We start from the raw sequence: 124505 nt of genomic DNA, 5'->3' as shown, positions 1-124505 counted from the left end.
ACCAGGGCAGGGGTGTTGGGGTGTGGGTGGTACACGCAGAACCAGGGCAGGGGTGTGGGTGGTACAAGCAGAGCCAGGGCAGGGGTGTTGGGGTGTGGGTGGTACAAGCAGAACCAGGGCAGGGCTGTTGGGGTGTGGGTGGTACAAGCAGAGCCAGGGCAGGGGTGTTGGGGTGTGGGTGGTACAAGCAGAGCCAGGGTAGGGGTGCACTGTGGCAGGGCCAGCACAGGAGAAGTGAGATCTTTGCTTGGTGCTTGCGTGTTGTGCTGCTCTTGTGTCCGGACCCTCCAAGCTGCAGCCGGAGCCAGCTGTCTGCCGCCCCCTCCTCTCCGTAAGGCACAGCAGGGCTGGTGTCCCGCGCCCTGCACTGGCACTTGTCGCCTCAGCGTGACATCATGCGCACAAACTCTGCCAGAGCAACCCAAGGACACCGTCAGTGCAGCGAAGAACCCGGGAGTCCCAGCGCCCCCACTCTCCTCCCAGAGCTGCGGATGGAACCCAGGAGTCTTTGCTTTTAGCCCCCTCCCACTTGATCTAACCATTACATCTCACTGCCCTGCCCATGCAGTACCTTCAAAATCCACCAGGCCGTCCCCGTTGAGATCCACGTCCTTGAGGATCTCGTCCACCTCGCGGTAGTTGAGCTGCTGACCCAGCAGCTTGCGCATGGCCTCACGCAGCTCGGCTGTGCTGATCCGCCCGTCCCCGTTGCTGTCGAACTGCAGGGAGAGCGAGGCAGGGGGCTGGGCGGGGCACAGAGCCCCCTTGTCCCTGGACTGTCCCCGGCAGAGGTGAAAGTGGGCCTGACCCCTGCTGCCAGCGCCTACCCCACCCCCAGTCCCATGGGCCATGTTGCTTGAGGGAGAGGGCTTGTGGCAAAGGGAGGGGGCAGATGCGGGGGGTTTCCTGGGCTCTGCATCCCCCTAGGAACAGTCCTGCCAACGATTTAAAAGGGCCAGGGGCTCCCGGCCCCTGGCCACAAAGGACTGGCTGGGGTGGGCCCTGTCCTAGCCCTTCCCCTTCCACCACAGGCCCAGCCCCTTCCAGTGACCTAGAGCCGCCCCTTTGCTAAGAAGGGGAGGGGCTAGGGCAGAACCCATCCCCGGCCAGTCCTTCATGGCACCGCTAAGTCCTGGCGCCTACTTTCACCCTGCCCCCGGGGCGCCTCTGCCCACACCTGGGCCCGCCCTGCCCACCTGTCCCTTCAGAGCTCTCCCATCCATGGGCCTGTCCCCCCCCCACACACATGGCCCTCCTGGGCCCCCTGCTCGCTGTCATACCCCCAGATGACACCTGGCCTGCCCCAGCTGCCTAGCCTGTTACCTCAGCCACCCACCCTTTTCCCCGGCTTCTTTCCCAGTGTCCAGCCCCACAAGGGAAGGGAGCCGGTTCAGCTGCCTTGTGTCTGCCCCTGGCTCTGCCCTGTGGGCTGTGGCAGCAAAGGGGCAGTGCCATTGGGGGTACACAGCTGGGTACCACCAGGAGCCCATGGTCGGGCCACACAGAGCGTGTGGGGTGCACGGGGCCAGGCTGGGCTCTCACCTCGCGGAAAGCGTCCCGTAGCTCCTTGACCCCGATCATGTCGGCCGTCTCCGCCAGCATCTTGGGGCCCATCAGCTCCACAAAGTCATCAAAATCCACCTTCCCCCCGGCTGCGGGACATGGACGCCGTTACTGGGATGAGGGAGGGGAGGTTTGGGAAGCTGTGCCTAGCGTGGGGCGCTGTGCCCCACAGGCGGCGCGGGTGAGGAGGGCCCACGTCCCGGAGGCGAGGGGCCTGATGTTGCAACAGGGGAGGTGGCGGAGTCTGTAACTCATGGGGGAGGGCCTGACAGGGTCTGTGTCTTGGCAGGATGAGAGGCCTGCGGGGGCTGTGACCCATATGGGGGAGTTCAGATGGGCTCTTTCCCGTGGGGCACCTGATGGGGTCTGTGACCTATGGGAAGAGGGTGTGATGGGGGCCTGTGATCTGCAGGGGCGGGGCTGTGCCCGGCAGGGAGCACGCTGGCAGGGTATGGGGCACGTACAGATCTGCTGCGACAACTCGATGAGTTCCATCTCGGTGGGCATGTAGCCCATGGTGCGCATGCATTCGCCCAGGTCCTTGTAGCTGATGTAGCCGTCGCGGTCCTTGTCGAACTCCCGGAAGGCTTCCTTCAGCTCTGAGCGGGGGAGACGCCGTGACAGAGGCGCCATCGTGGCACCAAAGCCTGCCCCTCGAGGGCTCCCCACACGCCAGCCACAGACAGGGCCACGGGGCCACAGGAGTCTGGGCAGAGATCCACCAAACTTGTTCCACGTTCCACAGTGCTCTATGGGGCAGGATAGTCCAAGGCGACCCCTAGAGGGGAAAAGCCCCATGTCCCAGTCCCCGCCCCCACATGAACCATCCAGCTTCCTGCTCTGGGGCCATATTGGAGCCAGTGCCCCCTAGAAGGGCACAGCCCCAAGTCCCTGGGCATGGTGGGGAGGGTGCAGTGTGCTCTGCTGGGCGACATTAGCAGGTGGGGGGGGGGGATCCCAAGCACGGCAGGCTGGCCCCAACCCATAGTCCAGCACCCTCCTTTACCTTCAATCTCCTCCGGCCGCAGCTCCCGGTCCTGGGGAGAAAGAAACGGGAGCCGTCAGAAGGTTCGGCTGCTGCGGAGTCTTCCCCAGCCAGGTGCCGGCTCAGCCTGCCCAAGGACTTCCCTGAGCTCAGCCCTTGGGACCCATCTGCCAGACCCTCTCAGTGGCTGCATGGCACAGAAGCTGGCAGGCCGGGCGTGGGGGGCTGCAGGGGAGGGGCACATGGGGTGTGTATAAGCCGGATGGCAGCAATGCTTTGGTGCAGGAAGATGCAGGAGTGGGCATGGGAGGTGAGCACAGAGCAGTGGCCTTGTGGAGGCAAGCGTGGGGCATTGAGCGGAGGACAGGGGCAGGCAAGATACGGCCTGCGGGGCCAGACCCAGCCTGCCAAGCCCCAGGCCGCTCAAAGCTGATGGCTGCTCCCTCCATGTGCTTCTCTGCCCCGCACGCTGTGGGGCGGGAGGATGCTGCGCACTGCCCCTACTCCCAGCCCAGTGGTTGCAGCTCTCATTGGTGGTTCCGGGCAAAGTGTGGCTCTTGACCACTTACCAAGAGGTGGGTGATGGGTGGAGGGTGCCGTGGCTGGGTGGGTGTGCACAGGTGGGGTGGGGCAGCGGGCGTGGGAAGAAGGTGCCATGGCTGGGTAGCCATATAGAGGTTGGCATGGGATGGAGGGTGTGGGAGGACGGCACTGTGGCTGTGTGCAGGTGAGTGATGGGCAGTGGGTATGGGAGGAGGGTGGCATGGCTGGGTGGCCCTGTGCAAATGGGCGTGGGGCAGAGGTCACCGTGGCTGGGGGCCATGTGCATGTGAGTGTGGGGCAAGGGCATGGAAGGGGGGCACTGTGGCTGGGTGGCTATGTGCAGGTGTGGGGGGGGTGCAGGACGCGGCAGGAGGGCACCATGGCTGGGTGGCCTTACAGAGGTGGGTGAGAAGCTGAGAGCATGGCAAGAGGGCGCTATGGCTGGGTAACTATGTGCAGGAGGGTGTGGGGCGGAGGGCGTGGGAAGAGGGCACTGTGGCTGGGTGGCATGTGCAGGAGGGTATAGGGTGGAGGGCGTGGGAGGAGAGCACTGTGGCTGGGTGGCGTATGCAGGAGGGCATTGGGAGGAGAGCACTGTGGCTGGGTGGTGTGGTCAGGAGGGCATTGGGAGGAGGGCACTGTGGCTGGGTGGTGTGGTCAGGAGGGCATGGGGAGGAGGGCACTGTGGCTGGGTGGCGTGTGCAGGAGGGCATGGGGAGGAGGGCACTGTGGCTGGGTGGCGTGTGCAGGAGGGCATGGGGAGGAGGGCACTGTGGCTGGGTGGCGTGTGCAGGAGGGCATGGGGAGGAGGGCACTGTGGCTGGGTGGCGTGTGCAGGAGGGCATGGGGAGGAGGGCACTGTGGCTGGGTGGCGTATGCAGGAGGGCATGGGGTGGAGGGCACTGTGGCTGGGTGGCGTGGTCAGGAGGGCATGGGGAGGAGGGCACTGTGGCTGGGTGGCGTGTGCAGGAGGGCATGGGGTGGAGAGCACTGTGGCTGGGTGGCGTGGTCAGGAGGGCATGGGGAGGAGGGCACTGTGGCTGGGTGGCGTATGCAGGAGGGCATGGGGTGGAGGGCACTGTGGCTGGGTGGCATGTGCAGGAGGGTGTGGGGCAGAGGGTGTGGGAAGAGGGCGCCATGTCTTGGTGGAGGGTGTGGGAGAAGGGCGCCGTGGCTGGGTGGTGTGTGCAGGAGGGTGTGGGGCAGAGGGCGTGGGAGGAGGGCTCTGTGGTGGGTAGTGCGTGATCGTGGAAATGGGGCAGAGGGCTTGGGAGGAGGGCACCGTGGTGGGTAGTGCGTGCTCGTGGAAATGGGGCAGGGGGCGTGGGAGGAGGGCACCGTGGTGGGTAGTGCGTGCTCGTGGAAATGGGGCAGAGGGCGTGGGAGGAGGGCACCGTGGTGGGTAGTGCGTGCTCGCGGAAATGGGGCAGAGGGCGTGGGAGGAGGGCACCGTGGTGGGTAGTGCGTGATCGTGGAAATGGGGCAGAGGGCGTGGGAGGAGGGCTCTGTGGTGGGTAGTGCGTGATCGTGGAAATGGGGCAGAGGGCGTGGGAGGAGGGCACCGTGGTGGGTAGTGCGTGCTCGCGGAAATGGGGCAGAGGGCGTGGGAGGAGGGCACCGTGGTGGGTAGTGCGTGCTCGCGGAAATGGGGCAGAGGGCGTGGGAGGAGGGCGCTGTGGTGGGTAGTGCGTGCTCGTGGAAATGGGGCAGAGGGCGTGGGAGGAGGGCACCGTGGTGGGTAGTGCGTGCTCGCGGAAATGGGCAGAGGGCGTGGGAGGAGGGCGCTGTGGTGGGTAGTGCGTGCTCGTGGAAATGGGGCAGAGGGCGTGGGAGGAGGGCGCCGTGGTGGGTAGTGCGTGCTTGTGGAAATGGGGCAGGGGGCGTGGGAGGAGGGCGCCGTGGTGGGTAGTGCATGCTCGTGGAAATGGGGCAGAGGGCGTGGGAGGAGGGCGCCGTGGTGGGTAGTGCGTGCTCGTGGAAATGGGGCAGGGGGCGTGGGAGGAGGGCGCCGTGGTGGGTAGTGCGTGCTCGTGGAAATGGGGCAGAGGGCGTGGGAGGAGGGCACCGTGGTGGGTAGTGCGTGCTCGTGGAAATGGGGCAGGGGGCGTGGGAGGAGGGCGCCGTGGTGGGTAGTGCGTGCTCGTGGAAATGGGGCAGGGGGCGTGGGAGGAGGGCGCCGTGGTGGGTAGTGCATGCTCGTGGAAATGGGGCAGAGGGCGTGGGAGGAGGGCACCGTGGTGGGTAGTGCGTGCTCGTGGAAATGGGGCAGGGGGCGTGGGAGGAGGGCGCCGTGGTGGGTAGTGCGTGCTCGCGGAAATGGGGCAGAGGGCGTGGGAGGAGGGCGCCGTGGTGGGTAGTGCGTGCTTGTGGAAATGGGGCAGAGGGCGTGGGAGGAGGGCACCGTGGTGGGTAGTGCGTGCTCGCGGAAATGGGCAGAGGGCGTGGGAGGGGCGCGGGTACGTACGAGCTGGGTGATGGCGATGCTCTGGCGCAGGAAGATGCAGGCTGGCCCCACCAGCCCATGCAGCACCGAGTAGCTCTGCAGGGGTGGGGTCTGCACAGAGGCGTCCGGGTCGTCGGGGTCATGCCTGCTGGGGGCCGGGGAGCCCAGGGTGCCCGAGCGCCGCTTGCCGTCCTGTGGCAGAGCAGGCAGTTAGCAGCACGCGGGGCCCGGCAGGCGCCTGGGACCCAGGACGGGGGCGGGGCTGTACTGGCAAGTCACACGCACCGGGGCTGGATTCCTGAGCGAGAGACGGACGGAGCAACGTGGACGGGTCCGAGTGAGGCTTCACCCGCCAGTGCCCCCCCACCCAGGCCCCTGCCTGGCGCTTACACACCCATGAACCCTGCTGACACCACTCCAGGCAGGCAGCACTGACCACACTCACGGGCACAGTCCCTGCTGCCCCCCTTCAAGCCCTCTGCCCCCACATGCCCGACACAAACCTGCCAGCACTTCAGCCCCCAATCACACATGCAGCCTCCCTGAGAGACCCACAATCCCAGCCACAGCTGATGGGACAGCAGAGCTTGTGGGGGCGCCTGCGTGGCACCCCACGGCCACTGGGGGAGCTGAGACGCTGGTACCCGAGTGTGTGCTGAGGGGGTACCGGGGCAAGGATAGAGAGTCTCGATTGACCTGTTGCTGGGATCTCAGGGGCAGGCAGGCATGAGGCGGGGCCGGGGGTGGGAGTGAAGTGGGGCAAGAGCCCCTGGGCAAGGCGGGGCATGGAACATCTGGCAGAAGGAATGTGGGGTGCTTGGGGGACTGGGGCCCATGAGGAGGGCATGGAGAAGCTGTGGGGCTGTTGTAGGGCAGGGGTTCACAGGGGGGCAAGAGGATCTTGCATGTCCCTGCCCCATCCCCGCCGGGCTGGCTCACTGCCCTTCAGCAAATCTCTCAGGGCGGCCCTGGGCTGTGCATCCTGCAGGGCTGGGCTCCCACCTCCCCCTCCCTCACGCCGTTGGCCCCACCAGTGGGCATCAGGGACCTGGGACCCCCTGCAGCCGAGATCCAGACAAGGCCCCAGCAGGCAGGAGGAGCCGGCTGGCACCAAGGCATGACGGGAGCCCCTTGTGGGTCGTGCTGCCAGGGGCCCCAGGCCCTGGCGTGGAGGCGTCTCCGGCAGCAGCAGGGTAGGCCGTGTGGTTGCCCAGAAGGACGAGGAATCTCAGCGAGGGGGAGTGAAGGGCAGGGGTGAGCCATGGGCTCCAGGTGCCCACCCAGACCTGGGGAGGGCCAGAGATCGATGGCCACCACGTGCCCCTGCCCGCCCTGCTCCCCCCGGCCTTACCTTGGAGACCCTCCTCTCAGGGGTCTTGGTGCAGTTGCCCATGGCTTGCGGGCCCCTCCCCGTGCCAGAGAGCATGCCAGTGCGGGGCTGGCCCCGGCCCTGGCGCTGTGCCTGGCGCTCCAGCCGGGTGGGGTTTTTTATAGTAACAGGGGCCGGTGGCTGCGTGGGGATTTGAGGTTTTTATTGAATATCTCTGGATATGCAGGGCGCAGGGGCGGGGGAGCTCTCACACACGCATAATCCTGGGATTACTCCCCTCCGGCACTCTGCTCCGGGCACGGGGACAGCCCCCGCCGATCCCCACAGGCCCCGCTCTCCGCCACCCTGCACCCCCGGGGCTCACGGCCCCTCCTGCTCCCCACGGCCACCCGCTACCACTTGGGCACCTGCCAAGGGGCACAGCTCCCCCAGCTGGTGAGTGGCCCTAATCCCCAATGACAATCACCAGGGATTTACAAATCTCTCCCCGCGCGGGGGGTGCCGCCCAAGCCCTGCGCACTGTCCCTCCTGATGGCAGGGGGACGGGACACCAGAGGGAATGTTTGGGGGGGGCACGAGGGGTCACAGCCCCACCCCCGACTTCTGCCTTCCGTGTGGTGTCGGCTACGTTTTCTGAGGGGCGCATTCTATGGGGCCACACCGCCTGTGAGGGAAGCCCAGCAGGCGAGGTGGCAGGGGCCCTCACTGGGCAGCCATGCAGCATGGGGAGGGAGGGAGCAGCGGGGCAGCTGGCTGTGAGCTGTGCCCCCCATGTGAGGCTGCTGCTGGCTCCCAGCGCCTCCCCTGCCTGCTTTGGGGCGAGCGCTGCGTTCGCGCCCGGGAGCCACGGAGAGAGGCGGGAGGGCAGGGCAGGCCCTGTGATGGGGTGTGGAGGCTGCGGGCCTGCCCCCGGGGAGCCCCTACACAGGGTGGCTCCCAGGCTGGGGCCCCTCACAGAGCTCGTGGATCCATAACGGTGCCGGGGGGTCTCACCATGGGGCCTGGCTGCCAGTCTGCGGCATCGCCTGGTTCCCACACAGCTGCTGCGCTGGGGGGAAGTCGGGGCTAAGCTGGCCTGGCTACTGGGGCATCGCGAGGCACCCGGGCAGGAGCTGGCGCTGCGAGACCCCGCAAATAGCACCGTAGGGATGGGTGGAGAGACAGCCCCACCTCTGAGAGCCCAGCCCACCCAGCCTGGCTCTCCCCACCAGCAGGTTCATGGACCTTCCCCCTGAAGCGCTGCAGCCCAAAGCCCCACGGGGGAGCCTGACCCCTTCTGGCTGGCTCAGGGTAACTCCATCAGGACAGGGCCTGGCCTGGGCAACTGGCTGGGGGGTATATCTGGGATACCACCCCAGTGACCCCAGTCCCCTATCTCAGCCCCCCCCCATGCCTTTCACTCTGTCCCCACCATCCCTCTCCCACGGCCCAACTCCCTCCCCACCACCCCACCTTTCCCACGGCTCCCCGTCCCACCCCATTGCTCTGTCCCGCCCCTGCCCCGCTCCCCAGTCCCGTCCCACCCCCCTCCTGCCCAGTCACCTGCCCAAAGATGGATCCGAGCATGGGTACCAGGTCCTCGGCACCCTGGGGCCCCTCCGTGGGGGCCGTGCTGGCCTTCCCTGACGACGCCCCCTCCTCCGGGCTGCAAGCTCCGCGCGGGTCCATGGTCCCCTTCCCCAGGAGCCCTGCAGGTCCAGGGGGCTCCTCCCCCTGCGGGGTGCAGCCACCCTTCCTGCGCGAGCGCCGCCTGCTGCCTGGCCACTGGCGGGAGCTGCTCCGGGGGGCTGGAGGGGGGATCCGGGGCTCGGGCACCTCGTTGCTTAGGCGCTGCGACTCCCGCAGGAAAAGGAACATGCCTGGGACTGGCTGAGCTCCCCCCTCCTCTTCTTCCTCCTGCCTCTTCCTCCCGCACTCCCTCTTTCCTTCCTCTTCCTCCCCCTTCCGCACTCCTTCCTTCCCTCTTCTCCCACTCAATTCCCTTCTCCTGCCACTGGGCTCCCTCCTTCCTGCCTCTTCCTCTCCCTGCCACACTCCCTCCTTCCCTGGCTCCTTCCCACCCTCGTGCGCTCCCCCAGGCTGTGCTGCGTGGTCCCTGGCTCTCGGCTCTCTGGGCTTCCCTGCAGGCTGCCAGAGGGGTAGGATCCAGCTGGCAGTGCTGTCCAGCCCCCCACCCGCCCGTCCCCTTCCCGCCGCCTCTCCGAATCAGGTTCCCTCATTGCTGGGAGTGAGCGTGCAGGGGGGTGGAGGGGGAAACTGGATCTGTGGGGTCAGACATGCGACCCGGCCCCCTCTCCGCCAGGTAAAACTACCCGTGCAGCCCGAAACCAGAGCATGCCGGGGCTCCCAAGGGATCGCGAGGCGGGGCACTGTGGCTACAGCACCTCCCAGCAGGGGGTGCTGTGCGGGGGGGAGGGAGCAGGAGATAAGTGACCAGATTTCCCGTTCAATAGTGACAGTCCTGATATTCGGAGCTTTGTCTTAAATAGGCGCCTATTACCCCCCACCCCTGGCCCAGTGTTTCACACCTGCTGTCTGGTCACCCTTGGGGGTTGCTGGCTGTGGGGGCTAGAGAGGCAGAGAGCTGGCTGTGCGGGTTAGGAAGATGAGGGGCTGACTGTGGGGACTAGGGAAGGGGGCTGGATGTGAGGGTTAGGAAGGTGGGGGGCTGGCTGTGGGGGTTACGGAAGGGGAGCTGGCTGTGGGGGATAGGAAGGTGGGGGGCTGGCTGTGGGGGTTAGAAAGGTGGGGGGCTGGCTGTGGGGGTTGCGGAAGGGGAGCTGGCTGTGGGGGTTAGGAAGGTGGGGGGCTGGCTGTGGGGGTTATGGAAGGGGGCTGGCTGTGGGGGTTAGGAAGGTGGGGGCTGGCTGTGGGGGTTAGGAAGGTGGGGGGCTGGCTGTGGGGGCTAGGGAAGGGGGCTGGCTGTGGGATTTGTGTGTTGGGAGGTGGTGGGACCCTTTGTGTGGCAGTGGCTGTGGGGCAGGCTGCAGGAAGGGGGCCGTGCGGAAGCAGGGGGTGTTCCCTGGCTGTGGGGCAGGCTGCAGGAAGGGGGCCGTGCGGGAGCAAGAGGTGTTCCCTGGCTGTGGGGCAGGCTGCAGGAAGGGGGCCGTGCGAGAGCAGGGGGTGTTCCCTGGCTGTGAGGCAGGCTGCAGGAAGGGGGCCGTGCGGGAGCAAGGGGTGTTCCCTGGCTGTGGGGCAGGCTGCAGGAAGGGGGCCGTGCGGGAGCAGGGGGTGTTCCCTGGCTGTGGGGCAGGCTGCAGGAAGAGGGCCGTGCGGGAGCAGGGGGTGTTCCCTGGCTGTGGGGCAGGCTGCAGGAAGGGGGCCGTGCGGGAGCAGGGGGTGTTCCCTGGCTGTGGGGCAGGCTGCAGGAAGGGGGCCGTGCGGGAGCAGGGGGTGTTCCCTGGCTGTGGGGCAGGCTGCAGGAAGGGGGCCGTGCGGGAGCAGGGGGTGTTCCCTGGCTGTGGGGCAGGCTGCAGGAAGGGGGCTGTGCGGGAGCAGGGGGTGTTCCCTGGCTGTGGGGCAGGCTGCAGGAAGGGGGCCGTGTGGGAGCAGGGGGTGTTCCCTGGCTGTGGGGCAGGCTGCAGGAAGGGGGCCGTGCGGGAGCAGGGGGTGTTCCCTGGCTTTGGGTGCTCCAGCCGGCTTCCTCGTGCATCCGTAACTGGATTCCACCCGCCCAGCACCGTGAAACCAGAGACAACGGGCACCAGCCCAGCGCACCCCCATCCCCGCCACTCCCTGCCCACAGGCACTCCTCAGCCGCTCCCCGCCCGCAGCGTTCTCCCCACACAGCTCCCCCAGCCTGCCCCCCATTTAGCTTTGCCCCCAGTCTGCACCCTCAGACCTGTATAGATCCCTATAGCTCCCCCACAGATCTCCCGCAGCCAGCTTCCCCCAAAGCTCTGCCGCCACAGACTCTTCCCTCTCTCGGCTCCTGCCAGCTTCTCCTGGCCCCCAGCTCCCCCTGGCCTAGCCCCCAGCCCTCCTGGTCCTTGGACCAGCTCTCCCCCATAATCCCACCTCCCCATCCCCACCGACCCACCCCTCTCCCTTCCCTCTGGCCTACAAAGGCCCCCTAAACCCTCCTCCACCCCCTCTCAGCCCCCTGAGTGCTTCCATCCCCCCAGCCCTCACACAGTCTTTGCCCCCCCCCCATTGCATCTCACCCAGCACCCCCCAGGTCTTCAATTCCCTCCTGCCCCCCAACCCCATCGGATGTGGAGTGAGGGGGAAGGTGCCTGAGGAAGAGGGGTGGCCTTGGCGGGATGTAGGGCTCACGTCAGCCAAGCCGTTGGTTTGCTTTGGGTGTTGGAGGCACAAGGGGAGAGGCAACCCCTCCTCCCACTAGCCCTGCCTGCCTTAGCCATAATGCATGCGGGGCTGCTGCCAGAGAGAGGGGGGTGGACCTCCCCCCATTATCTGTGAGGAATCAGGTCACCTCCTGGGGCGTGAAACTAACACCAGGGAGGCAGTCCCAAGGGAGCAGCCAAGGTAACAACAGCCAGAAAGGAGGGGGACCCCCCCAGTGCCTGACGCAACCCTTCAGCTGGGTGGGTACAGCAGTTCTGCAATGGCTCGGACAGGGAAGTGACACACACGCCTGAGAGCAGATCGAACCCTCCCCCTGCACTGGGGAGCCGTGCTAGGTGGAAGGGGAAACTGAGGCACTCGGCGGCATGATATAAGTAATGACAAACCTCTCTCTATTTGTCACAGATGGGTGCTGGGTTGCTGGCAGAGGGCTGATTCTGGGCAGGGGTGAAGGAGCAAATTAGGCAAAGTAATGACAGAAGCGCCAGCCAGGGAATAAATCAAACGTACCTTCCCTCCTCCCACCCCCAGAGAAGGGGGAGTGGGCAGGGGTATGGACCCAGATCCCAGGGGGGCAAAGCAGCAAGCTCTGCAACACCTGGCAGGAGCAAAAGTGTGGGGGTGGGGAGGCAGCAAACCCCACATCACCTGGTAGGGGGAGGAGCTGTGGGGCAAGGCACCATCTGGTGGGAGGGGTCTCCAGCCTTTGTCCTGCTCCCTGGGCCAAACATGGCATGGGGCCACATCCCCCTCCTGCGGCTCAGGTTATGAAGGGCATCAGCCATTATTCATGTCCAAGCAGCTGTGCAGCTTCACCTGCTCTGACGGCCTCCGCAAAAGTCACACACCCAGCCCCCATCACCATCAGCCCATCATCTAGGCCTTGGTGCAGTCCCCAGGGAAACCGAGGCACACACAGCGTGAGGATAGAGCAGTGAGCCTCGCATGCGACAGAAGGAGGTGAGTAAAACTCCCACTTGGTCACAGGTGTGTCCTCTCCTTTGTCTCGTTCCATGGCAGATTAGCTGCTTATTTAACATGGCCCGTAGAGTTGTTAGCAACCTCTCTGCTCCACCCCCGCCCCACCTGTTCCCCCAAAGCCCGACCCCTGCTCCACCCCCAGCCACGTCGGACTGTCTATGGATAGGCCGGCTCTGCTCCTAGGTGGGTTCAGAAACAAATCCAGAGCATGTCTAGGAGTGGCCACCCCTGTCTCTGGATGCGTCTCTCTCCTGGGATTGGCCCTGTGCTCTGAGACACAGCATGACGGTTCAAGGGACGAGAAAATATTTTCGTGGTGGCCTATCGGATTGCATCCTGGCACCTGGGCGGGGAGTGCAATCGCGGATTCAGTGCTTAAGTCGTTCCAGGGCTTTCCTGGGCAGTGCCCCGACGCCTCTAGGCTGAGCAATTCTCAGCCCTGGCTCACTGCATCTGTTGTGACAGTAACAAAAATGCTGGAGCCCCCGAATGTCCTTCCTTACAAATGAAACACGGCCTGCGCTCCTGAATTTCGCCCTCCCCGCGTCAGAAAGGTGCAAGCCCCAGCAGCGTTTGGAAATCTCATTTTCCTGGGACCCCCTTGTGAGTGAAAGAGACGCTTTGTATAACGTATCACTAGTGAGCCCGGAGAGACTGTGAGCAAAGGCCAATCTTCAAAGCACCAAACACATGGGCTACGTCTAGACTGGCATGATTTTCCGGAAATGCTTTTAGCGGAAAAGCTTTCCATTAAAAGCATTTTTGGAACAGTGCATCTAGATTGGTGCAGTCGCTTTTCCGCAAAAGCACTTTTTGGAGAAAAGCGTCTGTGGCCAATCTAGACGTGCTTTTGCACAAAAAAGCCCCGATCGCCATTTTCGCAATCGGGGATTTTTTGCGCAAAACAAATCTCAGCTGTCTACACTGGCCCTTTTGCGCAAAAGTTTTGTGCAAAAGGGACTTCTACCTGAACGGGAGCAGCATAGTATTTCCGCAAGAAGCACTGATTTCTTACAGTAGGAAGTCAGTGCTTTTGCGGAAATTCAAGCGGCCAGTGTAGACAGCTGGCAAGTTTTTCCGGAAAAGCGGCTGATTTTCCGGAAAAACTAGCCAGTCTAGACACAGCCATGGAGTAAGTGGTCACTTCTAAGGAGCTGAGCGGGGCACTCTATGTGTTGCTTAGGGTATGTCCACGCTGCAGAGTTTTCCCGGGAAAACTACACTTACGTCCACACTGCAATTGCATTCTTTTTGCAGGGGTTTCTCCGACAGCGGTAAACCTCTTTCTACAAAGAAGAGGGCTTTTTTCTAAGGAGGAGGCCTCCAGGAAAAAGCACAGGTGCCCTGGTGGCCATTCCATCCGCAGCAATCAGAACTGAAATGCGAGATAGCGTCTAATGAATGTGGATGCTATCTTTCAAAAAAGCAGATCGCTTTTTCCATGCGCTTTTGCTGTGTAGATGCTCTCTTTCAAAAGATGTTTTTCCGGAAGATCTCTTCTGGAAAAACTTCTTGCAAAAGAAGCCTGCAGTCTAGACATAGTCTCATAGAAGGGATCACGGTACTATACAACACCCTTGGTGGGTGCAGCCGGATCTGCCTCCATTGGGCCTTCACTTTGCTGCACGTGGCAGATGACCTGATCAGTGCAGGACAGAAAGTAGAAGCAAAGTCACTTACAATTTTAACCTTAAACCATTTATGGACATTTTGCCAGGCCCAAATTGACACCTGTGATACACCACACAGGCTTTCCCGCACAGGAAAGTTAAAATGCAGGCTCTCAGGCTGCCTGTTTTCAGTTTGAACTACAACAAGACTTTGGGGTGATACCCCAGGCCCGTGACAAGTCTCTGCAGGGCTGGAGCATGAGCACCAGCTCACCCTGCTGCCAGGAGAAGCCCCGAGTTTGTTGGACGCCGGGTCAGTGAAGTGGATTTTTGGGGGCTTTCTAGGAGCCAGGTCAGTGAGGTCTCCCCTGTGTGTGGTGCACCACTGATTGTTCTGTGGATCAGTGGCTCTTGATTGAAAAAAAGGTTCCCCACTTCTGTCTTAAGGGAATAATAAATCATCTTATTACCTTAACTAGTTACCCCGAGACTTCAATGTAAGCACGCTGGATTAGATACAAAAGTAAAACAACTTTAATAACTGTAGAGAGAGATTTTTAGTGAGTGGCCGTCTACATCCGGGCCCCCCCCCCCTTTTTTTTTCCATTCACTACGGGCTTATAACTAGCCACACTCCAAACCCCCCCGCCACACGCCTCCCCCTCCCTCGGGAACTACCTATTCTACGCACTCCTGAACGAAAGGCCTAGGTCATTACTCCAAAGGAGGAGGGCACCCCACTAGTGGGCCCCCCCGGGGGGCCCAAACGCCCCATCATGGGCCATAAACCCAGGCCCCCAGGGCATAGATCCCCCCTACCACCATAACTCAAACCGGCTACCGGATGTACCCATTCCCTCAGTCCTACTTGTTACACAAAATTGTCTACTGTAATTTATGTATTGTTTGTCTCTAAAAATTCTCTAATAAACGTCAATCTGCTTAAGAAACTATCTTAATCTCCACACAAATTTTCACACCGCCTGTTCCAGCAGAACTTTAAGTCAGGAACCCTCCCCTAGTGTTCAGTTGTCGTGTGTGTGTGTGTGTGTGTGTGTGTGTGTGTGTGTGTGTGTGTGTGTGTGTGTGTGTGTGTGTGTGTGTGTGTGTGTGTGTGTGTGTGTGTGTGTGTGTGTGTGTGTGTGTGTGTGTGTGTGTGTGTGTGTGTGTGTGTGTAAGGATGCTCCCTGGTGGGTTTTCTTTAATCCAGGAGTTCTCAAACTTTGTGATACCACGATCCCCCTCTAAATTGCTCGCGAGCCACTGGGGGGTTGGGACCCACAGTTTGAGAAATGCAGCTTTAATCTGTTTGAGCATCCTTTGTTTCCCTTCCTGTTTAATGACTCTGTTTATGGCTTCAATGCAAATAAAGTCAAGCACATATCCCTTTGTTGAGGATAGACCTGTTTGCCAACCTCTGTTCGGGTAGGGGTTGTGGATTTGGAACACTTGTCAATACCACCGTACAGGAAAAGCTTGGTGTGACAACATTATATGGCAAACTGTCTCAGGATAATACTGACCAGCAAATTACGAGTTTTCAGATGACACTCCCCAGGCATAGTTTGTACAAAGATTATTCACCATAGTGTGTAGATTATACACAAAAGGTGTATTATGTCACACCCTGATAGCAACAGAGGAGTGTTAGCCACACTCTCATGTTCAGAGCATTCATTCTATGAACAATAAGCTCACACATTAGCTACTCCACTGTAGAAACACAGAGGAGACAAGGTATGGTAGTTACAGCAGATGATAAACGAGGTGAGGTCAGTATGACAGCTTCCCTCTCAGGGTGCCACCTGAAACTGGGGTACCGCTGACCCCTCTGACCCATGGGCTCCATCTCACTGTGCTGCTGTGACAAGTTGCAAAGCTCTCTGGTCTGCACTTTCACTAGCCTGCACACAGGTAGGGACACACCTAGCTGCTGTACATGCAGGCTGTCTGACACAAGGAACCATCAACAGAAAGGCTCCAGTGAAGGCAAGCCCCAGCTCCCCCGGGCACTCACTGCCTCTGGAGTAATTACCCCCAAATAACACTCTCTGGTGCTGCACAGTGAACTCTACAGCATAAGCTCAAAGTTCACCCTCCTCCTTCAGTGTGGAGAGGAATATGCCACAGGCTTTGCCCCTTGAGCTAACGTTCTCACACACTTTACGCCGACTCACTGGTTTCGATGAAGCAGAAGCAAGTTTATTAACTACAAAAGAGAGATTTTAAGCAATAGAAGGGGCAGGAAGCAGATAAAAGCAGATTACCCAGCAAACAAACCAAAATGCAAACTAAGCTTAATGCTACTAGATAGATTGGATATGGATTAGCAGAGTCTCCCCCAACCGATGAGAGACGCAGGCTGCAGATTCTTACGGGGCAAGCTGGCGTTTCTTTACAGCTTGGAAGCTCCAGGTCTTTCATGCACAGGCTAGAAATTCCCGTAGCCTGTGTTCAGCACTCCCTCTCCCCACCACTTGAGTCTTTGCTCCTTAGGTGTCTCCAGCAGACTTTTCCGGAGGGGAGAGAAGAAACCCCCCCCCCCCCCCCATGATGTCCCTCCCTGCCTGAGGCAGCTTTAGCATGTGGCGGGAACCCTGTGTCCCAAACTCAGTTTGTGGAAAAACACTGGCACTTCCCAAGGTGGAGTCTGGGATCACGTGACCTGGCCACAGGCCCTTGCCTACTTTGCTGAGTCACGGCAGCCCTTGCTCACAGATTGCCTGGAGTGTCTTGAGAAAGGCTCAGGTGGTGGATACGTTCCTCCTAAGGCCTGTTGCTTTTTCCCTAATGGCCCATTACCAGGAATAGGCCCTTCCCAAGCAGCTACCTGGCCTGAAAGCATCATGCCCAGTGGGCATTGCCCTCGTGAAACTCCACCTGAAACCCAGGCACATAGTCACCACTGAGAACGTCCGACACAAACCTGGCCCAGGCCTACACACGGAATGCTCCTATCGGGCAAATCGTCACTTCTCCGATGACGCCGCCCGTAACGTCTCTTGTACAAAACACAGCGTCACGATGCCAGAATCGTACTGTCACAATAGCACTGTGAAGAATATGGGGTGCAGTGTCAAACTTCCCACATTTAGATTACTGCCAGAGGGTTGGCCACTGACTAATGCAGAAACAGTGTGCCTCATGTCCTCTTTAGGGTTTGGCTGTACAATTCCCAACTGTTACCGAGCATTGTAGTATCACCCACAGGTGTTTTTGCAAAGTTGTGTGTTTCCTTTCCCCAGGCTGCCTGAAAACATGCTTGTGCATAGCATTGTTAACATAATGGAGGTATCAGTACGACGTAGAGTGCAGGTGTCTTGGCATTTAGCTCCCAAATGCCATCCAGCGGCATGCCTCAGTTTCCCCTTCCACCCAGCAGACTGGGTTTGTTGTGCTTTTCCTGCAGTACCAAGCTCCACCAATCCTGTTTACAGGTATTAGCTGAGAAGTAGTATCCTTACAGGACTTCCCTGACACCACTCCTAGCATGGTCAAAAGATCTTCTATTTAGATGATCTGGTCTGTTTGACACTTGTGGTGTTTTTCAGTGCTTCTGTGAGCTACAGCAGGCATTCCGAGACTGTTCTTTGGTCCCCTTCGGTGTGAGCCCCCTTCAATCAGGGGTCTCAATTTAGGAATGTCTTTGGGGGGTTAGGTGAGGCAAAGACATGAGGGGACCTGGCATGGTGGCTGGCCCTCTGTGCAGCTGCATTTGATCTCCAGGGTTACACGACCAAGCAGAAAGTCCACCACACTTAGGGCTTCCTTGTGGTTTCTACTCCCAGCACAGAGACCTTTCCCACCCCCTTTTCCTAGAGAACTGTGATCTTCCAGCCGCTGGTCTTAGCCTCTTGCTGTATTTAAACCCACCCTCCTCCCGGAAATTGCTCCCTCCTCCCTTTTCTCGAGTGGGTCAGTAGCATTTGCACCCACAGGCATGTTCCCTAGCAGAGTTCTCATCCTGTCTTAAAGAGACAGAGTTAGGTTCCCCAAGCGCCTCAGGAACAACCCTTTGCAACAGTGGGACCTGGACTGGGGTATCTTCTGTCACCCCCCCCTCCCCAAGAGCTCAGTTGTGTGACTGCTCCTCTCCAGGAGATAAGTGACAACTCCTTAAAGCCTGAGCCACAGGTTGGATGCCTGGGAGCACAGACACTGACCCAGCGTTTCTGTCCTGGACACCCCCCCCCAATAATGCGATCAGCAAGGAAACATTCCTGTGTTCCTGCTAATTCCTTTTTGGCTTCCTCCTCTGGGGCCCCCTCCAAGACACCCCCCCTCCCTCATGGACTCCGATCTCCGTCCAGCTGTGCCGAGCTGGCAGCTAACAGCCTGGACCGTTCCTTCACGCGCAGGCACGAGTCGGGTTTGCCTCCAGCTACAGGGTCCACGCAACCCTCGCCCACCTCAGCGGTCTCCAGGATTCCACCCGCCCCTCTGGGCTTCCCAGCAGGGCACATCTCCCTGAGCAGTGGTTTTCAAACGAGGGGTCGTGCCCCAGGACTGGACGGCGGAATGCCGGGCGCTGGGTCTCATTGCTGCAGGGGGAGCAGGTGACCAGTGGGCGGGGGGGAGCGGGGGAGGCTAAGGCAGCTCCCTGCCTCTCCTGGCACTGCAGACTGTGCTGCGCCCCAGAAGTGGCTGACAACAGACCTGGCCCCTAGCTGCAGGGGGCAGAATGCACAGGGCTCCGTGCACTGCCCCTGCCCGGAGCACGAGCTCTACATTCCCAGTCTGGGAACCAGCTGCTGGCTGCTTCCGGGGGCATTGGTGGCCGGAGAGGCAGGAAGCTGCCTTAGCACCCCCCCCTGCACGGCTGGCCGGGAGCTGCTCAAGATAAGCCCCTCCTGCCTCATCCCTGACCCCCCAAAACCAGAGCCCCTCCTACACCCCAAAGCTCCCACCCCAGAGCCCACACTCTAGTCAAATTACATTGGGTCGCGGGGCAACAATAATTTTCTTCACGGGGGGGGGGGGGGGGTGTCATAAGAAAAAAAGTTGGAAACCCGCTGCCCAGAGTGAGGGCTGTGCTTTGTTCCTCTGCCGCCTGCTGGCAGCCAGCAACCTGGACAGTTTTCTCCCTGTGAGGCAACACGCCCTCCCTTTCTGCTGCCTTCAAGCTCGGGGCAGGAACTGGTCTCAACCACCCCCACCCCGGAAGCATAGACTTTCCCACCACGGCAAAGGAATTAAAGAGACACTGTCCCCTTCCTCCAGCAGTACCTGAGACTTTACCCTTTTCCTCTGGGGTTTCAGTGGGATACGCAACAGAGGGGGCCACAGAATTGCTGGGCCCCTGGGCAAGATGTGTGTGTGGGAGGGGTGGGGGATGTATTCTTGGAAGGGGCACGGCCTCAGGAGAAGAGGCAGAGCTGGGACTAGCCCTTCAGGGGTGCCCAGCTCCTGGAGCTCTGGTCTTGATTTAAAGGGCCCAGGACACCAGCTGCCGCTGCTGCTGGAAATCCAGGTCTCTTCTGAATCATCAGACCCAGAGAAAATTGCCCCCCCCCCCCCATCAGCGGGCCTGATACTCAACATCAACCCTGCAATCCTTTTCCCCATCAAATCTTTTATCTGGTTCTGCCTCTTCATTGGTGCTTTCTTCTTCTTTCTTCCTCCCCCCTGGCTAATTCCTGGATTGCCATTTCTTTGACTTCCTCTGCCTGTCTCGGTTCCAAAACTCACTGGTGTGTGCTCCCGGCCTTGCATTCGCTGCTTTCGTGACTTCCTTCGGGGCTTCAGTTTCTTCTTTCTGAAATTCTTTTTGTCTCCAACGGTTTTGGGGGTTCGCTTGCTTTTTCCTCTGCCTGCGATCTGCACAGCTCCACTTTCACAACAGTTTCACTGTTTTCCCTCCTCTTCCTGCTTTTCTGTCTCTAGCTCCCTGACCCCAAATAAACCAACAGAAAATAACAGATTGGTAATCTCTCGGATTCATCTCGAGCCATGACACTTAAAATTGCCATTCTGTATGAAGTGCAAATCTCTGAGCAACAAGCTGGACATGTGACCCTGTTCGCATATGCCACTGTGCCCCCTGGGGTGCCACCTAGAATGGGGGTACCACTGAGCCCCTAACCCACCAGCCAGGGCTCCATCTCTCACTGTGCTGCTGTGACAAGCTGAAAACCCTCAGGCCTGCCCTTTCATTAGCCCACACACGGGTAGGGACACACCCAGTTGCAGTACAAGCAGGCTGTCTGACCAGCCCCTGCAAGGAACCAACAACAGAAAGGCTCCAGTGAAGGCAACTCCCGTCCCCTGGGCTCCAATCCCTCGAGTGTAACTCCCAAATAACACTGCCTGGTGCTGCACAGTGAACCATGCAGCATAAGCTCAAAGGTCACCCCCTCCTTCACTGTGGGAGGGGCCTTTGCGCCTTGAGCTATGGTTCCTACACACTTCACTCCGACTTGACGGTTTAGATAAAGCAAAAACAAAGTTTATTAGCTACAAGAGGTAGAATGTCAGTGATTATAAGGGATAGCAAACAGAGCAAACCAGTTTACCCAGAAAATATAGGCGGCGAGTTATATGGGCCCATGGTGCCCAGGCAGCAGGAATATTCCTGCTCCACCAAAGTTTGAGGCCAAGGCCCGCTCTTGAAGTTCCCCTCCAGTGCATTCCCCAGCTCATGTGATCCCAACTGCATATCCCACAGCCTTGCCGGCCACCCCTGGGTGATTTAAAATGGCCCAGGGGCTCCTGCCGTCAACAGTAGCAGCTCAGTTGGGCTAAGGCAGCTTCCTGCCACTTGCTCTGTGCCATTCCTTTCATGTTCCTGTGGCCCCGGGGAGGGAGGGGATCTTGGTGCACTGCCCCCATTTCATGCACACGCTAGAAATCCCTTTAGCCTGAGTCCAGCACTCCCCCGCCCACCACCGTTTAGTCTTAGTTCCTCAGGTGTCTCCAGGACACTTCCCAGAGGGGAAAGAAGAACCCCCTCCCCCATGATGTCCCTCCCTGCCTGAGGCAGCTTTAGCACATGGTGGGAACCCTGTGTCCCAAACTCGGTTTGTGGAAAAACACTGGCACATCCCAAGGTGGAGTCTGGGATCACGTGACCTGGCCACAGGCCCTTGCTGAGTCACGGCAGCCCTTACTCACAGGTTGCCTGGAGTGTCTTGAGAAAGGCTCAGGTGGTGGATACGCTCCTCCTAAGGCTTGTTGCTTTTCCCCTAATGGCCCATTACCAGGAATAGGCCCTTCCCAAGCAGCTACCTAGCCTGAAAGCATCATGCCCAGTGGGTATTGCCCTCATGAAACTCCACCTGAAACCCAGGCACATAGTCACCACTGAGAACGTCTGACACAAACCTGAGCCAGGCCAACACACGGAATGCTCCTATCGGGCAAATCGTCACTTCTCTAATGACGCCGCCCGTAACGTCTCTTGTACAAAACACAGCGTCACGATGCCAGAATCATACTGCCACAATAGCACTGTGAAGAATACGGGGTACTGACCATGTCACAGCAGGCGTGCTTTCCTGCCGCCTGGCCACTGCGAAGGAGTAACAGGGTAATTCATTCTTTAAAAAACCCCTTGATTTTGGCTGAATGAACCAGTGAACTTGTCAGAATGAAGAATGAAATGGATCACAATAAAACATGTAGCATACTTAGAAGGCTAGGGAAACACACACTTAGAAGCAAGGCAATTGGTGAAGGGAGACCTGGGGGGGCCACGTGCCCACCCCCAAGCCTGAAGAAGGGCAGAAACAACTCCCCTCAGCTCAGTCCTATCTTTGCTCCATCCCTGTCACAGCTCTTCCTCCTCCCCTGAGCGATGCAGCTGAGGGTAGGGATGTTAAATATTGGTTAACTGAATAGTCGAGTAACCTCATGAATTCTCATCGATTAGTCAACTATTCTATAGTTCCCGGGGGCGGGGCCAGCAGCTACTGTATCAGAGGCAGCAGCACGGGGTGTAAGAAGGGAGCTGGTCCATGAGGGGAACCAGTTTAAAAACCAGCTCCCCTTGTGGATTGGCTGCCCTGTCGCCCAGAGCTGCTGCCTCTGATAAAGAGGCAGCAGCGTGGCGTGGCAACAATCCCTGTCTAAGGGGAATCTGAGCTCTCCGACCCAGCACAAGCCAGAACTGAGCCAGGCTGCCTGCCTGCTTGGCTCCTAATACACTTTAAATGCAAAGCTGCAGACCTGGTGTGAGCCAGAACTCAGTCGGGCTGCTGGTCAGCCTGCTAAAAAATTTACTGGCAAGTGTGAGGGAGGGAAATATATGTAGTCTATAGCAGTAACCTGTAAGCTTTTGCTTCTCGGTTAATGGACGATGCTATTACATCCCTAGCTGAGGGAACTTGCAGGGCTGGGCGTCCGTAGCAACAGCAGGGGTGTGTCCCCCCCACACTCACTGGCAATGACAGGGCACACAGAGCAACACAGCTCCAGTTTGTTTCACGCTCTCAGCTGTGTTGCTCCGTTTCTCACAGGTGAATGCAGGTTGGTCCTGCCTCTCCCCCAAGCGACGTGGCCGGGGGACCAGAGTGAGACACTTGCCCTACTGCTGCTACTGAGTATGAGGGGGGAAACCCAGCTGTGGGCACCAGACACCCCCCCCCTTTGCTAGTCCCCCCACCGGCTACTGGCCAGCCCTTTGTCCCTCCCACCCATGGCGTTTGGGCCATGTGCCTCCTCGTGCCCTACCCTCACTCATCGCCTGGGTCTAGAAATATAACAATTCAGTAGAAGATCCACATTTAGGTATTAGGGATGTGAATGGCTATGTAGTTAACCGAATAGAGCTCTGCACGGATATCTGCGTCTGCAAAAAACGATCCCTGGATATCCACATCCACGGATGCGCATACCCACAGATTTGCCGGGCTCTACTTATAAAGAAAACGGCAAATTAAAAGAACACAGAATGACCTTATTCATTTAAATCTCATGCCTTTGGGGTGTATGGCATTATTTTTGAATGCTTGCAGCTGTCAATATCTCCTGGGCTTGTATCCCTCTATTTAGTAAAAATCACAGTTGAAATTGCTTTTGAGAACACTTGCATACAAGGTAATACAGTTCCTAAAGGTATTTAGGCAACTCTTGCCATTTTCAAAAGCATCACAGTGCTTTCAACCTTTACAAACCTGGCCTGTGCTGAATATTTGGGAACCGACTTCTACACACAAGGAGGGTGATGGAGAGAGAAGCAAGCCCCCTGGTTGGATCAAGGGGAACGGAAGAAGTTTGGGCAGGAGCCAGGAAATCAGTCAGCCTGGTGTCATATGCTCTCCAGAAGAATAAGCTTGTGTATTAAAAACCTGGAGGAAAAACAGAAGGGAAATGTGGAATGCAAGCTGATTGCTGCGATACAAACATGGGGTTCCCAGAGTTCTCAGCAGTAGGGTCGTTTTCAGCGACTCCCGGAGTTCTCAGCAGTAGGGTCGTTTTCAGCGACTCCCGGAGTTCTCAGCAGTAGGGTCGTTTTCAGCGACTCCCGTATTAGAAACACGCAGTGACGGCAGCCGCCCGGTGCTAACGGAGTTACAGGATGATGTGCTAAGAGTAATACAAATCAAATCCTTTTAAACAAGGAGGGAGTCCTATGGCACCTGAGAGACTCATGGCTGTATCTGGGCATCAGCTTACCTGTCTCAGCTGGGACAGGTATGGAGTCACAGAGCCCAGGGGTGAACTAGGTATGTGTGGAGGTCACCACAGCCCCTGGGAGCGAGTCAGTGAGTGATGCTTCCCCTTCTGCTGTGCATCCTTGGGCCGATCCAGGCCACGACTGGGTTGGAGCTGGGAGGGTGGGGGTGAATCTCCCCCGGCTATGGCCAGAGTGGGCTGGGACGGGCATCTGACGAAGTGGGTTTCTGCCCATGAAAGCTTGTGCCCAAGTACATTGTGAGTCTTCCAGGTGCCGCAGGCCTCCTCGGGTTGTTTCTACAGACTAGGGAAGTGAACCCCTGCATACGCACCCCAAGGAGCAAGTAGCCTGGCCCCACAGCCGCCCCCCAGGGACGAGTGCCAAGACCTGCCCCCCCAGGCGGCCCCCCAGGGGCAGGGGGTCCCAGTGGGGCTGGGCTGAGGCAGGGCAGGGAGCTGCCCGGCGCTGGGACGCGGCCCGCTCCCTGGGTCCCGGGAAGCGGCTAAGCCCGGCCCCAGGGCTGGGGGCGGGGAGGGGGCGGCGCCCGTCTCGGAGCTTTTAAAGCCCCGGGGGCGGGTGACTCAGCACTTCGCCAGCGAGCGGGATCCGGCTGCAGAGAGTGAGTGTCCCCCCCCGCGCCCCCAATCCCCCCCCCCGCCCGGCTCGCTAACCCGGCGCCTCCTTTTCTCTCCGCAGTGCCTGGGCCCTTCACCATCACCTACTTCCCCGTGCGCGGTGAGTGACGGCGGGACCCCGGCCAGCGGGCTGCCCAGCCCGGGGTGCGGCGCCTGCCCCCCAGCGCTGCCCGGGCCTCCTGCAGCCCCCCCGTTGTCCTAGCCCTGCCCCCCGCCCTGCAGCCCCCCCGTTGTCCTAGCCCTGCCCCCCCGCCCTGCAGCCCCCCCGTTGTCCTAGCCCTGCCCCCCCCGCCCTGCAGCCCCCCGTTGTCCTAGCCCGGCCCCCCCCCGCCCTGCAGCCCCCCGTTGTCCTAGCCCGGCCCCCCCCCGCCCTGCAGCCCCCCGTTGTCCTAGCCCTGCCCCCCCCGTTCTGCAGCCCCCTGTTGTCCCAGCTCTGGGCTCCCCTTTAGCTCGGTGGGTGCCCTGGGTGCAGTGGGGGTGTTGGGGGGCAGTCCTGAGTGATAAGAGGGTGGGGAGCAGGGGGGAGGGGCTGGGTGGTAAGGAGGATGGGGGTGCCTGTGCCCTGGGGGCTGGAGGGGGCTGTGGGGAGCTGCAGGGTGTGTGCATGGGGTAGGGGCAGGTCTGTGCGTGCCCTGTGGGAGTTGCAGAGGGATGTGTCCATGCCCTGGGGTCTGGGTGGGGCCATGGGGCGCCGCAGGGTGTGTGTGCGGGAGCTTGTCCGTGCCCAGGGGCGCTTCAGGGTGTGTGTGAGCCGTTTGCCAGGAGCCCTGCAGGGTGTGTGTGTGTGGGGGGGTGTCTGTCCATGCCCAGGGGTGCTTCAATGTGTGTGTGGGGGGGGGGATCTGTCTGTGCCCTGGGGGGCCACAAATGAGGACCTGCCCCTGCCGTGTGCAGGGCGCTGCGAGGCCATACGAATGCTGCTGGCCGACCAGGAGCAGGAGTGGAAGGAGGATGTGGTGACCATGGAGCTGTGGCAGAAGGGAGAGCTCAAGAAATCCTGTGTGAGTGAAACCTGCCCAAGCCTCGGTGCTGGAGGGGCCCTGAGGGGAGGAGGGACCCCAGCTGGAGGAGTGGGGGGAGTGACCCAGTGGGGAGGGGGGACCCAGCTGGAGGAGCCGGGAGGGGGGACCCAGTGCGGAGGGGAGACCCAGTGGGGAAGGGAGACCCAACTGGAGGAGCAGGGAGATGGCACCATGACTGGTAGGGGGCATCTCAGGGGAGACTGGAGACCTGTTCCCGTGGTTGAGAAGGGGGCACCCCTAGGGGAGATGGGAGGCATGACCCATGGAGAGGGAGGAGGGGGTCCTAGCAGGGGGTGGGGGCACTGGTTCAGAGTCCTCTCCCCCTATTGCTTTCTGGTCTGTCTTCCTGTTGCCCCACTGAGAGGCTGCTCTGCCCCATGCCCCTCGGGGAGCGGGTCCCTCGGGGAGCGGGTCCCATGGGCTCACCCTGCCCTGCTGGCCCCATCCAGGACTAGTGACCCCTCACCTCAGATTTCCTGTTCCCTACAGCTGTTCGGGCAGCTGCCCAAGTTTCAGGATGGAAACGTAACCCTGTACCAGTCCAACGCCATCCTGCGGCACCTGGCCAGGAGCTTCGGTAGGGCTGTGAGGGGCCAGGCACTGGCAGCTGGGGAGGGGGGCTTCTTGCACTGGTGGGGGCTCTCCTTTGGCAGGGCTGTGCGGGAAGGAGTTTGGGGGGGCTGGGCTGGGCGTAGGGGGCGAGTATGGGGGGGCAGAATGTTGGGGGGGCAGGTCTCCTGAGGGTGTGGGGGGCAGAATGTTGGGGGGGCAGGTCTCCTGAGTGTGGGGGGAGGCGGCTGAGGGAGGGCCCCTTGCTGATGGCGGCTCTTGCTCGGGCAGGGCTATAGGGACAGGACCAGCAGGAGGCAGGGCTGGGTGTGTGGGGAGAGGGCTGGGGGAAGCCCCCCTCCCCCCACTGATGGCGGTTCTCGCTCTGGCAGGGCTGTATGGGAAGGACCAGCAGGAGGCGGCGCAGCTGGACATGGTGAACGATGGGGTGGAAGATCTGCGCCTCAAATACGCCCAGCTCATCTACCAGAACTATGTGAGCCAGGGCAGAATCTGCATCGGGCAGGAGGCCAGAGGGGGCGCACCCCCGCAGAGTGGGGGCAGGGAATGGGGCAGCTCCAGCACTGGGGGGTAGGCCCAGTCAGGGTGGGGCAGGAGTGGCGCCTCTGCTCGGAGGCCGGAGTGGGCCCCATTGCAGTGCGGGCAGGGGTGACTTGGGGCTCAGTGGGGGTGTGGGACCAGCATGGGGGCAGGCCCCATTGTGGTGTGGGTGGGCCCTGTTGTAGTGGGGGGGTGTCTGGGGGAGCAGCTAGACCCTGACCCCCTGCCTCCCCCAGGAGAAGGGTAAGACAGCGTACGTGGAAGCCCTGCCAGCCCAGCTGCGCCCCTTTGAGAACCTGCTGTCCCAGAACCGCTCTGGCCAGGCCTTCATCGTCGGAGATAAGGTGAGTGTGTTGTGGGGAGGGGGTTGGAGATGAGGTGAGTGTGTTGTGGGGAGGGGGTCGGAGATGAGGTGAGTGTGTTGTGGGGAGGGGGTTGGAGATGAGGTGAGTGTGTTGTGGGGAGGGGGTTGGAGATGAGGTGAGTGTGTTGTGGGGAGGGGGTATCTCCCCACTCCTGCCCCCCAAATCAGCTGGGGTGTTTCTTTGTCAGTCTTCTCCTAGCCCAGCTGGCCAGGGTCTCATTGTCCCTGGGCCCCACACAATGGGGGTGTGGCCAAGCTGCCTGGGGGTGTGGCTGTGCCGACCCCGCCCTTCCACATGCAGGGGCGTGGCCATGCGCTGACCCCATCCCTTTCCCCCCAGATCTCTTTTGCAGACTATAACCTGGTGGAGCTGCTGCGGAACCACCTGGTCCTGGCACCCGGCTGCCTGGCCTCCTTCCCTCTGCTGGCGGCTTACGCGGAGCGGGTGGCTGCCCGGCCCCACCTACACACCTACCTGCAGTCGACCGCCCACCGCGACCGGCCCATCAACGGCAATGGCAAGCAGTGACCTGCGTGCACTGACAGAGGGGCCGCCCTGTGGCACAATAAACAGCTACTGGACCAGACCCCTGCCTGCTATTATGGGGGGCGCAGGAGTGGGGAGAGGGGTTGGTGCTTGATGCATGAGATGAAGCCTATTTCCAGGTGCTGCAGCAGCCCCCCACGGCGCTAGCAGGTGCCCCCTCCCCTAGGCTGCCCAGGCTGGAGGGCCATCCCAGGAGCTGGGATTTTGGGAACAACTGCTGCTGTCCTAAGCAGCTCGGGGAGGGGGGAGGTGTCGGGTGTGTTACCCAGGCACATGGGCTACCTCGTCCCAGAGCTATTCTGCTCCTTGGCTGTACCCAAGAGCCTGCGGCGCCTAGGGAAGATCCCGTCCCACCACTGCGGTGGCTGCCAGGAGCCCTGGAGGGCTGTGCCCCCATCCAGAGGGGAGAGTGCTGTGGGAATGGCATGCTCTGCATTTATCCTGCCCCATTCCATCGGGCCAGGCTCGGCTGGGGGCAGGCTGTACCGCCAGGGCTGTGCCCGCAAGCCCTGGGACGCCAGGGAGGCCTGGCAGACTCACCGCCACCGAGAGCCTTGGGGCGGGGGCAGGAAGCATGCTGTGGGGCAGGTTGCCTGGTGCAGAGGTTGGTGCTGCTCCTGGAGGTCTTAGCCCATAAAATCCCATTCTCCCCATGTCTAATGAAAAGGCCGTGGGCCTGCTTTCCCCTGCCCTGGGGGCCGGCCCCTGCTCAGCCTGGTGGGCCCAGCCTGACCTGGGAGGTATGTTAAACGTGGGCGGAAGGCAGGCAGTGTGGGCAGGAAGGAAGGTGCAGCCGAGCTGAGGAAGCCTCCACCGCTCGCACGGCAGACGAACCCTGCTCTGCTTAAGGGCCTGGCTGGCCCAGGGGACTTTGACCCCAGCCCAGGAGTGTGCTGAGTGGGGAGGCGGCTAAGGCAGAGCGATGCACTTCAGGGCTGCAGGCCTGGTGACTGTGCAACTAGGGGAGACGTGAGGCAAAGGGGCTGTGGGTTTCTCTGGGAGTGAGCCGGGAGCCTGGCTGGTGGTGGCGAGCTGGGCGAGGGGGTTTATGCTACAAGGGTCCATTCTGAGCCCAGGGGCTGGGCTGCTGCACTGGAGGGGACACTAGCCAGAGGGTCTGTGCCTCAAGTGTGGGCCTAGGGACCCCCAGATTGAGACAGGGCCTGGGCTCTGCTGAGGCTCCAGGGGCTGAATGCATCTGGGAGCCCAGCCAGGCAGTCCAGTGAGCAGGCAAGAGGCGGATTAAGGTCTCCTGGGGCAGGAACTCTGGGCCCTCCCTTCCTCCTGGGATGATGCTCCTGTTCTGCTGCAGCTTCACCCCCTTCCACACCTTCCTCCTCAAACCTGCCCATGACCCCACCCTCCAGTCACTCCTTTCCTGGCCCCTCTCCCCTACAGTGGCCTCAAAACTGGAAAGCTCCTCCAGCCCAGAGGCTGTGGGGGGGGGGGGGGATATTTTCAGGGCCCCCAAATTGGCCAGGGCCCTACAGCCTGTGTCATATCTGCCACTGTGGAGAGGGCACCTGGCTGGCAGGGGTGATAGCTTCCCCTCTGACTCAAGGGTCCCGGGCTTGCAGCCTGCAGGCCTGGTACGGGGCATATTCGCAAGCCGGCCCAGCAGATCTGGTTGCCCGGAGGGGAGGAGGTGTGCTCATCCCTCTCCCCCAAATCCTCCCTCCTGCCCGTCACTGCCCTGACCACTCTCCCCAATAGCACCCCATCCCCTGAGGGACACAGCCCTGGGGATGATGGGGAGTGCTTGGTGCCCCCCCTACTCCCTGGGGCTCCACAGAGCACATGTGAGGTGCCACTTGGCTCTGCTACCCCGTGGCTCCTGCCACCGTGTGGAATGTGGCAACGCTCAACTATAGCTGCTTCCCCCCCCTCCCACCAGCCCCTCTGATAATCTGTGAGGTTGTGTGCCTGGCAGCATGGTGCAATGGGAAGGAGGATGGTGGCTGGAAGGGGATGGGTAGGCCCAGTTTCCTGGGCTGGATTGTGAATATGTTCCAGCTCACAGATGGCCCGTGGGCTGTGAGCTTGAGACCCGTGCACCCAAATCCTCTTCCGACTTCCTGCTCTCCAGGGCCAGCCCCCTGATCTGTAGCTGTGGCTGCAGTCCTGGCTCCTTTGCCTCTGGCCATGTTAAAACACGTTTTGTTCAAATGTGCCCAGCTCCCCATGTGCTCTGGAGGGCCCTGTCTCACGACCCCGGGGGCCTTGCTCTTTGCCACACACCCAAACTGTGCCAGCTCCCTGACAGTGCTCCAAGTCAACTGAAATGTTAAGTAGGGTGGGGTCTGTAAGGCTTCATGTTCCCTGTAAGCTGAGTGGCTGCTCAGGAGTCAAATGCTGCCCAGCTGATTAGCAGAGTACCCACAGCTAGGTTTTGTTTCTCCTGGTGGTACACATTTGCACATTGTTTGGTGCACATAAAATTATTCCACACGGGGATGGAAAAATTAGTGGAACAGGGGTCAGGCCTAGTGCCAGTCCCTGCAGAGCCCCTGGAAATAGATCTGTTGGACAGTGATTTCCCATTGACAACTTCTTTGAGCTCCAGCCATTAGCCGCTTCTTAAGCCATTTAACAGGGGCTTTAGCATGGCCGGATAGTGCTAATTAGTCAATCTGGAGCCGAAGGAATCGCGGAGAGCAGCAGAAGAGAGTGGGGGGAGGGGATGGTAGGAGATTAGAGTGGCAGGGCTGGCAGAGGGATACGGAAGGGGATTAACACAGCGTGGCCAGGAGGTGGGGAGGGAAATCTCATCAGATGTTCCCAGAGCCCTGTCGACAACACGAATCCTGCTTGTAGGGGGCAGAAGTATTTTGTCAACGAAGTGCTGACAAACAGCATTTACGTGGCCTTCCTGCTAAAAGCTGGGTAGTGGTGCCAAAGCCTCAGACTCGGAGGCAGTGACCCAGAAGGAAGAGTGGGGTCCCCTGGGGGTCTGGCACACTGAAGGGTCACTCCAAGAGAGTGTTTCCAGGCTGGGGCCTCGAACAGAGCCTGTGGCTCTGTGTCAGAGGTGGGGTACGGAAGGCATGGGGGGTGTTTTGCAATAAATGACTCGCAGCAGTAAACCAACGTGAGTCAAAGAAGTTGGCAAGAAAATAAGAATATAACCAGCTCCTCAGAGGAGAATCAAGAACTGGTCAGGGACAGAGGGACAGGTGCTGGGAAGTCCAACAAGGTGGAGCTGATGGCACGGTAGAGGAGGCCGATTGGAGCAAAAGCAGGGTCCGAACTCAGGTGGGTTTCCAGGAGAGGCAACTGGTTCTCCTGGCGGCAGGGCTGGCTCGTGAGCTGTTTCCCTTCCATGGGGCTGGAGCAGTGGGAGTGGGAACTGACGACGAAGGAGCTTCACCCAGAGCGACAGAGACTAGGGGCAGGTCTAGGGTGGCCAGCGCTGAAAAGACTGAGCACTGCATGCCAGGAGCTCCTTCGCCACTTTCCTCAGCCCTGCCCCTGCCCACCTCTTCCCTTGTGGTGCTACCCGCCCCTGAAAGCCCTTATCTCTTGCCCCACCCCAGCGCCTGCACCCCCTCAGGAGCCCTCACCCCCCCGCACTCCAACCCTCTGCCCCAGCCCTTGCCCCTCCCACACTCTGAACCCCTCACGAATGTTGTTATGTGCACCACAAAATTCATTACGCACAGGCGTGGGAGAATGGGAGGGAACGCTGCCTACTGTGCTGTTGCCTGGATGGTCAGTGTTGATCAGAGCCACCGGGGTCCCTTTTCCACCCGTTGAAAACCAGAGGCCTAGCAACCCTAGGCAGGCCTACGGTTAAATCGCTGCAGTTGTGCTCCTGTAGCGCTTGCGTGTAGCCATTCGCCACACTGCCAGGAGATCCTCTCCCATGAGCCCAGGTCATGCTCTTCCCCAGGAGGTATTAGCCAGGTAGATGGGCTGGGAGAGCTCCCCCTCCATGTACAGGCCCAGCCTTAGGGCAAGGCGAGCATGGCGGTTGCCTTGGGCCCTGTGTCTTCAGGACCCCATGCTGCAGTTGACCAAAAAAAAAAAAAAAAAAAAGTGGGGTACTAGCTGCCAGTCAGATTTCTTTGTGCTGCACAGACCTGGAGTTATGCTAACCATTGTTTTAGTGTTGCTTAGTGATTCAATTGTATAGCTACAAGCATTTTCAACACATAAAAAAGGCTGGATGAGATTATTTCTTATTATTTCACATGCCATTAACTCGGTAATTTAGCACAGATAAATTAGCTCGCACAGTTTGTTCTATTAGAGGCCGGGTCCCTAATACAAGCTGGGTCTCTATTGAGGCCGGGATGTTAGCAACACATCGTTACACTAGCTGATTGAAACACAAAGTTGATACAATCATCATCAAACCTATCAAAAAGGGTCTCCAGTCACAGAAAATCCTACAATCATCTCCAAAATTAAAACATTTATCTTCAATATGAGTCTTTTACTCTGCTAGACATTGGGAGCACTGGCCATATTTTTTAATAGATGCCGGACGTGTCAAATAAACGCCAGGTCTGTAATACAAGCCGGGGGTCTTGGATGATTTGTACTAATGGACACTGGGGTCTTCTATTGGATGTTTAATGGTCGTGCGTAATAGCTTTAGAGGGGTAGCCACGTTAGTCTGTAAGTGGAAAAACTTGAAAAACAACAAATAGTCTTGCAGCATCTTAGAGACTAACAAAACGTGTAGAGGGGATCCCGAGCTTTCACAGGCCGTGTGCCATGACGTCCCAGTGAACAGTAAAAGCAGGGCAGACGACAGTCACACGTTCGCTGGTTGAACTTGTTCTTAACTCTAGAGGGGTTGCGGGACTCGCGCTGCCTGGGCTGGACTCTGTAGCCCCTCAACTGGGTTTGACTTATACTAACTAGAGCAGCCGCTGGCCGGGCCCCACAAATTCTTAGGCCGGGCTTGTCCATGTAGCCCTGTCTGCCCTGGAAACCCCCCCCCACTCCGGTTCCTAAGCCCTGGGGGAAGCAGCAGGAGTGGAAGGGCCAGAGGGAAGGGGAGGAGCCAGAGAAGGGGCGGGGCAGAAGAAGGGGCGGGGCAAAGGTTGGACCCAGGGGAGGGGCCGGAGGGAAGGGGAGGAGCCAGAGAAGGGGGAGGGGCAGAAGAAGGGGCGGGGCGAAGGTTGGACCCAGGGGAGGGGGCCGGAGGGAAGGGGAGGAGTCAGAGGAGGGGGCGGGGCAGAAGAAGGGGAGGGGCCGGAGGGAAGGGGAGGAGTCAGAGGAGGGGGCGGGGCAGAAGAAGGGGAGGGGACAGAGGTTGGACCCAGGGGAGGGGCCGGAGGGAAGGGGAGGAGTCAGAGAAGGGGGCGGGGCAGAAGAAGGGGGGGCGAAGGTTGGACCCAGGGGAGGGGCCAGAGGGAAGGGGAGGAGCCAGAGAAGGGGGCGGGGCAGAAGAAGGGGAGGGGCGGAGGTGGGACCCAGGGGAGGGGCCGGAGGGAAGGGGAGGAGCCTGAGGAGGGGACGTGGCAGGAGAAAGGGAGGGGACGGAGGGAGGAGCCAGAGGAGGGGGAGGGGCAGGGGACGGGGGAAGGGGCCGGACGAGGGGGGTCGCCCCGCCCCATCAGGCCCACACGCCCAACCGCTGCCCCAGGTGGGGGCGGGTCGCACGAGGCAGGAAGCGGACGCCCCTGGCCCCGCCCCCAGAACTACCACTCCCAGCGGGCTGCGCGCGGGGCCGCCTCTTCCGGGCGCGTGACGCGCATCGGGCGCGCCGGAAGCGGGTCCCGGGGACGCGAGGTGTTTGCGCGCGACGCCGCCCCCCGGCTGGCTGAAGGTGACGGGTCGGAGCGCGCGGCCCGCACAGACCCGGCTCCGCCCGCCATGGCCGCGCGGCAGTTGCTGAGCCCCCGCGGGGCCGTCGCCCTGCGCCGCTTCTCCGCCGCCGCCGGCTCGGTGAGTGGGCGGGGCCTGGCCCGGCCCCGCCCCCGGGCGATGACTCGGGAGCCGAGTGACAACGGCCCCGCCCCCACCGGTCCCGGGATCCTCGCCCCTCCCCCCCCTCACCCGCGGCTGGGCCCGTAGCTGGGCAGAGGCCTGGCCCCAGCCCCCCTCGCGTTGCTCCTCTGCCCCTGGCAGGGTGGTGCCCGGGGGGGGGGGGGTTGAGGTGGTGCTGGGGGGCAGGGCGGTGCCCGGGGGGGGGGGGTTGAGGTGGTGCTGGGGGGCAGGGCGGTGCCCGGGGGGGGGGGGTTGAGGTGGTGCTGGGGGGCAGGGCGGTGCCCGGGGGGGGGGGGTTGAGGTGGTGCTGGGGGGCAGGGCGGTGCCGGGGGGGGGGGGGGTTGAGGTGGTGCTGGGGGGCAGGGCGGTGCCGGGGGGGGGGGGGTTGAGGTGGTGCTGGGGGGCAGGGCGGTGCCGGGAGGGGGGGTTGAGGTGGTGCTGGGGGGCAGGGCGGTGCCGGGGGGGGGGTTGAGGTGGTGCTGGGGGGCAGGGCGGTGCCGGGGGGGGGGGGTTGAGGTGGTGCTGGGGGGCAGGGCGGTGCTGGGGGGCAGGGCAGTGCCGGGGGGGGGTTGAGGTGGTGCCGGGGGGCAGGGCGGTGCCGGGGGGGGGGTTGAGGTGGTGCCGGGGGGCAGGGCGGTGCCGGGGGGGGGGGGGTTGAGGTGGTGCCGGGGGGCAGGGCGGTGCCGGGGGGGGGTTGAGGTGGTGCCGGGGGGCAGGGCGGTGCCGGGGGGGGGGTTGAGGTGGTGCTGGGGGGCAGAGCGGTGCCGGGGGGGGGGGTTGAGGTGGTGCTGGGGGGCAGGGCAGTGCTGGGGGGGGTTGAGGTGGTGCTGGGAGGCAGGGCGGTGCCGGGGGGGGGGTTGAGGTGGTGCTGGGGGGCAGGGCGGTGCCGGGGGGGGGGTTGAGGTGGTGCCGGGGGGCAGGGCGGTGCCGGGGGGGGGGTTGAGGTGGTGCCGGGGGGCAGGGCGGTGCCGGGGGGGGGGGGGGTTGAGGTGGTGCCGGGGGGCAGGGCGGTGCCGGGGGGGGGGTTGAGGTGGTGCTGGGGGGCAGGGCGGTGCCGGGGGGGGGGGTTGAGGTGGTGCTGGGGGGCAGGGCGGTGCCGGGGGGGGGGTTGAGGTGGTGCTGGGGGGCAGGGCGGTGCCGGGGGGGGCGTTGAGGTGGTGCTGGGGGGCAGGGCGGTGCTGGGGGGCAGGGCAGTGCCGGGGGGGGTTGAGGTGGTGCTGGGGGGCAGGGCGGTGCTGGGGGGCAGGGCAGTGCCGGGGGGGGGTTGAGGTGGTGCTGGGGGGCAGGGCGGTGCCGGGGGGGGGGGAGTTGAGGTGGTGCTGGGGGGCAGGGCGGTGCCGGGGGGGGGGGGGGGTTGAGGTGGTGCTGGGGGGCAGGGCGGTGCCGGGGGGGGGGGGGGTTGAGGTGGTGCTGGGGGGCAGGGCGGTGCCGGGGGGGGGGGGGGTTGAGGTGGTGCTGGGGGGCAGGGCGGTGCCGGGGGGGGGGGGGGGTTGAGGTGTTGCTGGGGGGCAGGGCGGTGCCGGGGGGGGGGGGTTGAGGTGGTGCTGGGGGGCAGGGCGGTGCCAGGGGGGGGGGTTGAGGTGGTGCTGGGGGGCAGGGCGGTGCCGGGGGGGGGGTTGAGGTGGTGCTGGGGGGCAGGGCGGTGCCGGGGGGGGGGGGTTGAGGTGGTGCTGGGGGGCAGGGCGGTGCCGGGGGGGGGGGGTTGAGGTGGTGCTGGGGGGCAGGGCGGTGCCGGGGGGGGGGGTTGAGGTGGTGCTGGGGGGCAGGGCGGTGCCGGGGGGGGGGGGTTGAGGTGGTGCTGGGGGGCAGGGCGGTGCCGGGGGGGGGGGTTGAGGTGGTGCTGGGGGGCAGGGCGGTGCCGGGGGGGGGGGTTGAGGTGGTGCTGGGGGGCAGGGCGGTGCCGGGGGGGGGGGTTGAGGTGGTGCTGGGGGGCAGGGCGGTGCCGGGGGGGGGGTTGAGGTGGTGCTGGGGGGCAGGGCGGTGCCGGGGGGGGGGTTGAGGTGGTGCTGGGGGGCAGGGCGGTGCCGGGGGGGGGGGTTGAGGTGGTGCTGGGGGGCAGGGCGGTGCCGGGGGGGGGGGGTTGAGGTGGTGCTGGGGGGCAGGGCGGTGCCGGGGGGGGGGGGGGGTTGAGGTGGTGCTGGGGGGCAGGGCGGTGCCGGGGGGGGGGGGTTGAGGTGGTGCTGGGGGGCAGGGCGGTGCCGGGGGGGGGGGGTTGAGGTGGTGCTGGGGGGCAGGGCGGTGCCGGGGGGGGGGGGTTGAGGTGGTGCTGGGGGGCAGGGCGGTGCCGGGGGGGGGGGGTTGAGGTGGTGCTGGGGGGCAGGGCGGTGCCGGGGGGGGGGGGTTGAGGCGGTGCTGGGGGGCAGGGCGGTGCCGGGGGGGGGGTTGAGGCGGTGCTGGGGGGCAGGGCGGTGCCGGGGGGGGGTTGAGGCGGTGCTGGGGGGCAGGGCGGTGCCGGGGGGGGGTTGAGGCGGTGCTGGGGGGCAGGGCGGTGCCGGGGGGGGTTGGGGCGGTGCTGGGGGGCAGGGCGGTGCCGGGGGGGGTTGAGGTGGTGCTGGGGGGCAGGGCGGTGCTGGGGGGCAGGGCAGTGCCGGGGGGGGGTTGAGGTGGTGCTGGGGGGCAGGGCGGTGCCGGGGGGGGAGTTGAGGTGGTGCTGGGGGGCAGGGCGGTGCCGGGGGGGGGGGGGTTGAGGTGGTGCTGGGGGGCAGGGCGGTGCCGGGGGGGGGGGGGTTGAGGTGGTGCTGGGGGGCAGGGCGGTGCCGGGGGGGGGTTTGAGGTGGTGCTGGGGGGCAGGGCGGTGCCGGGAGGGGGGGTTGAGGTGGTGCTGGGGGGCAGGGCGGTGCCGGGAGGGGGGGTTGAGGTGGTGCTGGGGGGCAGGGCGGTGCCGGGAGGGGGGGTTGAGGTGGTGCTGGGGGGCAGGGCGGTGCCGGGAGGGGGGGTTGAGGTGGTGCTGGGGGGCAGGGCGGTGCCGGGGGGGGGGTTGAGGTGGTGCTGGGGGGCAGGGCGGTGCCGGGAGGGGGGGTTGAGGTGGTGCTGGGGGGCAGGGCGGTGCCGGGAGGGGGGGTTGAGGTGGTGCTCGGGGGCAGGGCGGTGCTGGGGGGGGGAGTTGGGGTGGGATGATACTGGGGGACAGATCAGGATCTGGGAAGCTGGGTGCCAGGGTGGCCCTAGGTGGGATTGGGGCAGTGCTGGGTTGAGTAGGCCCAGGTTAGTGCCTGGTGATGAGGGACAGGTGCTGTTTGCTGTGGGGCTGGTACCAAGTCACCTTGGCAATGCATCTTCTGCAGACAGCTCCTAAGAAAACCCAGTTTGGCTCCCTGAAAGACGAGGACCGAATCTTCACGAATCTCTATGGACGCCATGAGTGGAGGTGAGAGCCACACTGCATGGCCTACAGTCTGAATCTCCACCTACTCTCTGTTTTGACTGAGTGTGGACCAGTGGGGACAGGAAGCTCTGAGAGGGGAGGGGTCCTATGTCCCAGCCCCCACTACTCTCAGCCCTAGAGCTGGATAGTGATGGCGCACACTATCAAGGAAAAGAACATAAGAATGGCCATACTGCATCAGACCAAAGATCCATCCATCCCAGTGTCCTGTCTGCTGACAGTGGCCAATACCAGATGTGCCAGAAGGAGTGAACACAACAGATAACCCTCATGTAATCCCTCCCCTGTCATCCATTTCCAGACAAACAGAGGCTAGGGGCACCATTCCTACCCACCCTGGCTAATAGCTATTGATGGACCTAACCTCCATGAACTTATCTAGCTCTTTTTCAACCCTGTTAAAGTCCTAGTCTTCACAGTATTCTCTGGCAAGGAGTTCCACAGATTGTGTGCTGTGTGGAGAAAAACTTTCTTTTGGGCTATGTGGGGGCCGTGCCTCCAGAGTTTAAAGGTCCTATTTTCCTTCTCCACTCTCCTGAGCCTGCTGGTCTCTCTCAGCCTCCCTGTACTGAACTGGAGTCAGAACTTCCTAAAAATGAAAGATCCTCTGTCATGGTCCACGCCCTCCCCACTCCACTGAGCCAGTCAGTTTTCTGCCCCGGAATGAAATTTGAGTCAGTGCGTATCCCTAGAGGGAAAAGGTCCATTCCCCAGACCTGAGCTTGCCAGTCCCCTTCCCCAAGCTGGGGTTGGGTAGGAGCTGGTGCCCATGGAGATAAGAGCTGGTATCTGTTTGGTTTGTGCTCCGAACTTTGAGCTGCTGATCCCCAAAGTGTAGCCGGCTGCTTTGCCTTTTCTCTTGTCCAGGCTGAAGGGTGCTCTGAGCCGGGGTGACTGGTACAAAACCAAGGAGATCCTGCTGAAAGGAGTGGATTGGATCTTGAACGAGATCAAGACCTCTGGCCTGCGAGGGCGGGGCGGGGCTGGCTTCCCCACAGGCCTCAAATGGAGCTTCATGAACAAGCCTTCAGACGGCAGGTGGGTGGGACAGGGCTGCTGCTATCTGGGTTCTTTGCTGTCGGGTGGGAAATGGCTAGGGCAATGCAATTCCTTCTGGTCTGAAACCCCGTGGTGGGAAGGCTTGGGGCATGAGCAGGGCTGAAGCCTGCATAGAACCCAACATCCTGGCTGCAAGCCTCCCACATGAGCAAGAGTTTCCATTTTGCCTCCATCCCAGGAGGGCAGTCTGATCGCTCAGCAACCTACGTCCTGCAGCCGTGTGTCTGGGCCCTGTTGGCTCCCTGTGGTGGGGGCAGCTGGCTGTGCTAGCCAGACAGGCTTACCTCGCTGGCAGTGGAGCTGGGTTGGCTGTGGGACAGGGCTCACCTGGGGAGGGCTGGTGCCATCAGGTCTGTGTTCCAGGCCCAAATACCTGGTGGTGAACGCAGATGAAGGGGAGCCAGGCACTTGCAAGGACCGCGAGATCATGCGCCATGACCCGCACAAGCTGGTGGAGGGCTGCCTGGTGGCAGGGCGCTCCATGGGAGCCCGGGCCGCCTACATCTACATCCGTGGGGAGTTCTACAATGAAGCCTCCAACCTGCAGGTAGGCAGGAGCCATCGGGGGAGCAGATACACTGACCCCCTGAACCTGGGGAGTTGGCGAGGGGAGGAATTGCTGCTTTGTTGCATTTCACCATGTGGCAGGGCCAGGATGTGACAGTAGGAGCGGTTGCACTGATCAGTCTCTGTGCAGGACCCAGAGGGCAAGGGTGGGCCAGGGAGACATAAGGACAATGTCTACACTCACGGCTTCTTGCATGATATATATGCAAATGAGGCTAAGTGTGGAATATTGCTGAGCCTCATTTGCATACCTAATGAGCCGCCTTTTTGCAGAAGAGGCTCTTGCGCCAAAAGAAATTGTCTACACTGCCCATTCTTGGGCAAGAAAACCCCTCTTGCGCAATGCCGTTATTCTTGAAAATAATCAGCAAGAGGGGTTTTCTTGCGCAAGAAGGGGCAGTGTAGACAGCTCCTTGTGGCGCAAAAGCCTCTTCTGCAAAATGGCGGCTCATTAGGTATGCAAATGAGGCTCAGCGATATTCCATGCTTAGCCTCATTTGCATATTTTTCACGCAAGAAGCCGTGAGTGTAGACCTAGCCAGAGGGAGCAGCTGTGCTGACCTGTCTCCTTGCAGGTGGCGATCCGGGAGGCCTACGAGGCTGGCCTGCTGGGCAAAGATGCCTGCAACTCAGGCTACGACTTTGACGTGTTTGTAGTGAGGGGCGCTGGGGCCTACATCTGTGGGGAGGAGACGGCGCTGATCGAATCCATTGAGGGCAAGCAGGGCAAGCCACGCCTCAAACCGCCCTTCCCAGCTGACGTTGGTACGACCCACTGGGGAACTGTGCGGTGTGTGGGAGGTTCTCCTTAGTAGGGGTGCACTTGAGGGGGTTGTGGGATTGTGGGGCGTTCTAGCAAGGGTCCCTCTGCCCTAGTGCTTGATGGGTGAGGGGGTTGTGCTATTTTCCGGGTGATAGGACCCCCAGCCTGCTCTGCAGCCTCATCACTGCCCTTTCTTTCCCCAGGCGTGTTTGGCTGCCCCACCACTGTGGCCAATGTGGAGACTGTGGCTGTCGCACCTACCATCTGCCGGCGCGGGGGGACCTGGTTTGCCAGCTTCGGGCGTGAGCGCAACTCGGGCACCAAGCTCTTCAACATTTCTGGGCACGTGAACACGCCCTGCACGGTGGAGGAGGAGATGTCGGTGCCACTCAAGGAGTTGATCGAGAAGCACGCGGGTGAGACGCCAAACCCCGGCCCTTCGGTGACTGCTGGGTGAGCGACGGCGTGCCTCCCTCTTAGGCCACTTTGCCTCAGGGCTGCCTCTCAGGTCTAGCTCCAGCTGTTTTGGGGTGGGGGGTCAGGTACTGTACTGCTAACTCTGCTTGTGGCCTGTGTGCAGGGGCTGACCTGTGGCTGCTGCTCAGAGCTGGAGGAGCAGGTGGTGCTGAGGTGGCCTGGGAGGAAGGGGAGGGCCCTGGGCCCCATGTCTGTGGTTTGCCATGAGGGGCGGGGGGAAGTGCCTAGGCCTACCCCTGCCCCCTCTGCACACAGGAGGCGTGCGTGGTGGCTGGGACAACCTGCTGGCTGTGATCCCGGGAGGCTCCTCCACCCCCCTCATCCCAAAGTCGGTGTGTGAGACGGTGCCCATGGACTTTGATGGGCTGGTGCAGGCGCAAACCGGGCTCGGCACAGCTGCCGTCATCGTCATGGACAAATCGGTAAGGCCACTGCCTGCCTGGTCTCTGTGGCACGTTCCCCGCCCCCTGCCAGCCAGCCTGGTGCCTGCAGCGGTACTCACCCTCTCCTCCTTCCCCAGACAGACCTTGTCCGGGCCATCGCCCGCCTCATCGAGTTCTACAAGCACGAGAGCTGCGGGCAGTGCACGCCCTGCCGGGAGGGTGAGTGCAGGGCAGGGATCTGTCAGTCTGCCCATTGGGGAGATGGGGGCGGGGGGGGGGGGGGGGAAATGCCAGGCCGGCTGGATCCTAAGGGGGGGATGGGCCAGCTGTTGGTGGGATCAGGAGAGGGCAGCGAGGCTGTAGCCCAGCCCCTCCCCCAGCTGTGGGCTGACCGGCTGTGGTGCCCCCCAGGTGTGGACTGGATGAACAAGGTGATGTGGCGGTTCGTGCAAGGCAACGCGCAGGCAGCTGAGATCGACGCGCTCTGGGAGATCAGCAAACAGATCGAGGGCCACACCATCTGCGCCCTGGGCGATGGGGCCGCCTGGCCTGTGCAGGTAGCTTAGCTTGGGGGGGGGGGGGGGGGGGGGGGGGGCGTAAACTCGCCTGGCACAAAGGCACCCTGTGTGTTGGGGGAAGAGAATCCTGCAGATATAATATAATACACGGAGATATACCATCTCCTAGAGCTGGAAGGGCCCGCGAGAGGTCATCGAGTCCAGTCCCCGGCCCCAGCACCATCCCTGACAGATTTGCCCAGATCCCTAAATGGCCCCTCAAGGATTGAACTCCCAATCCTGTGTTTAACAGGCTGATGCTCAAACCACGGAGCTATCCCTCCCCCCCCGGCAGATGGAGGGGCTGCTGTATGTGTGTGTGCGGGTGCTCCCTTGCCAGCCCTGTGCACTCACTCCTTGCTTGCAGGGCCTGATCCGTCACTTCCGCCCAGAGCTGGAGCAGCGGATGCGGCGCCACGAGGAGGCCCAGGCTCGGCAGGCGTCAGCTTGAGGGCAGGGTGCCCAGAGACAGAGAGATCGGGATCTCGCCACACTGTGCGTGGTCGGTGTCTCTCCCCCATGACAGCGTGCAGGAGGGGCTGCGTAGTTCACGTTCCCTAGGATCTAACCCCCCAGCATGGGGTCAGTGCTTGGTGTCCCTGGGCGTTGGGGTCTCTGCCGTGTGCGGGGTGGGTGACTTACTGTGTGTAGATTGGGGTCTCTCGCATGAGGAGAGACCCCCTGGCTGAGCTGTCTCCTCACCCCCCCCCGCTGGGTGAGCGCCCCAATAAACATGCCGTGGTGGCAGCTGGTGTCCTTCCTGTGTGAATGTGCGTCTGTGTAACGCCCTGAGCTGCAGGCTGCTGTCCTCGCCCAGACGCTCCCTCTAGCACTGCTGCTGAGCAGAGCCCTGTGCCCAGCCTGAGGTGAGTCTCTGTCTGATTCGTGTGGGGCACAGCAGCCCTGGCCTTGCCTCATGGCGCTCGGCAGCCAGCGGGGTGGGGGGAGCACCAGAGCTGCAGCCCAAGGCCTGGCAGGCATGGAGCAGGCTGGAGCTGGCCTGAGGAGTGGGTCTGGTTTTAAAGCCAGACTGGACACTTCCCTAAGCCTGAGCTGTTGCTGTGTCCTGAGCTGGGGGTGGCCTTGTGCCTGCAGTCTGCCTGCGCCGCCTTCTGCCCATGGGCTCAGTGGGGTGGCTGAGACCAGGTGCACGGCAGTAGCAAGGAGCTGCGACTTGGTGCCCGCGCTCTATAGCACACAGGTGGCAGTAGCTGACGGGGCAGCTGCTGTGACATGGGCCGATGATCAAACACAACCTGAGTCTGATGGGGCTGGGTTATCTTCTGATCTCGCCTCACCCAAACCGGAGCCCAGTGAACAAGCCTGTGTGGGGGTAGAAGGGGGTGGGGGTGGTCCTTGGGTAGGGATGGAAGCAACTAGTCAACTGTCTGATAAGCAAATGCTTATCGGATAGTCGACTCGAGTAGTCACTTCACGCCCTCCCCCTTTGCTGCCTCTATTGTAGAGAGGCAGCAAGGGCGGGGAGCAGGAGGCAGTGCTGGGGGGAACTGGTAAAGCTGGTTCCCCCCAGCACTGTGTCCGTGGGGGGCAGGGGAGGCAGAGGCACAGGGGAAACGGCGCGAGGGGGGACTGAAGCAGTCTGCTCGCGCCACATCTGCTGCAATTCTGCTTTTGAAATGTACAAGAGCCACATAAGGCAGTGCCTGCTCGCCTTGAGCTCTCTGCGGCACGCACGCCTTGTTGCCTCCATGAAAGGCAGCAAGGGGGGGGACAGGAGCTGGTGCTGGGGGAGCCAGTTTAAAAGCCAGTCCCCCCCCAGCTCTGTCTCCAGGGTGTCACCTGCCCCCCCCACCCTCGCTGCCTCTATCAGCCCCTGCAAAGCAGCCCCTGTCGACAGGATTCCCAGTGGAGAACTGCACCCCCCTGAAGGACAGGGGCTGTTGCCGCCAAGCAACCCCAGGGCTGTCCGTGGGCAGGGGCTGCTCAGGCACCATCCCTGTTCACGGCAGGCAGGACTGTGCCACAAACGGGGGCTGCTGGTCTCAGCGCGAGCCGAGATTGAGCAGTGCCAGCTGGTGCTGATCGCGGCGACTCTGCATTTTAAATGTGCTAAGAGCCCAGCGGTTCTTCCTACATTTCAGATGCAAAGCTGGAGCGCGGGGGCCCTGGAGCTGGCAGGAGCCAGGACTGCTCAGTCTGGTCTCGAGTCGGCTCCTCTGGAGCGCCCCCCCCCCCCATGCCTCCGCTGCGGCTCTGCAGAGGCACCTATCGACTAATTGCATAGCTGATACCCATTGTATCGACTCTACCATGAGCCAGACAATGGCATTTCAGCATCCTTAGCCCTGGGGGAAGGAGCTGGTCGGGGTCCCAGGTGTTCCTCCTGCCCCCCTTGCTGACAAGGGTGGGATGAATGTGAGTCCCTGTTGATGTTTCCCACGGAGCAGGAGCTGAGGTCTAGCAGGGGGCAGTGCCTGGCCTGGGCCACTCCCTTCCCCTGCAGCAGGGAGACCGCACACAGCTCGGGGAGGTTTGTTTATGTGGGCCCCACATGAAATACAGCAGGCTGCAGCCTCTCCCTCCTGACAGCTGTGTTATCACAGGGGTAGGGGGGATTCCCTCCTGGGGTGACCCCTTCAGTCCTGTCCCATGCTCCTGCATGTGGGCGCACCCCCCCCAGTCTGTCTTCCATCCCTTATGCCCTTGGGGTGGGCAGCACCTTGCCCAGCCTTTCCCATAGGCGCTCTCTGCCTCCAGGGCGCCTCCCCCAGCCTAGCCAGCTGGCTCTGTCCACTCTGTGGTGCCGGGGCAGGTGGGCTGTGGCTCAGCGGGCGCTGGGCGGGCGCGTTCTCCGGCGGTAGGCGCTGGGCGCCAGCAGCTCCAGGGTGAGGTCTGTGATGATGGCCGTCAGCCCCCACACGCGGTAGCGGCCGTTGAGGAAGACGGGCAGCGTGTGGCTGTAGCGGCCCTGGTGGCGGAAGTGGGTGTAGCCCTGGTTCTGGGCCTGCAGCAGGTGAGACAGGGGGATGGTGAACACGTCCTCGACCTGGGGGTAAAGACACAGAAAGGGCCGGTTTGGTGCTGCCCTGCCCGGTCACGTCCCATTACCCCAGCCCCCGCACTGGGCTAGGAAAGCAGCACGCCCGGGTGCCCTGTGGGGCTGGGTTCTGCACTCCCAGCCTCTTACAGGGCACCTCGTGCATAGAGCAGGGGCCTGAAGGAGCAGCAGCTGGGACTCTATCTGCTCCCTCCTGGCCCTGTGTTCACCCCCCTCCCAAGAGGCCTGTTCCCAAGCACAGCTACTGCAGCAGGACAGGAGCGGGCCGTCCCCTGTAGGAGTTGCTGGCCGGGCCGGGCCGATCCTGTCCCCCCTCAAAGCTCCCAGCCCGGCCATTCCCCTCGAGTCATGCTGCGCACTGAGCTGGGGGCCACACTCCCAGGGAGGGCGATGGGGAAAGACGCTCCACAGTAGGGGAGAGCAGCCAGCAAAGGGTTAAAGACCAGCCAGCTCAGCAAGAGACTTGGCAAAGGGGAGCTGCTGGTGCCTTGGCTCCGCGCTTGGCCCCAGCTGTTCAGCAGCTATGGGCGATGGCTGCTAGCAAAACAGGCGGGTGGTGCACCAGTAGGTTTGAGCCCCTAGAGTCCATCACTGTAGGGCAGGGAATCCTTTTCATAGCGCTCCCTTGAACCCTCTCCAACGTACCCACATCTTTCTTGAACTGTGAGCTCTAGATCTAGACACAGTTTACTCAGCAGTGGTCACACGGTGACAACTACGGGGGCAAAGGAATCTCTTGCCCTACTTGAGATTCCCTTGTATAGGCAGGATCGCGTGAACGCTCTCGGCTCCAGCATCACCCTGGACACCCACATCCAGCTGAATCTCCAGCATGACTCAAATCTTTCTCCGAGCTTCTGAGACAGGCCCCCAGCCTGGCTGGCCTAGTTTCGTTGTTCCTAGAGGTATCCACTTACCCCTATTAAAACACATGTCGTTTGCTTGTGCCCAGTTTCCCAGAGAGCCAGGTCCTTGGTATCAATGACCCGCCCTCTGCATTATTTACTGCTCCCTGATTACTGTGTCTGTGATGATACTGTGTTTTCTTCCAGGTCATTGACAAAAATGGTCAATAGCATAATAGGGCTAAGTTCCCTCTAAGCTGTGCAGCTGTATAGCGGCCTGCTGAGCCCCTGCGTGGGACTTAGGGCTGTGGTGGGGAGATACCTTTCCCCACCAGCCCCGGCATGGTGCCCGTTCCCTGGCCCCCACCCAGCCTACCCCCCTCATGCAGGGCCATGGAGTGGTGCACCTCTCTAGTCCAGCCCCACTGGAGCAGTACTGCTCTGCTAGCCCCGAGCTTCTGCAGTGACACAGGACTGAGGATAGTCATCTCTTGCCAGGGCAGCCTGCACTCCCTCCAACCCCTCAGCCTCAGCCCCACGCTGGAGCCCACCCTGCATCCCAGCCCTGAGCCCCCTCCCACACTCTTAACCTCTCGGCCCCCCCGTCACGCATTGGACATGTGCGGAATGAGTTTTGTGATGTCACATCTCACTGCTATAGTGGTGCACATCCCGAAATTCATCCCGCACATGGACCTACAACCTTAGAGGGAACACTGGGGTGGGACCAAAGACCGATTCCTGTGGGACCTCACTGGAAATGCCCTCTCCCAATGACAATTTCCCATTTCAAATGTTCTGCCACGAGGTAGAACTGCAAAGAGCTGAGGAGGCCACATGCTCTGGTCCAAAGGGATCTCAGCATTTCTGAGAGCAGGGGGGCTCCCCTGTAGTGTCCGATACAGGCAGAGTGAAGCCCAGGGCTAGAAGCTCAGACCAGCCCTGAGGTGCAAATGGCTGGGAGGGAGGGAAATAAAGTTTGGAACCAGGCGTCCTGGGGCAGGATGGATTCCCCATAATGCGTCAGCGAAGTCTCAGGCCGTGTCCACACTAAGGGGGCGAGGGCAGCAGCTACAGGGCTGGAAGGGGGTTTCCATGGTGGTAGGAACCGCGCTTCTCCAAGTGGTGGCAGCTCAGTCCTTGGAAGTGCTCTGCTGCCAACCTAGTCCTGTCCAGTGCGGAGGTGAGGCTGGCACGGCTGAGCCATAACTAGGCCATGCTCTCATCTAAGTGGAGACCAGCAGGCCCCAGGGTCCCTTTGCAGGAGCTGGGTTTTCCCCCAGCAGGTTGCTAAGTTTGGGGGAAGGGGGTCTCCAGTTGCTGCAGCAGAGCAGTTGCTGGGCAGGGGAGGAGGGTTCTCAAGCTGGGCACTTGCTGGTCTTGGGTTGCTGGATTAGGGCCTGCTCTGGCTGGGCCACGTCCGTGTAGGGGAAGCCTGATTCAGGCAGCAGGCCACGGTGATACTGGGCCCAGCTCTGCCGATTTTCCTCCCTGCGGGAGGCCAGCATGCTAACCAGGCGGAGCCGTCTCCCTCCAGCCAGGGGGCCAAAGGGCGGCAGGGGCCTGCGCATGTTAAGGGCAGCCCCGTGGCAGGGTGGGGTCTGTGTGGGGCTCACCTCCTGCGGGTTGGGGTTCAGACACACATACTCCAAGGGGCCTAGATTTGCCAGGACGGGAGCAACAGTCAGTCCCCTCTGGAAGGAAACCAGAGTGAGACCCCTCTGACACTGGCTTCCCTAGGAACCCCTTCCTGATCACCCCCCCCCCCGAATCCTCCCTAAGAGACCCCTCTGCCTCACAACACTGCCCTAACAGACCCCACCTCTACTTGGGGAAACCCCCCTTGCCATGAACCTCTTGGCACCCCCATCTCCCTCTAATTAGGGACCCCCTGGACCCTCTACCTCACAGAGCCCCCTACTCAGAGACACCCCCCCCATGGACTCCCTACCTCACATCACTGCCCCCTGAATTCCTCCGCCCCCCCCCCGGAGAATGCTCTCCAACAGCTTCTCTACCTCACAGCACGCTCCCCCACCCTATGGGACTCACCCCCCTCGGAAAGCCTCCCAACAGGACACCCCAAAGGGGGCCTCCCACTCCTCACATAGGGCCCTACTGTCCGGACCTGATCCTCCTCTCCTCACACTGCCCCCCCCCCTTCACACTGCCCTGCCCCAACAACGCATGGGGGAGATGAGCAGTGTTACCCCACTGGGGATGGGTCTCATGACCCCCCAGACACTCTCAGCCTCCAGGCGCAGGCCCAGCTCTTCCTGTGTCTCCCTCAGCGCCGTGGCGATCACATCCTGGTCAGAGCTGTCGCGCTTGCCCCCCGGAAAACTGCAACAAGAAAACCAGTCTCCTTAGAGGGGAGGCAGGACCCGTTGCCCCTGCTGCCTGCCACAGTGCCTGGGGCATCTTCCACCCTGGCTCCGGAGGCCTCTGGCAGAGCTGGGTGGGGGTCGCTCTGGGATTGAAGAGAGTGTTTGCAGAGCCCCAGGGGCTATGAGCTGGAACCGAGGGGCATCAGCAGAGCTAGGGGGTAGCTCTGGGCAGAGGTAACGGGGGGGGGGGGGGCTGAGCTGTAGGCTGGGATTGAGGGGCACTGGCAGAGCTAGGGGGTAGCTCTGGGCTGAGGTAACGGGGCTGTAGGTTGGGATTGAGGGGCCCTGGCAGAGCTGTGGAGGGGTGCAGAGAACCCAGGGGGAGGCTCAGACGGAGGGGCTGTGCACACAGCAGGGGCCTTTCTGCAGGGCACTCAGTGAATCCTGGGCGGGCAGGAGTACCTGACGTCTCCCTTGTGGTGGCCTGTCAGCGTGCTGGAGCGCAGCGTGTACAGCAGTGCAGGGTACCCGCCCACCGAACACAGCGTCACCAGCACAGCCGCTGCCAACGCCTCCTGCCGGTAGCGTCTGGTAGAGGCCTCCAGCAGCCCTCGGCACCGCCGCTCGTTCTCCTGGGACAGGTACCCCCGTGCCAAGCCGCCTGCCCTCGTGGCTCCGAGGGTGGGGCGCACGCCTGGGCGGAGATGGTGCAGGGCAGGGAACATCATGCCCTGTGGACGTAGCCAACAGGTAATATTTTAGTGTTTGTGTAAGACTCCTAACGAAGGTATTAACTCCTATGTAATGCTGTGCTATTACGATCTCTATGCTTCTGTTTTACCCACCCTTCATGATTAGCAGGAGCAGCTTGTGCGGTTGGTAGAGACGCACTGGGTAAGCGGATAAGCACAGACCTTAATGTTAAGGCAGGAAGAGACCATAACTTATTCTGGTCATTTATCTTAGTTTTAGCACAGTGTTTCTATACAGTCTTTCTTCTTGTATGAATTACAAATTAATTTTCTTATGCCTCTCTATATATATATACCTGCCTCTGGAATTTCCACTACATGTATCTGACAAAATGGGTCTTTGCCCACGAAAACTTATACTCCAATAAATCTGTTAGTCTATAAGGTGCCACAGGACTCCTTGTCGCTTTTGCAGATTCAGACTGCTACCCCGCTGATATATTAAGTTGGCTTCTTATCTGCATTGCAAATTAAGCCGCATGAGGTTCTTTTGTAATCTCTTTAGTAACCCTAGACTCCTTTCTACAATGTAACCCTGTTGGACCTTCTCTGTCAAATTGTTTTGGTGCGAGTGAGGAATGGATGCATAGTTAAGAATAAGGGTGAAAGCCATCACAAATGTCCAGAGAGTTGAGAAACAAGAGATTTGGAGACCGCAGGAAACAATTATTAGGCCGGGGTTAATCGAGTTAGTAGAACTGATGACCCTGGAGAGGAGGCAAACACCCCTTTCAGGGACAAGAGAAGCTGATCTGACCCCAACCAGTATGGGGCGAGTCCCTGAAAACATCTTCTCAAATGCTCATGACTGGATGAGGAGGGAACCAATCTACAGATAAACACTTGTTAAGAAGTAACTGATCACAACAGGACTGTACACAACCCATAGACCTCAATGGGGACAAATTACTATAAAAATGAGTTGCTGTGCCATAGTTCTCTGGGTTCATTCTCCCAAGCAGCCTGGAAGCATCAGATCACAACCAACAAGCCAGGCTCCTCCCATCGGTAACGATAACATTGTTGGCGGGGCTGTGCGCATGTGTGTATCGAAATGATTATGCTGCTTCTTGCATTCTGCACTCGGTTGCCTTATTCCCTGAAAAAGATCCCGTGTGCTTCTTACAAGCACAAGACACAGGGAGAGCGAGGGGCCAGTGCGACTGAGGCCAGCTGCCTTTCACTGAGCCATGGCCACATTATTTCACAGGACAGAGCTCACCCGGTGGAGCAGGGGACCTGGGCAGTGTTTGAATCTCTCCTGTGCAGCCCCACAAGTGTCCAGCTTCCAGAGAACACTGATCGTCACAGCATTTCCCTCTTCGCATCTTGCCTGCTTTGGACTGGGTGCTTGGTAGCCTGGCTTTAAGCAGCTGATTCTTGCTTGAAAAATTGGATGCTCAGTAACAGAAAAGGGACTATTATAGTTATATATACGAAAACAGCTGTGATTTTCCAGTCTCTCTTTGGTTTCCATTCTGGGACTGGTTTGGTTACAAAACCATTCGTGATTGAAAAAAACACGACGCTTCCTCCTCTGTGTCCTTGGCTGACCCGGATCCAGCTTCTGTCAGCTGGTGTTGGCAATGGCAGTGCACAAATAGCAGCACCTTCATTCTCCAAGGCTGAGTCTAACACTCACATATGTTCAGCCCCAGGCAGAGGTTCTGGGTGTCGTCTTCTTTCCATTGCATTCAGCAAAATGTTTCCCCCTGAGCGCTTGGCATCCCAGGCACCTGTTTGCAATTTCTGCAGCTCAACCTCTCTTCGTCACCTGCACAAACTTACTCACAGTAGCCATCACTTGAGTCCAGTGATTATTTCCAAGTTTTGCTCATGATGAAATATTTGGACTCAGAGCTACTGTGTGCAGGGAGTCCACACTCCAACCACCCGGATCAAGGGATAGAAGCCAGGGCTGGGTAGTTTCCTACCCATAGGAGCCAACTGGCTTCCTCCTCTGCTGGGTTTAGGAAGGCACACAGGGAATTCCCTGCATCCAATGAGGCAGAGGTAAGCCCAGACTTGGACCTTTCCCCTTCGGCTGGAGGGAGTCAAGGCAACAATGTATATAGTCCATGCACCCCCCTACTCATCCTTCCACCCCTATCCCAACCCTCCCTACTCCAACTCTTTCACCTGCCACAATTTCCATACACCCCCAACCCTGTACCCCACTCCAACCTGCAGTCCCACCCCATAACCCCCTAAACCCCCACCATCTCCTTGCATCCTTATGAACCCCACATCCCATGCCCCCTACCTGCACCCCCATCCCATGGATCCCCACCCCATGCACCGCCCGCTACATGCACCCCCCCGCCCCATGGATCCCCACCCCATGCACCCCTACCTGCATTCCCCCTGCCCCATGCACCCCACCTGCATTCCCCCCGCCCCATGGATCCCCGCCCCATGCACCCCTACCTGCATTCCCCCCGCCCCATGGATCCCCGCCCCATGCACCCCTACCTGCATTCCCCCTGCCCCATGCACCCCTACCTGCATTCCCCCCGCCCCATGGATCCCCGCCCCATGCACCCCTACCTGCATTCCCCCTGCCCCATGCACCCCACCTGCATTCCCCCTGCCCCATGGATCCCCGCCCCATGCACCCTTATCTGCATTCCCCCTGCCCCATAGATCCCCGCCCCATGCACCCCTACCTGCATTCCCCCTGCCCCATGCACCCCCACCTGCATTCCCCCTGCCCCATGGATCCCCGCCCCATGCACCCTTATCTGCATTCCCCCTGCCCCATGCACCCCTACCTGCATTCCCCCTGCCCCATGGATCCCCGCCCCATGCACCCTTATCTGCATTCCCCCTGCCCCATGCACCCCTACCTGCATTCCCCCTGCCCCATGGATCCCCGCCCCATGCACCCCTACCTGCATTCCCCCTGCCCCATGCACCCCTACCTGCATTCCCCCCGCCCCATGGATCCCCGCCCCATGCACCCCTACCTGCATTCCCCCCGCCCCATGGATCTCCCTGTCCCTCCGGGCTCGCGCGGCGGTGAGCGGCTCCGGGCTGCCTCTGGCCCCGCCCCCGGAGGCACCGCAGGTCGGAGTCTCACCGGTCAGCTCCCTGGCCGCCGCAGGGTCAAACCACAAGCCCTGCCCTCAACAAAGATGGCGCCGGAGCCGACCACTCTGCCCAACGGACTTGCCCCCGGCGACTTCCGCCCTGGACCAATATGGCGGCAGAACCCCCTCCCCCCCAGCCAATCAGATCGCCGGGGCGGGGCTGCGGAGCGAACACACCTTCGTGCTGGCCACGCCTTCTGGGGGGAGTGGAGCTGGGACAGAGGGGCTGGGGGAGCCTGGGGGGTGGGGAATCGATGGGGCAGGAGGTGCAGGTATGGGGTGCATGGGGCAGGGGTGCAGGTATGGGGTACATGGGGTGGGGCTCTGAGAGTGAGGGGTCAAGTTCAAGTAATTTTCTCCATCCCATAATATGCCATTCATATCCCACCATTTTTGTCTTTTATTTTGGCATTCCGCCACCAGATGAACTGTTGGTTTGCTTTGCTGAGGGGCATTTTTCTGTCCTCCAAGCAACTGTCGCGTCGCTCGCGGTTGTACGGCCTGTGGGTCGTGCATCCTGCCTTTGCACCGTTCACGAGAATCGTGCAGAGGTTGGCAGGCTCCGTGCTCCTGAGAAGGAAGGCGCGGCTATTACTGCACTGCCATTGCTCAAATCCAGCAGATGGAAGTTTGCTCCAGGTCAGCCTAGGACGCAGAGGAGGAGGCGTCGTGTTTTTTTTTCAATCGCAAACGGTTTTGTAACAAATATATATAATAGTCCCTTTTTTGTTACTGAGCATCCAGTTTTTCAAGCAAGAATCAGCTGCTTAAAGCCAGGCTACCAAGCACCCAGTCCAAAGCAGACAGCCTGCAAAGAGCGAAATGCAGTGATGATCAGCATACCCTGTAAGCTGGGCACTTCTACAGCCGCTCGGGAGAGATCCCAGTGCTGCCCAGCTGATTAGCAGAGCCCCCAGAACTAGGTTTGTTTTTTCTATTGTGGTGCACTTTGGCACATGCCTCGGTGCCCCATCTCTGACAGAGGCATGGAGCCCGCAGTGAACAGTGCAAAGACAATGCACAATTCCTTCTGTCTTTGCAGACAGGCAGGCAGTACAACCACAAGTGATGTGACAATTTCTTGGAGGACAGAACGAAAGCAAAATAAAATAAAAACAATTCAAGTCTGTGGTGGCATCCATGGGGTAGTTGCGGATAGTGGAGCACAGCTTCAGGGCCCTAGGAACAAACAGTGATGGTGGGATCACTTTGTAATGCAGGTTTTGGATGTTGAGCGACGGCAGCAAAACTTTCGAATGCAAAAGGCCACTTTCCTCAATTTATGTGCTCAACTCGCCCCAGCCCTCTCTCACAGGGATGCCAGAACGAGAGCTGCATTGACAGCGGAGAAGTGAGTGGTGACTGGATTCTGGAAGCTTGTGTAGTCCCCTTACTAAAGAGGCCTCTGACTTTTACTGGAATAGCGGTTCTCAAACTTTTCGGGCTCCGGAGCTCTTTACATGCGTACACATTTATGCGGAGCTCCAGCGGGCCACTGATTGTATGTGTTGTACCTATTGAAGTTTCCCATTTGTCAACCTCGCAGAGCCCTGGGGCTCCACGGAGCACAGTTTGAGAAACACTGTACTGGAGGATCCTTTGTGCTGCAATCTAACCCTGAGACTACAACTCCCATGAGCCCTTGGGAAAAAGGAGGAACGGTGTCTCTTCCAGGCTATACAGACAGAGGGTGAGGAGTCTCCATGTTGGGAGAGAGGAGCCAGGCTGCTATGGAGGAATCTTTTCCAGTCCAGGAGATGTACTGCAGCTAGAGCCTGTGACTGGCAACCTGTGGGACTTGTATCTAGCAGGCTGCTTCAGAGGCTGCCGATTGTCCCTAGAGCGGAAAGACTCTGGCTGTGCCTGTGGCTGAGAGGGGCCTACATAACCCTGCACAGGAGGTGACTGTGAGTAACTGGGCTGTTTGGAAAAGTGCTGCCTGGGACGGAGCACAAAAGACAAACTGACTCTGGGTGTAATGAGAGGCAGAGTGATCTGCCCAGGGAACCAGAGCTGCTGGCATTTGGCAGAGGGATTTTGCAGCTGGTTGCTCACCTTGGACTAACACACAGAACCTGCCCAGCACTGTCTCCATTCCAGCTGCAGCCCTTCAAGTGCGCCCATGCCAGCAAGTGTCTTGGACTCTGAATCCAGAGGAGTGCACGCTCTGGGGTGGAATAAATGCCAGTTAGATACGTTTCCTTTCTGTCTGTGCACTGTTAACTGGTTTTGTTCACTTTTAATCTGTTAAAACCTGTTTCTTTAGGTTGTTAAGGTGCCAGTCGGTCAGCACAAGGGATTCAGCAGGAATGTGTCACTGCTATCCCTATGGGCTGCTGCCCTGATGCTCTCCTATTTGAGAATGCAGGGCGGCTCGAAAAGCTGCACGAGGCACCGTTCTTTCCTGACTGGCAGATTGCCATTGGGGGTAATGAAATGCCAGCGGAGAGTCCTGTCCCTGGCGCCTGTGGCACATGAAGCTGTTCCCTGGCTACCTTGGCACCACTTAGGGAAAGATTCTGTTACCAGCTCAGCGGGTGCGGAATGATTTTTGGTAGGTTGAAGGGTCTCTGCCGGTGTTTGCTCACTAGATTGGAGCTCAGTGAAAAAAATCCCCCAGTGGTTATAGCTGCCTGTTGTGCCCTGTGAGGCAAAGGGGGAAAGCTGTTCCAAGTGGCTGTCTGTTGACTGTGAACAGCCAGACACAAGGGCTGTTGCAAAAGCCTATCCTATGTGGTTGAGGGAGGAGCATTTTAACAGTCAGCCAGAGTAGCAGTCTGTTCTGACCCATTCTCTGGGCCTGGTGCTATAGAAGTTGTTACGAATGGAGGCAGTGCTTGCTGTACATTTATAAACACGGCCAGTTATGTTCCTGAGGCTATGCATGTGTGCCGCTTGGTGTGCATTTACAGGCCCCGTTTGCTTTGACTCCCGCGGTGCATTCTGCAGTGTGAGTTGTGAGCGAAGCAGGATCGTTTGATTCTCCAAAAATAGAACTTCATGGGCGAAGGGGAGGGGACCGTGCAGAAAATAATATTCAACCCCCCGCCCACCCCAGGCAGTGTTGCACACACAATGTTCATTAATGGGGTGAAAAATTAGAACTAGAAAGGTCTGTTTCAGTAAACAAATGCAGTCCATTGTGGCTAAACCTACCCCAGCGGTGGCTCTTGTGAAGTTGCGGTTTTCCTTGCTGTTCCCTGACATGGAACGGCAGGGGTACTGAGGCATGAAGACGAGGCTTCCTCTTTTGCTTTGCTTTTGTTCCTCTTTGTTTTGCTTCTTACACATCTGGTGCATTATTTCTGCTTTCGTTGTAGCTGACGAACCTTATAACAGAAGGAAGGGAAGACCGTCCTTTGGGGTACCAGGCATACCACTGGCCAGTCAAGCAGCCAGGTCCACAAGAAAAGAATGACTTTTTGTGTAAAGGAGAAATGGGGTAAATATTGAGATTTTGCAAAAAGGAATACTCTGTCTGTCTGCCCCTCTCTCTACATATATATGAGTGTGTCTGTCTTTCTACGAGTCCGTTTGTTCAAGAACTCCTCCCAAACAAATTTGGTATGTAGCTTCCTCTTCTCATTTAAAGCAAGGTCACAGTTTGGTTGTGGATACCCAGTCAGTTACAGGCAGTCCCCGGGTTACGTACAAGATAGGGACTGTAGGTTTGTTCTTAAGTTGAATCTGTATGTAAGTCGGAACTGGCGTCCAGATTCAGCGGCTGCTGAAACTGACCGCCAGTTCTGACTTACATACAGATTCAACTTAAGAACCCCAGGCATCCCCAAGTCAGCTGCTGCTGAAACTGATCAGCGGCTGATTCCAGGAAGCCCGGGGCAGGGGCTTCCTGTAGTCAGCCACTGGTCAGTTTCAGCAGCGGCTGACTTGGGGACGCCAGGGGCAGAGAAGCTGGGGTGCTGCCGGGTTGGTCCAGTAGCGCCCAGAGCGGCGCTACGGGACCAACCGGCAGCGCCCCAGCTGCTGTACCACAGGCGTCCGGAGCAAAGCCGCGGAGCACGGGGGCAGCGGGACAGCCCAGACGCGCCGTGGCTGTCCTGCTGCCCTCGGGCTCCGTGGCTTTGCTCTGCTTTCCTCCCCGTCCCCCTGGTCTGCAGACCAGGGGGACAGGGAGCAAAGCGGCGGAACATGCGGGCAGCGGATAGCCCAGACGCGTGCTCTCCCTGATCTGCTGGAGACCAGGGAGAGGGAGGGCCCCGTTCGTAACTGCGGATCTGACGTAAGTCGGATCCGCGTAACTTGGGGACTGCCTGTATAACGAGACACCCCCCCCCATTGTGGCCAAGATAAAGGAAATGAACAATGTAGAATGTTTTGGTTTAACACAGGAATCATTCTTCTAAGGAAGCATTGAAGACTCACTGAAGCCTCTAATAAAAACAAAGCAATATATAATAAAAACAAAATGTAGTAGCCCCTGCTACCCACCACATGGAAGTCCAGGGTATTATTATAGGTCCTCAGTCATCAATGTTAAAATATCCAGACTCATTTCTTGCAATTTTTCTTTTAGGTCTCCTAAATGAATAAAGCATGTGTTAATATCATTTAAGTTTTACATAGGACAACATGAACATTCAGAGTAAGTGCCTTTGGTTCCTAACTATTTAATTATTTTATAGGCAAATTAAGGTGCAAGCTAGGTAAAAGGAGGCTGTTAACTGAACTAGATCATTCTGTTTAAAAAGGGACCGATGTCCAGTGCCTGTTGGCCTTTATGCTCAACAATGGTGTGAACTAAGTCAACAGTTATTAATGATTTTAACCCTAGGTTTACTGGCTGAGCCCTAACCCAGGAGATTCTCCAACTTGTTTCTTATGCTGCTTTCTTCATGCCTGTAGTCATTTATCTTTCTCCCCCTCTCCCTCCTGCCAGTGCCCAGCTGGCAGCTGCTTCTCTCCAGCTGCTCAGCTCTGAAGGCAGAGCAGAGAGCAGCAGCTGCTGGCCAGGTGCCCAGCTCCAAAAGGCAGCGCTGCCACCAGCACTGCAGAAGTCAGAGTAGCAATATCATGTCACCATGCCCATAGACAGGGAGGGCAAAGGGGAAGTTGCCCCAGGGCCACGAGATTCAAAGGGGCCCACGGTTCTTGACCACTGCTACTGCAGCAGCAGTGGCACCCAGAACCCGAGGCCCTTTGAATCACTGCTGGAGCACCATGCTGCACGCTCTGGCTGGCTATGAGGGCTGGGGGGAGGCTGCCCCAAGGAGAGGACAACCCCAGCCCTCTCTCACTGCAGCAGCTTGGGCCCGGGTGAGAAGTGCCTCCCCATGGCCTCTGCAGCTCCAATGGGCACAGCCAGGGGAGAGATGCATGTCCCTGAGCTGGAGTAAGTCCAGGTTCATCTGCCCCCTGTGCTCCCCAGCCAGTGTGCGTGCTGCAAGCTGGAATGGAGCAAACTGTGCATATTCATGGTGGAAGGGCATAACACGTGGGACTCTGCAGGGGTCTGTTTTGGGACTGGTTCTGTTCAATATCTTCATCAATGATTTAGATCAGTGTTTCTTAAACTTTTTAAGACCGAGAAACACCAAACAATAATTTTTTTTTATGACAAGCACCAAGGATTTTTTGTTGAGGAGAAAAAAAAAAGGTGGGGGGAAGTTATTGAGAAAAAAAAAAAAAAAAAAAAAAGGTCGCCTGCCCCTTTATGGGTGGCCATTTTGAACTGTGTTGTTCTCCGCAGCACACCTCCGACTGCCACAGAACACAGTTTAAGAAACACTGATTTCGATGATGGCATAGAGAGTGCACTTATTAAGTTTGCAGATGATATGAAGCTGGGAGGGGTTGCGAGTGCTTTGGAAGACAGGATCATAATTCAAAATGATCTGGACAAACTGGAGAAATGGTCTGAGGTAAATAGGATGAAGCTTAAGAAGGACAAATGCAAAGTGCTCCACTTAGGAAGGAACAATCCATTTCACACGTACAGAATGGGAAGTGACTGTCTAGGAAGGATACTGCAGAAAGGGATCTAGGGGTCATAGTGGACTACAAGCTAAATATGAGTCAGCAGTGTGACACTGTTACAAAAAAAGCAAACATGATTCTGGGAGGTATTAACAGGGGTGTTGTGAGCAAGACAGAAGTCATTCTTCCGCTCTACTCTACGCTGATTAGGCCTTAGTTGGAGTATTGTGTCCAGTTCTGGGCACCACTTTTCAAGAAAGATATAGAGAAATTGGAGAAGGTCTAGAAACCATGACCTATGAGGGAAGACTGAAAGAACTGGACTTGTTTAGTTTGGAAAGGAGAAGACTGAGCAGGGACATGATAGCGGTTTTCAGGTATCTAAAAGGGTGTCACAGGGAGGGGGGGGGGAATTGTTCTCTTTGGCCTCTGAGAATAGGACAAGAAGCAATGGGCTTAAATTGCAGCAAGGGAGGTTTAGGTTGGACATTAGGAAAAAGTTCCGAACTGTCAGGGTGGTTAAACACTGGAATAAATTGCCCAGGGAGGTTGTGGAATCTCCACCACTGGAGTTATTGAAGAGCAGGTTAGACAGACATCTATCAGGGATGATCTAGATGGTGCTTGGTCCTGCTGTGAGGGCAGGGACTGGACTCGATGACCTCTCGAGGTCCCTTCCAGTTCTAGTGTTCTAGGTTTCCCCTCACTCCCTGGTGAAGGGGAACAGCCAGCAATGATCCTATAGAAATTGCGGGGGGAGGGGGGGGGTTCAGTCCCCTCCCCCTCAAAGGGTGCCTGGGAAATGGGAGGTTAGGTGGGAAGCTCAGGGCTGGATTGTGGGGGGCACCCCCAGCAAACCCCTTTCACCTGCCTGGTGATTCTGTCTCTTTTCTGTATGGTTTTATGAGCAGCAATCCCATTCCAGGCATATCCCATTGTCCTGGCACAACCAAACCCTGCCCTTGCTTTGAGCTAGAAGAGGAAGCTGTCCACCGAATTTGGCGGTCTTTTTAGCTTTTACCATTTAGAAGGATATCTCTCTCAGACATATGGCAGAAGAGATCTGTGGCCTTACTAACTTCAGGGCCACTAAAAAATGTCATGGACCATGAAATCTGGTCTCCTCTATGAAATCTGAGCTTAAGTGCAATTTTTCCAATACTAGGAAAGGAGGGTAAAACAAATTGCCACGGGAAACTCCCACCCGCCACCATTCTGTGGGTGTAAGATTGCAGAGTTCATATACGGCCTGTGATGGCGCGTCGGGGTTCCCCTGATCCTGCACCCCCGTAGCAGCAAGAACAGACTGCCAGCCAGTAGAACAGAAAGCGTTTATTGCTTCTCCAGGATACAGCACAGATGTGATGTGGTTACCGGAGTCAGGGCCAGGCAGTCTTAGATCTGTGGGGCTAGGGGGTCCATTACCCCCTCAGCTTAGTCTGTTCCCTTCATGTTTCCTAGAAACTGCCTCGCTCCCAGATCCTGCCCCCCAGCCAGGTGTCCGTCTCTCCTCCTGGGAAGAGCTTTGCTAACTGCTTACTTTGGGCCTAGGTGTCTGGGCCAATCCACATGTGGGTGAGTCAGTGGCAATCACACATCACAGTGCAGGGGAACCCTGGGTGACAGAGCAGACAGCCCTCCCACTACATCACACGGCCCAGCAGCGGTGCTGTTACTTCTAGTCTGTCTCTCCTCACGGCTCCCCTGGGGTGCAGCATGTGGCTTGCAATGGACACTGGATGATACATGTGTTGTGCATTTAAACTGCCCCCCTCCTCCAAAAAGCCCCCAGCCTTCAAAGAAAAATGGAATCAGAGCCCCCCGTCAAACTCAGTTTTAAAATCATGAGATTTAATAAAATAAATTAACAGGGAGGGATTCACCGTCCCGCAATAGGGTTTGAGGTTCCTCAATTTTTCTCTCTCCCATCACTGGAGCTAGACACAGAATTTTTTTCTTATATAAAATCAGAGCTGAGGTTTTTAAGAGAAACTCTGCAATCATGAGACTCGGGCACACTGGAACCTTTCCTCTCCTTCTTTCAATTCCACGCAGAGGGAAATGTCTAGGGTTCCTTTTAAACTCCCTCTTTGCAGGGTCTGATCGGAGCATTTCAAGTTCATCCCATTCCTGTCGCCTGCCAAGATTTCAGCCTCTCCGCGGACAGTCAATTGTGCAGCTGAAGGGCCGGCCACGTGCTCTACCAGCCCTGGGCCCGGGGTGGGGGACATGTGCCTGCGTGCTGCCCTTCCTCTCTGAGTCGTAAGTGTATCTCTGCTGCTGCCTGAGAGCTTATGGTATTGGCATTTCTTCCCTCCTGCACATTGATGGGTTTCACATAAGAACGGCCATATTGGGCCAGACCCAAGGTCCGTCCAGCCCAGCATCCTGTCTGCCGACAGTGGTTAATGCCAGGTGCCCCCGAGGGAGTGAACCGAACAGGGAACCCTCAAGCCATCTCTCTCCTGTCATCCATCTCCACCCTCTGACACACAGAGGCTAGGGACACTGCTCCTTACCCATCCTGGCTCATGGCCATTAATGGGCTTAACCTCCATGAACTTATCTAGTTCTCTTTTAAACCGTTACAGTCCTGGCCTTCGCACCCAGTCAGTGCAATCCCAGCTGAATGCATGTCCAAGGAGCCAGCCCTGACCCTACTGTGCAATGACGAGGCTCCTCACAGACTGGTCCCCACGGGAGCCCTCCCTGCCTCTGTCCCGCAGCAACATTAGAGAGCTCCCAGGGAGTCTGCGCTTCTGTGTGCCTGGTACGTGTCTGGGGCCAGCGTTCCCTTTCCCTGTGGCCAGCACAGGTTTGGGGCCAGCTCTGCTCTTCCCTGTGTGTTTCGGGATGTCTCTCCCCTTCCTTGTGGCTGCTGCGTGTTTGTGTCTGGCTTTCCCTTTCCCCGTGGCCTGCGTGTGTTCGGAGCTGTCTCTCCCTTGCCCTGTCGCCTGTGTGTGTTCGGGGCTCTCTCTCCCTTGCCCTGTCGCCTGTGTGTGTTCGGGGCTCTCTCTCCCTTGCCCTGTCACCTGTGCGTGTTCGGGGCTCTCTCTCCCCTTCCCAGGGGCCTGTGTGAGTTCGGGGCTGTCTCTCCCCTTCCCAGTGGCCTGCGTGTGTTCGGGGCTGTCTCTCCCCTTCCCAGGGGCCTGTGTGTGTTCGGGGCTGTCTCTCCCCTTCCCTGTCCCCTGTGCGTGTTCGGGGCTGTCTCTCCCCTTCCCAGGGGCCTGTGTGTGTTTGGGGCTGTCTCTCCCCTTCCCTGTCCCTTGTGCGTGTTTGGGGCTGTCTCTCCCCTTCCCTGTCCCTTGTGCGTGTTTGAGGCTGTCTTGCCCCTTCCCCGTAGCCAGTGCATGTTTGGGGGCCATTCTCCCCTTCTCCAAAGCTGATGTGTGTTTTGTTGCTGCTTTGTCCTGCCCCACCACCTGTGCCTCTCTCAGACTGGCTCCCCGCACCCTCCTGGCTGCCATGTCTTTGGCGGCAGCTCTGCCCTCTCCTGCACTCAGCCTGCTTATGGGGGCAGCTCTCCACTCACCCAGCCCAGCAGTGGGGGTCACCCTTTCCTTCCCGGCGGCCTCTGTTGCTGCCCCTCGCTTGGGGGTGGCTCTCCCCCTTGTGGCCAAAGCAACCTTGGGCGCTGCTCTTTCCTCCCCCGCCTCCGACCCCTCTTTCTGGGTGGCTCTGCCTTTCCGCACGCCAGGGGCAGCTTCCAGGGCTGCATTCTCCTCCCCCGCCGTGGGTGTGGTTTTCAGCGCACCCTTCCCCTTCTCCGTGGCCTGCCCGCCTTTGATGGCTGCCCCCAACTTGTCCACGGTCAGTGTGTCTGTCTGGGCTGCTCTTGCCTCCCCCGCGGCTGCCCCATTTACAAGGGGGGTCCTCGCCACGGCAGCAGCTGGCGCTTTCCCGGGGGCGGAGTTGGCGTGGGTGCGCCGGTGCTTGATGAGGTGGGAGGCCTGGCTGAAGCTCTTGCCGCACGCGGCGCAGGCGTAGGGGCGCTCGCCCGTGTGGATGCGCCGGTGCTGGGCCAGGGTGGAGCGGTCGCCGAAGGACTTGGCGCAGACGGTGCAGGTGTAGGGCCGCTCGCCGGTGTGGGTGCGCTGGTGGATGATGAGGTTGGAGCTGTGGTGGAAGCTCTTGCCGCACTCGAAGCAGGAGTAGGGCTTCTGGCCCAGGTGGATCTTGCTGTGGGTGAGGAGGTTGGAGCTCTGCGAGAAGGCGCGCCCGCACTCCGCGCACTGGTAGGGCCGCTCCCCGGTGTGCGTGCGCTGGTGCACGATCAGGTTGGACTGCAGCCGGAAGCGCTTCTCGCACACCGGGCAGCAGAACGGCTTCTCGCCCGTGTGGATGCGCTGGTGCCGCAGCAGGTCCGAGCTCTGCTTGAAGACCTGGCCGCACACCGGGCACGGGTTGGCCTTTTGGCACGCGGGCGGCCTCTTGCGGGGAGGGGCAGCTCTTCCTGCTGGCTCCTTGCTGCAGGACTGAGCCAGGGAAGGCAGGTGGGGCTGCTGTTCCCCACACACAGGAGGGCTGGGTTGTTCCCTCTTCAGGACAGGGGGCGGCTGTTCCCCATTCACAGGAGGGCTGGGTTGTTCCCTCTTCAGGACAGGAGGCAGCTGTTCCCCATTCACAGGAGGCATCAGCTGTTCCCTGCGTAGGGCAGGGGGCGGCTCGTCCCTGCGTAGGGCAGGGGGCGGCTCGTCCCTGCGTAGGGCAGGGGGCGGCTCGTCCCTGCGTAGGGCAGGGGGCGGCTCGTCCCTGCGCACAGAACAGGTGGGGAGCTGCTGTTTCCCACCCCAGGAGAGAGCTGCTGGCACGTCAGCCCCCAGAAAGGGTTTCTTTCTCTTCCGACCTGGGCTCTGTGGTGCTCTCCTCTTGGGCAATCTTGGGAAGACCCTTGGCAATGCAGTCGCTTCGACAGGCCCTTCCGCCTCCCTGCGACGCAGCACAGCCAGCTCCTCAGTGTGCTGCACCCTCCCGGCGCCTGCGGGGACCAAGAAAGAAGTGGGGGGTGAGCCGGGCCGCAGGCCGGGGGGGGGGGGGAGCCAGCAGAGGGAGCCCAACTCACACTGGCTGGCGAGTGGAATTCAAATTTCACAACAATGTCTGAGCTTTTGGTAAGAAATTTGTCCCAAATTGGGACAAAAAAAATCTAAGTTTTTCCACAACCTGACCCTCTGCAACACTTTGTTTGGGCCACACCGAGCTGCAGGAACATCTGAAACATGCTGCCAGGGGTTCCCGGCTGCCTGTCCGGGTGGGTGCCAGGGAGTCAGGAGACCCTGGGAGTCCAGGCCCTGGGAGTACAGGCTGGTTGCTTGGGAGCCAGGTTTTCCAGTGCTTCCAGGCACCTCTTTAGTTCAGAACCGCCATGGCCAGTGGCGGGACTGTTATCCCCAGCATACAGCTGGGAAGTGACACACCGAGGGCTAAGTGACTTGCCCAGTGTCACACAGGGAGTCTGTGGCAGAGCCCAAATTGCTCAGAGCACGTCTTGGGGAACCAGGAAATTGTGGTTCTGTCGGCTCAGTGGATCTGTCTGTGGGGCAGGGCTGCAGGAGCTCCTGGCTGCACGGCTGAGCTCTGCCTGCGGCAGAGAGGGGCTGATGCCATGGGAGCGAGGGCTGGGGTCCCAGGCTTTTACTTTCTGAGCTGGCTGTTCCATCCCTTACCTGCTGGGATGTCCCTTTGGCGCTTGTGCTCCGCCGGGGCTGGGGGATCTGGGACGCACGGCACCTCCCCGCGCTCCAGCTGAGAGATCAGGGCGGGTTTGTGCACTGGAAAACCTGCCCAGGAGGGGGAGAAAAGAAAGAAGCCATCAGTGTGCGGTCAGTGAGGCCTGCTACAAAGGGGGGCCTGAGGGGGAAGTGGGCTGGCCCATGGGAGAGGGGTAGGCACAGGCCAACGGTGACAACACTGGACCCACAAGACAGGCAAAAGCAGGAGCCCCGCCCTTCACCCCCGCCAGCTCAAACAGGCAGAGAATACTGGCAGCAACACTGTCCCCCCTGCGCCCTGGCCCCACTCCTTCCTACCTCTGCTCCGCCCCTCCTGCCCCCACTGCCCGCCTTCCCCAAAACCTCCTGTCCCAAGCGATGCAACCTGGGAGGTTAGTGGGAGGTGGGGGGGGAGGCTGGCACTGGGTGCAGTGGTCACCCCCCTCCTCCCCGCACTCACCATGGCGACAGGAAGTGGCGTGACTCGGCCCCGGCCCCCCAGCCCAGCTGCCAGTCACATTGCTTGGGGGAGCGGAGCGACCCAGCTGGGAGATGGCAGAAGGGAGCAGGCTGGGCTGGGTCACTCCACTTCCCACCGCCATGGTCAGTGCGGGGTGCCAGCCTCTCTCCCGCCCCCGGCAATTCTCCAGGGACCACGAAAGCACAGGGCCCGTGGTGGCTGCCCCGAACCGCCCAATGGCCGGGATAGCTCTATCCGGCCGTGCGTGTGCGTGTCCTCCAGGGGCTAGGCTGGGATCCCTGGGGTGGAGTCACAGGTCTGAAGGCCAGCAGGGCCCATTCTGACTAGGGATGTTAAGGTCTAGTCGACTAGTTGACTGTCCCACAAGCAAATGCTTATTGGATAGTCGACTAGTCATTTCTCCCCCTCACCTTGCTGCCTCTATCAGATAGAGGCAGCGAGGGGGTGGAGACAAGGAGGTTACTTCAGAGTGGCAGCGCCGCACGGAGCCGGGGTCAGCTGCTCTGTGTGGCGCTCTCACTTTGAATGCGTAGGTGGCATTTCAAAGCAGCAGCGCCGCTTGGAGCCCGGGGTCAGCTGGGGATTCCGCAGAGGCGCTTCAAAGGGGCAGCACCGCCCTATCGACTAATCAGTGCAAAAATGCATGGACTATTCAATGAGTCAGTTACACGATAACCTCCTTAATTCTGACCACACTTTTTGGCTTCCTGCACTGAGCTGGCTGGGCGGGAGGGAGAGAGGAGGTGGAATCTGCAAAGGAAAGTTTCCTTTGGAAAATGCCATTTCAGCTCAACACACTTTTTCACTAAATCAGACCATTTTCAAAATGAAACCTTTTCTGGTAAAGAAATGTAGGAAAAATGCAAAACATACGTATTTTATTTTCATCTTTCTATTGTTTTTACGTTATTTCATGACAGGTCACTGAGAGCAATGCGGCACAGGACATAGACTCCCCTGGGTGTGCCGTGGCTTTTTATTCATTTTGTATGTGTGTTAGCACAGCAACGTAGGAGCCCCAGTAATGGAGCAGGCCTTCACTGCGCTAGGTGCTGTACAGACACACAACAAATAGATGTTCTGTTTCTCTCAAAAGCCAATTGCAGTGCTGCGCCCACAATGCAGTGCATGTCAAGAGACATGAGATCTATACAGATAGACGGGGAGGGGGAGAAAACTAGGGTTGCCAGGTGTCCGGTATTGACCCAGACAGTCTGGTATTTTCGCCTCCTGTCCAGTAAAATATTTCAGAAAATCCCAGGTGCTTACCGGGTTCCACAGGGGAGCTGTCCGGCCCGGAGCAGGGAGACAAGATAATGGACAGCCGCCGGCAGGCTGTTAGAGCCAAAAAGCCTCAAAAGCATTTTTTAAAGGGGTCATACTGGGTTTTTTTTAAATATTATTTTTTATTTTTTGCTCAACAACTTTGGTCTCCCCTCTTTTTTTTTTTCTCAACAGAATTTTCTGTTGTTTTTTTGTTTTGTTGTTGTTTTGTTTTTTTTGCAGGGGGGTGGATAGCGGGGGGAGGTTGGGTATTTTTGGTTAAACCATCTAGCAACCCTAGAGAAAACCTTCATTTTCTGTCCAGATCTGCTCACAGCCAGTCAGGGGAAGGGGAGGATCAAGTTTTTTTTCTTCTGCATCATCTTTGGATAAAAATGAGACTTTATTTGTACGTGAAAAAAAATCCATTTTTTTCCAACAAAAAAGTTTTGAGGTTTTTGTTTTCTCTCCAGCTTTTCCTTGTCCCCCCAGCAGCTAAACAGTAGAAGGAGGGAGGAAGAGGAGAGAGGCAAGGATGGGGAAAAACAGAAAGAGGAGGGGAAAAGGAGGAAAACAAAGCCTTGGAGTTTCAGTTTGGGTTTTGTTGAACAACTTGGAAAGTTTCCTACAGAAAACAGAGCTCCGTGGAAGAAAAGATGGACGATTTCCTGGATCGTTCTGCCCAGCGCTTCCGCAGCGGGCAGGCTGTTTGGACAAGCGCCCCACTCACCTAGCGCGCTGACGCTCCGGTAATTCTCGTACATGGTGTCCCGGTACAGCTGCTTCTTCTCCTCATCCAACAGCTCCCACTCGGCCTCCGTCAGAGTCACAGCCACGTCCTCGAACTGCACCGGCACCTGCAACCACAAATGCATCTTCCTCAGCACAGGCCACTCCAGGGCTATGCCCTGCTCACCACTGCTTGTGGTGCGGACCAATCACCACTCCCCACCTCTGCCAGTCCTCCCTCCCTCCCTGAGCCAGCTGTTCCAGGGCCAATCCCTGAAGTCAGGGGATCAGGCGCAGAGGCAGGTCAGGGCCACGTGTTGAGGAAACAGGACCTGCAGAACGTGGGTGAGCATGGTGGAGGCAGGGCTGCCTGGGGCCTGGTGATTTATAAAGGCCTGGGGCTCCCAGCTGCTCCTGCCACTGCCTTGACAGAGGTAGCAGCTGGATCCCCGGGCCCTTTAAACCATCGCTGCAGCCCCTAGGGTTGCCAGATGCTTTCACAAAAAATACCGAACTCCCCCAAAAAACACTGGGGAAAAAATTCTGTTGAGCAAAAAAAACCCCCCCAAAAACCGCCCCCCCTCCCCGGAAAAGTTGTTGAGGGTTTTTAAAAAAAAACCCACAACAACAAAGACCAGGGCCAAAATGCAGTCACGGCTCTTTTAATTCCCGGGCCGCGGTCCCCCCTCCCTCTACCCCAGCCAGTGCAAGCTGTGTTGCGTGTCCTCGGGAAAAACAGAAAATACTGGACATTTTAAATTTCCCAATTTTTTTACAGGACGGAAGATGGAAATACTGGGCTGTTTGGTTCAATACCGGACACCTGGCAACCCTAGGTAGTGCACACCAGCGGTGCTGAAGGGCTAGGGAGGGGGAGCTAATTCTAGCCCCACCCCTTCCGCCCAAGGCCCCACCCCTTCTGGGAGGCCCAGCAAAGTGTGCCCTCAGCCCTGGGTGGGGTTAGAATACTGACAAGGCTACTGGTCCATCACTAGCTGGAAGTGGTAAACTTCTCGATAATATTCTAAAAAAGACCGAAGTGTTCAGCACATATTTCTGTTTTGTATTGGGTTTTGTCTCACCGTATCATGAATATAACACTCTTCCACTCCTTGTCTCTGGAAGGTGTTAAACAGAAGCTACTGAAGTCAGACATTTGTCAATCAGCAGGCCCATATAATGTGCATCCAAGAGTTTTAAAAGAGCTGGCCTAGGAGCTTGCTGGCCCATTAGTATTGCTATTCAATACGTCTTGGAGCACTTAGGAAGTTCCAGAAAACTGGAAGAAAGCGTATGTACCAATTTATAAAACTGGTAAATGGGACGACCGGAATAATTATTGGCATGTCAGCCTGACATCAGGTCAAGATAACAGAGGGACAGACACAGGACTCAATTAACAAATACATAAAGCAGGGTAAAGTAATGAATGCCATGAAACATGGGTTTATGGAAAATAGGTCCAATCAAATGAACTAATTTTTTTTTAGGGGATTACAGGTTTGACTGACAAAGGTAATTGTGTTGACATAATATACTTAGATTGTGTAAGGTATTCAACTTGGTACTACACATTTTGATTACAGAACCAGCATGATATAAAATTAACATGGCTCACATGAAAGGGACCAAAACCAGACTAAACACGAGGGCTGTGTCTACACTGCACCCCTTTTCCGGAAAAGAGATGCAGATTAGACAAGTCACAATTGCAAATGCAGCGGGGATTTAAATTTTCCCCACTTCATTTGTATAAACATGGCTGCCGCTTTTTTCCAGCTCGGGGCTTTGCCGGAAAAAAGCGCCAGTCTAGACGGGGATCTTTTGGAAAATAAAGCCTTTTCCGAAAGATCCCATATTCCTGATTTTAAGAGGAATAAGGGACCTTTTGGAAAAGGCTTTATTTTCTGAAAGATCCCCGTCTAGACTGGCGCTTTTTTCCGGCAAAGCCCCGAGCCGGAAAAAAGCGGCAGCCATGTTTATGCAAATGAAACGGGGAAAATTTAAATTCCCGCTGCATTTGCAATTGCCACTTGTCTAATCTGCATCCCTTTTCCGCAAAAGGGGTGTAGTGTAGACACAGCCAAGGGCTACATCTAGATTGGCATGATTTTCCGGAAATGCTTTTAACGGAAAAGTTTTCCGTTAAAAGCATTTTCGGAAAAGCGCGTCTAGATTGGCAGGATGCTTTTCCGCAAAAACACTTTTTGCGGAAAAGCGTCCATGGCCAATCTAGACGCGGTTTTCCGCAAAAAAGCCCCGATCGCCATTTTCGCGATCGGGGTTTTTTTGTGGAAAACAATACTGTGCTGTCTACACTGGCCCTTTTGCGCAAAGTCTTTCGGAAAAAGACTTTTGCCCGAACGGGAGCAGCATAGTATTTCTGGAAAAGCACTGATGATTTTACATGAAATCGTCAGTGCTTTTCTGGAAATTCAAGCGGCCAGTGTAGACAGCTGGCAAGTTTTTCCGCAAAATCATCTGATTTTGCGGAAAAACTTGCCAGTCTAGACACAGCCGGGGAGTGGCAAATAACGAAGGGGGGCAGGTCACTGATACACGGTGATCCAGTTCTGGTGCCCACAATTCAAAAAGGACGTTGAGAGATTGCAGTGGATTTAGAGATGATGCAGGATTGATTAAAGACTCACTAAACCCATCTTAGTGTTAGACTCCAGGAGCTCAATCTATTTAGCTTAACGAAGAGAAGGTTAAGGGGTGACTTGATCAAGGCCTGTACGTATCCACACAGGGTGCGTCTACACAGCACCCTAACCTCAAAATAAGACGCCATTTGCACTACGAAATAGCTTATTTTGAAATTTGGTGTGTGCACAGTGCCAAATTTCGAAATACTGCCCTATCTCAAGCCATCCCTTATTCCTCGTGCGACGAGGTTTTACCCGGATGGCATGGCCGTTATTTTGAAAAATATTTTGAAATAACAGGTGGCTTGTGTAGAGGTGGGATAGCTATTTCGGGATAAATAAACAATTAACAAAACTATCCAAAGCCCAAGATTTGGTGGTGATGGGGGACTTCAACTATCCAGACATATGTTGGGAAACTAACACAGCGAGGCACAGGCTATCCAATAAGTTTCTGGACTGCATTGGAGACAACTTTCTGTTTCAGAAGGTTGAAAAAGCTACCAGAGGAGAAGCTGTTCTGGATTTGGTTTTAACAAATAGGGAGGAACTAGTTGAGAACTTGAAAGTGGAAGACAGTATAGGGGACAGTGATCACGAAATAATAGAGTTCATGATCTTAAGGAAAGGTAGAAGGGAGACCAGCACAATTGAGGTAATGGATTTCAGGAAGGCAGATTTTGATAAGCTCAGAGAACTTGTAGGTAAGGTCCCATGGGAAGCAAGACTGAAGGGAAAAACAACTGAGGAGAGTTGGAAGTATTTCAAAGGGACGTTGTTAAGGGCCCAAAAGCAAACAATTCCGCTGTGTAGGAAAGATAGAAAATATGGCAAAAGACCAGCTTGGCTTAACAAGGAGATCTTGCACGATCTCAAAATAAAAAAGGAGTCATATAAAAAATGGAAACTAGGACAACTAACAAAGGAGGAATATAGGCAAGCAACACGGGAATGCAGGGGCAAGATTAGAAAGGAAAAGGCACAAAATGAGATCAAACTAGCTACAGGCATAAAGGGAAACAAGAAGACCTTTTATAAATACATTAAAAGCAAGAGGAAGACCAAGGACAGGGTAGGCCCACTGCTTAGTGAGGAGGGAGAAGCAGTAACAGGGAACTTGGAAATGGCGGAGATGCTCAATGACTTCTTTGTTTCGGTCTTCACCGAGAAGTCTGGAGGTGTGCCTAACGTAGTGAATACAAGCAGAGAGAGGGTAAGTTTAGAAGATAGGATACACAAAGAACAAGTTAAAAATCACGTAGGAAAGTTAGATGTCAGCAAGTCATCAGGTCCTGATGAAATGCATCCCAGGATACTCAAGGAGCTGATAGAGGAGGTATCTGAGCCTTTAGCTATGATCTTTGAAAAATCATGGCAGACAGGGGAGATTCCAGATGACTGGAAAAGGGCAAATATTGTGCCCATCTATAAAAAGGGGAATAAGAACAACCCAGGAAACTACAGACCGGTCAGTTTAACGTCTGTCCCAGGGAAGATAATGGAGCAGGTAATTAAGGGAATCATATGCAAACACTTGGAAGGTAATAAAGTGATAGGGAATAGTCAGCATGGGTTTGTGAAGAACAAGTCATGCCAAACTAATCTGATAGCTTTCTTTGATAAGATAACGAGCCTTGTGGATAAGGGAGAAGCGGTGGATGTCATATACCTAGACTTTAGTAAGGCATTTGATACCGTCTCGCATGATATTCTTATTGATAAACTAGGCAAATATAACTTAGATAGGGCCACGATAAGGTGGGTGCATAATTGGCTGGATAACCGTAGTCAGAGAGTTGTTGTTAATGGTTCTAAATCCTGCTGGAAAGGGATAACAAGTGGAGTTCCTCAAGGGTCTGTTTTGGGACCCGTACTGTTCAATATCTTCATCAATGATGTAGATATTGGGATAGAGAGTACGCTTATTAAGTTTGCGGATGATACCAAACTGGGTGGGGTTGTGACTTCTTTGGAGGATAGGGACATAATTCAAAATGACCTTAGCAAGTTAGAGAAATGGTCAGAGGTAAACAGGATGAGGTTTAATAAAGAGAAATGCAAAGTGCTCCACTTAGGAAGGAACAATCAGTTCCATACATACAAGATGGGAAGCGACTGTCTAGGAAGGAGCATGGCGGAAAGGGATCTAGGGGTCATAGTGGACCACAAGTTGAATATGAGCCAACAGTGTGATGCTGTTGCAAAAAAAGCAAATATGATTCTAGGTTGTATCAACAGGTGTGTTGTAAGCAAAACTCGTGAAGTCATTCTGCCGCTCTACTCTGCACTAGTTAGGCCTCAGCTGGAGTACTGTGTCCAGTTCTGGGCGCCACATTTCAAGAAAGATGTGGAGAAATTGGAAAGGGTACAGAGAAGAGCGACAAGAATGATTAAAGGCTTAGAGAACATGACCTATGAAGCCAGGCTTCATGAACTGGGCTTGTTTAGTTTGGAAAAAAGAAGATTAAGGGGGGACATGATAGCGGTTTTCAAATATCTAAAAGGGTGTCACAAGGAGGAAGGAGAAAATTTGTTCCTCTTGGTTTCTGAGGACAGGACAAGGAGTAATGGGCTTAAAGTGCAGCAGGGGAGGTTTAGATTGGACATTAGGAAAAAATTCCTAACTGTCAGGGTGGTCAAATATTGGAATAAATTGCCAAGGGAGGTGGTGGAATCTCCCTCTCTGGAGATATTTAAGAACAGGTTAGATAGACATCTGTCAGGGATGGTGTAGACGGAGCTTGATCCTGCCTTGAGGGCGGGGGGCTGGACTCGATGACCTCTCGAGGTCCCTTCCAGTCCTATTATTCTATGATTCTATGATTCTATGATACCTCTGGTATCCCCAAATAGCGGTGCAGGGTAGACGTACCCATAGGGAAGTGATATTTAGTAATGGGCTCTTCAGTCTAGCGGAGGACAGATGCCCCAATGGCTGGAAGGTGAAGCTAGACAATTCAGACTGGAAATAACGTGTATATTTGTAACCGGAGAGCGATTGAGCCATATAGCCCAGGACTCCTTGCAGGCTGGGGGAGGGCTGTCCGTTACCAGAATGAAGCCCCGCCCCTTCCCACCATCATCCCGCCTCCTCTCCCCATGGCACCCCGTCCCCTGAGTTTCGGGGTCACCGGAGGGCCTGGTGCTGTGCTGGGGCAGTCGTCATGAGCCTCCCCCCCACCCCGTGTGGCGGCAGGACGCGGGGAAGTGGAGCGAGTGCACAGGTGCAGTGTGCTCCACTTCCCCCACGGCTCCTGCCACCGCTAGGGGATGAGAGCTGGATTCTCCATCACGGACCATCTTCCAAGCGAGACGGGATGTGTCTCTCCAGGCTGTGCCCTAGGGGTTATTTCGGGGCAGGTCTGCGCCCTGCATGACACAGGAGTGACGTACCCGTCACAGCTCGGCAGGACAGGGCGCCGAGATGTCTCTAAAGCAAGAGGGGCTTTGCATGACAGCAGATCGTCCTCCGCTCTCCCTCGGGGCAGTTTAGCGCCTTGCTGAGAGGCCAGGGGAGGGGGATTCACTCCCTCAGGCTCCTCCAGTCGGCAGCGCCGGCAGCTCTCACCAGCTATGCTCTGTCCCACGCGGCGCTCTACGCATGAGTGCACAAGTTCTCAGATGCCCCCCGCTGACATGGAGCACGACTGCAGCTGTCCAGAGACGGGCGGGGCCTGGTTTCCAAGAGGGACGTGCTAAAGGTAATGCAGCTGAACTGCCCGGCTCCTCAACTCCCAGGGCCTGGTTGTTTCATGTCGGGCACCCAAGACTTTGCAGGGACACAAGCAGGAACCCTGCATCCCTTGTGGCTTCCAGGCTTTATCTCCCCTTCCCACCCTGCTCCCCCACTGACGTAAGCAGAATTAAACGCGCTCACCTGTAGCCCCAGCCAATCGGCCTCTGGCTGCCCCAGCTGGAACCCCTCTGCCAGGGCCACCGCCTGGGCACAGGTCTCAGGGCCACGCTCCCAGACCCATCTCTGCATTTCCTCCGGCAGGATGGTCAGGAATTGCTCCAGGATCAGCAGCTCCAGGATCTGCTCCTTGGTGCGGCTGTGCGGCTCCAGCCAGCGATGGCAGAGCTCCTGGAGGCGGCTGAGAGCCGCCCGGGGACCGTCGGCCTCCTGGTAGCGGAACTCCCTGAAGCGCCGGCGCCGCGTCTCCAGGCGGATGCCGTAGCGACGCAGGATAGTGGCCTTCACCTTCCCATAGTCACTGGTCTCCGAGAGGTCTAGGCTGCCAAAGGCCAGCAGGGCTTTCCCGGTGAGGTACGGCTCCAGCCGGCTTGGCCACTCCCCTCGCGGCCACTGGCAGGCCTTAGCCATATGTTCAAAGGTGGCCAGATAGGCCTCAATGTCATCCTCTGGCGCCAGCTGTGGCAGCTGCAGGGCTCCCGGCGTCGGTGCTGGAGAGGGCTTCCCCCGGGCAGGCGTGTCAGACAGCTGCTCCTCTTGGCACGGTGCCGCCGCCTCCTTCAGCTGGATCCCAGCCTGCTCCAGGCCCGTCGGTGGCTCGCTGGCCTCAGGGAACGCTGGCTCTCCCTGCCTGAGGGCGCAGGCCGGAGCCGGCCCCACCTCCGGGAGGAGGCTCAGGGCTTGCAGCACCCCCTGCCAGACGTCCTCCCAGTGCTGTAGCATCTCCTTCTGCGACACGTCCCGGGCCTGCTGCGGCGCCACCCACCTCAGCAGCTCCCCGATGGTGCCGGACTGCACCACAACGGGCAGCGCGCCCGGCCGCTCCAACCCCACGTCTGGCTCGGGCCCAGCGGAGGCCTGCGTCTCCAGCAGCTCAGCCGGGCACCGTGCCTGCTCCACCTGGATCTGAAACTGCAGGTCCAGGGCCCCCTCTGGCCCCGGTTTGGCAGCCATTGCTGCTCACCAGGGCTCTCCTTGTCCCAGCAGGGGATGAGCCCGGACCCCAGGCCTTTCTGTCTCATTCATGCCCCTGCTTGGAAGCATCCAGCCTCCGGCTTCGTCCCCCCTGGGCCTGGTTTTCGACCCCACGTGAGCGAGCTCCTGGAGCTGGTGATGCTGCTACTTGAGAAAAGGGGCTTCTCCTGCAGCTCCTGAGGGCAAGGCAAACACCGACAGTGAGGGGCCGTGCCATGATACCGAGGGATAGGAGCACTGAGCCCACCCTGCTAGCTCCCCTTAAACAACCCAACAGCCGAGTCACCCCTAGGACTGAGTCTCACGTTTGCTAACATTCCTGTTCTCCTAGCGTGGACCCAGCCTTCCTTGTCAGAAAAGCCGTCTGTGGTTACAGCTGTGCCAGTAAATCTCGGGAGGGTAGAGCAGGCCTTAGTTTCACCGTGCCTCAGTTTCCCTACCTCTACCACTGCCCAGGCTCACAGGAGTGTGGCAAGATAACCGCCCGAAGGCCTGAGTGTATGCTCCGTCTGTCTGTCTGTCTGTCTGACACACACACACACACGCTCTCTCTCTCTCTTTCTCTCTCAGAACAATTGGGGTCTAGCAATTATTGTGAGCCTAACTAAGAAAAGCAAAGCAAAGTTTAACAATGTGTTACGGTAACCTCTGACAATCTGTGAGTGTGGGAAAGGGAGCAAAAGGGAGAGAAAAAGACTGAATTAATCTAAAGTTGAACAAAAAGGCCTACTGGTATAATTCAGAACTGTGACCAGAAGTCAATGAACCCAAATCGGTGTGTCAGATATTGGGCCTACTGGTGGAACAATATAATGAAGCAATGGGCTATTCCATCCACCCCTCTCTTTTTGCAACAGGGTGTGCATGCCCACAAGAATGGGTTAGCCCAACAGTGTGGATGAAGGAAGTCCCGCCCCTCAGACTGTGCTGGGCATGCTCCAACTGCTGCTTTAGTATAAAAGGGGGCAGCCTAGCTTCATTTTAGATTGAGCCCTGGGGAGGAAGGTGGCTTGGTGGAGGCTTTAGCACTGGATTGTGGGAGTCAGTGATCCAGACTGGAGATGTGTTGCTAACAGAATCCCAGGGAGCTACCTGCTCCCACAAGCCCAGAGACCCTGATGATGTTCAGAACCTGGCTTCATGGAGAACCTGGATCCCTCATCCCAGCTGCCCCCTGCAGTGTGGTCCCTAATTGTGGCCATCAGGCATACAGACTTGTACCCTGAGGCAGCTGCCCTGACTCCCTGCGTTAGGTGAGGCAGCTCTGAACTCAAGTGGTGCCATGTTGACTCTAATCTGGCAGCTACGTGCTCTCTAGCATGAGGACTGTCACCTGGGTCCCCCCTCCACACTGAAGATCCACCCCAAAAGGAAGATGGGGTGTGCATACATGGCAAGGGGACCTTTAAAAAAAAAGAGGGGAAATTAGCATAAAAGGGAATGCAGGCAAATAGATCAGGAAGGAGGAAGTTTACCCCTGTGCCTGTCTGGCCACACTGTCTCCTGGGACCCCAGAATCCACTGTAACATCACTGGGCCTTTGTTCTCCTGAACCCAAGAGCTGTTCTGACCAAACTCATGTGAAAAAGGGGCCCAGAGAACATCTCCACCTACCCTGGTTAAGTCCCAAACACGGCCTGGGATATGAGAGTGTCCCCCACCCCGTGCGGTGTTCCCCTTCCTTGTGATATTTCCTCTCTTCCCTAGCTGCCTGCCTTTCCCCTGTATGCTAGGCTCTTATTAAACTAACCAGTCAAGGCTGTATACATGTCTGCAGTATATGCAGCCTTTGCCCCATGGCTATGGAAGTCTCTCCCCGGGACATTCACTTGGCGCCAACGTTGGCACTGTTCCGGCACCAAGCTAAGGCCACCCTTTTACCGTGCTTTTATTGGTGTTTAGGGGTATGTGTCCCCCCTCTCGAGGTGTGTTAACAGGTTTTATGTTCTCCCATTTTGTAAGCCGCCTCGAATATTTTAAATAGAGAGGCCAGGTAAAAAAAAATTTTAAATAAATAAATACCGCTGTAAATCTCTGACCAAAAAGGTAGCTACCAGCAATGCCCTAAGCAGCCCACGGCTAACTCAAGTTTGTTGAGTCTTGGTGTGATTGATCAGACCATGTGATGAGCAATATGGATCTTTCCAACAGTGAAACTGCAAGTAAGTCCGCTACATTACGGACAGAGGGTGCACATTGGAGCTCTGCTGTCCTTTTCTGTCCCCTGCTGTGTGTCTTGCTTGGTCTCTTAAATAGCAAAAATCAAAAGGTCACTACCAACAATTCTAACCTGTCCTTTCTTAACTTTCTCTCTTGCCCCCAAGTAGCAGCTGTTACCGTGGAAAAGCCTGTCAACCGAGAGGTTAGCTCTCCGGGTTAAAAGACAAAAAAAATTGTTAAAACAAAAGCCTTGGTGCGCTATGTCAAATCTTTAACTGTTTTTCCTTTACTTTTGTATAACTGTAAAGGGGGTTAAAAGAAGGCTTAATGGTGTGTTTGCAACTGTACTAGCACTATCCAACCTTGGGCTTTGCTTAAAAATATTTAATAGTGGGCCCCTTTGACTCTAAGTACACTTATTTTTTGGGATATATGGAACAGCCCATAATCACTCTCTACCTGGCCCACAGGCTTTCAGTCACACATGCCAGGTCTTGCACAGGGCGAGTGCTCTCCCATCCCTTCCACTGTCCCTGGGCCAGCAGGAATATTTAGGGGTCCCCCCCCTTACCCATCTCCTAAACCACTGGCTGTTTTATTTTCACAAACCACAGGGGGGTAACCTCCCCAAATCAGAGGCCCCTTGTGAAGGGCTCCACAATCAGACAGCGTGTCCCACGAGGCCCCAACGGTGGGGGAGGGTAATACCCACGGGCGCCCTGGCGCTGCTGAGGCCCTAAGGCAGTGCTTAGTCTGCGTGGGGCTAGAGCCGGCCCTGCCCCACGCCTCTGTCCCGCGTGGGCGCGCCTGCCCCAGCCCGGCCGGGATCCCGCAGAGCCCGATCCCCTGGCTGGGAAGCAGGGTCCCGCTTACCTGGGCGGGGGCTGTCCGTGGGAACCGCTCCCCTAGGGCCGGGGGGCTGCTCCAGGCGGGGTGGGGCGGCTCCGTCCCTCTAGCTCAGCCCGAAGTTATGGGAGCGGATGCGGGGGGAGGGGGGGGGGCTTTTCCCATCATGCAGCTGCAGGGTGCTGCTCCTCCCACGCCGGGCTCGCTCCCCGCCTTGCTCTAGGGCAGCGCTGCCCAGTGAGCGGCGCTCGCTCGGCGCGGAGAGGCGGCGGCTGGTGGGGCGCGGTCAGCTGTTCGCGCAGGGAGCCCTCGCGTGGCGCCAGGAGGCGGCTGAATTCACCTTCCCCCGCCGCGGTTCGATCAGTGCAGCGATGCAGGTACCTGGGGCGGGGCCCGCTATTGAGAGGGGGATCTCTTGCCCAGTTTTGTGGTGCAGCTTTTTCTGGGGTCCCTTTATACGGGGATCCCTTGCCTGGCACCGAGATGCAGCTGCTTCTGGGGTGTGGTGCCAAGGATGTTGCCATAGGATCCCTCCAGGGTGGGCTGCGGGGGCTGTTCATACAGGGATGCTTTGCCCACGGCTGAGATGCACTCACCTCTGGAGGCAGCTGTTTGCACAGGGGTACCTAGGGCGGAGCAGAGATGCAGCTGACTCTGGGGAGGGTGCTGTTTATGCAGAGATCCTTCGGTCTGGAGCAGAGATGCAGCCACCTTTAGGATGCTGAGGGCAGCACGGTGCCCTCTGAGTTGGGATTGTCTGGGGTGGGTGTCACCGTTGTGTTGACTCAACACCAGTGTTCCCTGTAAGCAGAGTGCTTGGGTGGCCACCCAGGAGAGATTGAAATGCTGCCCAGCTGATTCGCAGAGTGCCCCCAGCCGGCACCATGTGTTCCTACTGGTGGTGCACAGCCACACGTGTCGGTGCACAGAACAAAATTTATTCTGCACACGGATGGAAATAATTAGAGGGGCCTTTGTTCCGCACTTGTGGCTTGTGTGTGTTTTGGCAGTATATATGACCAGGAGGTATCTCCACTCATCCCTCTCTGTGAATAGCCAGCTGTAAACTGGCAGATGAGTTACAACCAGGTCTCCTTGGGGACTGGAGTCTGGCATGGTGCCAGCTTCTCCCAACCATTGTGGTTGGGAATAAAACCATCCTCACAATGAATAGCAGCTGGGCAGTGCTGTGACAGAGCTACTCAGGGCCCAGCACAGATGAGGTCAGGGGGTCCAGACCCTGTGAGACCCCGCTCCACCCCCCACTAGCTGCTAACAGGTCCAAGGCGCCACCAGCTGCTAATTCTGGTCCCTGGCTCCTCAATGCCATAGCTCAATGGCAGTCTCTGGTTCTGGAGCTCTCCTTGCATTGATGGGGTCTCTCCATTGTCACGGAGGGAGGGCTTCTGGGGACTAAGCAATCTGCCCTCATGCCCCTCCTCCATGTGAATATTGATGGGGTCTCGGCCATCATAGCCTGGCTCTGTACTTCGGCCAGCACATTAGCAGGGTCCCTCCCCAATGCAGGGGGCTGTTATGGCTGTAGGATAGGATGCCCCTATAGACTAATGTTTAGGAATGCAGAGAACTCTGTGTTCAGTAGCTGCCTGTACAGAGGGCAGTATGTGTGGGGAACAGGCTACAACCAGACTGTTGCTCCATTTCGACACTTTCACTAGGCTAGTGCCTGGAGCATGGTGTCAGCACTTGCAAGCCCGTGAGATTCAAAACTAAAGAATATTGCAGAAAAATAAAACTCAAAGAGGAAACGATCATTAAACTTGCCAAATTCAATGTTATTTTTTTTCTAATGTCATTGGCTAATATCTGTTTATTTTACAGCTCTTTTTATTTTTAGATTTTTGGCTATTTAAGTTTCCACAATTGCACAAATGTACATGTTTTAATAGTTTCCCCTATTTTTATCAATATATGGGTTTTTTGCAATGGCACAAGTGGAAAAGGAGATAATATTTAATGACCTGTCAAGATTAAAAAAGTTTTATAACCATTAAAACACAAAGTGACAGTCACATGTCAAAATATGCAAAGTAAATATCCTTAAACTCCAATAAGTTCTCAAACAGCATTTTTCTTACTTTGCCTATCTGTATATTTCAGTTATTACAGGTTGAATCTCTGTAGTCTGGCATCCTGGGAAGCCGACTGGTGAATTTGCCAACCCTCAGGAGGTCAATATTGTGTAGCAATGTTACTAACACTTCCACAGCTTGCTGGAAGAAGACATGTAGGGGTAAATTAGAACTAAATAACAGCACAGAGCACTGAGAGCCAGGACTGGTTGGCAGTAAACAAACTTTTACTTTTTTGGGGGGATTGTGGGAAACTTGGCTTCACCCATACTAAGTGGACATCCAGATACCTAAATTCAGGCCAGACTGTGGCTGTTGCTGGACCAGAGAGGGCTGGACTAAAGAAGGTCAACCTGTAGCGGCAATAATTTGTCATTGGTTTGTGTGTATTTGAGGAAATCAGTGTTCACTGGCTTTTACTGATGGCAAATCTTCTGCTCCTGAGCCTAACAAAGATCCCTGGTGACATGCCAAATCCCTGGCCCGGAACAGGCGGACACACAAAGGAAATATGTTCAGCTACGTTCGTTAGATCACACAGGAAAACAAAGTTACGAGGGGACTGGATAAAAAGGAAAATGACATAAAAAGCAGCCACACTGTTCGCTGTAATGATCAAGGGCTCCAACAGCAGCCGGATTATGTCCAGAGTAGACCAGACTGGCCCCCATAACATTCTACAAGCACTCCAAAAACATTTTTCTCCTCAAGAGCAATGCCACGTACGAAAGCTGCCTTTTCAACAAGATTCCTGTGGTAAAAGAACTACATTCAGGCTGAGTTAAGAGAGCTTGGTTGAATGCCCTTTCAGAATGCTTACTTGAGCAAAATTCAGACTTCTGAAGACCAGGAAACAAAGCATTAAGGTTGCACAGGCAACTTTAACACTGGCCTTTGTTTTTGTTTCTTTTGTCCTTTGAATAGTGTCCGATGGAATCTTGTGACTGAGCTGTAAAAGGAGGTGAAGAGCTTGTACAGATTTTTGTAAACCAGGAACGGCAGTCTTGAGTTTTGCTCAACTCAGCATTCTGCAAGGGTCCGGCATAACATCAAGCGAACACAACTTGGTGTTAACTTTTTTTTTTTTGTCATTGAATTTCCTAGTGTGTTGAACCAGAAAAGTTATTGCTTGACTGGAGTTAGTAGGCGTTTAGGCAGTTGTACCGATCCTGTCCTGCAATTTGCATACTGAGTCAGCCAGCCCCTCACTACACATCCGTTGGGCCTCTCTCTAGCTCTGCCTTGGCACGCCTCCCTAGCTATATGACTCACTGTTTACCCCAATGCCAACCTAGCTTCCTCCCCACTACTATTCCGAGTTCCTCTATAGCAAGGAGGGGATTTATCTCCCTCGAGTCCTCACACCCTGATATATGCTGTTACCATTACTTACCCCCTCCCTCCCACAACCCAATTCACAGGCAGACCTGGAATGGAGAACAACTGTGTTACAGTGCAGTGTTGTTCCCGGTTATGCTTCAGATAGGTTAAAAGGTGGGATTTGTAGAAGGACCGGGGAATGAAATCACAGCAAACCTCCCCATAAAACAATATAACAGGATTTTATAACAGGGACAACTTGAGTTATTAGGTCGTTATTTCACAGACGTAGGGTTGCCAGAGGGCTTCAATAAAAATACTGGACACACTTGATATTACATCACAATCGACATTGCATCTTATTTAGAAAATACTGGACAGTTCTATTTTCTCATTTCTATTTTCTCAATTTGTTTCTCGAACAGAAAGCTCAAATACTGGACTGTCCAGTTAAAAACTGGACACCTGGCAACCCTACACAGACCTCCCTCCTGGAGAGAGAGAGAGAGGCATAGCTGGGCTTGTAACCTTTGAAAGGTGGGTAAACATGAAGGGAATGATTAAAGTCTATAAAATATCGACTGGTCTAGTGAAAGGAAATTAGAGTGTTTGCCCTTTCTGCGCTATAAGGCAAGAGCCAGTGGATGAAAATAAAAGGTGGAGGATTCAAAACTGATGAAATTGAATACTTTCCCACACAACGCATAATTATCCTGTGGAACTCACTGCCACAGGGTGCCACTGAGGGCAAGAACTTAGTGAGGTTCAAAGAGGAACTGGACACTTCTATGGTTAACAAGCCTAGCCAGAGCAATGCAAAAAATACCTGGCAAGCCCTCCTGCTTCAGGGGAGCAGATTATCCACCATCTGCTACTGCTGAGTTCTTATATCTTCCTCTGTAGCATCTGGTGTCGGAGATGGGACGCTGGACTGGTTGGAACTTGGCTCTGATCAAGTCTGACCATGCCCATGTTATTGTGACTCTGTCTGTTTCAGCCTGTACCAGGGAGTCAAAGTGCCTTCATTGGGGGTGGGAGGAGGGATTCTCTAATCTGGCAGAGAAAAGCAGAACAAGAACTAATGGCTGGGCATAGAAGCCAGGCAGAATTAAATGAGAGACTAGGCACACATTTGTCTGGTGACACCTGATGTCTTCAAGTCGTGCCTGGGGATTTTCCTGGAAGATGCTTTAGCCGGACACATGTTACGGGGCTCCATGCAGTGGGAACTGGATGCAATTTAGGGGTCGGTGCTGTACAGGGGATCAGCCTAGTGATCTAATGATCCTTCCTGCCTTTAATGCTCTTCACTGGAGGCAGCTGGGACAGGTCTAAGGGCAGCCCTTGCTCACGGCAGCCAGTGGGGAGTTCCCACTGGGACACCGTCAGCAACCCGAAGTGGTCGCCGACCAGGAAACTGGCCAGGAAAAAAGGAATATAAAATAAATATAGGTCTTGGGCTATGTCTACACTACAATGATCGATTAGGAAAAGGTGTGCAATTCGTGCTCCGCAATTTGCATATCTTTTTCCGATACTTTTTTTGGAAGATAAGAACATAAGAACGGCCGTACTGGGTCAGACCAAAGGTCCATCTAGCCCAGTAGCCTGTCTGCCGACAGTGGCCAGCACCAGGTGCCCCAGAGAGGGTGGACCGAAGACAATGATCAAGCGATTTGTCTCCTGCCATCCCTCTCCAGCCTCTGAGAAACAGAGGCCAGGGACACCAATTCTATCCCCTGCCTAATAGCCTTTTATGGACCTAACCTCCATGAAATTATCTAGCTTCTCTTTAAACTATATTATAGTCCTAACCTTCACAGCCTCCTCTGGCAAGGAGTTCCACAGGTTGACTACACACTGTGTGAAGAAGATCTTTCTTTTATTAGTTTTAAACCTGCTGCCCATTAATTTCATTTGGTGTCCTCTAGTTCTTCTATTATGGGAACTAATAAATAACTTGTCTTTATCCGCCCTCTCCACACCACTCATGATTTTATATACTTCTATCATATCCCCCCTCAGTCTCCTCTTTTCTAAACTGAAAAGTCCCAGTCGTTTTAACCTCTCCTCATATGGGACCCGTTCCAAACCCCTAATCATTTTAGTTGCCCTTTTCTGAACCCTTTCCAAGGCCAAAATATCTTTTTTGAGGTGAGGAGACCACATCTGTAGACAGTATTCAAGATGTGGGCGTACCATAGTTTTATACAGGGGCAGTAAGATATTCTGTGTCTTATTTTCTATCCCTTTCTTAATAATTCCTAGCATCCTATTCGCCTTTTTGACTGCCGCTGTACACTGTGTGGAAGTTTTCAGAGAACTGTTCACGATAACTCCAAGATCTCTTTCCTGATTAGTCATAGCCAAATTAGCCCCCATCATACTGTACGTATAGTTGGGGTTATTTTTCCCGATGTGCATTACTTTACACTTATCTACATTAAATTTCATTTGCCATTTTGTTGCCCAATCACTCAGTTTGGTGAGATCTTTTTGGAGTCCCTCACAGATGCTTTTCTGAAATTTGGCTTGTCTACGTTGGGCTACTTTTCAGAAAAAAAACCTCTTTCGGAAGAGCCCTTCTTCCTCGTGGGAGGAGGAAGACAGGGCTTCCAAAAGAGCACGTCTGCTCTTCAGTAGAACATAGAGGAAGAGCAGACGTGTTCCCTGAATGCGGCGGAGGAAAAACCCCGTAGTGCTGACATAGCCGTGGGTTCTTTGTATTCGTTTTCTGATTCCTGATCCGGGTGTCTCTACATTGGTCCTACTCGGGGCAGCTCCATCTCCGAGCGATTGTCTCAGGCTCCCTGCTGATGCAGGCAGGCGTTGTGGCATTGGTCACGCTAGGGGTTGGTTGTCCCAGAGATCAACCTGTGGACCCCACCTACGAGCCCCTCTCTCGTGTGTGCAGCAGAGAACCCCCTGGGGCCGTTTCTCTCTCAGCTTAACCCTTGACTGCCACCAGGGAGCCCCCTGCCCACGCTGGGGAGAGACCCCGCTCTGGTGCTGATTGTGGGACAGAGCCAACCTATGGGGGCAGAGACCCCATCAATGTCCCAGCAATAGGGTGGTTCACTCAGTCCCCAGTTGCCTCCTTTTTGGTGATGGAGAGACCTCATCAATGTGGGAAGAGCCCCAGAGCTGGTGATGGCTGTCAGGTTGCAGCACCAGGCAGACAGGGACCTGCACTGGGAACTGAGTGCTACCCTGGCCCTGCCGGCAGTCGATGGGGAGGATGTGTCAGGGGCAGCCCCTCACCCTCTAGTCCAATGTGAGCCAGGCCCTGAGTTTGAGATGGCTCAGTCCCAGCTCCGCCCAGCTGCTGTTAGTGACTAGGGGCAGCCTCTGTCTCCCAGGGACCTGAGTCCCCAACCCCATCTTACCAGCTGGGGGCAGCCAGGCATCGGCTATTCACCATAGCAGGGGCGTGGAAATGCCTCCTAGTCAGACACCCCCAATGTGGACAGAAGCTGGGGGCGCGGGAGTCATCCCAACAGTGTCACCCAGCCTGGGGTGGGGGTCCCAGAAGAGAGGACACATGCCCCCCAGGCCTGTCTCCGAAGTTAGCTGTAGCTCATTGCCAAGTGGAGGACGCCCAGGTAAACAGCCCCCATGCTCCACTTCAGAGTCAGCTGCATCTCGGGAGCAGGAAAGGGCCCCCGCCCTGCCTCTGCTGCACCCCTGCTACACCCCCACCCACCCCTTCTCCAAGCCCTGCCCCTTCCTGCTCCCTCCCTGCCTCCTTGCCCAAAGCCCTCTCCCCCAAGCAGCATGAGTCAAGGGATAACCAGGGTCCTGGCGCGGGGCAGCAGAGGGTTCTCTCTCTCATACACACATCCACGGTGGTGGGAGTTGGAGTGGTGGGGCAGCCTGCTCCAATCTGCCCCACTGCCCTCCCCCACTCTGCCCCACCGCCCTCCCCCAGCCTGTTGCACCCTGCTTCCCCCAGTGGCAGGAAGTGGAACGCTGCCATGGTGAGTGGGGGGGGACCCCTGCTGCTGCCCCACCTCTAGCCCCCAGGTAATTCCCAGGCCATCCTAGTCCCACTGCGGGGTACCCCAAAGTGCAGGTCCTGGGGGCAGCCACCCTGAACCATCCAATGGACAGGCTGGCTCTGCTGCTGGGCTGGGGAGTGATGGAATTTCCTCTTCCTCTGCACAGGCTGCACCTTGGGGCCACCTCTGGGAACCATTCCTGGCCGCAGGAAGCTCCGCACCCGTCAGAGGAGGCTCACAAGTGAAAACCAGGCTTGAGGATCACACTGAAATGTAAGGACAATACTTATACCCCGGGGATTAATTTTATAATGACAGGCTGAACTTCTCTAGTCTGGCACCCTCGGGACCTGACCGGTGCCGAACCGGAGAATTGGCCTGACCGCAGGAGGTCAATATTATCTAGCAGCATTGTCAACACTTGCACTGCTTGCTGGGCTGTTAGAGGACATTTAGGGGTAAACTAGAGTTAAATAACAGCACAGGACTGATGGCTGTAAACAAACTTTATGTAACCATGGAAAACGTGGCCACACCCATAAGTGGGCATCGAGCTCACTAAATCATGCTGGACCATGGAGGTTGCTGGACCAGAGAGTGCCAGATTAGAGAGGTTCAACTTGTATATGGCAAATGTGAGAAAAAAGGATAAACTTAAAAAACAACAAATGGTCTGGTAGCACTTTATAGACTAACAAAACATGTAGCTGGTTAGTCTATAGAGATTAGTCTATAAAGATTATATATAGATTTGTTAGTCTGTAAAGTGTTACCAGACCATTTGTTGTTTTTAAAGTTTATCCTGTACAGACTAACTCGGCTACTCCCTGAAGTGTGAGAAAAAAGCACATTTTCAGTCAGTGCGTTGTGAGGCTTTTTGTATTTTTATGTCTGCTTTTGTAAGCAAGTGGTTTTTAGCAAGAGGTGAAATTTGGGAGGACACAAGACAAATCAGACTCCTGAAAGGGGTGCAGTAGTCTGGAAAGATTGAGAACCACTGATCTAGCCTAACGCCTTGACAAGAGTCAGGGTTTGTTGTGTCTAAACCGATGCCAGCCTGCCTTCTTTTGAAACTCCAAGGGAAGGAGCTACCTGAGGGTATGTCTACACTACAAGTTTTTCCGCAAGAGCCTATGCAAATGAAGTGCAGATTAGCATTTTCTCGTGCTTCATTTGCATACTCTCTTCCGATCCGTTTTTGTGCTAGGGGTTTTAGCGCAAAAACAAGCAGTATGGATGTTTCTGCTTTGCGGTATACCTCCTTTTTTGAGGCATAAGGATTTTGCACAAAAAGGGGTTTTTGCGCATAAAGGAAACGTCCACACTGCTTGTTTTTGCGCAAAAACCCCTTGCGCAAAAACAGATCAGAAGAGAGTATGCAAATGAGGTGCTAATCTGCGCTTCATTTGCATAGGCTCTTGCGGCAAAACTCATAGCGTAGACGTAGCCTTAATCTCCCCAGGCATCTATTCCATTGTCCTGCCCTTCTTACAGCAAAGAAGTTTCTCCTGAGATTTAATTTAAATCTGCCGTGCTGTAGTTTGAGCCCGTTGCCTCTTATCCTGCCCTCTATGGCCCCAGAGAGCAGCTTTTCTCTGTCTTTTGAATGGCAGCCTTTCAAGTATTTGAAGACCACTCGCCTATCCCCCCGAATCTCCTCTTTTCCAAACTAAACCTACTCCCTTCCTTCAGCCTTTGATCACCTTCGTTGCTCCCTCCTGGGTCCTTTCCAATCGCTCTCTACATCCTTTTCATACATTGGTAACTAAAATTGGGCACAGCACCCCAGGGCTGTCCCTAGGCATTCGCAGAATATGCAGCTGCATAGGACGCTGATATCTGGGGCACCATCCAGTGCTCCAGATGTCATGATGCCCCAGGCAGTTGAGTGCAGCTTATGTGGGGCGCCGCCCCATTTCCCAGCTGGCCACCCCACGGGCTGCCCAGCTGCCATTCACCTGCTGTTTACAGCCGCTCGTCTCCAGCCAGCTGCCAAGCCGCCCCCTGCTCCGCCTCTGGCTTGCAGCTCCAGTCCTGCCGCTCACTGCTTGGCACCTCCTCCCTACTCCTCTGCCCGAGTCGCGGACAAGGGGGGGGGAAGGGAGCTGGCAACTTAAAAGGGCCTGGGCCTCGTGGCTGCTGCCGCCACTATAAAAATGGCAGTAGCCGGAATCCCGAGCCTTTTAAATTGCTGCTGGAGCCTCCAGCCCCACCTATGCCTCCTGAGGCCCCATCCATTCTGTAGGGCCTGGAACCAGCCCCCTCCCCCCGAACTTTGCTCAGGGCCCCAGCAAGTCACTGCCCTGACTTTTGCCAGCCTCCCTGCCTTGCCCCCACAGCTCCTGCCCCCCACTGCAAAGCAGCTGCCCACCTCCCCACAAGGGGGGAGGGGTTGCAGGTGCTTGGGCTATGTAGGCATCTGTGTTACCCCCGCTGAGGTCTAACCAGTCCCGAGCTGAGTGTGGCTCTACCCTCCCAGGGCTTCCATGTTACGCCTCTGTTAACTCAGCCTACAATTGCATTTGCGTTTTTTGCATCAGCCTCACATTGCTGACTCATGCGGCGGCTGGGCCCCACCGCAGCTCCCAGCTCCTGGTTAGCACGGCTGCCGCCGAGCCCGTTTCCACCCCTCTGGATTTTTGTACGTGTTCCCTGCACTTCACATTGGGCTTTGCTGAATTTCATGTATTGGCTATCGCCCAGTTCCCCAATTTATCAAGATCTTCTGCATCTCGACTCTGTCCTCCGTAGTGTTGTCAACCTCCCCCCTCCCCCACCTTTGTGCCATCTGCCAATTTAACCATTGGGAAATGTGTCCCTTTCACTCCCGTCCAACATTGTCCCCCAGGAAGCTGAGCCTGGCTTGTGTCCAGCCGGCACAGGAGTTTTCTGTCCCAGCGCTGCAGAAGTGCTAAGCACAGTGGAAACGGAGCAGGCTCCAGTAGGGTTAAATACAAGGCTCAAGTTGGGAGGAGTGAGGCAGGGATGTTCAGCAGCCTGCAGCTTTTCTCCCTGCACAGACAGTAAGGCTTGCCAGCAAAGCTGCTGAACAAAACCCCAGTGCTTGCCGGTGGGGGGCTGAGTGTAAGGGGGAAATACACATGGGGGCAAAGGACGTGTGGCGTGTGATACGGATAGAAGGCATTCCAGGCAATGTTCCCTCTAATTTTTTTCCATCCATGTGTGGAATAAACTTTGCTCTGTGCACCAAGGCATGCACAGATGTGCACCATCTATAGAAACACATGCTGCTGGCTGTGGGTGCTCTGCCAATCAGTTGGATGGCATTTGAATCTCTCCTGGGAGGCTGCCCAAGACCCACCTTACAGGGAACATGACCACAGCTGCATAACACCCCACATAGGGCTAGGAGGGGGGTGGCTGTGCTGAAGGAGGGCAGGGTGCTGGGGGTACAGGTGGAGGGATGGACCGGGAGGATAAGAAAGTGGCTTGTTTTGCTGGGTGGCGACAGGGAGATGGGGTATGGGTGGGAGAGATGAGCAGGGGTTTTCTGATACCAACTTGTCTCTGGAAGCTTTTGTGAGTGGCCATCCAGGGTCCCACAGAGACTCTGACTGAGCAGGGAAATTAACTCAGTTTTTCCAGGTCCCTGACTCATGCCCCCCACTGCTCTGTCCTCCCTCTGCCCCACTGGGCTGCTGGAGCCACAGGCCTCCGCTGGGACCGAGCCAGATGTGGGGTTGGAGCAGCCGGGCGCGCTGCCCGTTGTGGTGCAGTCCGGCACCATCGGGGAGCTGCTGAGGTGGGTGGCACCGCAGCCGGCCCAGGACGTGTCGCAGAAGGAGATGCGGCAGCTCTGGGAGGACGTCGGGCAGGAGGTGCTGCAGGCCCTGAGGCAGGGAGAGCCAGCCTGCACCCTCAGGCAGGGAGAGCCAGCCTGCACCCTCAGGCAGGGAGAGCCAGCATGCCCAGAGGCAGGGCTGTGGGGAGAACCTAGGGCTGGGGGAAGCAAGTTGCCAGCCCGCCGCTGCTGCCCAGGGCCACTCATAGGGGAGGCCTTCCCTCTCCTAGTGGGCGGTGCATGGCCCAGCCTGGGAACACAGGGCAAGGTGGGAGGTGTGCAGTGCATGGCTCCAGTCTTCAGCCCTGGTGGGAGTAGGGAGGGGGGCAGCATGCAATCCCAGTGTTCCTCGGAGCATGAGGAGGGCAGCCAACACCCACCCCAGGAGGGTTCATGGCACCACCCCAGTCTCAGCTTGGGCTGAAGTCCGGACAGCCCCAGGAGACGGGGGGAGATGTGCTGACGTGGGGCGGGGATCTCGTCAGTCCTAGGCGTGGGGTCAGTGTCAGACACGATGACGGCATTGAGCTTCCGATAGTCCACACAGAACTGGATTGTCCCGTCCTTCTAGGGGACCAACAGCACGGGAGAGGCCCAGGGACTGGAGAGTGGCTGGGTCACCCCTACAGCCAGCATGTCTCCAACTCTCTTCTCTCTCTCCTGACCGTGGGCTGCTTTCCCGCTGACTCAGAATGGGGTGCAGTTGATGGGAGGATGGGCTCCCGTCTCTCTCCAGTGGACAGCCAGGTTAGTGAGCCCTGATCTCTGTCTGCTGTGCTGGAGTTAGTTGGTCAGAGAGAGGAATTGATTCTCCTCTCCTCTCTCTAGCCGCACTCAGCCAGCATGATCTTCTCCCTGTCCCAGTACAACTCCTTCATGTTGACATGGTACACCCAGTCGGTGGCTGTGCAGCAGCGTTCTTAGGGTTGCCAAGTGTCCGGTTTTGAACCGGACAGTCCAGTCTTTGAGCTTTCTGTTTGGGAAACAAATTGAGAAAATAGAAATGAGAAAATAGAACTGTCCGGTATTTTCTAACTAAGATGGAATGTCGATTGTGATGTCATGTCAAGTGTGTCCGGTATTTTTGTTGAAACCATCTGGCTGCCCTAAGTGTTCCCTGTAAGCGGTGCACTTGTGTGGCTGCTCGGGAAAGACTCAGATGCCTCCCAGCTGATTAGCAGAGCACCCACAGCTAGGTTTTTGTTTTGACTGGTGCACATCCACACATGCCTTGGTGCACATAAAATTTTATTCTGCACGTGGAAGGAAACATGGATGGAAAAGATTAGCGGGGACATTGCTGTGGGTCTGGTTGGACATTTCCACTAAATAGTTCTACTCTACTCGTTTGATGACCTTGAAGGGGCCATTCCCAGCCATATGCAGCTTGTTCTTCTTCATGGTGATGAAAAGCATCAACTGGCCCCCAGTGGCACATGTGTAGCAGTCATACCAGACTTTCTATTTCTTTTGTGCCCTGGGTAGGTTCTCTCTGGCCAGGCCCATGAGCTCAGCAAAGTTTTCCCAGAAAATCAGTACATACTCCACCACTGATTCTCCATCGTGAGAAGCCTTTCCCTTCCATCCATCCCTCATCAGGTCCAGGGGGAACCCTCACCCTCCTTCTGTACAACAACTCGAACAGCGAGAGCCCTGTGGATTCCTGGGGCACGTCCCTGTACACAAATAGCAGGTGAGGTTGTACCAGTCCTGCAGGTGCTGGTTGATAACAGTTTGTCAGCATTGTTTTTAGTGTTCCATTGACTCTCTCCACCAGACCATTGGACTGAGGGGGATACACTGAGGCTCAGGTGTGTCGGACCCCACACTTCTCCCACAAGCATTAGAGCAGGGCTGACATGAAGTTGGACCCTGGGTCTATAAGGATCTCGTTGGGGAACCCCACTCAGCTGAAAATGGTCAGCAACATGTCTGCCACCGTGTCTGCCTCAATAGAGGACAGAGCCGCCACCTCGGGGTAACAGGTAGCAACATCCACCACCACCAGACATCCAGACGTTCAGGGAGTGATAGGACAGAAAGAAATTCATCACCGGATGGCGGGCCTGGCCCCAGGATGCACCATGATCTGTTCTCCGAGCTCCTAGTGGAGTAGCACAGTGGGATAGCTAACCATGGTGCACCACTCTCTCTCTCTCTGTCCGCACAAGAGCACTGGCTCTGGATGCATGCAGGTAGCACGGGAAGCGTTGCGTGGGTTTGCACAACCAATGTCATTAAAGCGGCTTAGGATCATCGATGTAACTGAGATGATGATCGATTTAACTCTGTAGTATAGACATGTCTTCAGTATTTGCCGTCTCTCCAGTGCTATAACACGGTTTGTGTTGCTAGTCCACTTCTTCACTATCCAGCCTAAAGCCTTGTCAAAGAGCAGCGGCGAGAAAAGGCAGCCCAGTTTCACGCTGGTATTTACAATGAATTGCCTCGTTAATCCGACTGTTCCTCCTTACAGAGGCTTTGCTCATGGCGACGATGCCTTCGGCGGGAATTCTGCAAGATCAAAGAATCGTCCGCAACGTACGTCTGGGCAGGCTGCGAAAAGCCTTTTGAAAAGCAATGACATGGATGAAGCGGGGAACTTGCCATTCTGTACTTTCTTCTGTTTTGGCCCTTAGTGGCAGGGGTGATGTGGGGGAGGGTACAAGAGGTCACGTGCCCCTAATGCCATGGAAGTCAGTGGGGGGACTAGAGAGGGGGATGCCTGGCACCTGCAACAGAGGTTCCCCTACCCCCCGTATATACTGACAGCTGATGACTCTCTCATCGAATCCAATACTGCCCCAGAACGAGAAGCATAAGGGAAGTCGATGGGAGACACTGGAGACACTGCATCAGCTCGACCCAAGGTCCATCGACTCCAGCTGTGCTATTCGTGTAGCTCAGGGCTCTCAAACTCAATTTACCTTAGGGCCAGGGCCAGTCCTCAAATCCTCCTCGCAGCCCAGTAGGCACCTCCACTGGCAGGGCTGTGGGGTGGGGGGGTGTCTCTGTGCATCCCCCTTGCACAGCCTCAGCCTGAGTGATTAAGATTCACTGGGGGTCCCTGCCCTGGCAGTGCTGCAGGGCTAGAGTGACTTCCAGCTGCTAGCTTCACACCGCCGGCATGTCCCTGTGGCTCGGGGGAGGAGTGTGCAGCGCCCTCCTGTCCAGAAGTGTAAAACTGTGAAACTAGTAACACATGTTGTGAAACTGACTAGATATCAGTGGTGCTAACTCTCCTGATTTTTATCATAAGCCTCCTGATAATTGGTTTGTGGGTTTTTTTTTCTGAAACCTCCAGCCACATCCTTGTGCTGGGATCCACTTGGTGTAATCGAAAGTGAAACCCACTGGTTCTGCCCCACTGTCAGCTCGGGCTGCTTCCTGGCCAGCACTGTTCACGTTGCACATGGAGACAGCCAGCATGGCTTCCCAAACGGAGCAGCTCCCTCCGCAGCTGGGATAGTGTGGGTACTGAGGGCCTGGATACTGCTGGGAGCCGGCCCACAGGTGAGCCCCTGCACACCGTCTGCTCCCCTCTCCCTTGTGCCGGCGTTAAATCACACGGGCCTGATTAAATAACATTTCCAAACTATTTCATGGTCCAGATTGGAGAAGTGCTCAGGCGGTAGGTGGCCCATGTGCCGGGAGTTTAAGACCCTGATGTAGCTGGAGTTGTGTAAATTAGGCCAACTTTGCCTGTAATGTAGACGTTCCCTATGTAGTGTAGACATAGCCTAACCATTCCATTCACTGCCTTTTTCATCCTGTATAGTAGCACACAACAGAAGGTTTTCCCAGGAGAGAGGGTTGGGTAACTCCTCTCCAGTTGTTAGTAAGACCACTCTTTCTGATTATGATTCTGTGTTTCCACTGATCAGAAGAGGGTCTCTTCCCCCAAACTTCATTGAATAGCTCTGTCAGGTCCATGAGGATGATAGTATCACATTCTTTTAGTAAGATGTGTTGTGATGTGATTGTCTCCTGCAGCTTGGTGATTTTTCAGCTTCCTTACTGGAAATAAGGTGTACATTTTTAACAGTGAGGGTAATTAATCATTGGAGCAACAATGAATGGATGGTGGTGGTTTCTCTATTGCAGCTGATGCTTAAATCAAGACTGGATTTTTTAATAAGATATGTTCTAGCGCAAAAATTATTATTTTGGGGGTGTTTTATGGCCCATGTTATATGGGAGGTGCAATTAGATTGTCATAAAGGTCCCTTCTGGCCTTGAAATCTGTGAAATTATTTTAAAAAAATTCAGAAATGGTGCAGATAAGAGGCACAAAAATTATTTAAGAGCTGGAGAAAATGCCTTATAATGAGTGATAAAAGTGCTCACTCCATTAACTTGATTACAATATACAGTGAAACCTTTGTTATCCGCTACTCTATTAACCAGAAAACTTTAACCAGCATTGCCCCCATCACAATACTGTTACATCTTCAGGCGCATAGGCCTGGCTTGGTTTACCATGATTGGCTTAACAATTTTTTATTTAAGAAGTACTAATCATCTGTAACTCAAAATAGAAATGTAAGACCAACTGCCTCCCACTACAAAACTACCAATATTAAAAACGAGTTTTACTATTATTGTCCATTGGTTTTTCCTAGGTTGATGGGACCCTCGGATAACCGGAATTTTTAGATAATCGGAACACCCTAATCCCTGAGCGTGCTGGATAACACAGGTTTTACTGTACCTCCACAAGAGAACATGTTGGGTAGTAAAGGGTTCTTTAATTTGCTGGAGAAAGGTGGACCAAGAAGCAAGAAATGGAAGCTGAAACCAGGCACGTTTCAATTGGAAATAAATCACCACTTTAACAGTGAGAAGGACTAGTCATTGAGGGAGAAACTCCCAAGGGGCAAGATGGATTCACTGTGGATTTTTGATGTCTTCAAATCGAAAGTGGATGCCTTTCTGGAAGAGGCTTTAGCCAAGCGTTTCTTAAACATTTTAAGACCGAGGAATACCAAGGGGGAAAAAAAAGGTTGGGGGGGGGGGAGAAGGGGAAAGGGTCAGGGGAAAGTTATTGAGAAAAAAAGGATCAGGGGAAAGTTATTGAGCAAAAAAAAGGTTGCCTGCCCCCTTTAAAGGCGGCCATTTTGAATTCTGTTGTTCTCCATGGCACACCTCTGACTGCCTCGCGGCACACCAGTCTGCCACGGAACACAGTTTAAGAAACACTGCTTTAGCCAAACAGAGGTAACTGGGCTCAATAGAGGGGTCGCTAGGTGGACACCTATGGCTATTCACATGCAGGAGGTCAGACTGGATGATCTAATGGTGTCTTCTGACCTTAACCTCTATGATAATCCTCCTATCACCACCCCAAGAAAGGATGGGTCCTAACTCAGAGTCTGCACACCGGCATACCTCACAGCCTGGACATTGATGGGGTCTTTTCCTCTTTGGGAAAACGTTGAAGAGGGCCTGAACACCAGCTAATGCTCATCTTTCAAGCAGGATGTTGATGGGGTCTTTCCCTCACTTGTGAAGTCTGCTTATCAATAAGGCCTGATCTCAGAGAAGGTCTCTCCCTGTTGTTTGTACTCCCCCGGAGTTCCCTGGGTGGAGTATCTAGTGCAGTGGTCCCCAATCTTTCGGGGCTGTCAGGGGGCAGGGGCAGGGCTGCTCACGCGCCAGGCATTGGGCCGCCCACACGCCCAGGGCCGGCAACGCACATGTGCCACGTGCCTGGGGCAGGGGCCACCCACATACCCTGCACCCGGGGCCAGCACCGCGCATATGCTGCATGCCCGGGGCAGGGGCCGCCCATGTACCCTGTGGCCGGGGCCCGCACCGCGCATATGCTGTGTGCCCAGGGCAGGGGCCACCCACGCACATGTGCCGTGTGCCTGGGGCAGGGGCCGCCCACGTTCCAGGGGTGGGGCTAGCCCAGATGATTTGTTGGGTGCACATAAATGCTCTGACGGGTGCCATGTCACCCGCGGGCACTGCGTTGGGGACCACTGCTTTAGTGGATGATAAGGCCTGAGCACCGAACCAAAGCTTGACCCATCATCAGGACACTGACGGGGTCTTTCCCTCTCTGGTGCATTCTCTGTTGGCTGATTCACAGTTTCCAAAGCCAAAACGAGACACTGGGATCATATAATATGGGCCACTGAACATCCCCAAGTTGATTCCTGATTCAGGATCAATAGCAGTGGCTGGACTAGAGCAGATCTTTCAATATTCACCACTGCCCTCGGTAAATTGTTCCAGTGGTTAATTCCCCTCACTAACGTGTACCTTATTTTCCATCTCCGCTTGTCTGGCTGCCAGCCATGGGGTGGGGTGGGGAAGGGGGGAGGGTTACACATTTGTCTGCTAGATCAAGGAGCCCTCTAGTATCAAATTTCTGTTCCCCAGGTAGGTATTTAGGGCCTGGTCCTCAAAGGTTACTGTCACCGAGGGGTGGGGAGTCACCACCCCCTTCCACAGCGAGAGGTGACTGTTAGCCAGCAGGTAGAACAGAAAGTCTATTCGTTTACAGGGACACAGCGTAGAACACGCCTGTCAGCACAAGGAACAAGAGCAGTCTGTACCACCCATCCATGTCAGTAGGGTTGCAAGATGGTTTATCTAAAAATACTGAACACCCTCCCCCCCCCAAAAAGGGGGAGACAAAAGTTGTTGAGGAAAAAAAAAGGACTCTGAGAGTTATTAAGCAAAAAAAAAAAAACCAGCATGGCCCCTTTAAGAAAAGACTTTGAAGCTTTTTGCTGGTGGCCATCTTGTTTTCCTGATCCAGCCAGAAAACAGCTTCCCTGCAGAACCAGGTAAGCATGGGGTCTGTGGACTCGGGGAAGGGGCCCCGGTGGCTCAACCTGGTTTGTGAGTGTGTGTAGGGTTTCCAGGTGTCTGGTATTTTCGCCCCCTGGCAGGGAAAAAAATCAGAAAATACTGGACATTTTAGGTGTCCAGTATTTTCTGAAATTTTTTTAACGGACAGGAAGCAAAAATACCGGACTGTCTGGGTCAATACCGGACACCTGGCAACCCTATCTATCAGGGATGATCTAGATGGTGGTTGATCCTGCCGTGAGGTCAGGGGACTGGACTTAATCTCTCAAGGTTTCTTCCATTTCTAACATTTTACGATTCTAACTCCATAAGGCAGGTTTTCCAGCTCTTTCATCCTTCTTATAGTTCTTTTGGGAACTCTCTCCAATTTATCATCATCCTTCTTGAATTGTGGGCACCATAATTGGACATAGCATTTCAGCAATGGTTACATCAGTGCTTAGTCATTTTCCAAGTTTAAATAATTTGCATGTTTAGTTTTCACAGAAACCATTGATGAAAACACAGGCTCACAGAAATAGCTTTGGAAGCATCACTTTCACTGCTTTATCAGTGAATTCTTCCTACTCTCCTTTAACAGAAATCCTGGTTTGGTAGCATGTCATCACTTAACAATTAACGAGATTTTCTTGAGCTGTAATACTTAAAGATGCATTGTAACACTTTCCCAAGTGACAACTCCACTGTGCAACAGAAACTAAGTGTGGTCAAAGTCCAGCTCATCCCCTCACAGCACATACAAAAAACCTATATGTTCACTGCCTGCAATTTTGTAAAATTAACTATTTTAATAATAACCATGACCTGGTCAATTAGCCTCACTTAAAAAAAAATTACTCCTTATTTCTAGTCTGAGTTTGGCTAGCTTCAACTTCCAGCCGTTGGATCATGTTAGACGAGGGGTTCTTAAACTTCATTGCACTGCAGCCCTCTTCTGCACAACAAAACTTACTACGTGATCTGGAGAGGTGAGAGAGGAGACCAAAGTCTGAGCCCACCTGAGCCCTGCCACTATTGCATGTTCTCATTACATGGCCACTCCAAGCCTTGCTCAACCCAGTGAGCTTGGTGCAAGTCAGCACCACTTGGCCCATCACTAATTAGCGTACTTTATGGCAGTGGTCACCCACTAGTCGATCGGGATCTACCAGTAGATCTCAGAGCCTCTGACAGGTGATCGTGACCAGTTTGGCCAGGAAACTATCAAGCGCTGGCACTTCAGTTGCCTCTCCACCCACTGTCATGCTGCTCCTGCCCTCTGCCTTAGAGCTGCCCCCTGGGAGACTCCTGCTCACTGTGCAGGGTATGGGAGGGAGAAGCGGGTGCTGATGTCAGGGTGTCCCTTCCCCCCACTTCTGTCCCCTGTCTCCACACAGAAAGGGATGGAGGGAGCTTGGCTCTGTCACTCTCACACACTGTGTGTGTCTCTGTCATTCTCACAAACACACTGTCTTGCACTCTTATCTCCTGACCCAACACATACTTGGGGGTTGTTGTTACTTCTGTTACTGCTTGCAAAGTGTGTTATTTTTGGTGTTTTGACAAGTCTGTGCATTTCATAACTTTCATTTCTCTCTTGTGCTTAATTGTAATTCTTTGAGCAGTGAGCTCTAAAATGCCTAACCTATCATGTCTGGAGTCATTATCTCTGTGGTTATTGCTGCTCCTGGAAGTGGCTGGCATGTCCCAGCAACCCCTGAGAAATGCAGAGCAGGGGGGTCTCCACATGCTATCCTTGCCTGCAGACACCACTCCTGCAGCTCCCATTGATCAATAACGGGGAACCATGGTCAGTAGAAGCTGTGGGCTCAGTGGTTGAGGGGCAGCACATGGCTGTACATGCCAGCTGCTATCAGGAGTGGTGCAGGGCGATGGCAGGAGTAAGCCTGCCTTAACTCCACTGCTCCAACACCCAGAAGCTGTCTGAGTTAAACAGAGCCCATCCAGATGCTGCTTCCTGAACCTCTGTCCCAGCCCTGAGCCTCCTCCTACACCCAACGTCCTGCCCCAGACATGAGTTCCCCCATAGCCAAACTCCTTCCCAGACTTTGCACCCTGAAACCCCTCCTGGACCCCAACTTCCCAACCTAGGCTAAGCCCAGAGCCCCTCCCATACTCCAAACCCCTTGGCCCAAGCCCAGAGCCTGCACCCCAACCCCCTACCCCAGCCTGGTGAAAGTGAATGAGGATGGGGGAGAGAGTGAGCAGGGTGAGATCTTGGAGAAGGGGCAAGGCCTCGAAGAAGGGACGGGAAGGAAGCCAGGCAAGGGTATTTGGGTTTGAGGTAGATCTTACATTGCACTTAAATTGAAAACTTGATCTTGTGGTTAAAAAGGTTGGAGACCACTGCTTTATGGGGGGGGGGGAGAGCTCTGTCATGGGTGGATTTTCTGATGCCTAATACAAATGGAAAAACAACGGAAGCTTTTGCCTTGCTCAGGAGATTTGCAGGGTCTCTCTCGCGTGTGGATTCTCCAGTGTTCAGTAAGATGTGATTTCTTGTGGATGCTTTCCCCAAACTCTGGACTTGTTATAGGGGCTCTGTTTCATGTGGATTCTCTCATATCTTGAGAACGCACACGCTGCTACTGTGGCTTTCCTCACATTCAAGGAACTTGTGAGTTCTCTCTTCCATGTGGAGATCTGGGAGCTCAACGAAATGTGTGTGGTGATTGTTGCTTTCTCCACACTCAATGGTTCTCTCCCATCTGAATCCTCAGATGCTTAGTGAGGTCTGAGGTGAGAGTGAAGCTACTGTCCCACTCATTGCATTTGTGAGGTCTTTCCTTGTGTGACATAAGGCTGGAAAGGGTTAAGCAACTCAGGGACTAAGGGTATGTCTACACTACAAAGTTAATTCGAACTAACAGCCGTTAGTTCAAATTAACTTTAATAGGCGCTACACAGGCAAACCGCTAGTTCAAACTTAATTCGAACTAGCGGAGCGCTTAATTCGAACTAGGTAAACCTCATTCTACGAGGACTAATGCCTAGTTCGAATTAAGTAGTTCGAATTAAGGGGTGTGTAGCCACTTGATTCGAACTAGTGGGAGGCTAGCCCTCCCCAGCTTGCCCTGGTGGCCACTCTGGGCACAACCAGGGAAACTCGTCTGCCCCCCTCCCGGCCCCGGAGCCCTTAAAGGGGCATGGTCTGGCTACGGTGCCCGTGCCAGGTGCAAGCCTGCCAGCACCCAGCCAGCACACCCTGCACCTGGCACAGCACGAGCCAGCCACCTGCTGCCACCCAGCCCTCCGCCTCTTCCCGGGACCAGGCTGGCGGCTCCCAGGAGCCTCCCCGAGGTCGCAAGAGGCGGACGCCCACCTGGTCTAGTGCGGAGATCGTGGACCTTATCCAGGTTTGGGGGGAGGCCTCCAACGTCCACGACCTCCGCACTAGGCACAGGAAAGTGGCCATCTAGGGCAGGAGAGCTGCCAGCCTGGCCACCAAAGGCCACATGCGAACCCAGGAGCAGGTTTGCATGAAAATCTAGTTGGTCCAGTGAGACCCCCAACCCTGAGCCCTGAGCTTAGAACATAAGAATGGCCGTACTGGGTCAGACCAAAGGTCCATCTAGCCCAGTAGCCTGTCTGCCAACAGTGGCCAACACTAGGTACCCTGGAGGGGATGGACCGAAGACAATGACCAAGCCATTTGTCTCGTGCTGTCCATCTCCAGCCTTCCACAAACAGAGGCCAGGGACACCGTTCCTACCCCCTGGCTAATACCACTCCATGGACCTAACCTCCATGACTTTATCTAACTTCTCTTTAAACTCTGTTGTTGTTCTAGCCTTCACAGCCTCCTGTGGCAAGGAGTTCCACAGGTTGACTATTTGCTCTGTGAAGAAGAACTTTCTTTTATTAGTTTGAAGCCTGCTACCCATTCATTTCATTTGGTGTCCTCTAGTCCTTATGGGAACTAATGAAGAACTTTTCTTTATGCACCCTCTCCTTACCACTCATGATTTTATAGGCCTCTATCATATCCCCCTCAGTCTCCTCTTTTCTAAGCTGAGAAGTCCCAGTCTCTTTAGCCTCTCTTCATATGGGACCTGTTCCAAACCCCTGATCATTTTAGTTGCCCTTTTCAGAACCCTTTCCAAGGCCAAAACATCTTTTCTGGGGTGAGGAGATCACATCTGTACACAGTACTGAAGATATGGCGTACCCTAGTTTGATACTTCCCCTCCTCCTTCTTCCCCTGGCTTCCCCCTTCCAGCTCCCTCCTCCCAGGTTTTCCCCTCCCCTCTCCCACCCTCTCTCTTTCCCTCTCCCACCTCCTTTTCCCAGTCTCCCCAGAGGTTAATCCCCCCCCACTCCCAGATTTGTTAAATAAAGAAAGTTTCTATTTTTGAACACACGTGTCCTTTATTTTGTACATCCGGAAGGGGGCTAGGGAGGGGTAAGTGGAAGGAGGTGAGGGAGGAATGGGGTACGAGCCCCTGATGGAGAGGAGTGGGGTGGTTCTGCGGGCTCCTCGGGGTGGAAGCTCTCCTGCAGCCCCCCGATTGACACCCCCGGATGGCAGCCTGTGGCAAGTGCAGCTGGGCTGGTGACCGAGTGCTGTGATGTGTCGAGTGTGGGCACTCCAAGACAGGACTGCTTTGCTGTCCCTCATCGAGGTAGACAAGCAAGCAGGGAACCCTGAGAACTGTCTGTCCGGGATGGGGGGTCGGGTCCCTTTAAGCACAGCCCTCGGCTAGCTTGAGACAGCAGCTCCACGCTCTAAGTCCTAACCTGATGCCCTGCCAGCACTGCTTCCGGCCAGCCTTAACTTCGGTTCAGGCTCCACTCAATGTGGACATGCTAGTTCGAATTAGCAAAATGCTAATTCGAACTAGTTTTTAGGTCTAGATGCACTAGTTCGAATTAGCTTAGTTTGAATTAACTAATTCGAATTAAGTTAATTCGAATTAGTGCTGTAGTGTAGACATACCCTAACTGACCTAGATTCAACCTTTAGAGAAGTGATAGAAAAATATGTAAATGTAATCAGAGTAATTCTCTGTTAGCTAGATTGGAAATTTTGAAATGCAAATCTGTATCGTTAGAGAATTAGAATAATACTAATTGGCTGTGTCTACACTGGCATGAATTTCCAGAACTGCTTAAAACGGAATACTATTCCGTTTTCAGTTTTTCCGGAAAAGGAGCGTCTACATTGGCAGGCTGCTTTTCCGGAAAAGCCCTTTTTCCGGAAAAGCGTCTGTGGCCAATGTAGATGCCCTTTTCCAGAAAAGAGCCCCGATCGCCATTTTCACGATTGGGGCTTTTTTCCGGAAAAGACTACTGGGCTGTCTACACTGGCCCTTTTCCGGAACAGTGTTCCGGAATAAGGACTTATGCCCGAGCGGGAGCAGAATAGTTTTTCCGGAATAGCGGCTGATTTTGTACAGTAGAGCATCGTTGCTTTTCTGGAAATTCAAGAGCCAGTGTAGACAGCTCGCAGCTTATTCCGGAAAAGCGGCTGATTTTCTGGAATAAGTGGCCCAGTGTAGACACAGCCATTGTGTTTCCTTATATATTGTTAGATGTTAATAATGTAAATCAGGGTGGGGAACCTTTTTTGGGTCGGGGGCCACTGACCCACAGAAAAATCAGTCCCGGGCCACATACAAGTGAGGAAAAAACAACCCCTCACTGACTTGGCCCCCAAACTGAGGGAAAAAAAAAACCCTCCTCACAGATGTGACCCCCAACTGAGAAACAGAAACAAAAAAGAGAGACACTCTCTTCATCCCCCATTTCCCTTGTGCTTCAGCCCCAGGAAGGAGGGGGGCTGAGGCTCAGGGCTTAACCCCAATGATAGATTAACTCTTCTGAGGGCCCTGGGTTAGCGTTCCCTGTAATCCGGGCGCTTGTGCGGATGCTCAGGAGAGATTCCAGTGCTGCCCAGCTGATTAGCAGAAATTCCACACCTAGGTTTTGTGTTTCTCCTGGTGGTGCACATTGGCACATACTTCGGTGCACATAAAATTATTCTGCACATGGATGGAAAAATTAGAGGGAACATTGCCTGGGATGAGGAGATTTTGTGGAGCCTCCTTAGGCTCTGGTATGGGGCCAGAAATGAGGGGTTCAGTGTCTGGGAGGGCTGCGGGGAACAGACTGAGGGTGGGGATGGGCTGCAGGGTCTGGGTGGTAGGTAGGGTGCAAGTGTGCTCTGGGGGTGCAGGGTCTGGTCAGGAGAGGTCAGGAAATTGGGGTGCTTACTTGGCATAGCTCCCGGGGGGGGGGCACAGACAGCTCCGTATTACCCTACACTTGCAGGCACCATCCTCTGCTACTCCCATTGGCTGTGACTCCCAGTCACTGGGAGTGACGGGGGTGGAGTCTGCAAACGAGCAGGGAGAGCAGGGAACGGGGCTTAGGCAAAGGGGCAGAGTGGGTGTAGGGGCAGAGCGGAGTGGTTCTCCCAGGTCCTGCACACTGTGACGGACCAGGCCGGGTCTGGGCACGGCTGAGGGCGTCTGTTCAGGGTGAATTGCTCAGACTCGGGGCTCCTTACAACCCCAGACTGGAGACCTTCCCAAAAAGGCCACACACCAGTCACACGGAGAGCTCCAGCTACCTATCTGGCCAGGCTGAAGCCTCATGAGCAAAACCCCTCTGACCCCACAGCTCTCCCTGTGCCCCAATCTCACCTACCCCGAACGGGTTCTTCCGGTCCCAAGAAACCAGCCACAGGTCCCAGTCAATTTACACTCTGGATCTTACCCACAAGACCACGCTGAGCCAATCCTTTAGAATCTAAAATCTAAAGGTTGATTACTAAAAGAAAGAAAATCCTGAGAGTAAGGTTGTTGAGGAGAATACATTACATGCACCGAATCGCCCAGTTCTCAATGCAGGCTCTTAGCAGAGATGTTACAACTGCTGGCTTAAAAGTCTCTGGTGTACGTCCTAGGTCAGGACGGGTCCACGGTTCTTCCTGGCTCGTTGTTCCCCACAAGGCTGCATCTGGGATCAAGAGCAGAGCTGAAGACCAAAACGGAGTCTGCCGCATGGCATTTTATATCCACCCTTGGTCTCTTCCAAACTGGAGTGGGTCACACGGCCCAGGGACCTATCCTTGTGTCCCAAGCCAGCAGTCATTATTCTGGCTGGTCTGCAGGCATCCAAATTCATTCCCCAGGTGTGTCTTTGGCACCTAGAGATCCATTGTCCCTGGAGCTTTGCTAATTAGCATAGACACTGAACGAACATTCCTGGCCCATAGCTCTGCCTCAGAGAGAAAATTTTCCAGCATCAACACAGTGTGCACGCTCATAACGCCACACACAGACATTATACAAGTACATGAATAGCATCTACAGAATCAGTAGAACAGAAGCTTTCATGTGACACCTCACATGACCCCCTTTGTACAGACTTTTGGGGCAACCACCCCCCCCATGGGTGCAAGAGTGATCTTTAGAATCCAATAACGTGACACCCCCGCCTGCAGGAACTGGCACACTGCACCCACTCAGCCCCCAGGCACTTGGCCAGGTTTGGCCCCCAGCCCCTTCGGCATAGCCCCGCCCCTAAACAAATAGAGGGGGAGGGGAAGGTGCGGTCCCAGTTTCTTCCCACCCTACCCCCCCCTCCGTGGCTTCCACCCCCGGCCCCTCAGAGGTGCTGCCGGACGCAAGGCGGAGCCAGGCTGGGCTGATGGGAAGGGGGCATGCGGCTGCAGGACTGGCAGAAGCCTGGGGGAGCAGTGTCCGTGGGCAAGGCAGTGCCCAGGAGCCCAGGTGGGTATGTGCGCTGGGGGGTGTCACTGGGGCAGGCCCATTCCCTGCCCTAGGCAGCAGGCTTTGGTGGGCAGGTACCTGGGCCAGGGGTTGCTCTCAGCTGCCCCCTCAGCTTTCAGAGCTGGGAGGCGGAAGAGCAGCAGATGAGAAGGGGGGGTTACTGGCAAAGGCAACTATTGGAAAAGTTTAGCTCCTGTCCGCCGCCCCCCCCCGTGCTGCCCTGGGGGAGGCGCAAGAGGGGCAGAGGAGGGACAGCGTTGCATGGGCAGGTGGGGGGGGGTAATACGCTGGAGGGGGCAGCTCTGTCATCCTTGGCGCTGCTGCTGCCGCCGGAGCCTGGGGGGGGGATTGGGAGGTGAGTGTTGATTTGTGCCCCGTGGGAAGCTGCCCAATGGGCAAGGTGGGAAGCAGCACCTGCAGGCAACAGGGCCACAGGGATGCGCTGGGGGCGGGTCCCCACAGCGCCCATTGGCTGGGGACAGAGCACTGGGGGCCCCTTGAAGCTGTGGGGAGGGGACGGTGCCCGCGAATGGCACCCGCATCGCGTCTTGCAGCCCACAGTCGCGTTGCCCTGAGGGGCCGCGGGTGGCCCTCCACAGGCCGAGCCATCAGCTCCGCTAGTCACTGTGAATCACCCTCTGCCGCACTTCGCGCCTCCCGCCCCGCGGCCCTGCGCAGTCTGCCTGCCCCTGGGCACCAGGGCTGCCGGTTTGAGTCAGTCCGAGTCCGGGAGGTGTCAGCACACGACCTAGTCTGTAATGAAAGACGAATTCCTGGAGGCGCACTGGGAACGCCCTCTGCCCAGACAGCAGCAGGCAGGGCAAGGTTCACTCAGCTGGTTTCCTCTTGTGCTGGGAGTTTTCGCCCTGAGCTTGGAGCCCTGACCTGAGCAAGCAGCCCAGACCTTCCGGGAGGTAAAGAATTTGGTTTTGCCTCCTTGCCCTCCCCTTTCTGTCTGCCTCATTCCCCCTCCCCCTACCGCTCTCAGTCTCCCCTTCCCCCACAGTCTTTCTCCATTTCCAACTTGTCCCTTCCGTGCAGGCAGCACCCTCTTGCTGATCAGTTTCTGTGACGGGATCTCTGCAGGCCTCGATGAGGAGGATTCACAAGCTGAGAGTGTTTTCAGCTCAGCACAGTCCTGCTCCCATCCCTCCCCTACCACGGGTCAGACAAGATGGCATCTGTCATGCTTGTGTCCTGGCAGGGAGGGGAATGATCCGGACTCCTCTTTGGGAGCTGCTAATTTGAGGAAGGCCCCCCTAAATCTTTAACATCTCCTGGCTCATCAAAAGCTAAGCATGGGGCACTTCCAGCCCACTTAATTAGCCTCATTTAGCACCGGTCCTACAATTGACAGGCACTTTTATTTTTCTATTATAGATACTTGGTTTCTGTTGTTTCCATTCCAGGTCATCTGAGGAAGTGGGTTTTTGCCCACATGAAAGCTCCTGATTCTGTATATTTTTGTTAGTTTCTAAGGGTGCGTCTCCATCCTTATAATAGTAATAATAATATTATTATTCCGGAATAATAATGCGAGCATCTATGCAGCAATTACGTTATTTCGAAATAAATTTGAAATAACGGACGGCTTATTCCGTTTTCTGTAGACTTCATGCCACAAGAAATAACACCTCTTCTGAAATAACTATTTTGGAATAGCAGTCATGTGGACACTCCATTGCTGCTATTTCGAAATAGCTCCTCAGGCTCATTCAAAGTAATTACTTCCCAGTGCTTCCTGGGGCTCTAAACCGAGATAGCTCATCCGCATTAGGGAAGCCTGCCTCGGACTAATTTTGAGGCTTCCCTGTAATGTAGACGTGCTATATCGAAATAAGCTGTTTTGGAGTATTTCTTCCAGAATAGCTTATTCTGAAACAAGCGTGCAGTGTTGACGCACCCTAAGGTGTCACAGGATTGCTCGTTGTTTTTAAAGTTACCGACTAATACGGCGACCTCTCTGAGACCCATAAATCAGGACACTTCCAAAAAACACCCACAATTAGTCTGTTTATTTGTTCTCTGGCATCAATGCCGTGTAGGGTCGTGTTTCTGTCAGCTGTTCTCTCCAGTAATGAGAGCTGCTGGAAATTGATGCGTCAGAACATGCCTGGAGATTCCCCCCGAGTCTAGAGAGTCCAGGAGTCAGGGTTTGAAAAAACATGAAATCTCACCAGAGCTAGCCGTGCTAGGAAAGGGCAGGGGCTGTAGCTGGCGTCTTGCCCAACCCCAGCAGGCTTGAGCAAGTCCGTGAATTGTTTTGGGGGCTGTCGCCAGTGCTTAGGTTGCGCCCCCTCAGCTACGCACCCAAGACAAGTGCCTCCCTCGCCTCGCCCTGCAGCCGATACTGCGGTGATGGGTCCGTACAGCGAGAGCTGAAAAGGCTGAGCTGTAACAGACTCATACCATGCCCTGTCTGGAGGGGGGTTACATTTGCCGGCAAACTCACCTTCTGAGCAAGGTCCCTCTTCCTAGGTAGGAGTTGGGTCTCCATAAGCAAGGGTGGTCGGACCTCTACCAAGGCTCTTGGGTCTGTGTGGTGTGTTGAGGTCTGTGTGTGCACTGCAAGTTAACACGTTACGGTTGTTGTTGGTGAGACTGTTTGCAGGCTAATGGGCTCTCGAGGGGAAAGTGCTTCTCAGGGGAGACTGCAGGCCTCCTGACCGGGGGAGGGGAACAGAGAAGGCAATTGCTCTGAGGCCCAATGATTTAAAGGGCCCCCGGGGCTCCTGGCCACTGCTGTACGACTACAGCAGTGAGTGTGTGGCGGGGGGGGTGGGTCCTTTAAATCGCCGCCGGAGCTCTCTGCTGTGTGCTCCGGGTGGCTCTGAGGGCTGGAGGGACACACCACACTCCGGGCAGCCCTGAGAGGCTGGCTGTCCCCCTCCTTCTGCCCAAAGTCCTGCCCCTTCTGGGAGCGCAGAGCTGGCCCCTCCCCCCACCATGCCCAGGGTCCCACACAGACTGTCAGCCCCCCTGGGAGACTGCAGTTAGTCTGCAGACAGACTGCCCAGGCCCTAGAGCAAGCTGAGTGGCCTGGGCCTCGCTGCCGTAGGGAGCCGCCTGCCTTGTGGGATTCTCCAGGAGTTGTGCTCTGAATTCTAGGACTTCAAGTAGCCTGGCGCTGCACCCTTCCCGCAAGAGAGTTGAATGTTTTCCTCTCCTTTCTGTGCGTGCGCCAGGAGCACCGCACTCTGTGTTACAGGGCGGCCCTAGAGCGGCACCATGGCCTCGGCAAGCCCGGTGGAGAAGCTGCAGGAGGAGGCCGTCTGCCCCATCTGCCTGGAGTTCTTCACCGAGCCAGTGAGCATCGACTGTGGGCATAACTTCTGCCGGGCCTGCATCCACCGGCACTGTGAGACGTGGGGGCAGGAAAGCCCCGGTCGGCCCTTCCGGTGCCCCGTCTGCAAAGGGCAGTTCAAGGACGACAATTTCCGGCCCAACCGGGTGCTGGCCAACATGGTAGAGAGCATCCTGAAGCTGAGGGCGGCGGGGGGAGAGGAGCGGGCGGAGCCGCTCTGCCAGCACCACCAGGAGAAGCTGAAGCTGTTCTGTGAGGAGGACGGGAAGGCTATCTGCTTGGTGTGCCGGGAGTCCCAACAGCACCGGGAACACAGGGTGGCACCCCTGGAGGAGGCTGCCCAAGCCCACAAGGTGAGAATCCACCCGTGCCGGGGCTCCTGGTGAGCTGAGTGCGAATCACAGCCACCGGCGCAACTGGGGGCTCCTCGCAACGGCCGCCACTGCGTTGGAAAATCTTCTCTTGTGTCTGAGAAAGTGCTGTTCCCACAGCAGGGGGCAGCCTGGGCTGCTTGTCCATGCCCTGCGCCGGCCCTCAGGGTTCCTGGTTCAGGTCCCGGCTCTGACACAAACAGAGTGAAAAACGACTCCGGGGTTTCTTCATAGCCACCGAGTGGGGGAGGGGGAACCATGAATATTTTCCACAAAATTATCCATGCCGAGAAAAAGAGACTGTTTTTCTTTGGGCAGGGGAACTTCTAAGCCAGCCTGCGGAGAAGCTTTATTTATAGAGGAGCCTGTGGTGTGCTTTTACAGGCCACCCTGGGCGACTGATCCCAGGCAGATGCACCGGAAGTGCCCTAAAAGTGGCACTCCCAAACCGTGGCCCCTCCTCCTTCACCAGCCTTTCCCCTGAGGCTTTTCCCCTGCACCACCAGCCTTTCCCCTGCACCATCCCTTTGCCCCAAGACCCCCTCTCCTGAACCGCCTCTTGCCCCAAGACTCCACCTCCCCCACTTCTCCGTCCCTTCACCCCGTTCAGGCGCCCCAGGCCTGTGGATCTTAACCCCACGCCGCTCCTGCTGGCGCTCCCAGGCCAGGGGGCATTCGCTGAGAGGCAGTAGCAGCTGTACAGCCTCCTCCACAGGTCACAGGTCAGCACACTGGCAGGGGCATGGCCCCCCAAGAGGCCCTCCTGCCCTGACCGGTGCTGCTCTTCCCCCTCAGGCCAGAGTCCAGCAAGCCCTGACTCTGCTCAGGGAGAAGATGGAAGCTGCCAAGCGTCTGGAGACCAAGGAGGCCAGGAAGGTCAAGGAATGGCAGGTGAGTGTCTCCCTGAAAATCTAGGCCAGTTCACCCCAACCTCCTGGAGTCTGGGTCGCCCGGCGTCAGCTCAGCAGGGCCCCCGCGGCTGCCGTGATGCGAACGAATGAGAGCCAGGAACGGGCTGGCGACTCGGTCTGTGTTTAGCGATGACCCCGGCTCAGGGATCGGTGGGGACTCAGCCAGGGGCCCTTTTAGCCCCGTGACTGTAGCTGTCCAAGCCAGCAGGGCTCTGTGTGACCCTCTGGCCAGGCCTCCCGCCTATTCCAGGCCGGAGAATTCCCCCAGTGATTCCTGCCACCAGCCCGGTAACTCCTGGCCGAGCTAGAGCGGAGCTTTGAGACGGACGCCCCGTCCCCACTGGCAGGCTCCCAGGGGTAGATAGACCCATGCAAGTGCCGTAGCTGTTGTGGGGACCAGAGAACATGTTAGCACAGCTGTAAGGGGACGTGGCTGTCCCGGCTCTAGGATGCGGCTCCTCTGTCCCCTGGGGGACCCTCTGCGTGGGCTTTGAACCTCCATCGGTCTGCGTGGGATCCTGAGAGTCTGCTGCGCTCAGACCCCGTGTCTCCTCCATGTGGGAGCACTGGCCTAGTGGCCCATTCCAAAGCCGGGCAGACGTCTTATAGCAGCCGTGCTGTGGGTGTGGCCCTGGGGACAAACCCAGAAGGATCCAGAGATGATAAAAGGTCTCCGAGCACATCCCCCCCTTTCCTGGAAACCTGCCAACTCTCCCTCTCTCCCAGGGTCTGACTTCCCCCCCGGCTAGCTCTCCTTAGCGCTGCGGGACCTTTCTCTCGCCCTTGAGTGCTGAACCTCCCTCCCTCCACAGGTCTGAGCCATGCCTGGGCAAACCTGTCTGGCAGGGCTGAGCCAGGGCACCAAAGCGAATGGCTCTTGCATTGTTCTTCCAGTGTTTCCGAGAAGCACATCCCTGGATCCATCTCCCCCTCCCCAAGTACCTTTCCCCACATCCCTGCTCAGTGGCAGATTAGCCACTGGCTCAACGGGGCCCAAGCACAGGGAGTCTGGTCAATTGGGCACCCCCTTTGCCCCTACCCGCCCCACCCATCTGCCTGGCTCTCCTGCTGGGGAGCGGGAAAGCCCTCATGCTCTGCCCCCCAAGGGGTGGAGGGTGCTGCAAGTAGAAGGAGTAGGGAGGGGACCCCACTTGCTCTGGCCTAGGGCCCCACAAAACCGTAATCTGCCTCCGGCCCTGCTATCAAGCTGGATAGATCCATTACGACTGTGAACTTCACAGTAACCCAATCAAGATATAGACTCTAGACCATGGGTTCCCAAACTGGGGTGTGTGTGTGTGAAGAAATCCAGCCCCCCCCTTCAATTCTCCCCCCTCTAAGTTTTGCTGCTATTTTCAGTCCCGGTCACCCCCCCCTCCCCCCTTTTTTTTTTTGCTCAACAAATTTTGATGCTATTGGAGGTGGGGGGCATGAGTGTTTCTCAAAAATCAAAAAGGGAGGGGCGTGATGCCGAAAAGTTTGGGAACCGCTGCTCTAGACCATTGTGAACAGCTCAAAATCTGTTGCAGCTGTGTGAACAGCTTTAACATCCTCTACTCCAGACTGGAAGGTAGGCCAGTATATTTCCCCCCACCCCACCCCACCCCACCCCACTCCGGACAGATCTTCATTCCTGATTTTTGATGGGACGTTTCCGAATGGAATTAAGATCTTCCTCATATTTGGAGCCAACATATGAAGTTCCCCCTTTGGGGCCAACGATTCCCTGGGAGACTTAACAGCTCAGCCCCCTTCACTTCCCAAAAAGAAGACAGGTGATTTGAGGGTGGTGCCGAAATACCTCTGTGGGAGAAAACGTTGGCTACTGAAGGGCTCTTTGATCTAGCAGCAAATGGCAGAACGAGAGCCGGGAGCAGAAGCCAGACCAATTCAAATGAGGTAGAAGGCGCAAATTATTAACACCAAGGGCAATTAACCTCTGGAGCAAATTCCTAGGGGAATTGGTGGACGCTCCATCTCTTAATGGCTTTCCATCTAGACAGGATGCCTATCAGGAAAACACTTTGGTGATTCACAAGTTATTGGGCTTAGGACAGAGGTAACTGAGTGCAATTCAATAGCCGTGCTCAGGGCTGCCGACCAGAGACAGGGGAGCAAAGGGGGCAATTATCCAACTACCCCTTTCTCCGCACTTTCTCTGTGTTTCAAACCCATGTTCCGGGTGGGGAGAGGCAGGCTGGCTGGCTGGTTGGCGTGTAAGCAGCAGGCAGTTTTTCCTCCGCCCAGATGGGATTTGGACTTCTTCCGGCAGGAGAAAGTGCAGGTCCAGCGCCAGATCATCGTCTCCGAGTTCGAGAAGATCCGCCAGTTCCTGTCGGAGGAGGAGCAGCTGCTGCTGGAGAAGCTGGCAAAGGAGGAGGAGGGCTTTATGCAGAGAGCATGGGCCATTCTCGCTGACCTCTCGGAGCAGTGCTCTGCCCTGGGCAAGCTCATCACAGAGCTGGAGGACAAAAGCCGGCAGTCGTCTGTGCAGCTGCTAGAGGTGAGAGTGGGTCGGATGTGGAGGTGGGGTGGTTAGGCGAGGAAGGCACTGGGCAGCGATGTGGGATGCCTGGGTTTTAATCCCACCCTGCCACCTCTGTGTGACTGTTCCTTCTGGGGGCCTCAGCTTCCATCTCTGTTGAGAACATAAGAACGGCCAGACTGGATCAGACCAAAGGTCCATCTAGCCCAGTGTCCTGTCTGCCAACAGTGGCCAATGGCAGGTGCCCCAGAGGGAGGGAACAGAACAGGGAATCATCAATTGATCCTCCCCTGCCACCCATTCCCAGCCTCTGACCAACAGAGGCTAGGGGCACCATCCCTGTGTTGTACTTAAAAGAAGTACTCGGGATCTTTTTCAGGGGGATAAGGCAACACGCCACATTTACTGATCACACATAGAATAATTAACAGTTATCATATGCATATGATATATATATATAAGTCACTCATGCACTCACACACACACACACACAAGCACACTCCGTCTTGCTGTTGTTACCAACAAGTTGCTCCCCTTAACTGCACTGGCCAGGTGAGTTAGATGGGGAAGGGGTGGAGCCGGGCTTCTGCCGATCCGGATCGATGCTCCGATGGTGACAAGACGAAACCCGGGGTCCTCTGCAAGACACCTCACTTTTATAGCATCCCTCTCATATGCAAATATATATCCCAGATTCAAACTCTGGGTCTGTGTCCGTTGGTCCCTTTGTGCTGCAGAGAGGGTGTTTTCCAAAGAAGGTGCCTGCTTCTAATCCCCAAGGCCGTCAATATGTCTGGTCTTCTTTCTTCAGCCCACTTGACAGCTTGGGTCTGGCTTCCACCCCCCTTCAACTGGTGTAGCTGTCTGGAGGTGCTTGGCTCCCAAGTCTTACTCATTCACACCTCATTCATTCAACAGGGCAATTAATTACAGAGTGGGGGAAAGAGAGTGGGGGAACATCTTATTCTGCTACAAGTTTTCTATATAGGGTTCTAATACAAAGTTATTTCAAGCAGCCCCTTGCACAAGCTTGAGCATGCCCTGGGGCACGGGGGGGGGGGGGGGCTGTTTCTGGCTACATAGGATTATATTCTTAACAGTTCTAAGTTATGTGACCTAATACATTATATTCTAAAGGGGCAATAATAATAATAAATCTAAACATTTAACAATCTTAACAAACAATAATAATAATAATAATAATAATAAGAAGAAGAATTAATAATAAATCTAAACACTTTAAGTTGTGGGGAACAAATTATGGGGAGTCACTTCCATTTGGGGGAATCACATTTTTAATACATTGATATGTTATCCCTACACCTGCCCATCCCAGTTAATAAGTTGATGGACCTTCATGAATTTATCTGGTTCTTTTTTGAACCCTGTTAAAGTTCTGGTCTTTACCACATCCTCCGGCAAGGAGTTCCACAGGTTGACTGTGCGCTGCAGGAAGAAAGACTTCCTTTTGTTCGTTTTAAACCTGCTACCTGTTAACTGATGCCCATTGGTAGAGCCGATTGGGAAATGACTAGACAATTTACCCAGCATTGCTAGGGTCCTTAACTCAATGCATATTTGTTATTTGGAAAATAAAATGAAAATGTACACGCTGCCTTTAAATCATTGCTCTGGGGTGGGGCTAGGGATGAGGAGTTCAGTATGCAGGCTGCCCCGGAGGAGAGCTGTTTCCCTCTGCAGAAAAAGATTTTGTTGTATTCAGACATGCAAGGTGAGGTGTGGGGGGAGGTTGGACAAAACCCCAAATTTAAAAATGTTTATTTGCTAAACAAGCCTTTTCCACAGCCGACACTGATTCTTTTCCCTTTCCCCTCTGCAGTGGGCGAGGCATTCGCTGAGCAGGTAGGTAGCTGCGGTCCATCTCCCTTCCATTTCTGCAAGGGCGGTTGTGCTGGGAGCTGAGATAACAAGGCATTTCTCCTGGTAGAGCTGAAACGGCCCGACTCTGGGAGCCAGAAGCCAGGCCCACTGACGTGAAGACTAGATACAGCTTCCCGGAACATTGCCTGGAGATGAGGACAATGCTACAGAGATTTAAGAGTGAGTGGAAATGGAAATTGCTGGGGATCCCAGAGAGAACAGAGGAATAAACCCTCCATTAAAAGGGTGGGGGGTTAACTTGATACTCGGATGCATAAACAGGGGAATCTGGAGTAGGGGCAGCGAGGTTATTCTGCCTTTCTATTTAACACGGGTGCAGCCCCAGCTGGAATCCTGCATCCGGTTCTAGTGCCCACAATTCCAGCAGGATGTTGATAAACTGAAGAGGGGTCAGGAAGAGCCACAGGAAGGGCTGAAAATCTGCCATCTAGTGAGAGTCTAGGAGCTCAGTCACTGTAGCTGGACAAAGAAAAGGTTCAGGGTTGACAGCCTCACCAGGCCCCTGAGCAAGGTAAGAGGGGGCCCTGGAAGGGGCGGAGCCTCAAGCAGAAGGGGTGGGGCCAAGGCAGACAACCCTCTGCGGCCCCCCCTTCCTGCCCCCAGTCCTCAGTGCTGCCTAGAGCGCACTGCACTGTGCTCCGGCAGTGATTTAAAGGGCTTGGAGCTCCGGGCACCACAGCAGCAGTGGCCACGCTCTAAGCCTTTTGTATTGCTGGGCCCTGGGGCAGTTTTCCCCTTTGCACTCCCTGTCGGTAGGCTTGGGGGTGACTTGATTAGAGTCTGAAAGGACTTACCCGGGGAGCAAATGTTTAATAATAGAGGCCTCTTCCGGCGAGCAGAGCAAGGTCTGACAAGATCCAGTGGCGGCTAGTTGAAGACAACCTCAGACTGTGAATACAATGTGACTTTTTAACAGTGGGGGTGACTGTGGTAGATTCTCCATCACTGGCAATTTTTAATTCAGGTTTGGATGGTTTATTTTTTCTCCTAAAAGATCCCTTCCAGTTCAAACAGAAATTAGTTCAGAGACATCCCTGTAAGCTGAGCGCTTGGGCAGCCACCCACAAGCAATTCCAATGCCTCCCAGCTGATCAACAGAGTGTCCACAGCCAGCAGAATGGCTTTCTACTGGTGGTGCACATCTGTGCATGCCTTGGTGCACAGAACAAAATTTATTCTGCCCATGGATGGAAAAAATTAGAGGGAACATTTGCATCTTAAGGTGCTGTGTTACTCAGGAAGTCAGACCAGATTGACAGTCGTCCTTTCTGGCCTTGGTATCGATTTGCAGTTAGAGGAGGGTGCAGGTTGTGGTCGTATGGGTGTGCACATAGAGAGAGGTAGGCCCACAGTCGGATAGGGATGTTTAATATCATTTAATTGAATAGTCGATTAACCTCATGAATTCTTATCGGTTACTTGACTATTTTATAGTCCCCAGGGGTGGGGCCGGCATCCAGTGTGCTCCAGCCCCAATCCCGAGCAGCCCCCTGCCACTCCACGCTGCTGCCTCTGTATCAGAGGCAGCAGCACAGGGTGCCAGGCGGGAGCTGGTCTGCTAGAGGAGACAGTTTAAAAACCAGCTCCTTTCACGGACTGGCTGCCTGTCACCCCGCACTGTTGCCTCTGATACAGAGGCAGCAACGCGGGGTGGCAGCAGCCCCTGACTGGGGGTGTGTGTCTAAGCTCCTAGATCCTGCATGAGCTGGAACTGAGCCAGGCTGCCTGCCAGCCTGGCTCCTAATGCACTTTAAATGCAGAGTCGCAGTGGGGGTAGGTCCTGGACCTGTCGCAAACTGGAACTGAGCAGGCTGCTGACCAGCCTGCTAATACATTTATTGGTAAGGGCGGAGGAGTGGGGGGGCAGGAATGCATGTAGTCTGTAACATTAATCAATAAGCTTTTGCTTATCAGTTAATCGGTTACTCGACTACACAGTTACATCCCTAATGTGGGGACATGGCTGCGATACAGAGAATGGAGCTTTGTATTGGAGGTGGGACCATGGTGTGGGGCAGTGTTGCCTGTAAGCTGGAGGCTTCTGCAGCCAATCAGGAGAGATTCCAATGCTGCCTCACCGATTAGCTGAGTGCCCATTGGTCGGTTTTGTGTTTCTCCTGGTGGTGCACATGCACACATGCCTCGGTGCACATAAAATTATTCCACACATGGATGGAAAAGATTAGAGGGAATGTTGGTGTGGGGTGGGGCTGTACTCTGGGGACGTGGCCAGTGGCCAGGTGGTCTTTGGTCCGTGAAGTGTCGGCTGTAGGCCTCAGCAGTGCCCGTCTAACTCCCTTCTCTTCCTCCAGCGGATGTGACTCTGGACCCTGAGACAGCCCACATGTGCTTGGAGCTGTCCGCGGACCGGCGCGGTGTGCGGCTGAGGGAGCAGCAGCGGGCCGTGCCGCCCCACCCCAAGCGTTTCGACACGTACCGCTGTGTGCTGGGTGCGGCGGGGCTCGGTGCGGGCCGGCACTACTGGGAGGTGGAGGTGGAGGCGGGCGACAAGGCCTACTGGACCCTGGGCGTGGCGCGAGCCTCGCTGCGCAGGAAGGGCTGGTTCAGCCTGGAGCAGGAGGAGGGCGTCTGGGCCGTGCGCCTCCTCCGGGGCCAGTATCAAGCCCTCACCTGCCCCGAGACCAGCCTGTCGCCAAGCCGCAGCCCTGAGCTCCTGGGCGTCTTCCTGGACTGGGATAGAGGGAGCGTCACCTTCTACGAAGCCGAGGGCATGGAGCCCATCTTCTCCTTCGCCACCGGCGCCCCCTTCGCCGAGCCGCTCTACCCCTTCTTCTGGCTCATGTGCCCCGGCACCAGCCTCAGGGTTCGGCCCTCGTGGGACCCAAGGTGCGAGGGGGGGAAGCAGGCGTGACGGGCTGGGGAATGGCACAGGGGCGGGCAGCAACCCTTGCCCCATGCCCTGCCCACGATGTCCAGCGGGTGAGGGGGCTCCCTCACCTTGACAGGAGCGGGGGTGGGGTGCTGACAGCCAGCTCCCCTCTCCCCAGCTCTCAGGGACAAGGAGGGGTCACTTCCCACATGTGCATACCCCTCCCTCCACCCCCGTGCAATTGGAACAATACCCCTCCCCCAGCCACGTGCACCACCACCCTCGCACACCAGCAGATCCGCGGCAAACCCAGGCATTGTTAAGGGGCAGAGATGGCAGGGATGGGCCTAGTTGCTCAGTGGCACGGGCTTGCCCCCGGCTGGGGCGTCACTGCTCCCCGAGAGCCCTCACGCTGCTGGGTTTGGTCAGGACTGTTTTTGGAATAAACCGAATGTAACGACGAGGCGGGTGGGGAGGTGCGTGGGGAGGCATGGATGCGTGACCCCCCTGGGAAGGAAAATGGGAGCTACTCAGAGCCCTGGGCTCAGTGTCTCGGCCGCCTAACTCACAAAGACATTTGGGGTGGGGGGAGCCCGTCCTGGAGCCCCTGTATTATCTGCACTGAGGGGGCTGCACTCGGGGACTTGAGAGTCCAAAACGAGAGTCGGAAGCCATTCGGGCAGGCACCACGTCCGGGGTTGCAGGATGGACCCATCAAGAGCCCATTATTATTTATTTTGACCTTGCATCTACCCAGATCTGGGGGCTTGTGACGGGCACTGCTCAGTTGCAGGCCCTGCCTGAGTCTGTCGGGAGCCTGAGACACTTGCTGTGAGCGGGGGCGGGGGGAAGGTGTTGCCCTGTGAAACTCCACACTGGGCACTTGCTGGGATGGTGTGATGGGCCTCCCCTCCCCCCATGCTTTATAAAATGGGCCTATGGACATTAATTTATGTAACTCAAAGGTGCTTTGAGCAAATGTTTTCGTGTAACTCATCAATCTTCAAGTCATGAGCGGCTGGTTCTGTTTATTTTACTTTGATGTGTGTATCATTTTCGCATGTAAAGTTAGACATATGGGCTGTGTCTACACTGGGCCACTTATTCCGGAAAAGCAGCCGCTTTTCCAGAATAAGCTGCGAGCTGTCTACACTGGCCCCTTGAATTTCCGGAAAAGCACTGACGATCTACTATAAGAAATCAGCTGCTTTTCTGGAAAAACTATGCTGCTCCCGCTCGGGCAAAAGTCCTTTTTTCAGAAAACTGTTCCAGAAAAGGACCAGTGTAGACAGCCCAGTAGAGTTTTCCGCAAAAAAGCCCCGATTGCGAAAATGACGATCAGGGCTCTTTTCCGGAAAAGCGCGTCTACATTGGCCATGGACGCTTTTCCAGAAAAAGGGCTTTTCCAGAAAAGCATCCTGCCAATGTAGACGCTCTTTTTCTGGAAATACTTATAACGGAAAACTGTTCTGTTTTAAGCATTTCCGGAAATTCATGCCAATGTAGACGGAGCCATCGAGTGGGTTTCAAATGTCTGAATGAGAGGAATCAAGGGTGTTACCCTCAAAGTCTCGATAAGCAACTGTTAAACAAACTCTCTCGTCCTTATATCAACGCAGCGGTTGGCAGGGAGTGGACTCAATTCTTTAAAAAAGAACAGGAAAGCAGAGGCCTGGGTCTTTTAGCTGGGCTACACCTGAAGGAAGGAGCCAAAGATCCCAGAGTGGGGAGACAGGCCTAGTTTGCAGGGGCAGCCGGAAAAGAGGTTTTAGGGTGAGTTTGAAAAGTTTGTGCTGAGGATTCAGTGGAGAATTAGCCACCCGTTTTTGTTTCTTTTGATTTGTAACCTACTTTGCTCTGCCTGTTCTCACTTATTACCACTTCAATCCTACTGCTTCGACTTCATAAAATCACTTTTACTTTCTAGCAAACCCAGAGTAAATAATTATTACCTGGGGGAGCAACCAGTGTGCACATTCCCCCTTTCATTGTTGAAGGGAGCTTACCTAATGCTTGGGGGTTTGATCCCAGCTGGGGAGTGCTATCCCAGGATGCTGCGCCCTAAACTGCACTCTCCTTGGACCTGAAGAGCTTCAGTGTTCGTACTGCTTCTGGGGGGCAGGGATCCTGGGATACCACTGGGCAGGGCAGGGATCTCAGCCTTCTGGGGGGCAGGGATCCTGGGATACCACTGGGCGGGGCAGGGATCTCAGCCTTCTGGGGGGCAGGGATCCTGGGATACCACTGGGCGGGGCAGGGATCTCAGCCTTCTGGGGGGCAGGGATCCTGGGATACCACTGGGCGGGGCAGGGATCTCAGCCTTCTGGGGGGGCAGGGATCCTGGGATACCACTGGGCGGGGCAGGGATCTCAGCCTTCTGGGGGGGCAGGGATCCTGGGATACCACTGGGCGGGGCAGGGATCTCAGCCTTCTGGGGGGCAGGGATCCTGGGATACCACTGGGCGGGGCAGGGATCTCAGCCTTCTGGGGGGCAGGGATCCTGGGATACCACTGGGCGGGGCAGGGATCTCAGCCTTCTGGGGGGGCAGGGATCTCAGCCTTCTGGGGGGGCAGGGAACTCAGCCCGGAGAGCGGGAAGGCAAGTGGCAGTGGCCGTGACAGCAGCCCTCAGTCTCCGTCCCTCCCATAGCTCCACTACCCTTCATCCCACATCCCCTTCCCCGTTCCTTCATCCTGCTGTGCTTTCTGCCCTGCACTCCCTCTGCCCCTCCACCGTGTGTCCTAGGCCTAGAACTCCTACCCCTCCCACCCCCACACAGCAATCCCTGGGAACAAGCCCCCACCCCCACCACTCCCGGGAGCATTAGGCACTGTGGGAAAACCCGCCTGCCTCCTCCTGGGGCATGATGGGAGACAAGGGCTGAATTCCCTCAATTCACTGAGTGTGGTGAGGGGCTTTGGGGTCTGCATCGCCCCCTGCTGGGCGCTGGATCCTAGCGGCACTGGCGTGTGCGCTCCCTGGGTCCGTGGGGTCTAAGGCAAGGAGGAAGCTCAGGTCTGGCTGTGCAGACGGTGTGAGGGCAGGATGCTCAGGGTCGCCAGTGTGCACGTGGATAAACTGGATTCTGCAGCCACGGAAGTTGGGCTCAGGCCAACGAGTGGAAGGAGAAGGGAAAAGGCCCCATGTCACACTCCCTGCCCCCCAAGCCACCCAGCCCCTGACCTGGGGAAGGCCAGAGAGAGGCCCTTAGCCCATTCCCCATGAGCCAGCCAGTCCTACCAAACTCCGCCTTCCCCACAGTGCCAGTCCTCCCCTGCAGTCCCCTCTCCCCCGACCACACGGGCGCTGCCAGGCTGGGCTGTTGTTGTTTATTTGAGTTACAGTGGGGCCTACGGGCCAAGTGCCCGCTGGGCCGGGCACTGCATGGACACAGACCCAAGAGAGAGCCCCTGCCCCCAAGAGATCACTCTCTGAAGGGAGAACATCAACCCTGGAACAGCCCAGGGGCCCATGCAACCGTGTCCCAGCTCTGACAGTGGCCAGGAGCAGTCAGTGCGGAGGGAGGAGTGTGGGGCCTGCGTTGGGCAGCTGTGGGAAGAGGTGGTTTGCTCCCGGCCTGCGGCTGTGTCAGGCTGTGAAGACAGGCCAGGCGTGACTAGCGACGATGAATAGCCGTAAACAGTCTCCTTGCCCTCCTGGACCCTGCTGTGCAGCTCCTCTGCAGGGGTGAAGCGCCCTCTGTCCATCCGCCCCCAATCCATTCCCTGAGACGTGTTCAGGTCTTGGACTCGGATGCATCAAGCGGCAATGAGTTCCACAGGGCATGGCGAAGGGCACTTCCTTTCACTGGCTGGAAAGGGGCTGTCTTTTGGCAATGTCCTGATTGAAGTGTGGATACCAGGACTGGACGCAGGATCCAGGCACAGTCTCCCTAAAGCTGCATGCAGTGGGAACAGCCCTTCTCTGCTCTGACTTTGTATTTCCCTGCTCAGAGAGTGCAGGAAGGAGTTACCCTCTGAATCGCCGTGCTGCATAATGTAATTGCCTATATCCTGTCAGGGCCTCTGCTTTCTAGGGTACCCTCCCCACTCTGCTGGTCTGGCCGGCATCCCTGGGTCCCAGAAAGATGACCTGGCATTTGGCTGTATTAAAAAGCACCTTGTTTGAATGATCATAGAATTTAAGACCAGAAGGGACCATCACGATCATGTTGTCTGATGTCCTGCTCCTTGCGGGCCACTGAGCCTCCCTCCAGCCTCTCCTGTGACAGGCCCAGAGCCTCTGGCTGAGCTACCGACGTCCCCAAATCGGGGTTTAAAGATTTCAAGGGACTGAGTATCCACTGTTTGCACCCGTTCAAGCCGCCCAGTGAGCCGAGCCCCACGCTGCAGAGGAAGGCGAAAATCCACCAGGGTCTCTTTGTCTATCTGAGCCTGGGGGGGAAATTCCCTCCTGAGCCTCAAATAGGGCACAGAGTTAGACCTGGAGCATGCGGGTGAGATCCATGAGCCAGTTCTGCTCCCAGAGCTACTCCCCAGCCCCCCACCCGCCTGTGGGCCCCCAGCAAGCTTTGCCCCAATGTCTGATACTCAGAGGGGATGCCAAGTAGACTCCACACTTGATCCTCCAGCCGGCACCCCCAGCTCCTCCCTATCCCAGTCCTCAGGGACTGTCTCTCTAGAGTTCTTCCCCAGCTTCCTGGCACCCACCCCCAGCTTCCTGGCACCCACCCCTCTGGATCTCTGGCCCCGTGGCTGAGCCGTGGCAAGCCCCAAGCCCGGGTGAGTCCTCTGGTGCCTGAGCAGGGCTGAGCTCTGGCAGAAGCCCTTCTCTCTCCAGGTGCACCTGAAAGGCGTCACCCTAGCATGGGTCGTCAGATGGGCACTGAGAGCTGACAGCTGGGGGGAGCTTTTCCCGCACTGGCAGCAGCTGTGCGACCTCAGCAGGCCGTGAGTCCTCTGGTGCCTGGCCAGGGCAGCCTGGCGCTGGAAGGCTTTCCCGCAAGCCGTGCACTGGTGGGGCATCTCCTCCCCGTGGGCACTGCTCCAGTGGCTTGGAAGCTCGGTGCTGGCCCCCAAGCCAGCTCCGCAGACAGGGCACTAGTGGGCCGGAGTGGCGTGGGCCTGCTGGTGGGCGAGGAGGTTGGCGTTGAGGCTAAAGGCCGTGTCGCACTATTCGCACTTGTAGGCCTTGTCTCCAGCGTGGACCCGCTGGTGGATGAGGAAGTCTGAGTTCTGGGTGAAGGCATTGCCGCATTGGTGGCAGCGGTAGGGTTTTTCCCCGGTGTGGGTGCGCCAGTGCACCGTCAGGGTGGATCTCATGCGAAAGCACTTGCCACACACGGTGCACTGGTAGGGGCGCTCCCCGGTGTGGGTGCGGCGGTGGACCACCAGGTCGGAGCGCTGTCTGAAGGCCTTGCCACAGTCGGGGCAGGGGAAGGGGCGCTCGCCAGTGTGGGTGCGGCGGTGCATGGCGATGTGGGCGTGCCGGGCGAAGCTTTTCCCGCACTGGAGGCAGCGGTAGGGCTTGTCGCCGGCATGGCTGCGCAGGTGAGAGGCCAGGTTGGAGGAGTCGGTGAAACGGCGGCCGCAGTCTGGGCAGCGGTAGGGGCGCTCGCCGGTGTGGGTGCCCTGGTGCTTCACCAGGTGGGAGCTCCGGCTGAAGGTCTTGCCGCACTCGCCGCACTGGAACGGCCGCTCCCCCGTGTGCATGCGCCGGTGCTGGGCCAGGTGCGAGGCCCAGACAAATCTCTTCCCGCACTCAGGGCATGTCTTGCACCCAGTGCTCCCCGCCCCCCGTGTTCCATCCAGCTGGGCCTCAGCCCCACGCTGGCCCTCCGGTGCCTTCCCTGACAATGCTCCATCCTGCCACGGACTCTCCTCCTTCGCCCTGCACAGCTGCTCAGGGTCTGGGGGAAGGAAACAGGAGACAATTAACAGCTCGGAGAGGGGAATCTTGGGAGAGAGAAAAATCAGTGACTGAGATGAGGGCCCATCACGCCAGGCACTGCACAGACACAGAGTGACTGAGATCAGGGCCCTGTCACGCCGGGCACTGCACAGACACAGAGTGACTGAGATCAGGGCCCGTCACACCGGGCACTGCACAGACACACAGTGACTGAGATCAGGGCCCTGTCACGCCGGGCACTGCACAGACACACAGTGACTGAGATCAGGGCCCTGTCACGCCGGGCACTGCACAGACACACAGTGACTGAGATCAGGGCCCTGTCACGCCGGGCACTGCACAGACACACAGTGACTGAGATCAGGGCCCTGTCACGCCGGGCACTGCACAGACACACAGTGACTGAGATCAGGGCCCTGTCACGCCGGGCACTGCACAGACACACAGTGACTGAGATCAGGGCCCTGTCACGCCGGGCACTGCACAGACACACAGTGACTGAGATCAGGGCCCTGTCACGCCGGGCACTGCACAGACACACAGTGACTGAGATCAGGGCCCTGTCACGCCGGGCACTGCACAGACACACAGTGACTGAGATCAGGGCCCTGTCACGTCGGGCACTGCACAGACACACAGTGACTGAGATCAGGGCCCTGTCACGCCGGGCACTGCACAGACACACAGTGACTGAGATCAGGGCCCTGTCACGCCGGGCACTGCACAGACACACAGTGACTGAGATCAGGGCCCATCACGCCAGGCACTGCACAGACACACAGTGACTGAGATCAGGGCCCGTCACACCGGGCACTGCACAGACACAGTGATGAGCTAGGCTGCGAGTTAGGAGCCAGTGTTTGTCTGGGAGAGGAATGGACCAATGGGAGAGCTCTCCTAGGGGTGGGCTGGATTCTCCCTCTGTCTGTGGGGGTATGTCTACACTACCCTCCTAGTTCGAACTAGGAGGGTAATGTATGCATACCGCACTTGCTAATGAAGCCCGGGATTTGAATTTCCCGGGCTTCATTAGCATAAGCGGGGAGCCGCCATTTTTAAATCCCCGCTGCTTCGAACCCCGTGTAGCGCGGCTACACGGGGCTCGAACTAGGTAGTTCGGACTAGGGTGCCTATTCCGAACTACCGGTACACCTCGTTTCACGAGGAGTACCGGTAGTTCGGAATAGGACCCTAGTCCGAACTACCTAGTTCGAGCCCCGTGTAGCCGCGCTACACGGGGTTCGAAGCAGCGGGGATTTAAAAATGGCGGCTCCCCGCTTATGCTAATGAAGCCCGGGAAATTCAAATCCCGGGCTTCATTAGCAAGTGCGGTATGCATACATTACCCCGCTAGTTCGAACTAGCGGGGTAGTGTAGACATACCCTGGGAGATGGGGCATGTGTGTCCATCTGTCGGTGGAGATGGGGTGTCTGTTTCTCAAAGCTGAGCTCTAACTCGGCCCCGAGTTAGTGGGCCGGGGAGATCCTGGGCCGGAGCTCCGCTGTCCCTGAAGTCTATAGCATTCTAAGGCATTATGACCTGGAAAGGGGCAGATTGTGTCCTCATCACCAGCCCCTTGCCTGCAGAGCGGCCAGGGAGATTCAACAGGGCGGAGTGAAATCTCTCCTCCCGCCCGGTGGAGCCTTTGCTCTGCTCACCACAGAGGGATGGCTGGCAAAGGGCCGCAGCTCCTGCCCAAAGCGAGTTAAGGCCAGTGCAAGCCAGGCGTGCCATGGCCCGGAGGGACTCGTGCAGTTATGACAGTGCAAGTCTCGTCACACTATAAAACTTCTGTCCCGGCTTCCAGCCTGAAGCATTTTCCGTTGCTTCAGAAGTCTTGGCTCTGGATTTCCATCACGGTCTCTAGCTCCCTGTGGCGGGAGGCACCAACCCCGCACTGGGCATGAAAAAGTAAACCGGCGCTACCTGGATGAGAAAGCTCCGCCCCCCCACAGCCCTACTGAGCATGCTCCAGCTGGGGACTGGCTATAAAGGCCGGTGGAGCAGCTCAGTTGAGGCTGATTGCTGCAGAGGAAGGTGCTGCTGCTGTAAGGAGATGCTAAGGGAGGCCTGAACTGCAGATGCCAGTCAGAGGGGATGAAAGAAGTTGATGTCAGGGAGGTGGGTAGGGACTAGCCCAAGTGGGGAGTTTAAAAAAACCCCCAAGAGCTCAGTGTGTTGCTGGTGAATTCCCTGCTGAGCTAATGGTGGGACACGCACACCACAGACAGAGCCCTGGGCTGGGACTGATGGAGAGGGAGGGCCTGGAGCCCTCATCCCATTAACCCCCAAGGGAGGTGCTGTGACTGTTGACTCTGGCCGCTAGGCCTTACTGCCCTCGGACAGGGAGCTATTGATACTGACTCTAGCCATTAGGAGTCACTGCCCTAAGGGAAGGGTGTGATAACTGAGTCAGGCCACTAGGCCCCACCGCCCTGAGGGAAGGACTCTAGCCACTGGGCCTCACCACCCTGAGAGAAGGGCTGTTGTACTGACTGTGGCCAGAAGGCTGGACTGTTGTAGGGGAGCAGGGGTGTAGTGAGAGGACCTTGCCCATAGGGACTGGAACATGGGGTGGGATGCTCAGTGAGGGGCCGGAGAGGTGTAAAACCCTGCCAAGGAAGGGGCCGGGCACACCCACCCTGTGACATCCCCTCTTTCTGGAAACCTGGGTGTGTCTTACACACACACACACATCTCTGGGGCCTGATAACCCGGCCTCCAGGCAGTCTGCCGGGGGGCAGTAGAATTTTTGACAAGGGGATGTTGCCTGGTACTGTGCAAAACCCGAATAATTTCCAGTGTGTTGCAGATTCCCCCATCCACAAAAAGCCTTAAGGAGCTGTGAGAACTTGGGGCCTGCTGTTGAGCTCACTGGGATGGGACAGACCTGGGCTGCAGCAGGGGGCGCTCACCCCGGCCTCCCTGGGATACGGGCATGGCTCAGTGATGCTCCCCCAGCGCCCTCACCTCTGTGGATGCCTTGCGGCCCGGCCGTGTCCTCTGAGCCCTGGAGTTCCAGGAGGCACCGTGCTTCCATCCAGGAGATGCTGGTGGGTTTGGGAACTGGGCAGGGCAAGCGGGAGATTTTTCTCCAGCCCCCGAAAAGGGTCGACTCCTGAGAGTTCTGAGGGAGGGGAAAAAAAAACCTCTTGAATTATGTTGCCAAACCAGGAGGGTGACTCTGCACGCACCCGGCTTCTTTTCTTTCTAAAATGTCCGTGGGAAGCAGCCCCCACGTTGCGGCTGGCTCTGGGGACTAGAGCGCAAACGGGGAGCTGAAAAGGCTCCTCCCGGCTGCAGAGAGGTTTGGGGGCGATCTGTCGTGTCCGGCGAGGAGCGGGGTCGGCCCAGGCCCCTGGGGACGAGTCCACACGCGCCCCAGCCTGGCGTTTCTTGTACTGTCACCTAGCAGGAGAATCCTGCAGGGTGCCAAGATAAACCTCACAGAGCAGAGAGGGGCACAGCCACCGGGAGGGGCTGCCCGTGGCAAGTCCTAAGCACCAGCAGCTACCCCCAGCTCCAACCCACCAGCCCCCACGGCCCTCCCAGAGCCGGGGACAGAGCCTAGCAGCTCTCAACCCCAGCACCTGGCTGCTGCTGGTCCAAATGGCCTCCCAGGCACCGGGGGATGCTCAGAGCTGGTCCCCAGGATCCCACAGCGCCGGGGCCCAGGGAGCAGGAAGGGAGGCACCAGGCAGACGGGGAAGACAGCAGCTGCACGACCGGGAAGTGGAAGTGCAAGCTGGCAAAGCCTCTTCAGCACAGGCTAAGAGAGAAAAACCGGAGCTTTGCTTCCCAGAGCCAGAGCCATCTAGTGGCTCCTGCCCCAGAGCTGCATCCCCAGACAGACAGGGATGTGCAGACCCAGAGGTGACTTCTAGAGAGGCTCAGATTCCAGGGGCTGCTCTGGGGTATTGGGAGTCAAGGCAGACTCTGGATTTGTGGGCTTTAAAAGATCATCAGCACAGCGTTTAATCTGGCACCATGGGCCACGCAAAAAAGATTCAAATGCTGCTCAGCTGATTAGCAGAGTGCTCACAGCCGTCAGCCTGTGTTTCTACTGGTGGTGCACAGATGCACGTGCCTTGGGGCACAAAATTTATTCTACACATTTTGTGGAAAAAAGTTAGAGGGAACACGGAGCGGAGGTTTCACAATCAATAGACACCCCCCTGAGAGGAACAGGCATTTTTCAGGCCTTGAAGACGCAGGCCAATGCTGTGGTCACCGTGTATAAGCCATGCCACGGAACAGAACCCAGGAATCCAAATTCCTAGACCTGACCCCGGCAGCATCCTGCCGCCCCTCTCCTGTCCTTGGCTTGCAGAGCTCACGAGCCCCTGCTCTTCTCTAGCCGTCACTTGTGTGCTTGCTTGTGTGTGTGTGTGAGGCTGTGTATGTGTGTTTCACAACCGAGCTAGGCAGAGCGTCAACCCCAGTCAGCTTCCTTTCTCAGTCCAGGGGCAGGTGCCTTGCTGATAGCAAGGGAAAAGTCCCACAATTGTAGGGAACTTTCCTGGCTCCTACACGACCCGGGGGATCTGGGTTAGTGGAAGGATCTGAGCCCCTCCTCCCACTTCCTTTACCCAGAGACCTCCCTAACCTTAAGAACGTTCCTTCCACTTGCCTGTGGGGCAGAGTACCAGGGGTGAAAGTAACTTACATTTCTTACAGGTACTGTGGTATCACAATCTCTCCTCCCCCCCTTGTGGGGAGGTGGGATAAGGACAGGAGGTTGGGGGCGGGGTTGTAATAGGACAGTACCTGTAAGACATTTTAAGTATGGGATGAAGTGGGGGGTGGTGGTCCCAGCCCGGGGCTTGTGAATAGGAGGGGATGCAGACCTCAGGGGAGGTTGGGAAGTAAGGGGGGGGGAGCTCAGGACAGGAGGTGTGGCGGTGCACGAGTCAACACAGGGATGGGGGTGGGAGAGATCAGGGCAGAGGTATGGGAGCTTTTTCAGTGTCAAAATCCACCCTTCCTAGATTTCCTGGATTCCAGAATCAGATGGGCCCATCGTGTTCATCTCTTCTGACCTCTTTATATGACACAGGTCAGAAAATGGCCACAAAAATAATCCCTGGAGCAGAGTTTTTTAGGGAAAAGATCCAATCTGGATTAGGAAAGTGAATGGAATTAAATGCCATTTAGGAGAATGAATGGATTTCAGACTGACACTTCCCAGGTCTTATTGGGAGTCATAACCTGGGAAGAAGCTCTGATAATCAGAAGGCAGAAGTTTTAGCCAATACTTTCTGCATGATGAAAACCCAAGTGATAGTCCTTCAGATTAAAAAATAATCCATAGAGGAGAGTCATGATCTATTACGCACTTGGGGTAAAAATGAAGATACCATACAGAATTCATGGTTTTGTATGTGAGAATTCGAGACCTCTATTGAAATCCGCAGGATACCAGGTACACATAATATATGTAACATTGTGATTAATTCTCTCTCTGGAAGCAGATAAGCTTGCAATTAACATTATATGGGAGAAAAGAGTGATACTGGGAAGATGGAAACATGAAGTTGTAATTCCAATATGAAAACTAGGCAAACTGTCCACATAAGTGGGTGTTTACAGATCCATTGTCCTCATGTCCCATCTGGGTAAAATTATGTCGAGAATGGTGAATGAAAGACCGGTTGCCTATTTGGTAAACAACGGCATTACTGATAAGGTGCAGTGTGGTTTTAGGAGAGGACAATGCACCATTGTTCGCATGGCTAAATTAGAAACTGAAATGCAAAAAACCTATGAGGTGAAACAGTTTCATGGGAGCTGTTTTATAGTGAAAAGACGTAGGACAAGCCACAAAGGGAAGGTTTATTGTACCCAGTAAATGCACTAGGATAAGGGGAAGAATGTAGGGGAAATTAGAGAATTTTTGAATAAAAGGACCAGGCAGGTTGGAGTTGGAAAAATTGTGTTGAATATGTACAGTACAAATGGAACCCCACAAGGAAGGGTTATCAGCCCAATCTTATTTAATATGATGTATTTGTTTCTCCCCCAAACAAATACATGCTGGGGCAAATGTCATTTTAGCCATAGCTGCTTGCGCTCTGTGTGTTAGAAAGGTGGCAGAAAAAAGAATCAACTATGCATTAGGGGGACCTCTGACTGGGACATCACATTCTCCATCACTAAAACCAAAGCACAGGTCTTTACAAAA

The 124505-nt window shown here is 56.5% G+C and overlaps 7 protein-coding genes and 1 long non-coding RNA gene across 20 annotated transcripts; 4 read left to right on the top strand and 4 right to left on the bottom strand.

Moving 5' to 3' along the window:
* Window positions 1-270: 270 nt before the first annotated feature.
* CABP2 (calcium binding protein 2) lies at window positions 271-9371 on the bottom strand. The gene is made up of 7 exons (XM_075929102.1): window positions 8407-9371; window positions 5556-5726; window positions 2570-2600; window positions 2028-2162; window positions 1543-1652; window positions 572-719; window positions 271-408 (listed from the first exon to the last, which is right to left on the bottom strand). Exons 1-7 carry the CDS (start codon window positions 8719-8721, stop codon window positions 383-385), a joined length of 936 nt encoding a protein of 311 aa, XP_075785217.1. The 5' UTR covers window positions 8722-9371; the 3' UTR covers window positions 271-382.
* Window positions 9372-23879: 14508 nt separating this feature from the next.
* Window positions 23880-27094, top strand: GSTP1 (glutathione S-transferase pi 1). Its single transcript, XM_075929117.1, has 7 exons — window positions 23880-23995; window positions 24073-24111; window positions 24906-25012; window positions 25523-25610; window positions 25975-26078; window positions 26380-26487; window positions 26848-27094. Coding segments are annotated over exons 1-7 (636 nt in total). The 5' UTR covers window positions 23880-23994; the 3' UTR covers window positions 27037-27094.
* Window positions 27095-32764: 5670 nt separating this feature from the next.
* Window positions 32765-40941, top strand: NDUFV1 (NADH:ubiquinone oxidoreductase core subunit V1). Its single transcript, XM_075929051.1, has 10 exons — window positions 32765-32952; window positions 36279-36361; window positions 37247-37417; window positions 37802-37985; window positions 38581-38770; window positions 38972-39184; window positions 39501-39667; window positions 39766-39847; window positions 40040-40185; window positions 40553-40941. Exons 1-10 carry the CDS (start codon window positions 32881-32883, stop codon window positions 40634-40636), a joined length of 1392 nt encoding a protein of 463 aa, XP_075785166.1. The 5' UTR covers window positions 32765-32880; the 3' UTR covers window positions 40637-40941.
* Window positions 40942-42669: 1728 nt separating this feature from the next.
* On the bottom strand, window positions 42670-50344 carry NUDT8 (nudix hydrolase 8). Of its 9 annotated transcripts, none has more exons than XM_075929098.1 (5): window positions 50208-50344; window positions 46839-47107; window positions 46260-46392; window positions 45666-45743; window positions 42670-43192 (listed from the first exon to the last, which is right to left on the bottom strand). In XM_075929098.1, the coding sequence occupies exons 2-5, from the start codon at window positions 47102-47104 to the stop codon at window positions 42971-42973; spliced, it is 699 nt and encodes a 232-aa protein (XP_075785213.1). In that variant the 5' UTR covers window positions 47105-47107; window positions 50208-50344; the 3' UTR covers window positions 42670-42970. The 9 variants fall into 9 exon arrangements, with proteins under 9 accessions (XP_075785213.1, XP_075785211.1, XP_075785212.1 ...); XM_075929096.1 differs by having other exon boundaries at window positions 50095-50222; XM_075929097.1 differs by lacking the exon at window positions 50208-50344 and adding an exon at window positions 49511-49529.
* Window positions 50345-51336: 992 nt separating this feature from the next.
* Window positions 51337-55832, top strand: LOC142829382 (uncharacterized). 2 transcript variants are annotated; one of them, XR_012903767.1, is made up of 3 exons: window positions 51337-52124; window positions 53538-53659; window positions 54752-55832. It is a non-coding gene; the product is annotated as an uncharacterized LOC142829382 (long non-coding RNA). The 2 variants fall into 2 exon arrangements; XR_012903766.1 differs by lacking the exon at window positions 54752-55832 and having other exon boundaries at window positions 53538-53687.
* Window positions 55833-57604: 1772 nt separating this feature from the next.
* LOC102461253 (uncharacterized) lies at window positions 57605-75035 on the bottom strand. Its single transcript, XM_075928882.1, has 5 exons — window positions 74905-75035; window positions 70861-72047; window positions 64337-64463; window positions 61818-61931; window positions 57605-61129 (listed from the first exon to the last, which is right to left on the bottom strand). The coding sequence occupies exons 2-5, from the start codon at window positions 71848-71850 to the stop codon at window positions 58809-58811; spliced, it is 3552 nt and encodes a 1183-aa protein (XP_075784997.1). The 5' UTR covers window positions 71851-72047; window positions 74905-75035; the 3' UTR covers window positions 57605-58808.
* A 54-nt stretch (window positions 75036-75089) lies between these two features.
* LOC102461502 (E3 ubiquitin-protein ligase TRIM58-like) lies at window positions 75090-114382 on the top strand. 4 transcript variants are annotated; one of them, XM_075929023.1, is made up of 9 exons: window positions 75090-75254; window positions 78716-78827; window positions 82455-82561; window positions 103834-104305; window positions 105119-105214; window positions 107507-107737; window positions 109560-109582; window positions 109668-109780; window positions 111934-114382. In XM_075929023.1, exons 4-9 carry the CDS (start codon window positions 103877-103879, stop codon window positions 112491-112493), a joined length of 1452 nt encoding a protein of 483 aa, XP_075785138.1. In that variant the 5' UTR covers window positions 75090-75254; window positions 78716-78827; window positions 82455-82561; window positions 103834-103876; the 3' UTR covers window positions 112494-114382. The 4 variants fall into 4 exon arrangements, with proteins under 4 accessions (XP_075785138.1, XP_075785139.1, XP_075785141.1 ...); XM_075929024.1 differs by lacking the exon at window positions 78716-78827; XM_075929026.1 differs by lacking the exons at window positions 78716-78827; window positions 82455-82561.
* Window positions 114383-115766: 1384 nt separating this feature from the next.
* On the bottom strand, window positions 115767-122072 carry LOC106731639 (uncharacterized). Its single transcript, XM_075929107.1, has 3 exons — window positions 121915-122072; window positions 121295-121451; window positions 115767-118321 (listed from the first exon to the last, which is right to left on the bottom strand). Exons 2-3 carry the CDS (start codon window positions 121362-121364, stop codon window positions 117585-117587), a joined length of 807 nt encoding a protein of 268 aa, XP_075785222.1. The 5' UTR covers window positions 121365-121451; window positions 121915-122072; the 3' UTR covers window positions 115767-117584.
* Between the last annotated feature and the right edge of the window lie 2433 nt (window positions 122073-124505).

The sequence above is a fragment of the Pelodiscus sinensis genome, chromosome 4 (assembly GCF_049634645.1).
Source record: "Pelodiscus sinensis isolate JC-2024 chromosome 4, ASM4963464v1, whole genome shotgun sequence".
Taxonomy (NCBI): Eukaryota; Metazoa; Chordata; order Testudines; family Trionychidae; genus Pelodiscus; species Pelodiscus sinensis.
Note: the sequence above shows the minus strand (reverse complement) of the source record. Positions and strands in the feature narration are given on the sequence as shown.

What these genes read in the sequence shown, in the direction of transcription:
- GSTP1 (XM_075929117.1), top strand. An exon ending in GCACCTGGCCAGGAGCTTCG is followed by an intron (nt 25,611 to 25,974) that starts GTAGGGCTGTGA and finishes TCGCTCTGGCAG; the next exon opens with GGCTGTATGGGAAGGACCAG. An exon ending in CCTTCATCGTCGGAGATAAG is followed by an intron (nt 26,488 to 26,847) that starts GTGAGTGTGTTG and finishes CTTTCCCCCCAG; the next exon opens with ATCTCTTTTGCAGACTATAA.
- LOC106731639 (XM_075929107.1), bottom strand. Translation starts at nt 121,364, where the DNA reads ATGGAAGCACGGTGCCTCCTGGAACTCCAGGGCTCAGAGGACACGGCC. An exon ending in GCCGCAAGGCATCCACAGAG is followed by an intron (nt 118,322 to 121,294) that starts GTGAGGGCGCTG and finishes TCCTTCCCCCAG; the next exon opens with ACCCTGAGCAGCTGTGCAGG.
- NUDT8 (XM_075929093.1), bottom strand. Translation starts at nt 48,605, where the DNA reads ATGGAAACCAAAGAGAGACTGGAAAATCACAGCTGTTTTCGTATATAT. An exon ending in TGAGACCCATCCCCAGTGGG is followed by an intron (nt 45,744 to 46,259) that starts GTAACACTGCTC and finishes GTTTCCTTCCAG; the next exon opens with AGGGGACTGACTGTTGCTCC. An exon ending in TGAACCCCAACCCGCAGGAG is followed by an intron (nt 43,193 to 45,665) that starts GTGAGCCCCACA and finishes CTTTACCCCCAG; the next exon opens with GTCGAGGACGTGTTCACCAT.
- LOC102461253 (XM_075928882.1), bottom strand. Translation starts at nt 71,850, where the DNA reads ATGGCTGCCAAACCGGGGCCAGAGGGGGCCCTGGACCTGCAGTTTCAG. An exon ending in CCGGAGCGTCAGCGCGCTAG is followed by an intron (nt 61,932 to 64,336) that starts GTGAGTGGGGCG and finishes CCTCCTGGGCAG; the next exon opens with GTTTTCCAGTGCACAAACCC. An exon ending in CCAAAGGGACATCCCAGCAG is followed by an intron (nt 61,130 to 61,817) that starts GTAAGGGATGGA and finishes TGGTCCCCGCAG; the next exon opens with GCGCCGGGAGGGTGCAGCAC.
- LOC102461502 (XM_075929026.1), top strand. Translation starts at nt 103,877, where the DNA reads ATGGCCTCGGCAAGCCCGGTGGAGAAGCTGCAGGAGGAGGCCGTCTGC. An exon ending in AGGCTGCCCAAGCCCACAAG is followed by an intron (nt 104,306 to 105,118) that starts GTGAGAATCCAC and finishes CTTCCCCCTCAG; the next exon opens with GCCAGAGTCCAGCAAGCCCT. An exon ending in GGAAGGTCAAGGAATGGCAG is followed by an intron (nt 105,215 to 107,506) that starts GTGAGTGTCTCC and finishes TTCTTCCGGCAG; the next exon opens with GAGAAAGTGCAGGTCCAGCG.
- CABP2 (XM_075929102.1), bottom strand. Translation starts at nt 8,721, where the DNA reads ATGTTCCTTTTCCTGCGGGAGTCGCAGCGCCTAAGCAACGAGGTGCCC. An exon ending in GCGGCCGGAGGAGATTGAAG is followed by an intron (nt 2,163 to 2,569) that starts GTAAAGGAGGGT and finishes TCCCCCGCTCAG; the next exon opens with AGCTGAAGGAAGCCTTCCGG. An exon ending in CGAGTTGTCGCAGCAGATCT is followed by an intron (nt 1,653 to 2,027) that starts GTACGTGCCCCA and finishes CATGTCCCGCAG; the next exon opens with CCGGGGGGAAGGTGGATTTT.
- NDUFV1 (XM_075929051.1), top strand. Translation starts at nt 32,881, where the DNA reads ATGGCCGCGCGGCAGTTGCTGAGCCCCCGCGGGGCCGTCGCCCTGCGC. An exon ending in TCTCCGCCGCCGCCGGCTCG is followed by an intron (nt 32,953 to 36,278) that starts GTGAGTGGGCGG and finishes CATCTTCTGCAG; the next exon opens with ACAGCTCCTAAGAAAACCCA. An exon ending in TCATCGTCATGGACAAATCG is followed by an intron (nt 39,668 to 39,765) that starts GTAAGGCCACTG and finishes CTCCTTCCCCAG; the next exon opens with ACAGACCTTGTCCGGGCCAT.